Source organism: Platichthys flesus, chromosome 14, assembly GCF_949316205.1.
Source record: "Platichthys flesus chromosome 14, fPlaFle2.1, whole genome shotgun sequence".
Classification (NCBI taxonomy): domain Eukaryota; kingdom Metazoa; phylum Chordata; class Actinopteri; order Pleuronectiformes; family Pleuronectidae; genus Platichthys; species Platichthys flesus.
The window spans coordinates 9,768,188-9,907,072 of NC_084958.1; the positions used below are offsets into that span (position 1 = coordinate 9,768,188).

Genomic DNA, 138,885 nt, shown 5'->3' on the forward strand with positions numbered 1-138,885 from the left:
ATAGATCAGCTGATTTCCCTTAAGAGTCCAAAACGTACTTTTTTTGAGAAGCATAATGTCATTACTGTTTAAACAGAAAATTACATTCTGACCCATTGATGCAACTCAGGCTTTACAACTGGTGAGTGGCTGAGCTGTAGTATTGGATTTATGTCTATCTAAGGCTCCTCTCTGAAAGATGCTGGCTCGGCTCTTTTTCCTTACAATTCCTTACATTTTAAACAAGATCCTTCTTATTTGGAACAAGACTTTTTTATATTAAGGCTCCTTTCACTGGTGCGGTTCTCCGTCTTCTCATGGTCCAAATACATGCAGGTCAGGTAGTTTGGCAGCACTAAATCTCCTTTATGGTATGAATGGTTGTTCATCTCTGTATACTGGTGACTTGTCCAGCCTCTACGCTGCCTCTCAACGCATTGGATGGACAGATTGATATTTCAAATATCCTGTCAAAATCTGAATCTTTTTTTGAATGGTGGCAGCACTATGATGAAATACTTCCCTGTAGATATTATATACGGGTGTATTTCTGGACTTCTATAATATTCCGAATCTATTGAAATGTTTGCCACTGTTCTTGGTCTTTACAGCTTGTCTTGGTGAGTATACTGCGACTACCTTGGGCTGAAAAACCCGACTGGTTAGTTTGTAAATATGCACCAATTAAGTCAAATATCACCTCAGATGATCACGACTTCAAGTTGGGTCCTCAAAAAGATACTTGAGCTAAAATGGTAATGTTTAGACCTTAACTATTTTTATCGAATGACCCAATATGAAGCAGATGGTAATTTATCTTTAAACGTAGTACTTGCACAGAGAGAGGGGGGGGCAGATGTTGTTGGTGTTGTTCAACTGGCCTGGCTTTGTGCCATGACTTCTGTCTAGTCTCCCTCAGAGTTCATCTCTGTTTCCACTGGCAGCGAGGGGAGGCCCGCCACCACGAGCAGGTTGAGAAGCCACATGTCGAAACCCAGGCCCCTCAGCTTCCTGCTCACGCCTGTGTTTGGCCCCGTCCCTGTCCCAGTCTGTCTCCACCGCCTCGTCGTCCCAGATGGTGGACGTCTCGGTGTCGCTGAGGTAGCCGGGCTCTCCTGTGTAGTGTGTGGGGAAGAGCAAGAGAGGCTCCACGGAAAACGCTCTCAGCTCCCTCCGCTCAAAATGCTGCTTGTACTCATCTCTGAGGAGAGAAGGAAGTGGGCATGTTTGAAAATGAGGCGAGTTTCACTTCACTGTAGACTCGGCTTCAAGAGGCTCTTACTCTCATTCAAAGTTTAACATTTGAACGTACAAACAGTACATGAGACTCACTTGGGGTGTTTGTCGAACATTATGGGTAGGAACTCATCCACAGGAAGCATTTTGTGCAGAGGCTTGGCCTGCAGGAGCTTTTGGGCCCCCTGCAGGGACAGGACATAACCCAGAGTCCAGTAGGAGTAACCAGGGTGCACAAGGTTACTCACTCCCTCCACCCAGCTCTCTGGCTCCTTCACTTGCAGCCGCTTGCGACCCACATAACTTCAGGGAGAGAGGTCAGTGGGTGAAGAAAGGTATTCCAAAAGTCCTTATCTGCACCGTTATCTGTAATAGTAACATGCAGAATAAGAATTCACTTACATCAGGTCCCAGTCCAGTCCCACTGTCATCACATTGTCCATAATGGCAACAAGCCTGCTTCGAAATCTGGCCTCAAATCTCACATCATCCTCCAGCAGAAGCACACGCTGCAGTTTCTGCTGCACCACCTAGGGGGCGACAAATAGCAGCCATAATCATCAACAGCTCATTATGTCCACTCTGCCTCATTAGTACCAACTCCTCTGCATTGTCTGTGAACTGAGCTGCGCTGAGGAGTGTGTCGTGTACAGTGTGTATTTCGTACCTGCTTCCAGATGTTGTAGTGACTGAGGAAGCAGCCGATCTCTCCTCTGGTCAGCACACGCTCTGAGTACGGGTCTTTGTACCCGGGCAGCATGTCGATGCCCATGGCCTGCAGCTGAGAGGAGTTCAAGGCTCTGTGTGTGGACAACACAAATACATGTCATCAGTTTAAGACAGGGAAAAGACTTCGGACCAGTGAAGCCTTGTTTATTTCGTGCTAAAGACACACGACACAAAATGTCACTATTAAAGTTAGTGCCATCTTTACAAACAGAAGTTATTATTAAATTCTCACATTATAATTCAAATTTCTAGAAGTGGTGAGAGAGGCATTCCGATCCTTTCCCTTCTGAGTAATTATACTGATAGACCACAGTGTATATTGAATCTGTTACAACAGCCCTGGAATAAAAAATCTAGTCAAGTACTAAAGTATTAGTTTGTATTTGAATATACATTACATATGTATAAACTACATTTACTCCTGAAGTTGGTCAAGGTGGAACATGTATTTTTTACTTTCTATACTGTTGAGAATTTTTAGAGGTTTGTTAAAGTGACTTGTAACTCTGACTGTGAATTCAATGCATTGCTGAAAATATTTCTCTGTTGAATGTGAACAGATGCATAAAATACCATTAATAAAAAGTACAAGTTGGAGCTTGCCACCGGTCACTAGTTCGGTGGAGATTAAAAATGTATGTACAATATACAATATGCAGCATCCCACTTCCACCACACTGCGAACAGAGAGCAGTTACTGTTTGTTCATACTTGCCATCCACGGCCTCTGTCAGTGTGGCATTGATGCCGAGGACGGCCAGAGAACTCAACATCCTGTCCCGCCGGTCCGAGCGACGTTTCAGATTGATCAGAAAGATCTGGATATGGGGGGGGGGCAGAGGGAAGAGACCGTTCAATTACACAGAAAACAACTCTGACACAACTGCTCAACTGAAAAAAGATTCTGCACCTCATCAAACCCCATCTTTCCTGGTTCTTTAGATGCGGCGTGAACGTACTGGGAAGGCTCCATGGTGAAGTCAACTGGAAAGACACACACAGACCTTTCATCTTCACGTCACATCATTATCGATTGGTTTCAGGGGGGATTTCTTTGTCAGGGGATTTCTCAGGGAGTCTTCTGAGTTCAACACCTAGCTCATGTGAAACTCAGTGAAGAGGAGGAGAGATAAATGAGAGGCGGTGGCCTTTAACAGAGGAGTGAGACATGTGTCAGGACTGTGAGAGCGAAAAAGACCAAATATGCTCACACAGACCAGAGAAACGATGAGCAAAGACTGAAGAGGGAGATCCCCCCCCAATTCTCAGTTAGAGAGAACGTACTCAGTGCCTCTGTCAGCGTGTGGGTGAAACTCTCCTCTTCCTCCTCCAGGGTCTGATCTTGTGTGAGGGGCTCTGGTAAATATCCATAATGGTCCCTGTTGCACAAGTACATCTGGACGCCTGCGAGACAAACAGACATCATCAGCACTCAGTGTAAAAGATCTTCCTTATCATTTGAAAAGCAGTGGCAGCAGAGGTTGAACTAGGATTTCTACATTGGGGGCCATAAAGAGGCCCCAGTTTACACATATGATATGTCCCTCTACACAAAATGTCATGGAAATTGAGAAGATTTCTCGTAATCCTGCCAAATATCTGCCAAACATAACCTCCTCACTGGAGGTAATTAAAAAACATTTAGACAAAGGTCGGACCTGCTTGCTTGGCAGAGAAAGCAAAGGCCATGATGTCGTCTACATGATAGTGGTACTCAGGGTGAGGAGGGTGGAAGGTCAGTGCTCCACTGGCTCTGCGCCTCAAGTCCAGCAGGTAGGTGGAGTGCACCATTGGAACTGCAAAGCAGCCCCGCCTCTCCCACTTACAGATGGGGATGTACTCAGGGGTTCGCCTGTAGTATCCCTATGTGGGTATTATAAAAAAAAAGTCATATTAGAGTTTTGGTCATTGCTTTGAGTGTTGTGGAATCAGCCATGTGCTGTGTGTGTTTGTACCTGAGGAGTCATGCCACACCAGAAGTTGGAGTAAAGACTTCTTGATTCCAACATGGGAGCAACAATCGTTCGATTCTCCTCCATCAGGTCAGACAGCACGTGGCGGTTTGTCAGCAAGTTGTCACTGTCCACAAACTGAGGGAAAAAGACACAACACACTGTAGGCGCCTGACACACCAGACACTGTGACATTGGATTGATTCTCTGAACACGCTAATATATTTTCTTTAGCTGCTTTCACACAGGCACTGAACTCCGGATATTTTTCCTGAAATTTACAGGAGGGGCTGTCTGGTAGAAAGTGAATCAGCTGCTCCGGACATTTTCCCAAACATTTCCTGCCAATCTCCTGGTAAAATGTGTGGAAGTAACAGACGAAGATGTCCACTTGGAAACACAAGATCCGAGAGCTTCCTGCTCAGACATCACCCCTCACCTACTGTTCAGGATATTTCGCTGAGCACGTCAGACTCACACAATCTCCTGCTGTGTTCCTCATATGTGAGAGGCCCAGTCCAGAAAATGTGACATAGACCCAATTTTCTGGACATTGTCTGGAGATCATGTCTCGGGGTCTCTGATGTCTCACCAGTATGTAGTCAGTCCACAGTCGTCTGGCAGCTCCGAGCGCCGCCTGCCTTAGCTTCATCACATGGATGAAGCGAGAGTCGCTCCAGTGCTTTGGACCCTGCTCGTCTGCATAAGAGCTGAGAGGAGAAAGAGAATAATGAAATGACTCTGTCAGCATGAGGCGATCAGAGGGGGTCTGCCTCACTACCACTTCATGAGATGGAGGACGATCATTTCTTATTTTCATTATTGAATCACCTTGGTTGTTCTGCTGGTCTCCAGTCCACTGAGTGGTACATGTGCTGGACTTTTCTGAGCCACTCCTGCAGGATGGCTGTGCTGTTGTCCACACTGTGGTCACAGGCCGCCCTGACAACACACAGTAACCGCATTACTCTCTTCCTTCATTATTCCCTTCTTTTCCTCAGTCTTTTATTTCTTTTTTTTTACTTTCTTTCATTCCTTTGTTTCTACTTTCCATCTGACAGTCTTTCCTACTATCTTTCCTTATTTCTGACTTTCTGACTTTCTGTCTTTCTTTCTTTCTTTCTTTCTTTCTTTTTTATATACTTATTTATTTCCTTTCTTCTTTCCTTCCATCTTTCCATCTTTCCTTCTATCCATTTTTCTTTCTCTCCTTGCATCCTTCTTCCTTTCTTTCTTGTCTTCTTTCATTTTCCTGTCTTTTCTTCCTTCTTTTCTCCTTTTCCATCTGCCTGATTTTCCTTCCATCCGCCCTTCTTCTTCCTTACGTCTGCCTGTCTTTCCTTCCATCCCTTCTTCCTTCCTTCTTTCTTTCTTTCTGTCTGCCTGTTGTTCCTTGCTTCCTTCTTTCTTTCTTTCTTTTTTCTTATATATATCAAATATCAACCATGACATTCACAAAATGCATAAAATAATATGCAATAAACAATATCCCTTTTCTTGAATTCCATTCCCCATATTGGAATGAAATGATAAATGCACTAAATAAAGTTGACAGTACCAGATGGCGATTCGCTCCTTCGGATACTCCAGTCGGTCGATGCATCCCAGGAAGTGAGGGAGGCTGTGCTGTGTGTTGCGAGCGAGGATGGTGATCAGCACTGTGGGTTTCAGCAGGGACGACTCAGGGAGGTCATCGGCTGGTGTCTCCTTTGTGCCAGGGAGCAGCAAGAGAAGGACAATCAATAATCTGAATCTCACTAATTCAGGAGGCATATTTGCAGCAGGCAGGACACCTTCATGTCCCTGTAGAGTCCGACTGGTGCAACTGAGAGAGGAGAGACTCTCACACACATGGTAAAACACACACACACACACACACAGTCAACGAGAGAGAGAGAGAGAGAGAGAGAGAGAGAGAGAGAGAGAGAGAGAGAGAGAGAGAGAGAGAGAGAGAGAGATGCCCAGATGGTTGGGAAACAGTCTACTGTTTGATTTTGTGAATATTTCACATCATGGTTACAGTCTGTGGCTCGCATAGATGAATGGAAAGTGAAGTCGATCGTGTCGACTCACCAATCGGACCTCAAAGTCTGTTTGTTAACGTGATCTTCATATCTTTCGTGACCACAATTTGCACAGTTGTCATGACGATTTTCAAACTACTCATGGACTTCTTTCCAATGTTGGCCCACAATAATAATGTAAACTATGTATATACCAAACGGAGATATACTTAGTGAACCTGTTTTTCTATTATTTCGTTTTTTCTTCTATTTACGTATGCTGTATGCTAAATATTAAAATATAACATTTGACAGAATTTACCAGTGATATACATCTTGTTTAAAAGTCCTTTCATTTCCTTTCATTTCATATAATTTGAGCATGGAAATTTTACTTCTCAAATCAACAAAAAAAACCGATATATGACATTATATTGACATTTACATATGTATATATATGGTAAATACAGTAAATGAAACTGAAATATAGTAAATTAGGTATAAATAAATATGATAAATAAAGTAAATATAGTCAAATACTGTAAATGTTAAATATACTTAATGTATTTAGTATGTATCTAAATGTATTTAGTATATTAAGGCTATAAAGAGTTTATGTATTCGCTTTTTTGTCTGACAGGCTACGCGGAACACAAGAATAGAGGGATTCCACCCGGAAGGCTTTCAGTGTAGCACGCCGGTATAACCAGTAAACACAGCACACACATGTCGGTACAGCAGCAGTAGTATTAGTAGTATTAGTAGTATTAGTTGTGTGTTCTGTCAGTAAACTAACTCGTAGACTCCTGAGTGGTCCAAATGTCCGAGGCGTCAGACGAAGCTCCTCCTCGTCAGAACTGGATCCTGCAGCATCCAGCGGTGAGTCCAGATGTCAGAGGTTCAGGTCTGTGTTGCGTTCAGGTGCCCTCTGGTAAAACCCGCACTTACCGGTGTATGTCTCTTTCCTCAGTATCAGCAGATGAAGGACCTGGAGGTTGAGGACATCGCTCAGCTGCACGCAGCTTTCCTCGTCTACATGGATTTAACGGAGGGTGAGTGTCACTCTTTGCATTGGGTCAGAGCCTGAGGTTTAATTTAACAACCCGCCAATCCTGTTCTTTATTCTTTTGATCATTTATACTGTTGAAATGAATAAATAAATATAAGAATAATACTTTAACCAGCAAACACTGTGTTCTAATTCCTGTTTTAACTTGTAAAACATGATGTTTCTTTTGATTATTTCTAAAGAAAATAGCAAACTTAGTAAAATAATCATTTATTCCACACAGTGTGTAGTTCATGTGATTGTGTGCAGTGTTAACTCTTCCTTTATTCATTAAAATGACTGCAGACACAAACATGGGGTCCATAATATAATCTACAACTATGTACAATATTGTCAATGTCACATCCACAGGAGATAAAGTTTCCTGATGAGGATTAAAAGTGACTTCTTGCATCTTTCAATTAATTTAATGACATAAGAAATAACAAAATCAATATAAGTGAGTGTGTGGGGATGAAACTTAAAGGTTACTGAGACTGCAGGACCTTTGCTCATTCTCTAGATCATCTCACACACTCTCTCACAGTCTCACACACTCTCTCACAGTCTCACACACTCTCTCATAGTCTCACACACTCTCTCACTGTCTCACACACTCTCTCATAGTCTCACACACTCTCTCACAGTCTCAGACACTCTCTCATAGTCTCACACACTCTCTCATAGTCTCAGACACTCTCTCATAGTCTCACACACTCTCTCATAGTCTCACACCCTCTCTCACTGTCTCACACACTCTCTCATAGTCTCACACACTCTCTCACAGTCTCACACACTCTCTCACAGTCTCAGACACTCTCTCACAGTCTCACACACTATCTCACAGTCTCAGACACTCTCTCATAGTCTCACACACTCTCTCATAGTCTCACACACTCTATCATAGTCTCACACACTCTCTCATAGTCTCACACACTCTCTCACTGTCTCACACACTCTCTCATAGTCTCACACACTCTCTCACAGTCTCACACACTCTCTCACAGTCTCACACACTCTCTCATAGTCTCACACACTCTCTCATAGCCTCACACACTCTCTCATAGTCTCAGACACTCTCTTGTGTTCTCCTCAGTGCGTCGGTGGAAGGACGTGTCTAGCCTCAAGAGTCCTGAGCTGCAGTTGGTGTTGTTAGAAGGGCGAGAGAAGGATGGAGCCCCCATCCAGACCATCCTTCCTCTACCCGTTCACCGATCTCTTTGCCACAGAAGGTGAAGAAACTTTTATTTTTATTTTACCACCACAGCTCATCTTCCTTCCATGTGCTAACTGTATCCTCCTCTCTGCTGTGCAGCATACGACACGTGCTGGACCGAGGCTTTCCCATGGTGCTGTGTGCGGTGGCATCGGACTCCACCCTGGTCTACCAGAAGATGACCGATGGGTTGGTGACACCCGACCCTCCTGTGGGGCCCTTTCAGGACGCCGGACGCCGGCAGCACCGGAAGAGACGGCAGCAGCAGTGAGAAGCTGGAGGGAGGAGGTGATGAACTGAAGAAAGGACAGAAAGACATTCTCAGTCTGTGTAAGACAGGTGCGACTCTTCCATGGGACATATGAGGCTACAGCCTGTTATTCTCTGTTGATAAAGCCCTTTTCTCAGACATGTCCTGCAGATGATCTCCACAAAACTGGGGCTGGACTTTCTCCACACTTTGCCTTTCTCTTATGCACAAGACAGCAAGAGGTTCTCTGCTCACACGTGTTCACAACAGCAACCGATTCCTCACAGGATTCAGGAGAGGGCTGGAGCAGCAGGCACAGGCAGGATGTCGCCTATTCATTCCCCTGCGGAGATCACATGATAGCCTGGGTCTTCCACGTTAATGGCTTGGCTTTTTCACCATGAGCTTTTTTATTTGCTTTTTGTCTTTTATATTTTTGTGTCTGTCGCGCATTAGAAGAGTCATCAAGATTCCCCCCCCCCCCCCATTCCCTCGCAGTGAATCTTGCATTCACACATTCACGTTTCCGGAGGATCTCTGGAGGTCAGGGCATGTCTGAAAGCAGCTTTTGTTGTGCTGTGAACATACTAAGTTGAATCATTGCTCTATTGATGCAGTTGGTAAAGTGATCTGAGTTCATCCACTAAATGATTTGGCTGCATTACGACGTAGCCCAACTGTTGGTGAACTGAGGCTGATGCACATATTGAAATCTGAAAGTTATATCAAATGAAAATCAAAAGATGCAACACATTGAGTAAATAAATAATTTGGATGAGGTTGTGAAGTATTTCTGAGTCTTAATAACCAGCAGACATGATAAGTTTGTCCCTAGTTTACTTGATGATATATTACTTCCTTTTAAAAACAAAAAGTTCCCTGTTTTGAGAGGATCATTGTCAGATAGGTAAGGTAAAGGCTAGGTCAACATGGAGGAGTTACCCATACAAAGAGGGTTATGTGTGTGTTTAGTTCCCGAGTGTGTGTTTGTTTGTAAGCAAGATAACACAACAATGACCAAATGGAGGCCACACATCTAGTTGAAATGATGCAGTGTGGGTGGTCAGGGACGAACCCATTCAATTTGGTGTGGATCAGATCCAGGATTTCTTTTTTTAACCCACTCTCACATTGAGATGAGGGAGTTTTTTTTCCAAGGGAGTAATTCATGAATCTTAATGAAAAACAATCAGGGACATTCAAATCTATGTGTGTGAAATTTGCTGAAGCTCAATTTGATCTAAGAGACAGTTGTAGAGTGCCATTCGAGTTTTAGAACGACTAAGAGAAAGAGTGGTATTTGAGTTTAATTTAAAATCTAAACAAGTGACAACAAGAGATGTTCTGTTGTTTCATATCTTTGTAATGAATTTTAGCTTTTTTATGTTTTGATTTGACCGACCTTTTGCCGCTTCAGCTTCACTGAATATATTGTTGACAAACCTATTCCCCCTGCAGGTTTTTTGTGTCAGCTGCAGCTCCACTTACACTCCCAGCTCTGCTTATCAGAACAACACAACACCTCAGCTGTGTGGAGAAGTTACTGAAAACGCTTTTAATTTTTCTAGAAAAACAAAAAGTTCAACACACAAACAGAACAAAAAAAAAGAAACACCGGTGATTAAAACACATGATGAGGCTAATCTGTGATGTTGCAGTGTCCGCCGCCCTGCAGGTTTAACATGGAGCAGATACTGAAGCGGGGCTCGTCAGTGACCCCGCCGTGAGAGTGCATGTGTGTGTGTGTGTGTCTCTTTATATTTGAATGGTGCAGCAGTGTCTTGATGAGAGGAAGGACTCGCCTATATGGGACAATTATCACAACACTTCAGCCCTGAGCCTTATTCAACAGAAATACTTGTTATACAGAAACAGACAGGGACAGACGAACACACCGCACTGGCCAACAAGCTTTAGAAAAGAGGTACATACTGTGTCTCGGAATGTAAGTTTCCAACCTGTCCACTTTTCAGGAGGAAGAAATATTTAAAATAATGCGGACAGAGACATTATTTTCACTTTCACTCAGCGTCCACATCAGCACTGATCATTCCCACCGTTGGACTATTAAATAAACAGTCTGTGTTTCTAGTGTCTACATGATATCTCCATGATAGCCGTGTATATTGATCTTTCAAGAGTTTTCCAAAAGGCGGAAAAAAATAAGCTTCCTACTCAGGATCCCAACATTTCCGTGGCTTCATCGGGAGAGTAAAGACTTCTCTCCCTCTGCAGACGTGCAAATACTGATCCGGGTGTTGGGTTTCAGTCTCTCTCAGGGTTAGTCAACAGAGCTGGTCGCGAGCAGGACGGCAAAAAAGGTGCTTGATTCGAGTCAGTGATCCGTTCTTCTCAGGCGCATACACACAAGGGACAGTGTAGACGGGACAGATTCGCCCTGGACGTGGTGTCACATGGTGGGCTCCATCCCTAACACTGGAAAGACAGTTCCTTTCATTCTGCGGACTGACGGAGGAACGGCCACAGTGCTATGTCATGTCCTCCTCCTCTGAGCAGTAGTCCCGGCCCTGGATACACAGCAGAGAAACGTTATTAGATATGTTCTTGTCTCTTTCTTGATAATGCACTTTATTTACATAATGGATAGTTACGTTATAAAGTGCTTGACAACAAGAAGTAAAACTAAAGCTTTCAGGGCAGTTAGCTAAAATGACACAGGGCACATAAAATATAAAGTGGCAAAAAATAACTGATAAAAACAGTATAAATAAAGGCAAATTAATCATTCCAGCAGCTTTCAAAAAGAAGCTAGAAAGGTAATGTGTCTGAGTTCAGTTTGATAATTTTAATACATTTGGTTGTATCTGTGTTTTTTTTTTATTTATCATGTATAATATTAAACCTCAATTACATTTCTTTTACACAAGGGTTTGATAACATCATAAGAATTCTTTTCAGTTTTAAACCACTTCATATATCTGCAAATATCTACTCCACTATATTTTACAAGCATTATATGTTCTCACTACATACTTTTACTTAGTTCTCACTTACTTTTTAGTAGAAACGTCAATGTGATGCTTTTACTTTTACTGCAGCATATTTGTGTGTATTTATTTGTACTTATCCTCTCTGTGCTCACATATACACGCTCTAGTCCGAGTCCTGACTGCTCCACACTTCTTACATGTAAGACTTATGGACGCTCCTTTTGGGAACCATAAATGCAGCAGATTTATTTTGTTGTAGCCTCTTCTCTGAGCTCTGCTGTCCACTCCTTCGACCTTATGGTTTGGCTGGGATATGCACTGTAGGCTATGAGATCTATGAGAGTGGCTGTAGCTTTCTGCAGAGTCTCAGGTCGTAAGTTATCTAAACCACTCTTCTCTGTGATCCAGTTCCTGTTGCAGTACAACGCTGCCAGTAAAATAAATGTGTTTTGTTTTCAACAACACCACTTTAAACCAGCACACTAGCGAAATGCACTGGACGTGACAGATTGAGGCTCTTTTGTGAGATCATTATGTCATCTGTTGTGTCCTCACTTGCTACAGATTTGCTGCAGTGAAAGGATTAACCTCCATTATGTCCTCTAGCAGCGGCTTTCTGCAAAAACACAAAAACACAAACAGTGGCCCTCCGATGACAAATTCTGTCGTTCCCGTCATTCACCTTTTCAATTTTCTCATCCAACATCCTGAAGAACTCCTGCTGACTCTCGGAGGAGTGGAAGCTCCTGCAGGGAAACACGGTGCGGCAGGTTAGAGCCAAACAGACAAACACTCTGTCAATACACAATATGTATGTAAATGTATGGTAATGACATTTAAATTGGTCAAACAAAAAACAGCTCCTCCATCAGCCGGCGACGCTTACAGTATCTTTTCATTTCCATTCGATCCTGTTTCATCCATTTGTTGGCCTTGACCCAGGAGAGCGCTTTTCTCCTGTGGGACAACACACAAATCCACAACAACACAAACTGTCTTATTGAATTGCATTGTACAGCAGAATGGAAAGCAGAATGTTTTTACTATATTACCTAATTACACCTAAATATATTTAAAAGTGCTGAACTTTACAAATGTCGATAGAAACTGCATTATAGCAGAGTATAATTGGGTCTTGTTTTCTTTATATGCAGATTTATGACAAGCACTGCTCTACGTTCTAATCAGATTATGGGGGAATAGGAATCATAGACTGTATGTAAATATGTGAGATAACACTTCCTCCCACTATCAAGAAATTAAGCCAGAATATCCTGGTATGCAAACGCAGCCATGTTGCACATTTGGAGCCGTGCTGGCGAGGTCCCCCCGATGCACGTGCTCCCCCGATTGCGAGGCAGCCTCATGGTGTCGTCATGACGTTTCACCCTGTTTTAATAGCATAAACCAACTGATTTAAACTAAACCTGCAGGAAAAATTAGCACTTGAACAAACTTCAGCGTGATAACAACGACCTCAGAAGCCATCTTTGACTTTTTAGTGCGGTCCATGTCCCATGAACTAACATGGAGGAAGCTGAGTTTACGACCCATACTGGAGCCATCCACCAGGTGGCGATCTAGACACTTGTGCTTCACTTTTGGGGAGAAGTCATGTCGTCTTTCTTTATATACAGTCTATGATATGTTTTTCATGACTTAGTTCATTCACAAATGGACTTTTCTATAAACACAAACCTGAAACAGAAGACATCATTCAAGACCATAAATGTCATATTGAAGACAGAGAAGAGTAGAGAAGAATAGAACAGAATAGAACAGAATAGAACAGGATAGATTATAATAGATCAGAGTAGAGTAGAATAGAATCACAGACTGTGCTGTCCTGGCCGTCCACCCCTCCCTCATCTCCGCTGATGTACTTGACTTTCTCCACTCCTCTCATCTTGTACTCATCTGTGACAGAGTGGGAGACATAGAAGCAGAATGGAGCACGTCCCCTCTTATTAATACACGACCACAGAGGCGAGCGGCGGGCACGTGGAGGACGACCCACTCGCGCCGCAATTCTCCGAGTTAACAGTTCTCACAGTTCACTACTTGGCAAAGTGATTATGTGCTCGAATTCCCACGCTCCAGACTAAAGCCCCTCTTAACAATGGCTGGCAAGCGGCGAGCACATGAGCTGTCGGTCTGATCCATGACCAGCACCCTCCTCCTTTACCCCCCTTAGGTCCCTGCTAGAAGTAAACAGTTATTAATGCTAATGTTGGCTATGTAGCGAGAGCAAAAACGTAAATACAGCACCTTTAATAAAGCTGTTATAAGGGGTCGACCTGACCCGGAGAACTGGACAATGAACAAAGTTATTCCAGTGCTTGTCTAATACTACTATGCTCTTAATAATGTTATAAAAAAAAAAAAAGATCGCATTAATACTTCTTCATTCACAGCTTCTGAAAATATATGGTTTTTAGATTTCTAGAGAGCTTGGAATTTAGTTTCTCATTTTTGCTTTTAGCACATTTCACCTGCTCACAAGAGATAGTGAGATAGATGATTATTATACTTTATGTTTTAGTATTTGTTTATAATACATTCATACACACAAACTAACAAGAGCCAAAGTGAATTATCCCCAAGGCGTGGGCAATAACACAATTAGAGTAATTACTGCAGTATAATTTTCTTCCATAGAAATATAACAAAAGGGTAATACATATTTATGACATACTTTGATATTGTGAAAGCGCTGTGAGGAGGAATAACACATCATTGTCCATAAAGAAGAGTTTAAAAACACATCCTTCTCTAACTCTTTAAACTAACAAAAAAGAATATCATTACATTTATCATGGTTATTATCAGATTCAACTCGCCCAGCCCTATAATGCACGAATCCATACAAAATGAATCAGCAACCATTTAAGTAACATTTCAAGGATAAAATGCCTAACATTTAGCCTTATGAAGATTTGTTGTTTTCTCTCTTTTAATTAAAAATGGAACAGCTCTGGGGTTTAGACTCTTGAAAGGCTCTGGGGAAATTTGAGATGGAAATTAGAAATATGACCAAACAATTACTCCGTTAATTGAGAAAACGCGCCTCAGACTGCCTCTTATTGAGCTCTAACGGTTTGACAGCACTCATTAAGAAGTCTGTCACTATCTGACAACATCAGCTTAACATCAGCACTTATGACGCATCAAAATTCTTGAAGAAATTAATAAAACTAAAAAGCAGATTTATCTTTATATACCTTATCTTATCCATGTGACCTCATTTATAGGTGTCAATGTTTTGCAGATGGTTATAAATGTCAATGTCAGCAGTGTTGGACGATGGTGAACCCTGTTGACCCACTGACCTGAGAGGAGGTCTCCGTTGCTGTAGGCTTTATTCTGGCTCTCCTCCCCGTTGGGCACGGCTGACACCTGCTTGGCTGAGGTGCAGCCCATCTCCTCCTCTTCAGCTGCTCTCCTCCTCAGCCCTGAGCATCACAGGCACACCTGGGGAGAGGTGAGGGACGAGGCGCACGGTTAGATCCAGGACTTCACAAAAGTTATTCTGAACCCCCTCCCCTCAGATATCAGGCCTACAGATGGGTGGTCTCTGGGGAAATCATGTGAGTCGCGTCTGTGGAGAGAGCATGGCAGCTGTGATCACTACAGCAGGACGAGCCTCTCGCACGTAGAGGAGGTGAACCAGTCGAAGGGAGAGATCCCCTGGACTGCGGCATGCGAAGCACTAATTTTCATAATCAATTAGTCATGAGTTGCCCCACCCTGGCATTAAACCGCGCGGGCATCTCCGTCGATCCCTGAAAAGACAATCAAATAGACGGTGTTGCGGGGCCGTGAGTCACGCATGCACCGGCCGGTCTGAACGTGCGCACGGCGGTGCCAGCTGCACCGCAACAATAAGGCCTTTCAACGCGCTGCCGGGCTGCGGAGCCAGGGCTGGTTTTAATTCACCAGTGAATGAGAGGGTTTCACTGGGAACTAAGCTGCTCCCATCTCCACCGGCGTATGACCCACATGGATCACGTTACACCGCACGTACGTGATGTGATTGCAGACGTGAGTGTGCTGCATGTGCACATGCGGAGGGATCGATCCCCACATGGTGTGGTTGATCACTGGTCCAGCTGCAGAGTCATCTGCTGCTCACACATCCCTCCGCTCCCCACCGTGTTCACCTCGTACGTGCGCATTCACATCAAGATGCAAAGCTGCAGCTGCATCATCAATAATAACAATAAGCACGAGAAAGAAGAGGAACGCGTCACTTGAAAGCTGCAAAACATCAACTATCTTCTGTGCTGGTAGCAGGGCAGTGGGAGGATAACAGCGACGCAGCTTCGTATACAAACAATAACAAAAGATGCGATGAGAGAGCAGCCATTCCTCCGCCGGCAGCAAACACAAGGGGACAGATTAACGCTCAGGCACAACCAGTCACATAAACAAACAATGGGGCCGGGAAATAAATCAAACTCAACAACAAATCCTGCAATTTACCTTTTGGGTTTGTCCATATTTGAGATCTCCTTCCTGTGGCTCGACTTCAGGGAGGTTTCAGTCCAGGTGGAGGAGGCGCTCAGCCCGCAGCTGCAGCCGCAGAGGAGCCGCAGTCAGTCCGTCTGCCAGCTGTCTGCTCCGGCTCTCACTGCTGGAGCTCATGGCCTCTTCACTGTCCTGCCACCGCCGCCAAACTGCGCCCGCCGCCTGCAAAACACACACAACTCTGACATCTGCTCACCACGAACTCAACAGCTTGTGTTTTCCTCGCTGTTATGCGAAAAGCACGAAATACTCTACATTGTTCTCTGGGGGGGGTTTGAGAAGCAGATCCTTCCTCTTTATGAGACGGGGAAAATTTTACTGCGATGTGCGGTTTTTTCCCACATCAGTTTCCCCCCCGGACCCAGTTGGGCGACGCACCGCGCACTTCCGTCCAGCTCATTCCTTCCTGCTCGTCAGAGTTGACAGTTAAAAAACACAGGGGGGAAAGTTGTTGAAGTTCACTTGACTCGGACATTAACCCACAGGTGACGCCGCCGAACGCTGACCTGCGTCGGTATGATTGTACTCACGATCATTGCTCGGGTGTCGGACGGTCTCCCGCTGTCTGCGTCCGTGCAGGAGGATGAACAGGTATGAATGAGAGTTAGCTTCCCCTCATAGCCACTGTCTCTGTGCAGAGCCCCGTTCACAAACACTGAGGTGGTTAGCTCATCCCCACAGTGTGAAGTAGACCTGCTCAAAACCAAGCTGATCAACTACTTCAGATCAGTGGAGCTGCATTGACAAGTTCGGCGTTTGTATAATTAAAATGGGTCTAATAAAACTACAAGGTATATATACTTGTCAGTTAACTAGAAAGTAGGGTAGTATTTGTTCTGTCCATCTCCATGTGTACATTTACGAGTTGTGGGTATACGATTTAAGTTTAACTTAAATCTATAAAACGGTTTTGTATCGTACTGTTGCTGCAAATTTGATCTGTTATAAAATGTTTAAGATTGATGGAGAGAGTTAAGACTCAATCATTTGATATTTGTTTGTGTGCCCAGAGGGGACTGGGTGGAGGGAGTATTGTTTTTATTGTACGTAGTTTTTTATTGATTTCTTTTATCCTGTCAAGCACTTTGTGTTAACAAAGTCCTAAACAAACTTCAATGGCACTCATTAAAGAAGATTCCCCCCTCCCTCCAGGCCCAACAGTCCCCTTATGGAACCATATTTAAATTAACTAGATCTGCACTATTATCTGGATCTGCACCGAATTGCACACACTCATAAATATCATCCCCCTAAACAAAAAACAACATGAAAAATTAGATGGGATGAGGAATCAATGAGTATGTGGAAAAATGCCCTATCACGCAACGTTAAAGAAAGTGGAAGAACAAATCCCGGATCTGCATGTACATTTTATTGTCTCTCTCTTGGGTCTTGCACCACACCTCTGCAAGGTTTCATGAACATTGGGTGCATAGTTTTTGTGTAATCCTGCTAACTATGTAACAAACAAACACATCAGGCGGACACACAACCTCCTGGGAGGTACATAAGTCCTCACTTCATTATTTATCAAGTGGTAAATGGAATATATTTACATTGCACCTTTACAGTCTTTGCTTCCATTGAAAGGGCCTTATAGTAAAGGTAATATTCACCCATTCACACACACATTCAAACTGCACATCTACAAACAGTGCTTTTTTTTATCTATTACGCCATCTATTACACAACATTCATGCATGCAGAATAGAGGAGCCGGGGGTTGAACCACCGGCCCTCTGGGTTATTGGACGACCCTCTCTACCTCCCGAGCCGCTCTGTGTGCTTTTAGAAGTATGAGTTGTGAAATTATCTTTCACACTTGAAGGTCCTGCATGTCAGTGTGAGTTCTGAGTCTAACTACGTCCTGTGTTTGTTGTGTTTGTTTATTGTTGTGTTTGCTTGTTTTTGTTGTGTTTGTTTTTGTTGTGATTGTTGTATTTGTTTGTGTGTCAGTCCGGTAGAGACCTGCAGCATTACCAGGGCCAGGCCAAGCAGCTGTGCCGTAGACTGAATGCCCAGAGTCCCGACCGCTGTACCCTGGAGGCCGGAGATATGAACTTCCAGTAAGAAAATACAAGTCATCTTGTATTCATCGACCTTGAAACAGAAGCCATGTACTCCTCCTGGGATATATTGTGTTATTTGTTTCGGTGTGGTTTAGTTTAATGCAGTTAAGTCCTTATAGATAACGACTAACTGAACTAAATTTGTTGTTTCTTGTTCTAAGCTACGTAATAGCACAGGGAGTGTGCTTCCTGACCCTCTGCGAGGCTTCATTCCCCAAAAAGATCGCTTTCGCCTACCTCGAAGACCTCCACAACGAGTTCCATGACCAGTATGGGAAAAAAGTGGCCAAAGTAACAAGGCCATACTCTTTCATCGAGTTTGGTAAGGTGGTTTTGCGATCTTGTTATAATGCGTTGTCTCTGCGGGCAGAACATAAACCTTGACTCTGCCCATACATGCGCTGTTCCAGACACATACATCCAGAAAGCAAAGAAGATGTACTCTGACAGCAGAGCCAGGAGGAACCTGGGCAGCATCAACACAGAGCTGCAGGATGTGCAGAGAATCATGGTGGCCAATATTGAGGAGGTTCTGCAAAGAGGAGAAGCTCTGTCTGGTGAGTACATGAATAATGTTACGACGTTATACTATAATATAAATGACAGAATTATCTAAATTACTTTTTGTTTACCCCGCTGTGATAACTTTAACTTTTATGAAAATGGCTATTTAACATGTTAAAATGTGCTACAAGTGTCAAGAAGGCTGTGATTCTGCTTTACAGTAAATATGTGTCATTGTTTTGGATTTTATTGTATTGTTGATAGTTGTTTATTAATAAACAACTGTCTCATTCATCTCCGTTTGTATTTTCCCTCAGCCCTGGACACAAAAGCCAGCAATCTTACCACCCTGTCGAAGAAGTACCGCAGCGATGCCAAATACCTCAACACCCGCTCTGCGTATGCCAAGGTGGCTGCTGTGACAGTGTTCTTCTTCACGCTCATCATCTACGTGCGTTTCTGGTGGCTCTGATGGACCCGGACAAGGACTCTGATGTTAGGAAGGAGGTGTCTCTCTGAGAAAACTTAGCATTTTAACAGATCCTGTTACATTCTATAAAGAGCAGGTGCCTTAAAGGTCGGTTAATGTTGAGGGTTAATGTTCTTTGCTTTATTCAGCTCTGAGTTGAATGTCGTCACATATAGTGTAAACTGAGCCATTGGTCTGTGATGGGACTTTTTTGTCTGTGTGTGTCTGTAAGCAAATGCTTCGTGGTGAGATCATACAACTGTGGACTGGAATATTAAGAGAGGGTGATGGCAAATAGATTTTTTACACTTTGGTGTAGGATTCAAAATGAAAGAAAAACCATAAACATGATTCTGCAGATGTTTCATGAAAAGTCTTAATATTTTGTGAAGATAGTTTATTGTTCATAAAGTTTACATTGTAACAAAGTCTTGTTGAAAAGATTAAATATTTATCAAGGAACCAGTTTCTACTCTACATCTGTATGTATGACCCAGGTTGTTAACCTGATTGCCAGGGACGGTCCTCACAACCTCAGGCAGGTCCTGTTCACACATTGCAGAGCAAACAACATGGAGTTACGGGAGAGGAAACAACCCGGATACACACCTCTACAAGCTGCCCTGTATAAACATAGATCATATCAGGAAAAATGCTCAGTGAAAAACGTTGGAGTCCAGAAGTATCTCCTTCAGTCTTTGTTCAAATAAGTCAGGACTCCTGAGGAGACACAAGAACTTGTTTTATCTCCATAATCCCAGCTGATAGGAAATTCATACTGGGTAGTAGATGTGTTCATGTCACAGAGTTTTTGTCCCGGTCTTCTCCTCCAGAGCAACAAATTGGCAAACTGACTTATGCCACCAGGTCGAAGTCATCTCTCTGCAAAAGAAACACAAAGGTCAGATCATTTTATAATTATTCCTAGGCCACATAAAATCTATCACCAATATGTAAGAGTGTGCTTGGACACGTAGATTAAATACTATGTATGTTGCTTCAAAACATACAACTGCAGATTTTTTCCTTCAGCAACTGAAAAGATAATATTTGTTCACAAGTAAATCCTGAAGACAGAACTCACCTCATCGTTATAGTTCATGACGTGCTGCTTGATCTTGGACGAGTCGACCCAAGTGACGAAATCTTCCATATTTCTGAAAATGTTATGTTTCAAGAACTGGTCACTTGAGATAAAAACATTCTGATTGTAATTTTTTCTCTTGTGACAGAATATACAGTTGTTTTAAAAAGTCATTAAATACATCAAATCTAAAGAAATGTACTTAACAAAAATGTAGACACCAACCTTGTGACCAGAAATGCAGGGTCTGTGACGATGTCTGGGCCAACACGCACATCTGAGACTGTGTCAAGGTGCACAACTGCAAAAACTAATCCTTCCCTTGAACATGGACAAATGCAATTTCTCTCTAAGAAAAAAGCTTAACATAAAAACAATAAAGTTAAAGCAACCTAAGAGTGCAGGACAATATAATAGACATAAGCAGCTGCCGCAAAGAAGGATACGTCCTTGTTCGATGAAGGTGACGGCGTTCTTCAGATTCTGAGCCATACGAAGGTTCAACATGATGCTGGGCAGCCTCCTCCTGCAGGGGGCGCACAGGTGATTGGAATGATAAGGAAACAGAGACAGATGGAGAAGTGTTGTGGACTGAATGCGAGTGACATTGGGACAGTACAGGACTATTTACCTGCAGAATGAGGAAGCGGTGACCTTCTCTGTGAGGGAGAGGTTCTGTTTGGTGGGGATGAGGCCGATACTGTAACTATTGGGAATAAACAATTATCTGTGTCAAAACCTTGTGGTTTTATACAGAAATATAAGTGTACCTGAGGGTAACAATGGCAATTATACATTAGTAATACGTGTAACAGAGTCCAATGCACATTTGCAAAATGTTATGTTATAATTAGACAAAATATTTGGAAATGGATATTACCCAACATTTATAAAACTACATAGTAAACATGTGGAGCGTTTGAGATGTTTCTGTACCCTTTGAGGAAACCTCTGTATAACAAGGTTTCTCCCACGTCAAAGAGAGGTTGTACTTCATAGAAGAGGGGATCAAATTATGTACACAACCGAGCAGAGGGTTTTGTTATTTGGCTCGTTCTGTCACAATGAACAGAGATCGCCAACCAAAGATATTCAAGGTCGGGCCGTCTCCACAACATAAACCTCCAAACGATGGAAAGGCTGGCCTTTAGGACGGAGACAGGCAGCACAATCCAATGAACATGTGATGGATATTAGAATGAACTGTTAAGAGTCTGTTCATTAGTCGAAGAGGCTCACATTTTCTCCAGCAGTCGATGAGTGCCCTGAGCTCTGAAGCCGTCTTTCTCGTCCAGGTCTCTGATCTTCTGCGCCAGATCCCTTATGTTACGACTCAGCTTGTTGTACCTTAGACAACGGAGAGAGGGGGGAAAATACGGTCAGCCCGGTATCCAACTTCCTCTGTCTCTATTCTGAGTTTATTCTATCTTTATAACTTTTACCCCACATACTATTCCTTTTGTAACCCAAATTACTGTAAAATTATACCTATATGTGTAAGAAAATATGTTGGCATTCAAATAATATTGTATACTATACCTGCCTATATCTTTATATCAGTCTATATAAATATCAGTTCAATTTTTTGCATAACAGTACTTAACATGCAATCCTTCTGCACCACACTTCTACTCTACCCATGACATTTCCGAATTTCCACATATTTTCTTCATCATTCTTCATTTAGGCTGTGGAATAACCAATAATCCAGCCTCTGCAGGTAGATTTAAATTCAGAATTTACATCAACACCTATATGTTACTCAATTATTTTTTCTTGTATCAAAGACGAAATCTCTTCATCTATAAACAAAGAATTGTTCAATTTCCTCTGGTCACTCTCACACACGCAGAGAGACGGAGTGTTGTCTCTCATTCGCACACACACACTCACTTGGTGTAGTCCTCCCTCTTCTCGATGTGGTACTTCCGCAGCACTTTGACCTCGTGCAGGTTGTTGTCCACCTCCCAGTTGATGAAGTCAACTTTCTTCAGCAGTTTCTGTTCATGATACTTTAACTTACGAACCATTTTCGCTTCCTGTAAGGGATAAACAGGATTTATTTACAGGACTGACTTCTTCTGCTGCTCACTGGAGGATCACCGGAAACACGTGTGCTTCTTCTTCGGCTAGAAATGAGGAACGAGCGTCAAGTCAAAGCGGGCCACAGCGCCATCTAGCGCTCTTCAACGTTAAACATCTCCTGTCACACAAACCACACATCCAATACTCCTCAGCTTTATATCAAGAAAATATGAGAACATTATAAAGTATATTAACATAAATTAGAAAAAGGTTTAATTACTAAGGTTCTTTTATAATCTTAAAGTTTTTTGGGTCAGGATCATTTTATTTTGACATTATATGGGTTTTAAATTTACCCTAAAGTAAAACACCAGTGGAATTATATGACATACATTATAATAATGTATAATACTAAAAAGAACACATAAATACATATAGAGACACAAAGTAGGCCCAATATATCCTTGGATCTCAGTCATTTTTAAATGTCCGCAGGATTTCCCATAAACTACTCTACAGATATCCATGAAATTTAGTGTAGAGGTTGGACATGACCTAAGGAGGGCTCCATTTTATTATAGTGCAGATGTGGATCAGGGGGCAGATGCAGGAATTTATTTTCACTGTCTGAAACACTGCTAGTTAGGACATTGACATTGTTCTACATTTTAATTGATTTCTCAGAGAACAATTCATTGATCTTGATTTTAAAAACATCAGGCACATGTAGGGTAATAATATCACTGATTAGATATTAATGATAACAGTGTGTGAAATTTGGTGCTGATCAACAGGGCCGGCCCTGGCAATGTTGGCACCCGAGGCGAGATTTCAAGTTGGCGCCCCCCCCAACATACACACGCAAACTGTCATGCAGCCCCAAGAAGTTTTGGACTGTGTACAGATGCACACACAGGCAGACAAAATTGTAAGCTATAAAAAACAATAAAAATATATAATAAAAAATATAAAAAGAGTTGGAAATCAGCTGTACTGATAGCATATCATGTCATGTTGACACAAATAAACATTAATGATGTCCACAATCGGGCTGATTCTTACTTCTATATTGTTCTTTCTTCTCCTCCTCTACTTTGTGGTGCTTTATGAATTGTGCACCTGATAATTTAATCTTTTTTTAAGAGGGAAGCTGAGGAAATATACTTGGTTGGATTGGATTATTAGCACATCAACTCCATCCATCTCTCATGCTATGCCTTGATGTGTTGTTTCTCCGCTTCCTTTGGACTATCCCTCCATTTTATGTCCCTTCAGAGTATCTGATCATACCTCAAAACCTTCTGGAGCTGTTTGCTGATATTGGCACAGAAGCACATTGTGTGAATAGTTTGATTTGACAATTTTCTTAACTTAACTTGAAATTACTTATTGATGCGATCCACTTAAAAACTGTAACTGGCTTAACAGCTGACAATGATGCACCTACACAACTGTTCTTGTGTATACTGTTACACAAGAACAGTTCTTTTTTTTAAATCCATTCTCACATTTAATAATTAATACTTGGCCTCCAGAAAGTTAGTTAATGTGCACAGACAAGTGCGTGTCTTGCGTACTTGCGCATCTGCCTAAAATCCGACTATAAATCGGCCTTCAGGTGTAACGATGCCGGTCTTCACAGGTGACTGACCTACGCGAGCCTGTAGCCACCACCCCTCGCAGGAGATGATGTGCTTGTGTGTGTGTGTGTGTGTGTGGCGGCTGCCCTTCCCGGTTCTTCCCGGCACTCCGCTGATATGGGCGAGGAAAGAGAAGTAAGGGAAGAGTGTAAGAGCCGTTTTGTTTTGTTAAACCTCCCACCTCTTGGGGGAGTAGTTCCGCTGTCATTGATGCAAGAGGTTGATATAATCGGGGGGGGGGGGGGGGGGGGGGGGGGTACTTGACAAATGTGTTGCTGGTAAGAAGCAACTTTTTTTGACTGTGTGGTAATGGCTGTGAACGGAATGTCTATGTTTTTGGGCGAAATAGAGCTATCACAGAGAAAATGGTTCTGCTCTTTTTACCGTGGAAACCCTGCCGAACGAAATCAACGAATCGCCATTGTTTTGGAAACTGGAACCTTGGCGAAATTGGGAACGGGGTCACTAGGAAGAGTTTGTTTCTGGATTGTCTATGTTAGTAAGCCACCTTCCTTCGTCCACCAGCAGGCAGCGCCCGACCTCTAGAGTGCGTTGGTGGTCCACATGTCAGGACAAGGGGGGGGGGGGGGGGGGGTGTGGGAGGAGGTTGGGGGGGGGGGGGGACGCCTCTTTCTTTAGTTTATATGTAAGCCCCTTTACTGCTCCTCTGTGTCCCGACGCCATAAGAGTGGATGATACATGGAGAGAGGAGCAGCAGAGGGAGGACGACCCGGCGACTGTCCTCACCCGCGTCCGCAGCTCCGATCCACCTCTCCAGGTGAGTTTCTGTGAGACTGTCAACGTGGACAGGCGAGACGATAGGGTTTGAATGAGTGAACGAGAAGCAGATGTGAGTTGTCCTATTTCTGCGGAGACACCGACAGTCGGACTGATGCGATTCTATGCGTGGACCTGTGGAGTCACAACCTGTTGGTTTCATCTCCTGTGGCGGATCCACATCCTGATGAGGATGATGATGGTGGTGATGAAGATGATGATGGTGTGAATTTCCATATTTGGTCAAGGGATTCCCAGGGTTGTGGTCCCATCAGGACACCGTTCCACGTCCCCAGCTGCGGGTCCATTCCTCGTTGTCTGCTTGTTGTTGTTGAGGTTCGGTTTCCCTTTGGATCTGAGAAATCTTCTTTGTCTCTCTGGTGCTCTTCTCCTTTATGATTCTGACTTATCAGAATAGGCTCTGGACTTTACTTTTATGTCCCAAAGATGGACCAGCAAACATAAGCCCCCCCCAGTTATTAAAAAGAGGCACAACTGCCTCTCTTTGTGTTAAGTTATTTCCTGTACATTCAGCCTTTAACAGAAATTGCAAAAAATAATAAATATGACCCTCCTATCATCGGCTTACGTTTGGAATTAAAAAGTGATCGTGGGCCACTGCTCTAGATAGTCTTTGTGTTATTGTACCTGTCTTTCAAAGGAAATAAGCCAACACAAAGCATTGCTGCTTTATACACACTTGGATTATTTAATCTATTTCATCGCATCACTTTTTCTAAACTTCTCATTTGTTTTATAATTAGAATGTTGTTCTGAAAAGTCCTAAACACAGCTGAAAAAGGGCAAAAAAAATGCAATAGAGTGGAAGTATCAGAAAGCGGAAATACTTGAGTACAAATACGTCTACAATGTTCAGTGACTGAGTATAAGTACTACTATGTAGTTACTCCACCCCCCCAATAAGAAAAATAGTTCAAGTTGGTTCCTCACTGTCTGGAGTGAGATATGAAGGTCCTTGATCGTAGACCCTACAATGTGCTGTTGGTGGCTCTTTTATCTATAACCTGACCTTGGGTACTGGAGAGAGAGGGGAGTATCTGTGGAATTAGACATCCACTATTCTCTTGTACAGATATAATGTAATATACACTATATACATAACATATAGTTAAAAGGGTTTTTAGTAGTTTTTCCTTACTCTCGCTGAGGGTTAAGGACAGAGGATGTCACATCCTGTTAAAGTCCTACGAGATGAATTGTAATTTGTGAATATGGGCTATACAAATAAAGTTTGATTGATTGATTATGACGTTAGTATGTTTATATTTACATTTACTGAGGCAGAGGACACATCATGCATTTTTACATCTTGCAAATTTAACATTTAATTAACGCAGTATTCATTTACTGTCAGTGCAGTTCAACGGTTTGTGTGCAGTCCTTCTCATTGTATATATTCTTACACTGTACGTATTCCAGTTTTTTTATTCCATTTATATTTCTTTACCTGTTAATTTCATATTAATTATCATTACTTTACCGGTGTCATTGTTTGTTTGCCGTTTGCTGCTGTCACGTTGCAAATTTCCTACTAATTGTAGTTCGTTACTCATTATATTGCACTGTCTGTCGATACTGCAAGAAATAGCACACTGTTTATTGACAACATGGCCTGGATGTTAATAATTTGAATACTTTTTGTGTGTGATGTGCAGAGATCCTGCAAATAGCTGTTGCCATTAACATTAGCTCTGAAAAAAACAAGAAGAGGTAGAATCTGTGATATTTCCTTGGAGTTCTGAAATATAAGGTAGTTTTGCAAAGCCCCCCCAATGTAGTTTGCTCTTGATAAGCTGGATTTTGTCATGTTGCTAAGCCACAATGACAAAATGTTATTTAGATGCCATCTAGGTTTGGTTCCAACCAAATTATTTGGATAAGGTTAAGGTCAGTGTCATTGCTGACAAGCATCATGGCCATGCACTGGCGAAGAAAGAAAAGAAGTTGCACTTTCTAATAGAAATGATACAAATTATTCTTATCGAAATAAAAGAAAAGCCAGTGTTCATTTTGCAGTGAAGAAAAAGGCCTATCTCACGAACACTGGAAACACCAGAAGGACAATTTTCATGGATAAAGTCTGTTGTACAACAAGCAGCTTTCCTTACCAGGCTCGTTTAGCAGGTTTTGAGTGAACTGATATCTAAGATGATGAAACCTTTGAATGTATCAGACCAAGTAAAATGAATCCATTGTGAACTTGACTTGAAGAACCGTCAGGGAGAGGATTGGAACAGGATTTTTGAAGGGCTACAAGAAAGAGACAACACAATGGCATCTTAGTATGCTGGTGAGTTTGCCAATTCCCCTCAGGAATTTGGTGAGAGCTACTACGAACTATAAAGGCAACCAAAGAAACTTAACATCATTCGGCCTAACGTGAAACCACCTGTGCCTGACAACCTACAATGTGAAATCATTGAGCTGTAAACCAAGGAGGAGCTCAAAGCCCAGCACAACGACCTCGTCGTAAAACTGTAAGTATGACCTAAGGACCTTCCCACTTTGAGGAGACAGTCTGATGTTTGTATCCCTGCTTAAGACAACCTGCTGCAGTTAGCTTTAATACAGAGGGTTGCAAAGCCTCCAAGAGTCTGAAGAGTAGAGTTCTGCTCAAGACCCAAACCTGGAGGACCAGCTTCATCATCATCATTACCATCTGACATCAAACACAGTGCCAAAGAGTTGGCGTGTCAGTCGTCACATTAAAGAAGTAAGTGTGATATGTGTTCAGTAATTTAACTTGGGACACAAAGAATGTTATAGAAATGGAAGCGAACCTGGATAGGAAGCTTCCCCAACCTTGACAGTATTGTGTGTATCTGCTGTCCCCTTTGCATTGTGTGGAAATAACTGAAATGTAATGTACATCCTTTATACATGATTATCTCCCAAATGATCTCTCACATATTTGGTGTCTTGGGAAACTTTCTTTACTCCACCAGAACTTAACATTCTGTACATTTGAACAATGTTTGGTTTCACAGGTTGTGTCTGTAATAACTGTGCCTCCAGCACGCTGCAGGTTATTAAGAATGTAAACTCTCAAAACTTCTACAGCCGTAAGTTTTACCAGTTGATTTCATAAACAAGGGCATGGCTGGCTCAAATGTGAGGAGAGAGAGGGAGAGGAAGAGTGTTGGGTGTGTACAAGGATACACACACACACACATGCATATACACAGGGCGGGATTGTGCAGCTACATAAGGAGACCAGTGTGTTGAACTTACCACACCTTTGGCCTTCTTGGTTTGTTTAACATCATCTATTTACCAAAGTGTGATACTTAACATAGTAGGAATTGTACATTGAACCCTTTTTTATCATGACACTGCTCTGACTTTATCTCTAACAGGCAGATAGAGGTGAAACAGATGGTCACTGTTATTTTAACCCTAAAATTTAGACATTTAGAATGTTCTGTCTCTTTGAGTATCTGCCTTCTGTACACAGGTTTAAGATTTGTATGCACCTGGATGAGGTCAGGAAATTTAATGGGAAGGGTGAAGAGTGTTTCTCTCAACCGAACCACTCATGCACGCTAGTTAATGTATAACTGTGCCATTTTTATGTGATTTCACGAGGGGCCAATAGTTTAAAAAACATTAGACTCTGTCACAGCAGTGACAAAGACATGTTTAAATCCTTTACAGAAGCTAAAGATTAATTCAACAATGAGCAAATACTTTTATAAGTAAAGGTCACTACACTCAAGTTAAATGTACTTGGTTATGAGTAAAATTGTATTATTGTTATCTGTAAAACATATCTTTGTCAATTTCTGTAGTAACAAACAAGCCTCAAAAGGTGCTGATTTTACTTGTATTAGCAGCAACATACAGTAAAAAAAAAAATAAGATCAAGAATCAAAATATTTTACTATCTTTGTGGTTATAAGTCATGTGTGGGACTGCTGAAGTGCCCTTGGGCAAGAAACCCCAAATTGCCCCTTCTCATAGAGAAAGTGCTGCACATGCAGTAGATGCTCTGTATCAATGAATACGTTTGTTGTTCAAATGTATTGTTAAGTGCTTTGAGTGATCATCAAGACTAGAAGTAATGAAAAGACTTCTCAGTGAAATATGAACTAGGGTGCAGCCGCAGCATAACTGATTTCACAGCAACGTGTTCAGCAGGTCTCTTGTTTGATCACAATGTTTGTGCTCTGAGTTGACATCTGGGATTTATATGTTGATCTGGATGGTGATCTTTGGATTTGTCATTGATCCAAGTTTCTTGCTCATTCTATTTTACATTAGTTTAGCCGTTGTATTCAATGAAAGCAATCAAAATAGGAGCACAAAGGCTAATCAAACCTACAGCTCAACTTCTGGGTAGACCTTAGAGTAAATCTGTAAAATACCTGGTTTAACCGTATCCCAGTTTTCACCCCATTTGTAAAATAACTTGTCTGTGTGTGTGTGTGTACGTGTAGCTCCAGGGATGCAGGCTGCTCACAGGAATGTTCTTTACTGCCTCAGGCTGGAACTACAAACCTTTAATTACAGAGCGGAGTCCTTATCCTCCCTCGCTCTGAACTGTCACCTCCCAGGTCGTTTTTGAATCTTTAATACTGTCATTCTGCGTTTTACACGACACAGACCTGCCAAAGCAGAAGTTGGTTCCTTGCTCAATCACACGCGAGCAGCAGTTCTCTTCCTGTGCCTGATCGAGGGGCATCGAGTGAATCCACGTGTGTCTCCTTTCTCTGTCCTCACCCGGTCTGTCTCTCCTATAGGATCCATTGAAATCTGCAAACGTGAAAAAAAGAGTCGCCCGAAATGGTCCTTTCCTCGCCACACTCCATGAGGCTGAAGTATGCGTCTCTGGGGGTCCTGGTGTTGCAGACCACGTCGCTGGTGCTCACCATGCGCCGCTCCCGCACCCTGAAGGAAGATGGCCCGCGCTACCTGGCCTCCTCCGCTGTGGTGTTGGCCGAGGTGCTCAAGGTCCTCACCTGCACCCTGTTGGTCTTCAAGGATTGCAGTGAGTGTGTTTCTCATCACTCCACGGGTTGTTCTCAGCTTACGTTACAGACAACATGCTCTCTGTCTCTGCCAGGTTTCAATGTGCAGTCTATGAACCAGCTGCTGAAGGAGGAGATTGTGAACAAGCCCATGGAGACCATGAAGTTGGCCATTCCTGCAGGAATCTACACGCTGCAGAACAATCTGCTCTATGTGGCCTTATCCAACCTGGACGGAGCTACCTATCAGGTGTGTGTGTGGGTGTGTAGGTTTCGGTGTGGATGTGTGTGAGTCTGAGAAATATTCCAGTACACTTTGGCTGTTGTCTTGATCAGCATTTGATTGGCAGACATTTTCCAAACTTGAAAATTCCGTTCAACTTTGACCAGTTTTGAGCTAACAAGCTGCTACAAGATACTACTGGTGACACTGATGGTTCCAGTCAAGATATGTCGTTCTTATCACACTGAGTTAGTTTAAGTTCCAGTAATTTTGGTTTTAATTACCTATTATGTGCTATAAAATTAGGGAAAAACATGATTGACAGCTGAGCCTGACTCACAATAGGTTGAGTGTGTGTATTGGAGGGACCTCGCTACGGTGGGTCCATCCGCTCAATCGCTACTGCGCACACTGCACAGTTCATATCAGGAATATTGTGGCTTAATTTTTTGGATAGTGGGGGAAAGTGGAGTCTGCGTTTTAGATATACTGAGGTTATCTATATATATTAGTAATGAAATTAGTTTCCACTTCTGAATAGGATAGGAGTGAGGAAAATAAAAACATTATATTTGATACTCAACTGCCGAAGTGCCCTGTGTTGACAGTAGCTAGGATTGATAGTAAATAAAACCAATGTAGTTGGATGGAAAACCCCTGCATCATGTTTAAGCTCTTTTTTTTTAAACTAAGAAACCCTCCTTTAGAATCAAGTCATCTGTATATGTATATGATTACTTAAGAACCCATTTGATGTTAATGGTATTCCCTGATGATTTGTACTTTGTTACCTAACCATTGTTTTTTTGTGCTTCGCCAAGGTGACGTACCAGTTGAAGATCCTCACCACGGCACTATTCTCTGTCTCCATGCTGGGGAAGAGTTTGCGCCTCCACCAGTGGCTCTCGCTGCTCCTACTCACGGCTGGCATTGCTCTAGTGCAGGTACCATTAGACACTGCAACCCCTGAAGTCCCTGAGCAGCTAACAAACACACAGGTGTATGATTATTCTAGTGTTGTAGTGTGAATGTGACTGTACTCACTCGTCACATGTTTTGGCCATTGGTTACCCTTCTGAGCAGACAGATTCAAAGTCCCTGCCCATAGTCTTGACCTGATGTTTGAACCACCACAGTTGCCCACAGAGTCTGGGGGTGACCCGGAGCAGACGATCCCGACGGCAGGATCCCAGTTTGTGGGACTGATGGCCGTGCTGATGGCCTGTGTGTCCAGTGGCTTTGCTGGAGTTTACTTTGAAAAAATCCTCAAGGAGACGAAACAGAGCGTGTGGCTCCGTAACATACAGCTGGGTGAGGGACGTTTACCTTGATTTCTCTGGGGAGTGTGATTGGGGCATTTGAAAAACATCATGTCGGTGGACAGAAGCATAAATCATTTGTCAAGCAGCTTCTCTGGGTCTTTTCCCTTCGTGTGTCCTGTTCCATCTTTCTCAGCTACTTTTCTGCATCTATTCACTTTCCACCACCTGCTTTTTTTTTAAATCTGTAGCTGAAAGCATATTGCATTTTCTCTTTTGTTGAATTACACACAAAAAAGAAAAATACAGTTTGGCTTTGATAATGTTTTCTTCCCATACATTTTTGTATAACACAGCATCTGTAAGAGTCCGTTTTATCCTCTTCAATATAAATATTCAGAAATCCAAGTAGATATTTTAGATTTTCACAATGTTAGAGCTGCATAATTTATAAATTTTTCAAACATATCAGAAGAGGATAAGACATTACTGAGGGTTGAGCTCTTGAGATATTTGACAATATGTGATTTATTTTGTATATTGACACACACACACACACACACACACAAACACACACACACACACACACACACACACACACACTTGGCAGCCCTTCGTAAATCACCAATAATTGAAATCGCTGGAAATATGAAAACTATTAAAGATTTACTATCACATTATTCAAAGTATATTTCCCAGAGGTCGGTTAGGAAGCGGACATGTACTTTAACACTCAGATAACTTGATGAATTAATAGGATCCAATTCTGGATGGAACAGCCATGTCAGTCATCACAGGAATGATTTATTAAATAATAGATAGACAGGTTTTCTGGTCAGGAAAACTCTGCCCTTGCTCGGAGAGGAGCCATGTTACAGAGATGACCTCAATTAGAATTCTTTAAGAGGTGCCGCTTTTAGTCCTGCTGGAGATATCAAATTCTTCACAGATTTGAAAGTGGCTGAGAGGTCAGTCAATGTAACTGGGTTTCCTCTTACACTGAAATACAAAGCATCTGAAATGTAACTTATCCTGCTTCTTGTCTCCCTCCAGGTTTGTTCAGCTTTTTGTTTGGCTCTGTAGGAATGATGATGTACGACGGCCAAAGTGTGATGCAGTCAGGAATATTTCAGGGCTACAACTCTATAACCTGGACCGTAGTCATCTTACAGGTTCAGTCATTGAGTCTACTCAATCTCTCATTATCATTTGTGTTGCATTTTCATGTTTGTGAAGCTGCTGCTGAAATTTTACACACACTTCTCTTAAAGGTTGGCTAAATTTTGAGTGTGTTTCCCTGAATTTGGCATAAAAATGTCTCCTCCCTCTGCAGGCTCTGGGCGGGCTGATCGTAGCTGTGGTCATTAAATATGCAGACAACATCCTTAAAGGATTCGCCACGTCTCTGTCCATCATCCTGTCCGCTCTCATTTCATATTTCGTGTTGGCGGACTTCAATCCCACTGGGTAAACACAAGCACGCTCTCATACACTCCCACAAGGCTCAGGTCCGATTTCTTTGGCTGTTTTTAGTCAGACTAACTAATCGGCTCCGAGGATGGATATGTCTGTCAGTGGGTTATTTTGTCAACCCACCACTTTGGTCCTGACTGAAATGTCTTTAGTAATTTATCACAGATATGTTGTGATTAGTAACTGATTGACTCCTCTCGCACCATCTTTGTCTCAAAATTTCAAATTCCCAATATTCTACTTCACTATAAATACATCTGATATTCCCATGAATCTTAGCTGTACTTTAATGCTTTTAGTTAATTAGAACGTTATAACTGCTGAGCACAATTAAATATATGCAAGCATTGTCATTATGAGAATCTAAGTATGCTTATATTGGCAATTAGCTAAGCACAGTTTTGCCTTAGTGTAGCCCACAGACCTTTTCGAGCACAAGAACACTTTTTAATTCGAAAACATATGCCGAGATCTACCACCCTGATATCGTCCAAAAAAAAACCTTAAGAGGGTCACACTTATTATTTTTTGCAATTTCTGTTAAAGGCTGAATGTACAAGTAATACATTAATATCAATGCATATTTACAATGCACAATATATAGCTTCTGAGTTCCACAGAATGTTTTTACATATAGGCTTTGATTTGAAAATGGCCACAAATATGAATATTGCACGGTATGAAAGAAGTCCTTTGTACTCAACTAAATACCAGTACTACACAGTATGAAGACGTGCATTTTCCACTCCTAAAAATATTTTATAATAAAATACCCTTTTTAAACAAAGGAATGGATTCCATCAACAGAAATGCTGGAGTGCTTTATTTTGAAAAGGCAGACAGAACGTGTTGAAACTATTTGTTTGTGATATAAATTCATCAGATAAACATTACAACTCAGGTGAAAGATAATTTGCTCTGTTTATTCTGCTGTGAACCACAATGTTTATCTCTATGACACAAATGTATTTGCAACACTTCCCCTACCCATTTCAAAGTAAAAGCACTCCAGCGTTTCACCTTCTTAATCCACTCATTGTTATCGACAGACCGAAAGATTCTCATCTTCATACCTTAGAGTCCTGATATTTACTTTAGTACATAACCCAACTGGTTCTAGAAGGAAATGCAGGAGATAAACCTGCAACTCCACCGCCAGTAGCGGACACTCAGCGCGTGTGAAAAACAGACAACCGACACACAGACAACCGACACACAGACAACCGACACACAGACAACCGACACACAGCTGAACTTCGGCGCGACGACAGCCAGAGAGTCCAGAGAGTTCGGGGATCGACAGTGAAGACTGCGAGATCGCCCGGTAGATCGCGATCGACGGGTTGACGACCACTGCCATAGAGAGTATATAAAGATGGACAACAAATCTCCACTTCCTCTCATTATCTAGAAATGAAGCCAAAAGAAACGTTGCCATCTTGTGCATTTTGAGCACTTAAAGGGAAAATTAACACTGAAACAAACACCAGTGTGCTAAGAACTATACTGTGAATTACCGAAACAATCTTTGATGTGCCCAATTACTTTTTTGTTTGGTCGACTACCAATCCACTTACATTTAGGAGGCAGGCTTCATGCTGCCAGCCACCAGGTGGCAATCGAGGCCCTTTGGCTTCACTTTTAGGAAGGGTTAGGTCATGGTGCCACCTCACTAGCATTCATGGCTGTAGACTGAGCACAGCTGTGTGTTTGTTTGTTGAATTAACTACAATGCTTCTTTTTGTTCTTTTTCCTCTTAGACTATTTTTCATGGGGACCATGCTGGTTATGGCCGCCACCATTCTTTACAGCTACCAGTGCAAACCTTCCAGTGTTAGCATGATCAAGATAGAGACCGGTGCCACCTGAAAGGAAATCAGTACCAAGCATAGAAAGGAGTGGAACTCTATGACATGTGACACACAAGAGTATTCCAGATGAAGGGTGCGGTAAAAACATTGGAAGTGATCAAACCTGTTACTTCCCAAAAACTACAACTGGAGACTGTTGCGACTAGATGGGTCCCATCAAACCTCTTATTCATGATGACGAATACATTCCCTTTGTAGATGTATTTCTCTGATGTCAGTTATTCATGCAGTGTGAAGGGACCAGCAGGAACAAACTGAGGAAACCTTGGCCACATGAATGTTTGGAAATGTTTGAGGGGACATATTTCAGTTTGTACAATGTGAGTAAAATGATCATGTATTTACAAAAGGGAAAGGCTGTTGATGATGCAGTAATGAAAAGGGACAAATCCTTGACAGAGCTTCCATCTAGTGGTGGAGTGAAGATCAGACTTGCTGCAAAGAGGAGGGGTTACCTCTGTTCAAAGATGCTGAATGTCTGTTTTTAGATGAGATGAGATGGGATATGACTGCTTTGACCTTGCTGCTCACAGTCTGTGTATTTATATCAAACGCACTCAATATTTAAATGCAAAATAAAAGTGTTTATGCAAGAACAACTGCATAAATTATAAGGTCTCTTTTATGCTGAAACAACGAGCTCTGCCTTTCTTCTTACATCAAAGTGAAATTAATGGATGGATTGAAATTGTTTGTTTGAGTGTGTGTGTGCATAAGGGAGGGTGCACACGCTCACCTGCATACACACACAGAGCAAGTCACACCCATGAATATTTTGAACAGTTTTTTTTCCAGTTGCAGTGCTCTCAGAAAAACCAAAGCAGTCTCTATAGCAACAGATGGCTGGATGAGCAGCGGTGCAGCGATAAATGTGGACCCACTGAATTAAGATCACCTATTTTAACCTCTGTATTTTAACGTGGCAGTAACAGACAGATACAACTTATTTTACACAGAAGAAAGCGGCTTTTGTCATCTTTCTAGGGTTGCAGATTTCAGGAAGAGGAGGAAAAGAGCGAGCAGATGGGAAGGTGAGGCGTGAACCTGGAGAGAGGCACAGATGGAGGATGGGTCATGTGATTTGTGCACGGAGTGACAGGGGGACATTTGGACTGAGCCAGTGGACGGACAGCGTCACAGATTACGTCAATGATTATCTGTACAAACCTGAAAAATAAGTGACATCAGCGATGCCGGCTGATATTGTGAGACGACCTCGTAGCAGGCAAAAGAAAATGGCACTTATCCAACTTAATAAATTCAGTCATGTTTAATTCCACATCAGGGAAACTATCAGCTTGAAGTGTACATTTAGATTCCCTGATTGTTGGAAGATTGGTGTAACTTTGTAGTGCAACATGACCCGATCACCACATCAAATCTGCCCTTGGTCTGAGTTCAGCTCGGCCCTGTTCCAGCTGTGACATATATACGATGTGGCCGCGGCAGCCGGCACTGTCCTGTTTTAAATCTGCTGTGTGGCACAATTCCAAGTCATTTACACCACACTTATTTAGAGCATAGCTGACATTATTTATTTAAAGTGGTAACAGGTCCAGCTCATCTCTCTGATGCTTTGTCCCCCACCTGAATAGAACAGAATTAGCTGCACTACAGAGGCTGGAACATGTCGGTGCATAAGTTTGGTGTGTTAGCAAAACTCCAGTGACAACTACAGCACATTTGATCACCTGGGGTGAATGTTCTTAATACAATCTGATTGATGTATGACTGAAATGTTAACCTTAAAAGATCCATATATAATAATATAATACCTTTGTGTCTTAAATGTTCTGAATACATCCTGTTACTCTGGAGAGTTCTGAAGGCCTGGATTGGCGCTGAAAAGGTTTAACCAGCCGCATGGGTTTTTTGGCTGACTTTTCGATCAAAATGTCTTCACGTATCAAGTTGTAAAAAATCAAATGCTATTCTTAAACTTCTCAACGACAGTTTTTTTTGTCTCTCAATCTCTCATGCAAAAAGATCTACATAAGGATGCAGGATGCAGTTCCGGCTGTGGACTAATACCTCCGCGGTACGTCTAAAAGCAGTCTTCTCAAAGCAGTCCAAAACTTGCCAGGGGCCAAACAAGCCTCAGCGCAACTCCAGGCCCCTGATACTAGTTCACTGCCGACTCATTTTCCCCATGACACCATTTTGTAACAGATCCAAACAGTAATATCCACTCCAGCTTGCTTCAATGTTCCACTAAAATCCCTCAGGTACAATGATCCGCTGGCATCTTGAGGGCAGTGAAACCATCAGTTCCCTTCTCTTTGACAGACTTAATCAAGCTTCACGACCCTCATTTTTCTGCAAATGGGAACAATTCGACTTTTTTTTGTCTGTGCAGCTTCATGACCCTCTTATTTTGGCGGTATTACTACAAGTGGAGCCCCTCTCCGTGGCCTCCACATTAGCACTTGGGCATCGTTGGCGTTGGGCCTCCCCAGTGCGTTGGGAGGGATGGGCTCCTGGTAGTTGAGGATGTGTGGCTGCTCCTGGAAGGATCGACCCATCAGTGAGGCCCTGGAGCCCAGAGGCATGTCTGGATCTACAGCTATGTCCACTCGCATCCGCCACCGCACCGTCTGCAGCACAATACGCTCCTGGAGGAGAAGAGCGATGTCAAATGGTCAAATGAATGGGTTAATATGGCCCGTGTTTCCTGTGTTTGTGTGGACACTTGCAGAACTCCTTGACCTGGATGACCGAGACTCTTCACAGATATGGCCTGTGTTGCGTATATGTGTTTGCATGATGCAGTCTTGTTTAAGTACACAGGCAGGGGTAAGAGTGTTTTGTTGTTTTCAACCCTGTCGGTGTGTGTGTTGTTTGGTTTGTTTGTAGACAGGTTTACCCCAAAAACTCTAAAACAGATTACCTCAAATCTTGGTGGAAGGATGCGATATAACTCAGGGGAGAACCTACATCATTTTGGTGCCGATCCGGATCAGAGGGCAGATCCAGGACCTGTTTTTTCCTTTCTTTAACATTGTGAGATAAAATGTTTCTTAACATTTCTCTTGATTTCTCAGAAAGTAGTTTCGAGGAACTTAATGAAACAAACAATGCATGTTTAGGGGACTACTATATATGAGTGTGTAATTGGTGCAGATCCAGATAAATATCTGTAGATAGTGAATTTAAATGTGGTTTTGTAAGGGGGCTGTTGGGCCTTGAACTCTACTAGCATTCTATCTAAAGCTTCAATTGAATGTCATTAACAGCTCATATATATGTAGTTAATGTGCTTCCTGCTAAATGATTTATCACTTAACCTTTATCAGGTAATTTCAGTTGACACATTGACATCATTTGACTATAGGTGTTTTAATGCCAGTTTGCTCACCTCTGAACACTGATTTCTGTATTGAACATTCAACACACAAAGAGACAGGCCTGCTCTTTTCCTGTTCCTAACTTATTAAGCATCAACAAAGTGAACACAATTCACCTGTAATAGCCTGAAAAGAATCTAAGAGGCGACAGTACAAAATCTCTTAAAGCACTTTTGATACACAATTTATCCTTGACTAAGTTTTGAGGGACAAATTCAGGGCCGTATTACGTGACACCAGAAAGGAAAAGTGCAGAAGGAGCTGATCACATCACAGTCGGTCTGTAAGTGCTGTGAAAGCTATTTCAGATGTAGTCTACACAGTCAGAGTTCTTCATTCAAACTGGACAAAATGTATTAGTGACACTGTGATTTCTTAAATGATCAGGATACTGGTTTGATGCATGTGAAAACCAACTTTTCCCCCCTTATTTTTCTCATCGATGTGTTGTCTGTCCCACCTTGGTGACGGAGTTCATGGCTACCAGCCAGGTGATGAAACTCTGGTCCCTTGTGATGTGGGTCAGCATGGGCGTGTTGCTGTTGCTGATGGGGACTGCCCAGGTCACACTCGGGTAGAAGTTGTCATTCATGCCGACGGTCAGACGGGACGGTTTGGACGTGGGCCCGGTGAGGGTGACCGTCTCGGTGGTGTTGCCGTACCAGGGGTAGCTGACGCCATCTGAGTCGCTGATGGCCTTCACTCGACCCTCTCGCAGCTCAGGTAACTCCCAGCTGGACCTGCGGCAGTGGATGGGGGGGTACAGAGGGTGAGATGCTCTTTTATGGCAGAGCTGGACAAGATGTTACCGAAACCCTCACAAACAGAGCTGAGCTCATCCAAACACCCTTTAGACACATGCACACTGAACATATGAGAAGTTAAAGTGTGTTGGTGTTTTCTTTGACACTTACATCCCAATATCGCCATAGGTGTTGTAGAACTCCATCTGGGTGCAGGCTTGGATCCAGCCCACCACCCAGGTTTCATTGCGGGGCACGGGTGGCATCACAACTCCCGCTGAGGCCCTGAAGTAAGGCGTCTTGTAACGGAGCACAATGGGGGAGTTCTCCTCAATGATGGTGGGACACTGGTCTATGGAGGCTGACACCTCATACACCACAATGTTCTCCCGCCTGATGCGGGGCTTGCATGCAATGCTCTGAATACAGCCCATGGTGCAGGTGACAAGCAGGATGAGCAAAACCAGAGAGGGGAGCAAATGGTACCTGGCCAGTATGCACATCAGTCCCCTCCGGCTTCCACCCTTGCCTGAAGAGCAGATCTATTTTAAATACCCATCATCACTGATAGTTGGGAGGGGTGGGGGGAGGGGGGGGCAGGGAGAGACAATGATGGGGAGGGGTATCACAGTCACCATTGATCAAACATAGGGGCATCCACCATCATATTGTCAGCATGTTATGGTATGGAGATGGGAGCGCAGTGGGGGACTGGGGGGGGGGGAAGTATCACAGATCTCCGCAGCCTCCTCCCCCCGGTCTGCCTGCTGACTGCCGCACTGCCCTTGGCTCTCGTCCCCAGAAACTGCAATCCGGCCTCCCCGGGGCTGCTGCTGCTGCTGCTGCTGCTCCTTCTGCTGCTGCTGCTGCTGCTCCTCCGCGGGGCGTCCGGAGGCTCCACGGCTCCGTGTCGAGTCCACTCGTCCGGCTGCACGTCGGTGCCCCTCGATCCTGCTGCTCTGCTCCCGGCTCCGCGCTGTCATGTCAGGTGGCGACAGGGCAGCCAGGTGCGTCAGAGGCGGGGGGGGGGGGGGGGGTTGGAGAGGGTGGGGTGGCCGCTGGATGCCTTTTGTTTGCTCGGCTCTCCTCCTCGCGTGGTCTCAGCCAGACGCCCGCGCGGCGCCCTCAAAACACAGAAAGCGGGCTCTCCATCACTTTGACCTACATGAGGAGACGCGCCAGCAGGGTCGCCGCATCAGACGCGCTGCGGCCGGTCCCTCACAGCAGAAACGGCTGGGCGATACAAAAGGCTGCTGCTTGTAATGTTGTCCGCCCGGTGCGCTTCCATTCTTGGGGAAGCATGAATGGTGCTTAATGAATGGAGTCGGCGAGGCGGCATAAACGTGCGGCGATCCTTAACGTGCACCCGGCCGTGTGTCGGTGAGTCGTCCCCCAGGAAGATATGAGCATCAGGGTCCGCAGAGCATCCTCCTCCGGCTCGCGGGTCGCCCTGGTCGGTGTGGAGGTGCTGATGCTGGAGGGAGGCAGGGGAGGGGCGTCACCCGGCCGCTGCGTAAAAAAAAAAAAAACACAACACGCCTGTGTGGGGGTGGTTATGACGCGTCACACCTCTGTGAGAACCCCATTGGTCAGCGGAGTCAACAGCGGAAGTGGTGTCATGAGGCACAGCTGCCTCCTCCTCCCGACACGCACTCACCGGTCAGCTCAGCTTTATTGTCCCTGCCCTCCCTCCACCCCCTCGTCAGCTAGCAAACCCCCCGCACCGCCGGTTCGAGTCCTCAGCTTCTGCCGGTGGTCGCTGGTGTATGATCGGCCGTCTGTTCGGTGCTGTGTCTCAGAGGCTGCCGAGCTTGTTCTCCCCGGTGTCGCTTGTGATGAAGCCGAAGGTTGTGTTCGTGCTGGGCGGGCCTGGCGCCGGCAAAGGGACCCAGTGCTCCAACATCGTGGAGGTACGAGAGATGGCGATAAAAGGACAATGTGAACTGTGGATTGTTGTTGTTAGGAATGAGTGGGGACCGATGGCATTAGTACATAATTAGTAGTTATTAGGTAGTTATTTATGTTTTGTGCGGCTCTTTACGAGGCAATGTCTAAATTTCGGCGACTTCCGGTTGTCCTCTAAAATGAACAAGTGTTACCCTGCTAGCTAGTTAGCCGCACAGGTTGGACTCTATGCGCTCCTCTACAAACCGGTGTTAGCATGTAAGAGCAATTTAAAATATGCATCTTATCCAGACTCTCTCTGAGTTCATGTGTGTCAGCTGAATTCATGAAATAATAACAGATTAAACCGGCTCAGTGTAAATAGCCCAATGAAAATGTGCCTATTAGCTACACCCATTACAATCACAGCCAACAGGAGATGATCTGTTGACATTCGCCTCCCGTTGTAACCTTATCGCTGTCTTATCTTCGCTGTGGAGATTACAAAATGGTCAGTGGTCATGGTTTATTGGCCGAGGAACCATCACCTCATTATGGGCGTGTAGGTGTCACAGCCCAAACACACGTCAGCAGGATACGATTCAGATTTAACACTTCAGGTGTGTGTTGTACTTTCTGCAGCGGTGCACCCACAGCATCAGCGAGTGTGATCTGACCGTTTGTAGTCACTATTCACTGATGTTGAGACATAATCAAGATCAGAGTTTAAAAAGTGCCGTTGTAGAGTGTGTGACTGTATAAATATGATGTAATTTGCTCCCATTCATACATTTCCCCCCACTTTATCACACACCATGCTAAAGAAACAGCATGTGTTAGAGAGAGCATGTTTTTTTATCAAGCCATCTTAAAAGGTTGCATGTAAGAATCCTTCCCGGATATTTGTCTGAAAGTATGTGTGTATGTGTGAGTCATAGGTCCTATGAGAGAGACTACCAGTGCACGTAGATGTCCAAGGGTGTTGGCTGCTGTGCTTCGTGTACAGTGGTTAGGCCTGAATGGCAGCAATGCATAGAGGCTCTTTTCATTCTGTATTCTACAAGGAGTGACTTTTCCTGACTTGTAAATGGGGAGGATTTAGCCTGTGTGTAAAAAGCTGTCCTCTTCACTGTGGAGTTTTACTCTTCATACAAATGGGCTTTGTGCAAACATGAATACAAAAGCATGACTGTTACTTTCACTTGATGAATAATGTCCAGGTGCTTTTTTAATGTGTGAAAATTGTCTCTTAGAACTACAGCTACACTCATTTGTCGGCTGGGGACCTGCTGAGAGCAGAGCGAGCCAGAGAGGGGTCAGAGTTTGGACAGCTCATTGCCAACTTCATCAAGGACGGTAAAATCGTCCCTGTGGAGATCACCATCAATTTACTCAGGAAGGTATGTATCAGATACTGGCTGCAGATCAAGTTTGTGTTTGTTTAACTCCAGATAAATCCAGACCAGACCACTGGTGCCCAACTATTTACATAGAACCAAATGCAACTCCACTTTGTTTGAAAAGAGCTTTTAGTTAGGGCCCGAGCACCGACAACGATTATTATTATTTTTCAGGCAAATGAAATGCCTTTTTGAGGGATTTAAAACACTCAAAGTCCCCAAAGTTTGAAGAAAATTAAAAAAGTTGTGAAAATGTTTGTACTCTGGACTATTTTGAAATGGGCGTGGCAAATGGCTTTACAAACTTAATTTAAATTTACAAAAGATTTTCACCGTGTGGAGTGTAATGCGTGACGGTCATAGGATGTGACAGCACCGTGATGCTGTCCCTTTCTACTGCTGACTCGTCCTACGTTGAATTATGTATTGAGACAAAAATTTGTTTTGTCCATGTTTGTAAAGGCGATGGAGGAGACTATGCAGAAAGATGCAAAAAAGTTCAGATTCCTCATCGATGGTTTCCCCCGCAATGAGGACAACCTCCAGGGGTGGAACACTGTCATGGACGGCAAAGCAGACGTCAAATTTGTGCTTTTCTTCGACTGCGGTAACGAGGTAGGTCGAGGAAAGCTGAAACCCCCACATCTGTTTTCAGTTGCATACAAAGTGCTGAGCTGATGTACCTAGGAGCCAATATACACTGAAGTCATGATCTGGTTTGTGCACAGGTCTGCATCAACAGATGTCTAGAAAGAGGGAAGAACAGTGGACGCACAGATGACAACAGAGAAAGTCTGGAGAAAAGGTGCAGTCCTGAGACACAAGCAAAACACATGACTGAAGACCTGATCACTGTTGAAACCTAGATTTAAGCTACAAATACTTACATGAGTATAAATACTTTGTTTTTTTATGAATAATTTCCTGCCACTTACAAGAATCAGTCTCTTGTACTCATTTATTTGTATCTGTGTCAAGTACAACAAGCATATCTGATCAGTATGGATTTCTCCGACCCACTTAACTGACTGTCGCTACCTGCACGTGTGTTTTTGACCTAATTTGTGTCTCCTTAAAGTCCCCTGTGTCATCTGACCCCAATAACAAGGAACATTTTTCTTTGATACAGAATCCAAACCTACCTACAGTCCACACGACCAATCATTGAACTGTATGAGAAGCAAGGCAAGGTGCACAAAGTAGACGCCTCTCGTTCTGTGGATGAGGTGAGTAAATAATGTGTCTCTAGCATCTAGACAGTAACATTGGATTCCTGAAAAGACATGTAGATGAAAGGAAGGAAATAAGCAAATTACTTCCACTACAGCTGAGTGTATTTACAGGATAAATCAGTCAGTCAGGGCAACAAAACATAAACATGCCTCTCCTTAAACTTTAAGATATCCTGAGGGAACACAATTTTGGAAGTCTGATGTTAAAAGGGAGCAGACGTAGAGAAATGTGACAGGTTTTCCCAAAACATTGTGTGCACACGAGTTAAAAAGCAACAAATGAGTTGATTTATTTTAAGAAAAAAATAAGATCAGAGAAATAATATTTTGTGTCTATATGCGGAGCATTTAAACCAATTTATTACAAATAAAATGTAAAAGTGTCTGTTGTGGTAACATCTATAACATTTTTGGTTTAAAATTAATGAATGTGCTTTACTCAGAAGTCAACAAATTAAAACACTTTGACATTTTTACAAGGACATCTACATCTCCTGGATAAAAAAAAATTGAAATTGAGGATATTTTCTTGCAGATTACATTTTTGAAATGAAACTGTTAAGGAAATTAGTAGTAGTATTATAAGCGTCATCGCTAATAAAAGTATAAGCTAGTGATCACAGTACTAGTCGGCCTTTGCTATTGTAAATAGAGAACATTTTTGTATTGACTATTGCTCAAACACGACCATTAATCTGTAAACCCCACATTAAGCTCTGGGAAAATGTGAGAGACATAATTGTGAGTAACAATTATTCAATTTATCAAATAAAGAAACAATCTTTAGCATCTTTACAGATAACATTTTCAAAGGGATAGTAAATGAAAATTTTGTAAACTCGAACAATTGAAGCTGAAATATTGTTCAGTGTTTGTGACCTGCCCCTTGTTTTTCTCACGCAGGTGTTCGCTGATGTGAAAGCCATCCTAGACAAAGAGGATTGAATCTTCCCAACTGCCAACATTCACTCACCTTTTTTGTTTTTTTTCTTTTTACCAACTGCAAGTACACTATAGCAAGTTTATGTCCATTCATATGACTTTTTACTTTGGTTACTTTTTGTTTTCAATGTATTTTATATCTGCGGCACTCCGTGTGAGTGTTTGCTTAATTTGTATTGGTGTGAGTGAGAAGTTGACATGCCTAGCAGATAATTGTGATCCATGTTCAGGGAGCTCACAGCTCATCTTTAATCATAGTCTGAGGCCTTCGCATAGGAACGAAATGTATCGTTAGTTTAGAGGAGCACTTACAGTACGAGAGGTCTCTATGGTATTTGTGTTTTCCCTTAATACAGAATCATGTCATCGGAAGGAGCCGTACTGTTTCAGACCAAATAGTTGTTTGAGCTCATGACGACGATTTCAGACTTTATAGAGAGGTTAATAGTCTGTCATTCAAATAAAAAGCATACATCAGTCAAACTGCTTGTATGACATGTGGAGTTATTAGGTACTCTCCATCTGTGTGATAAGTGGCTCTAAATAGTTGAGAACCCGATATGCTTCTTCAGAGCCATGAATCCTGCCTCATCATCATTTAGAGAAAACAGCCAGGTCAAAATACATATTCTCTCAAATCTGTACTGTATCTTCTTGAAGGAGGGATGATAAATCTCAAAAGTGAAAACTGTGACTTTTTTTCTCCTTTTGTTTAGATAAAGTATAGAGTATGCGCTTTCTTTCTTGTACACATTACCCCCTTTAATATACTTTATACACTATAAACATATTGTGCCATTGGGAAACGCTTCATCTACATCTGCACAAGACTTTAAAAAACCACGTGGACGTACACGTAAGCCTTCACCCTGGTCGACCAGCAGGTGGCATCATTGGACAGTCTGAGAAAGTTGATCCATGAGTTTATATCTAGAGAAGATGACACATTTAACAATTAAGGGAAACAAATGCTCAGATAATATCTTGATGAATCTAGTAAATGTATAAAGAAAAAAATGAATCAATTTCTACTAATACTACACATGTAATTTCAGTGTAAAATATATGTAATCTTTTATTTCAGCATACATCTAAATATTTATAACTGCATTCATTTTATTTTTAATCATTTCTTTCTATATGTTTTTGTGCTTTGAGTAATTTAATAATTGATGAATAAGTATTTTTTTGTCTTCTGTATAATTTGACTCATGTCCCTATACACATATGTAGACTGACAGTTTGGCCTACTAAACTATCTGGGCCCTGTCTCAGAAAGCAGGTGGTTTAGTGAAAACTCAGAGTTAATTGACTGCGACTTGATGGAAACTCCGAGTCAGTTACCATCTGGACCTGCTCCGTGATGCTGGCAGGTTTTCTTCCAGCAACATAGACTTTCTCCTTCTCTTTAGTTGAAGCCTTCAGACAGAAGGAGGAATCGTACATGATGTAATCTTCTCAGAGACATAATATGACCCCTCCTCTCACGTAAATGACAAAACCAATCAGGGAACACACTACATGGGGGAAAGAATGTTCACTATGGGTTATATAAAGTCTGATGTCGATTCAGACTGCACAGAATACCACATGGGACTGCACACCATCTAAATAATACTGGCAGGACATCTATCTTCCCTTTAGGACTGCCTCATCCCACCATCCCCACAGACAATCAACGTCAACTGTACGTAACCCACCCAGTGGAATACTCCCCATCAGTGTGCACAGACATTTTGATGAGAAAAGGGCACTCCTCAAAATTATTTATTTAAACATTTTTGAATGAAGTAGAACATCTTTGACTTACTCTAAACAATATTTTATGACCTTCACTAACACAATTGTAAAAAAAATCACAGGTCTCTTTGTGAACTGACACCTTTAGTATTCACTAGGTTTAACACAAGAGCAGATATCAACAAAGGAAACAAGGTTGCATCTTGATGTATTACAATGTATTACATCCACAATTTCCTATATTATTGCACATGGCTGGTATTCATCAGTTAATATTAATTGAGAAAATCATTCAAATATGAACTATTTTTATTTAGAAAGTGCTTTAAAATGTATTACACTTATTATAGGGTTCCAATTAAAAAAAGTCTATGACAGTGGCGAATGCTCTCAATAATGATTTGACATTCATTGCATCATTTTCAGGAATTTTTTTAGTATGAATGTTCAATAATCTTCCTCTAATACTGTGTATTCTAGCCAAAATCATGCCACACATCCTTATTCAATAACTTCACTCTGACAGGTAAGGGAGACACAAGCCTGAATACATGTTGTGTCAGTGCCGGGCTAGTACACAGGCCCTTTGATTACACATTTTTTAAAGGGAGCTGCTTCTGCCTTGGATGACACGTTGTTCAAAGGCAGCTGCTTCTGTTACCACATTGTTTGGAGGCAGTTGCCACAAGTGTTTGAGATTTTCACTGAATCAAGAAAAGCTCCACATCAGTCAGATCCATTATGTGGAGGTCTCTGGCTAGGTAAGAACTCAAAGACTGTATTCCCAGTATAAGTTACAATATGACTGATACTGTGCCTGATTAAACTGATAGCAAAAGGAATAATGTAAATGTTTATCCTTGCCTTAAATTCTACATAAGATAGTGAATAATTCCATGATAGAAATGATGCACAGAGATGCCCCTGCTCATGTAGCAATTTATTACAACTGTACCAAAAATGATAGAAATACTACAATGGAACAGAGTTTTTAGTAACGTTAGGACAAGGCACACTCTCCATTTATATTCATGCTCTCCAGGTTGAATGAATGAATTCAGTGTTTTTGTGCTACAAGACAGCAAAGAGACACTAACAAAATGTGGCTTTCCAATTGCATATAAACCGTTGACACTTTTATTTCCTATCATAATACACTAACGTCCATAAGACCATTTAAAATAGACTTAGTTTTACTCCTTCAACTTTAAACAATTTCTTATGAGTTATAAACTTTATGGTGTAAAAGCATCAGTGCATATGGAGAAATGACAAACAAAGCTGTTCACAACAAAACGCCACTTACCTCCTACTTTTTAACCAAGATTTATTCCCATGTCTTCAGTATTTATATGAAATCAGTTAATTGACAATGACTCCATCGACAGCAATATTGACTAATGCTGGCTTATCTTGTAAAAACAAAGTGAAATGTACTGATGTTGAAGCAAACTCTTATTTAAACTTTCCTAACCAGTAATTTAAAGTACCTCTCCACCAAGGAGTAAAACTTGAAAAATAACAAAATGTTTTGATGACAGAAAGACATTTTGAAAATGTGTAAATAATCTCCTTATTCGACGCAAATGCAGAGAATGATAACTAAATTAAAGCATTAAATCATAGCATTGTCTATTGTTATGACATATGTGGTGTCAGTGATGGTAAATGTTAGTAATGGAACCTTAAGCTGCAATGACACATCAACAACAGGTTTTACATGTGTCAAAGATAGCAAAGGTATTGTAGTAGGGACCGAGTTAAAGTGACCGAGTTTTTGTACACTAATACAATAATAACAGCTTCTCACCAACATAATTTCAGACAGAGGACTAAAGTCATAGAAAATGTCATTCTTTTTATGTGACTCGTTGAAAAGAAAGCAGTGTTCCAGTTTCGAGCATTAAGCCTCATGTTCCATTGACATCACTGTCCTACCACATTCGTGTGTATCAGATTGTTTCACAGTTTTCCCTGAGACTTTTCTGTGGATCGGAAAGTACAACTGACTTACTATTTGCAATATAAAACTCTATAGGCTAACACACCTTGAAATTGTCTCTACCGCGAGACCCAAAGCTGCTGGACTAAAGACAATTGAAGGAAAAACCTTTTTCTACTAATTTTGCAGATTGGAAACCAACAATACATTCAAAACAACTACCTGATTTGAATATCTGCAGAAAAAGACCAGGTATCCGATCAGACAATGATATGCATAATAGACTACATCAATATACATATGGAAATACCTGGAATCTACAGATGGTAATGAGGTAAAGTGTCCACTTCTCACTTGTTGCACATTGTTACAGTACAAAGTAATAATGATAAGCAACTGTAATATAGCCCACATGTATCCAACAGTAATATCACTTTATATTTAAATGCTGTTCAAAAAACACAATTACTAAGCAATATGAGGACACGATACTTGGGAGAAAAAAATCACATCTTTACCTTTTTCTCCTTGATCTTCAGGGAATAATATAGATAAGTGTGCATCTACATTATGTGCTGACTAGTTTAAGTAAACCCCTAAAACTAATTTTCAGAGGAAAACCAATACAACGTAAGAAATCAGCCATATAAACGAGAGTGTTTCACGATACAGATGGAGAAATACGGATCAATAATTCTTGGTGTTAACAACAGCGGCTCTTTTCCTCAAACAGGGTGGTAACTCTGGATTCTCATTCCAGCTGCAGACCATTACCTGTTCAATAAGAGTCATTATTCCAGATATCTGTCTTGTCACTGTTCAGGAACGATGAAATTGGGTATGGATCAAGCCTATGAATGCTTAATTAGGTAACACACACAAATTGACCCAATAGAGTGAAGGATAAAGCACGAAATAGAAGCTATTGAAATACATGTACAAATCTGTAAGTTACATGGAGTCGAATAAGACAGTTGTAAATATATGTTTATATGTGTGATTATGTTATAAAGCAATTGTTTTTGTAAAGGGTGGTTGGTGACGTATATTGACACACAGGGGATAGGAAAGTGAAACACATCTGGACATTTCAACACTAATGTATAAATGTACACTTGTATGGTAAATCAAAAGAACCATGGTTGTGTTACTTTTGTCTTTCTCTTTCCATACCCCAACCATTCATTTTCCACCATTTCTTGTATTTCTCGTACATTGAGAGGTTGGTTTGTGTTCCTCCTCCAGCGGAGATGCTCCGGCCCTCACCAGAGTTCAGTGTCCTAACCACCCAGATGCCATCCTGGTGGAGGACTACAGAGCAGGGGACATGATATGTCCTGAATGCGGCCTTGTAGTAGGTCAGTGTTTACCTCACGCACGTTTGTATTTGAATCAGAGAGCACTCCGTCAAAACGGACAGGAAGGAGGAGGTCAACAGTAGTGTCTTCTCTAAGTGAGAATGTTTACATTATTTTGGATAATCAATACACATCATTGACATTTTGTTTAATCTTCTGTCACATTTAGGGTAAAAAGTTTTTGCCAATGTAAGTGATCTGACGCTGTAATGTGTCACTTAAACCAAAGGCGAGAATATTTTAAAACATAATATGAAGACACTTTTCTACATTTAAGACCAGAAAAACACTGAGTGTTATGAATTTGAATTAACAAATATACCATTTACCATCAAGGTATCTACTTGAGACCTCGGACAACGGCTCACCTATTTACAGAATGGAATTGTGTATTCGGTATTGCACAATCTTCAGCTTAATAATTGTGTGTGAATGTGGGTTTTATGTGCACAGACTGTCTGTGCCGGTGATTTGTAGAACTTGAACCCAATCTGTTCTTTTCATCAGTTGCCTTGTTCAATCTTCGAAATTGAAACCTCATCCCTTGTTTTTATCAAGGAAAAAAAAGTCTCAATCACAATCTGATCAACAACGTAGCCATCAATACAAAAGACTGAAGGAGACAAACGAGACTGACTCTTTGTGTTTAACCCACATTTAAGTACTGATGTATTAAAAACTCAGGATAGTGTTTGCAAAGGGAAAACGTGTTAATCCGGAGTGAAGATGTCTCTGGATATTATTACAGATCAGAATGGAACACATAATCTATATTGAAATAAACTTTTAAATACACTTTCATTATAATCATCCAGCAAATCAAAGCTGCTTAGAATCATGTGTAAAAGATTTAACTTGGGCCTTCTTAAAGTCCAAAATTCGTATTCTTATAATCTTATGATGTTATGATGTTATTCTTATTCTTTTATTTCATCCTACCAAATTGTTCCTCCTCAGGTGACCGTGTTATTGATGTGGGCAGAGAGTGGCGGACGTTTTCTAATGAGGAAGACCTTAAAGACCACTCCAGAGTGGGAGCCGCCCAGAACCCACTGCTCATTGGAGAAGACCTCACCACCATGATCGGCAAGGTGAGGGTTACAGTCGCTCCATGACCTCTGTGTTTGCAAGTTTGATCATTAAGAAGATGTGAGAAAACTTCAAGTGAATTTAATTACTCACATTTTTGTTAAGATTAGCGGTTGTGGCGTAGTTTTCTTGACTGACTGAAATTCCAAAGCCATGTATAGAAATACAAAAGAATATGTAAATGAAAGGTATTTTTCCATTTTCCTTCAGAATGACTGTCAGATCCCTTGTTTTTCTGGATCATCCAATACATTTTTTCTTGTTCAACTTGCATTATATGCATGTAATAACTTTTCTATACTTAGCGTGTTTATGCAGGTAAAGCCAGTAAAAGGCGATTCATTGAAAAACACAACTTCAGAGTTATGAGGGCTTCTCTTGAAATACAGTTGCAATCATTTTTAAGAATATGTTTTCTTTATTTCCACCACAGGGAACTGGTGCAGCTAGTTTTGATGAGTTTGGAAAGTCAAAGTACAAGAACCGGCGAACCATCAGCACCTCCGACCGGGCCATGCTCAACGCCTTTAAAGAGATCAGCACCATGGCAGATCGCATCAACCTTCCAAGAAACATCATAGTAAGTTCACGTCACTGTTCTCTCTACCCGGTTTGGTTCAGACGATACCACAACACAGAGGTGTACCTGTCAGCATTGACTATGGAGTTTATACATTCACAACACAACATTCTTGACATTTAAGTCTGTGTCTTCTGCGAGTATGACACTCTATTGGTTTTCGTTTTCCAGCGGGGAATACCCTGGGGAACCCCTGACTTAAGTGTATGTCTTAGAAAGCAGATAGAGAGAGAAACGAAAGCCACATGGAAGAAACATGGTGATCGAGAGAAACAAAACAGAAACTCGTGGTTATGTTAATCTGTGTAGGAATGTATAAGTGTATAGACAAAAACTGAAGACTGGAGTCTCTGCTGGAAGCTACAAAAACTGTTTTATCTTGGGTCTGTGTCTCATGAAGGTTTCATTCTCATCATATGTGTGTGTTCTGGGATGTAAGTCTCCTGTTTTACATAAAATGTAAGAGAAATACACATTAATGATGTGAAGGAAATTGTGATTTTTAATTGAAACAAAAAAGACGAGTGGATATGTGTAGAGACGCAAATTGTGATATCATGACTGTTTTTGCTCAATTGAAGTTCTTATTTGGGATTTCTTTAGAAAACACAATTGAATACAAGAAGATTGTCGTTTCGATTTGCTAATAATTGCTAGTAATGAGTTTGCTTTAAATAATCGTCTTGCTCTGCAGAACAAATCCAACGACTTATTCAAGCAGTTGTATTCTCAGAAGAGTCTGAAGGGACGAGTCAACAATGGCATTGCTTCGGCTTGTCTCTACATCGCCTGCAGACAAGAAGGTGTACCGAGAACTTTTAAAGGTCAGAATCATCGGTTAGATTGTTAAGTCACAGCTGCTCTTGAAGAATGACATTTCTCAACACTAGAAGAAATTCTGCTTCTTCTTCATGAATGCAAAAAGGTCTCCCCAATTCTTGAAGATGCTTGTGAATTTAAATTCTAAATACGTATTTCTCCTTAGTCAAGAGAAATGTTGTTAATAAAGAGATAAGGAAGGAATTCACTCCTGTGACTAAATATGACTATGATCGTACAGTTTGAAAAATCTAATTAAATGAAAGAAAAGGATTTATGATCTCTCTTCTCTCATCCTGCCGTGGAAGTATCAGGAGGACAAAGCCACTCGAAAAACGCAGATATTTTTATGACAGTTTTCTTTCTCAGTCCAAATTAATCTCTTCCACTGATCTCCTCGTTTTCTCCACAGAGATCTGCGCCGTCTCTAGTATCTCCAAGAAGGAGATCGGTCGATGCTTCAAGCTGATCCTTAAGGCGCTGGAGACCAGCGTGGACCTTATCACCACGGGAGACTTCATGTCCCGCTTCTGCTCAAACCTCGGGCTGCCCAAGCATGTGCAGATGGCGGCCACCTATATCGCCAGGAAGGCTGTGGAGCTGGACCTGGTGCCCGGCAGGAGCCCGGTCTCTGTGGCCGCGGCAGCTATTTACATGGCCTCCCAGGCCTCCGCAGAGAAGAAGACCCAGAAAGGTGATTGATGATCTACTGAGGTTAGACCAGAGGTGGAACAGACATATCTTATAATTCATAGATAAAATAAAAGCTTTGTCCCAGCCTGAAAGTGGGAAGGGTCCAAATAAAGGGTGAACAGATTCAGGAAACACTGTAAAGTACATGTTATGTTAATCTATGTATTTGTAAACAAGAAAGAAAGTTGTGGGAATTGTAAACTGTATGATGTTATAAGAAGATCCAGACCCTAAATGATGCTTCTCCACTTACTTAACGTTGGAAATGCATTAGAAGTCAGTAGATTTACTGTTCAAACATTTCAGCTTTGTCTCTGAACCTTCCACAGAAATCGGAGATATCACCGGGGTCCCAATCTTCACGATGAAACAGTCATACCGACTCATCTACTCGCGAGCTGATGAACTTTTCCCTTCAGACTTCAAATTCGATTCGTCCCTGGGACAAGCTGCTCCGGCTGTGAAGACTGGCACAGTTTTTGTGTTAAAAAAATAAATCCTATCTTTGTTGAATTTGGGCGATTTGGCTTTGTCTCTTCAAAAGACTTCAGGCCCTTTATCGAGGCGCTCTCACAGGAATGAGACGGACACATTCCAGTGCTGAAAGAAACTAGCTTGCAGACTGAACTTACAGTATTTCATTTGTGTGTATAAACTTTACTATATATATCTGTCCAAGTGGGAATGGGAAACTTGATGCTTGCAAACTTTAGGCTGGTTTCATACTGTATACATAAACAATTTTAGTCAGTAAAAAAGTTAGTTTGTTAGTTTATAATAAAAAAAGAATTTCAGTAGAGCATGGTAATCCGCTCATGGTTTAAATAACATTAAAAAACATTTAAATAAAATCTTTCACTTAATTGATTAAATTCTGCTGCAGGAAGGAAACCTCAACTGATAGACTGTCGTGGAAGGCCATCAGTACCCCAGTCATCTATTCAAATCTACTAACTTCATTAATTACACATCAATGGAAATATGATTTGCCTCATTTAAAATACAGAACGATGACTTCAATGTAATCTGGGATCCATTTACTTTATCAACCAACTTCACTCATCCCCTCCTTTTGTCTGCCATCAGACACACACACACAAACACACACACATTTCATTAATTCATTTTTTGACATACTCGCATGCATTACACACATACACCCATATACACACACAGACAAACACACATTTCATTAATTTATTTTTTGACATACTCGAATGCATTACACACATACACCCATATACACACACACACACACACACATTTCATTAATTTATTTTTTGACATACTCGAATGCATTACACACATACACCCATATACACACACACACACACACACATTTCATTAATTTATTTTTTGACATACTCGCATGCATTACACACATACACCCATATACACACACACACACACAATTTACTCTCTACGCCCTCTTCACTGCCCTTGTGAACCATGATAGTAACATGGTAATAATGGTTATTGATATTAAGAATGAATAGTAGTCAATGGAAGTAATCATGTAATGGTTATTACTATTTTTGTTTAGCGTGTGTTGACCAGAAATGATTATCCATAAGAATGAACAGTAGGGGGAGTCAGAGAGAGGGTTCAGCCTGTGAATATATACAAATACTTAAAGGTTTTGTTATAAAGAAAGAACAATGCTGTTGGAAACAATGCTACATAATAAACGTTTATTTTTCATTTTTTAAATATATATATGTATATATATATATACATATATATTGTACACACATACACATGTATGTAAATTGCAGTTGCAAAGACATTTGCTTACATATTACTAATATTCCTGAGCGGTTTAGCTTGAGCGTATCTGCACCTTATGAACGATACACAACAGATTGTCAGATTTCATAACATTAGTACCTGACATGCATACAAACAATGACAGGGCAAAGTACCAAATGCAACATCAAAAAAGCAGCTTATATCTTTTGTATTACCAAACTTAAAATGTCTAAATAACTAGTCAGACAATAGAAAAGAGTGAATGTAAGGCACTATGAATACACTGATACATATAGGTGCACTATAAAACATAGGGTTAGATGAATACAACCTGACTTTAATGATCCTGTGGCACCGTGGATCATTGCAGCACCAAAATGAATTAAGTAAAGAAAAAAAAAACAATAGACTATAAATAAGAATTTAGCAGGTGCTGGACATTGGGGTTTGAACGAACAATTTCAATGGGTCAACATTTAAAGTAGAAATATTTAAGTATGAAAATATATGAATCACAGCATTATGAGTATGTGCAAAATATGAACAAAAGCCTAAAAATAATGAGAAAAAAATATGTACAAAGCAATTTTTCAAATGAACGTCAATCTGTGCATGAAAAACATGTAGCGCAAACTGGGAAATGGCAAAATAACAAGCCCTCGTGTTGTCAATTCAGCGAAGCTCACTGCGCGTGATACAAACTCAATATATTCGTACTCTGCCAGCAGATGGCAATATGGAAATATATATTATCTTATTTACAAAAATAGACATGAACTTTGACCACATTATTTGGGGAGTTTCATACCGTAATCGAAAGCAGAACTGTAACAGTGATTCTCAATCCGAATGACAAAGAGGACTGTCCTTCGATGCTGACATTCAGTTACGTAATTTGTAAAATAGAGAAACACCTGCTCAGAATCACATTCAAAAATGTACACTCTGCTTTTACACATTCACAACTGAAGCATGGACTTCTACAATCTTGAACTAAGAGCTACCAAATACTGAAGAGCTTACACAAAGTCATATGCATCATTTACAAATGCATACGTGTTTATGTTTCTGTCTCGGAAAAAAACAGAAACTCTTTTGACAACATGGTGGCCTATGTAAAATGGGGGGGGGAAAGAAAAGACAGATAGGAGGACTGCGGCACACTCAGCAGGAGGTCGACAGGCCTGTGGCGATGTTGCTGGGAGTCCTGCGATACTGAGCCTTGGTGTTGGTGACTGCCCCGTGCTTCTGTCGGAGGTGAAGCCTCAGCTGACTCTTGTGTCTGAAGTGGAGGTCACATTTTTCACACTAAATAGGAAAATGAAAAGAATTAATTTCAACCACTTTGCACATGGACATTTTAATCCCCCCCTACACATACACACACACAGATTTAGTTAATCGCTGACACAGTGGCTTAGGAGACGAAAGTGACAAAGCAGCTTACATGATAAGGCTTCTCTCCGGTGTGAATGCGCATGTGGCTCTTAAGTGTCTGAAGATGGCGGAAGTGTGTTCCACAGATCTCGCAAGGGTATGGCTTCTCTCCGGTGTGAATTAACACATGAGCGCGAAGATGGGCCACCTGGAAGGAAAATGGAAAACACGTTAAATATATACAGACTGGAGGTTGACATTGTGCAAAGCTTTAGTATAGATGTGGCTGTTCTCACTTGGACAAATCGAGAGCCACACGTCTCACACTTGTATGGCTTTTCTCCAGAGTGGATGCGGGTGTGTGTTTTGAGGTTGGCTGGTCGGTTGAACTGAGCACCACAGATGTTGCAATGGTACGGCTTCGAACCTGGAAGTAGAGATCAGAGGGCTGTGCTTTTAATAACACAGTCACGTCCCGAAAGTCCACTTGATTGTACCTTTAGAAAGCCAGAAGTTACTTGTTCATTTTATTATTAACCGTAAATGACTTACCAGTATGAACCGTCTTGTGGCTGGCCAGGTTGCCCTTGTAACGGAAGGCGGCCTGGCAGCAGTCACACTTGTATGGCTTGTCACTGTGGACCTGGACCATGTGATCTTTAAGGGAATCTTCATCTGTGAACTTGAAGTCGCAGCCATTGCAGAAGTATGTGTTGTTTTCTGTGGAAAGAAATAGTCACCTGAGTAATCCTGCGCAAAGTCATTCTAATTGGGAAAAGTGGTCTCAGCCATTTTGACCCCACATATTCTGTATTGACACTACAGTAAGGGCCTTTGTGTCTGCACGTACCACAGCTGGAGGAGGAATACTTGTGTAGTTTGGTAGTTTCGTCTCTGCTGTATGAGTCTGGAGACAGGTGCCCCATCTCCATGCGTGGAGGGCTGTCACACCCACAGGAGGAGCATCTGCGGTGGCTGCACACAGAAGGAAGACCATTAAGTCAATTTGAAGTTAACGTATTATATTAAACAAATCTATAGTATGTTTCATTTATTGTTTTGACATTGACATGTAGTTTTACCTAATGCTGCTGCACGTGCTGCTGCCGCAGCTGTCAACACTCTGAGACTTGGGGATGTCTTCTCTGTGCTCACTGGCTCCCTCGTCTGAGTGGACCTCGCTGTCTCCACCTGTTCCTATACTCCTGCAGGGGCTCAGCATTGGGGACAGGGATATGGCTTCAGCGTTGCCGCCCTGAGACTCTTTTTCATTCTCATCAGGAGTTTGGTTCATGACGATGTACTTGTACTTCTTCCAGTTGCGGGCCTTGGTGTCTGCTGGGTAGTCTGAGGGCTGTTTGAGGCTCATGGATGCATTTCTGCTGCTGCTGGACTCGGTAGGCGAGTTTGGCTGACAGTCAGATCTGAGTGGGCTCTGAGGGCTACAAATCACACCTTTGCTAAAGCCCGGACACAACCTCAGGCAACTGGTTTGCGGGTGCTGAATGTTTTCTTCCTCCATTGGAGCAGCAGGCCCGCGATTGCTCACGTGGTCTCCTGCTGGTTGGTTGATATTGGTGATGCAACTGGGGTGTGATGGCACGGGATGAGAGAGCATTGTGGTGGATTCACTGTGAGCTATGTTGGGGTTGGGTACCTGCGAGCATTGTGTTTGGGACAAAGAGACACCTCTGGGAAGGGCTGTAATCTTATGGGGGTCTTCAAACTTCCCATCATGGGCTTGGATGTCACCATAGACGTGATAGGAGCCAGATGTGTTGATGCCCCTGAAGACATTGGGAACGGTGCCCCGGCACTCCTGGAAAGGGGAGATGGTTGATGTGTGGTTGTTTCTAAAGTCTGGCTCTTTCTCATCGGCAGACCTCGATCCATGGATCTCCTCAGCCAGATGTAATGAGTTGGTGTGCACCACTCCAGGCTCCATATTAAGAGAGTGATGCCTGCAGAAACAAATATTCAACTTCAATTCAGGTTCATTCAATTTTTTAGCAAGTCAAGACATGTGTCTAATTACACAATCTGCTGTTTTTTACCTGGAGTTGATGAACCTGTGGCAAGTGTCAACCACATGTTCCATCTGGAGATAGATGGCTGTGTTCATGGTGACCAGGACCAAGCTGTCTTTGAGGTTCAGACAGGATGAGTACATGAAATCCAGCAGGATGGAGAAACCCTTGGGGTCCACTTTGGGGTCTAAGCTGATGGCACTAAGGTCTGCATTCGCTGGGTTCATGAAAACTGAATAAAAGAAGCCACTGTAAAAGAGAAAGAGACAACATGTTTAATCATCTGTAAAGTTTAAACTGCACAACTCTGGAGCAGTTTTTAGGAAGGTGTGACTGGGACAGTGTGTGACTTTATTCAGTGAGCTCAATCTGATGAACGTACCACAATTCTAGTTCTTTGACAGGTTCAAAATAGCCATGCGTATTCATATTGCTGATCGGGTGTCAGATTTCATGATGGTGCGTACCTGCAGGCCACCAAGATGGCCTTGTGAGCATGAAAGGGCTGTCCGTCCACCTGTATGGTGACGTCGGTCAGGATGTTCCTGCTGCGGAGCCGGTTGAAGTTGAGCAGCACGTCACCTGCGTGGCGTGTGAATTGGATACAGCCATCTGCCATTGTGGCCATGCTGTCGAAATCTGAACCAGGAGGAAAAGTAAATAACAAAGTGTGAATCACATGTGACTTTAAATGGGATCTACTGCTAAATAATAGCACACTGTAATATTCAGACACAAATTTGAGTATATTGGAGCCAATATGAACAAAACTCTGTGTTTTGTGTGACATAACTTCAATAATAAATAATACTATATACACAATAAAACAAACTAAGGCTTTCTAACATCTTTGGAGAAAAAGTATATGATACACTGAGGCAATAGTCATAAAGCCTGAAAGACAATGTATATCAATATATCACTTTTTTTTTTATTATATAAGATCATAAATAGTCTTAGAACTTCCGGCTCATACACAGCTCTAACACAAGCCACGCGCCCTCAGGATTTAAAATCACAACAAGCCTTGGAGCCAACGTGTCTTGACTCCTTTTTATCGGAGGGTGGCGCCATCGCACAGAGAAGTAAAGGGAGGTGAACTGAATCCCGGAGCGACGCCTTGCTTCTTGTTATTGGGCGTTAATGTCTGTGTTATTACATATGATCCATGTAACATTATTACCCCCCCCAAAACTGCGATTTCTTTTCAAGGCATGTTCTTTCAAGGTATAGAACAAAGTCCAGTATCATTTTAGAGGACACAACAAAAAGACGGAACTACAGATCATAAAAGAGCATTTAAAAAACGACTTCAGATGTCAAGACAGCCTCGAGCTGATGGAGTGTTTGGTCTGAAGCAGAGATCCGTGTGTGTTCTCTGGGAGTCGGAGGCAGCAGGAGCAGCAGCCTGAGTGGGAGCAGACGGGGAGCTGCAGTTGTAAACGTGTTTGACGTTGAGCACATTCCGTCCTTGCCGCTCAGATTAGGTTGCCAGTGCACAGCGAGGTTTCCTGTTCCCCTCATCCCCGTTTAACCCATTAACATTCACTCCCCACTGCAGATCAACTGGCCCGGCCGAGTTATTTCCAAACCCTTCAAACATTAAGACCACGGCGAGGGTTTAAACGGGACGTGGCTTTAGCGGAGCGATTAGTTGTTTGCTGCGTAACTTCGGCAGAGCGCCAGCGAGCGGGCCAGCACGAGCCCGCAGCAACTTTTCGAGAATACGGCGAAAGTGCGCACAACTCTCCGCGCTGCTGTTGAACGTGTTATCAAAACATGTCTGCGCTCGGGTTCACGTGAATGCGCACGAGTCGTCGACTTTGCTCGGCGATGGGAAGACTTTGAGTGCAGTGTAAAGATTGTTTGACGACGGGAGAAGAAGACCCGCAAGTGACACTGAACCAGACCGACCCGGTCCTGTTGAGCCACTTTCGCTCGACCCCCCCCCCGCCCTAACTTTCCAAAACACACGTCAGATAAAACCACAACATTCAAACATGAAGTCGAAGAGACTCCAGCTGAAGCTAAGCAAGGCTGCGTTGGCCAATGTTTCCATCTCGCTGCTCTTTTAAAACTACGTGTGTGGACAAAGTTCGTCTGAATCCAAAAGCGCACAGCCTGAGCCGCACTTTCGTCTCAAACACAAGCAAAGACGCACACGGCTGTCAAAGAAAAAAGGCAAACAAAGTCACACTTTCAAATCTAGCTACTTCACTTCTAAGTCAAACACATTATTCAAAGCACTGTAAGTAAAAGCTGGGTCTCCCCGGTGCAGCCCGAGCGGCCACATGAGCCCACTTGCTACTTCACTACACTTCTGACCTAATTCTGAGAAAATGGGAAGGAAAAAATGTCACCTTGTAAAAGTTTCCTCGAAACTCTGTGCATATCCAGTTCTGAGAATCCAGTTCTAAGAAACACATCAGCTCAATTCTCGGAAATTTAACAGAGGACCGTACCATTCTGTCAAGCGCGGGGGAGATGCTTCCAGCCGCGAGCCTCTTTTCGTCACCCCACCAGTTATACCATTAAACCCAACACACGGCTGCGCGACAAGCTCCCCTGTTGAGACATGTTTCAATGTTTGTTGCGGTGTTTATTCGCCATTGTAGCGGTTGTTGAGTTTTTTGTTCGACGTCTGCTCATTTCCCTGTGAAGTGGATGGCTCCAAATGCAAGGTCAGCTGACCGAGTTATAAATACTGAGGGGAACATGAGAACATGTTGTCTCTGTAAACCTGCCCGAGATCCCGAGAACATTTGCGAAAAGTCAGTCATCTTCAAATAATCCAAAAATATTTGTTGGTTAGTTCTGACACATGAGTTTGATCGGTTCTTTTATTTCATTGCCCTGAAAAACTGCTTCAGACGCAGGAGCCGTGTTTCACCCAGTTCAAATGATGAAGAAAACTATTGGGAGTGACACATTTCATGTATATTTAATGTCATTTAATATTTGATACGCTATAGTTGTGCAAATTCTTTATTCCTGTCAGTGCTTTAATTACGTGTCAGATATGTTTGCACTGAACACTTGACTGGCCTTCTGGAAAAAACCTGCAACACTGGTTACTGTCAATGATCTCACATCCTTGTGTGTGTGTTCCTGTCCTTAAGACCCTCCAGAGTGAGGACATTTTCAGAAAGTGAGGACATTTTGACCGGTCATCCCTATTTCAATGTCCTGTTTCAGGGTAAAGACTTGGTTTTAGGGTTAGGGTTAGGTTTTCAATTTGGATGGTCAAAGGTTATGGTAAGGGGTTTGGGAATGTATTATCTCATTGAGTGTCCTCACTAAGATAGAAGTACAAACATGTGTGTGCGTGTACTTGTACAGATACCATTTTTGAACATTTTGAGAGGGGACATTTTGGAAGAGCGATGTCTGGCCCCTGTCAATGGGCTGTTTGAGGGTGGAATCTTTTTTTCGGTGATAGTTTTAGGGTTAGGCATTTAGTTGTGATAGTTAGGGTAACGGGCTGGGGAAGGCATTATGCCAATGAATGTCCTCAGGAGTGCAATGTTGTGTGTTTGTGTACGTGTGTGTGTGTGCGTCTGTGTCCTCAACCCCCATAAAGGCTTACACTCATGTATGTTCCCACCACTTCCTGTCTCACCATCCCAGCTGTGCATGAATCTTGTTAAAAACTCTGAGTAACAACCCAGTGTTGGAGTCAACAAATCACAAAAACAAACTTCCCTTCAACCAACAACCAACAAGAGCTTTTCTGATAACCCCCTAATCAAAAGCATCTGGATATGCAATGAGTGGCATGCACAAAATAATGCAATAGTAAGATCATTAAGATCAGACAGTGTGTAATGATATATTCCTGATCACTCTCTCTATGACTTGCTCGTGATTAACAGTGAGTCATCAGCTAAATGCCTCAATGCAGGACCTAATTATTACCCCCTTATCATGTATCTGTGACTATTTCTGTCTTTCTTCATGTAAAGTGGTTGGTTCCTCACCAGCTCCTTGGCAACTGCTCAGGAATTTGTACCTTATGCAGTCTGTTACCTTAGTCTATTCTGTACCATGTTCATATGCAGCCTGTGTGTTAAACATTATCTGGGAATATGGTGAAGAGAGTTTTCCTTCCGCTCTGTGCATGTGATCATAGTGTAGCTTACTAATTATGCAGTATTATTATCAATTATTATGACTTAATGAAGTTACATAGAATAACATTTTATCCACTAGGACCGCAGTAATGGAGAATTAGAGCGAGAGAATTGTGACTCCTCTGAGGATTGCCTCTGTCACACGAATGTAAACAATCAGGGCAGAAAGACATTCAGACCCGATTACAGGCTTTGGACTTGATGCAGCATTTCCCTCTACTTTTATGTGTATGACAGTCAGTGGATTTATATAAATATATATTATAATAGATAGATAGATAGATGGATACTTTATTAATCCCGTGGGAAATTCAGAAAATATATATATGTGTGTATCATGTAATATTTTATTAACAAGCTTCAATGAGCACTGCACACACCTTAGACTTGACCCATTAATATATAATATTGTATGTCGCTATATGATAACAGTAGGGGGGGGGGGGGGGGGTACTTCAGATTTCAGCCCCTGAAATGCCAATATCCTGTCGGTTGTCTTTTTTTATTTCTTATTTGAATAAAGTATTCACTTATAAACAATACTACTAATATATTTGACTTTGGTAAGATTTTCTAATTTTCTGATAATTGGCACCTCTGTGTAAATCCTGGCCCCTGATTTAGAAAAATTCTCCATGTGCCACTGAATAACAGGTCATATTTAGCAGCATTAAGAGCATTAAGAGTAAAAACAGCTATTGTACTGTGGCTTAATTTATCAGCCTTCCTCCCACCCACACAAAACAACTACCTAACATACACTTTGCAGAGAAGAAAAAGGTCTCACGCTGAATCTCTCCCCATAAAAGAAATGTGCAATGCAGCTCAACTGGTCTAATTACAGCTGTTCAGGTGGCTATGACAACACATCTCTTTCAGCTTTCACCCTCGCTGTTTTTCCCCTGCGGTTATCTTCAGTGGCCCAAGTTGCTGTGGGTTGTTCATCTTCACATCCTTTTGAAAGAAGCAGTGTTTGCTGGTCCTCACGATAACAGACAACACTTGTTCGGTCGGCGGCAGAAAGCAAACTTCTGCTCTACTGGTGCAGTCGTTTGTTCACAGGCAAGAGGATGCAGGGATTTGATAAGTCAGCCTTTTCCTGTCTTATGTCAGTGCAGCATCTCCAACATCACATTAGGCTTTGCTGCGGCAAAGGAGCAGATAAGAATGAGCACATGTGAATTTCTACAACCCGGTGTGCGTCACATATACATTCATATAGTTTGATTTCTAACATTTATCACAGAAATATTGTGATTCCATGGGTCACAAAACAATCGAGCTGAAAGAAGTATTGAAGTTGCTCACAAATCAAGGTCGGCGCCACTTAAATAAAGCATGACTCCTCGATCATTTTATTTATTTAAACTGTTAGTCCCCATGTGGGTCGAGCTCGAAAAATACTGTCCTACATTTCCCATAATGCAGCTTGATGGCGTCCGTCATTAGAGCCCTCCCTCATGGGTAAATGTCCACATCCTTCTCATCACTTCCAGTTTGTATTGTAGAGTTATGACCGAACAACAGTTCCTCCAGAGCCACAGAACCCATAATAGATCCATTCATTAACTATACCGCTAATGCTTTGAGAGTCTCAGGGGGCTGCTGGAGCAAATCCCAGCTGACAGCGGGCAAGAGGCGGTGTACCTCCCAGACAGGTCGCCAGTCCATCACAGGGCCGACCTACAGAAAGGAGCAGTGGTCGATGGTCAATTTGGAATCGCCAATTAACCGACATCAATCAATCTATCAATCAAACTTAATTTGTATAGCACATATTTTAAAAGATCACAATTTATCACATAGGGCTTAACAATGTGCTACATCCTCTGCCCTTAATCGTCAACAAGACTTAGGAAAAACGACCCAAAAAACCTATTAAGGGGGAAGAACATAGAAACCTCACAGAGAGCCACATGTGAGGGATCCCTCTCCCAGGACGGACAGATGTGCAATAGATGCCATGTGTAACTGAGAACATCAGCATAATAACAGTATTCACAACACTGACAGGAATGAACAGTTTGTAACATAACAGAAAGTAAATTAATTGAGGCTTTATGTCGGTAGTGGTATGTGAGTGGACATATTGTATATCAAGCAGTCTTGTTGAAAAGGATAACGTGTCATTGGACTGTGGGTAGAAGCTGGAGTACCCAGAGAAAACCCCACACAGACACAACATGTAAACTCCTCTCAGAAAGACTCCCAGCCAGATTTGAACCAGGACCCTTCTTGCTGTAAGGCGACAGTGCTAACCACTGGCCCCAGTACTAACCTTGACTGGCATGATTTAGATAGGAAAATCGGTTGACTGGCCCTGAGTCTTTAAAAAATCCAAAAATATACGCAAACTTTGTTATTTGTCTCTGATTATGTTCCCCGTAGAACAAACAGACGTCCATTCTCATTTTCTGCAAGGCCCCTCGGAAGAATGCATGTCATGAAAACAACTCATTATGGGATCTTGACGACCCTGGAACTTATTTGCTCCTGTTCCTCATCTCTCCTGCTCAGCTAGTTGAAGAGTCTGGAGCTGTGTGTTAACAAGCTCTCCCCCCACCCCCCTCTCATGAACTCTTCTGACCTGGGGCCTAGATGCAGACGGATATCAACGTGCCTGTCCCAAAACATGACCCAGGCGCATGGTTGCCTGACAGGGATCAAAGGTCACATCAGTAAAATAGGGCTCTGAAACTACCGTTTCTACTACTTCACAGACACACAGCCCGAGGCAGAAAAGAGGGAAGCATTAATTTCCGTTGAACTAGGAGCATGCACTTGAATTTGGAGAGGAGTGTGCACAGGAGAAAAATACATTTCAAGATCTTTGTGATTGCAACATACTGACATGGCAATTTTTTTCCACAAACCTACCATAGAAAGGCAAAATATGCTATAAAGTTTCTTAAAAATAGAGAAGCATAAAGGTAAAACAAAAAACCCTGACTCAGTGTCACTTTTAGCAGATGTTGATAAGTTAACCCACCAACCATGGACACTAATGAGTGTGAAAATTCAATGTGAGCAGAACATAGTGACCTTTTCCCTGCTTTGATGAAGCATGCATGGAACTCACTTAGACGCGTATACATTTAAAGTGCAGGTGTTATGCGTTCTTTGCGTAATAGTCACTGAACCTCTGGTGACCCCGGTGCATCCAGTACATTGTGGGGCCAAACTGCAAATACTGTGTCTCACTGTGCAGATAAGTGGAGAACGGAACGTATTTTACTGTGGGTGGGAAAAACCTGACGCAGGTGGTGGTGGTGTGACTCTTCCTCAATCAAAGAAGCAGGTCACATATTTATATCGTCACATTATACATGAACGAGGGTATTAGTCAATGTATTGATAAGTAAAATGTATGTTTTTTTTAATAAATACATTTATTAAGTCTGTTTTTAGGCAAAATGCATCAATCCCATAGTCCATAGTGTGAAAGAAAGAGAAAGGCTTCTCTCTCCAGTCAATATAGATGTAAAAGTGTAAATGAAATAGAAACAATAAATAAAAGCATATAAGCAACAATCAAAGTGGCAAGATATTTTGACATTAACATGAATTACAACATGCATATCTTCTTTTTTTTCTTTAAATAAGTTACTTCAACATATTGACTTGGTACTTATAGGAAACTGTACCAGGCATTTCCTGATACACAATGTAAGACAGGGTAAGAGCATGAGGTCTGCTGACGTTTAGTAGAAAAAAGGGAACATTTTCAGTTACGTCACCATTCGCTATGAATAAAGAGCAGGGACATATTTCACCTGAGGCAGCTCTACAGATTATTGTTTTAAAATGAAAACATTAGGAAACAAACCATAATGTTTGCTGACAATGCTGTTGTGTATTAGGGCTGAAGATTTTATAAGAGTTTCACATTAGAATAAAGGAAAATTACATTTTGGTTATTCTTCATCAAACAGGAACCTCAGCTCCAGTTTCCACAACCTGTCGGGAGAATGTTAAACCCATCGAGTTTCCTCTCAGCGCTTAAGAGGTACATTTTGTATTCCTAACTAATGTTGCTTTTTTGTAATTGCACCATCTCATCTCATCTTATTTTTTTGTTGAGGCCGGAGCTTTCGTTGTTTTTACAGGTGCACAAAGAATTTGAGCTGGAAGGAATTCAGAACATTGCTGTTCCATCCTGCTCTCGGCTGAGCACAAGATAACGGCAGCCACGCATTCAAAAGAGACTGACAGCCAGAGAGTTATGATTCCTCATTTCACATCAAGTGAAATTAGCAACACACCAACATTAAAACTTCAGATTCAACTAAAGATTCAGCATCCCGACCGAGCTCCTGATTGATTTTCTAAAGTCAAAACCAGGTTTTTATCTCCAGCTGAAATATGAATATCATTTCGTCAATCTCAGGTCGTCTGAGGACAGCCACTGTCGTCCTCGTGGACCAACCTTGAATAAAACGCCCAGAGGGGAGACATGAATGCTGGCTTTGTTGTGCTGAACCAAAGAATGCATCCTCAGTTGTAAGTGGCTAAATGGATTGTACATGCAGAGGAAAGGTCAACACTGAGTGCTGCACTGTGCAGTAAATCATGTGGAAGGCAATGTGTCACTTTCTGACGGCCATTCAAGACAACACACACCTCTACACCGGAATTCATTGAAAATATATTATTACATACAGTTGACGGTTTGTCAGCAGCCTGAAAGGTCATGCTCTGTTTTTCTTTCCTTGTTTGTAACAATTTATTTGCTTTATTTTTTTCATTTTATTCTATTTATTAGCATTTTTTTTGCAAGCTTCTTTACAGTTTGCACTTTGAGATAATGATCATGACGCATAGTTTGATCAGCAGCCAATTCCTCAGGGGAAAAGACCAAAACATATTCATTGATGGGAAAACTGAGCTCGCTGTTCCCTGGCTGTATGGAATGTGAGGCAATAAACGTTCAGAGTCGATTTAAGCACATATTGCTGCATTTTATCTGTGGAAAAGTACCGGGGCACGTCGTGTCACCATGGCAGATTCCACTGTTGTTTTACAGCAAAGCCTCGGGGAGAAGGATGGGGGCAGGCCGGGCGGCACAGTTACAAGAGGTGTGGTGGTGTGTGTGTTTGTGGGTGTGAGTGTGTTTGTACACGTAAGTGTGTGAGAGACTGAGGGAACATAGACGTGATCCCTGTACAGTGGGTTTTATGTTTGGAAAATGACATTTACAATGAAGCCGCTGGAGAAAAAGAGTTAGATTAAGAAATGAATGATGGAATGGAGGTGAAGAAGACTGTTGTCGCACATGGCAGCTCCCAGGGGTCAATGTGGAAGTGTATGCAAACAATGTGTGTGTGTGTGTGTGTGTGCAATAGTGCATACACATGGATCAGGTTGTCAAATTGAATAATTTGCAGTAGCGAAACAAGGATAAAATGCAATATCACATTGTGTCAATAATAGTATCAGTAACACAATGTGATTTGCAAAATAGATTATGCAAAAATTGGACAGCCATCACATAAAACTTTGAATATTAATCTCAGTATGAGATCGAACAAAACAACCATCAGATATTTTTTAAATGTCTCCACACTTTGTTTGTTTATTTTTCGAGAAAGACAAAACTGTATGTAAAGATGTGGTATTGTTTAGGGAAGAACCCATTGAGTTTTGGCACGGATCCAGATCACCCTTTCCCGAGAGAATAATGTTAATGAAAGAATTCAAATCTGTATCTAGTAAACTTAAATCTGCATGGTTTCATAAGGGGACGGTTTGGCCCTGGCGGAGGTTTGCAGTCTACTGAGTTACATTCTAGTCTTATATTTTGAAATTCTTCAGCTTAGTGTAATAAAGGCGGCACATATCTTAGGAGGAACAATAAAAACATTTCCTGCAGTGTTTGTTTGTATCTACACTATACGCTTTCCTTATCTGCCATCTGTAGCAATAAGGGAATGTCATCGTTCAACAAACCACTGGAACATTTGGCATATTCTCTTTTCTGATTCCAGAAGATATGTTGATGTAAACAGAAAGATGTTTAGAATTAAACGTTTTTATTATCTACATTACATTACAATATTGTTTGTTTTGGTATAGTTGTGTTCTGCCAATGTCAGAAAACCTGTATGTTTTGTCTTCCTCTTCTTTTCTGAGATAACTGTGAGCTCGCAGCACTAAGCAAGCTGTCTGACAGTCACTCAAATATATAAACAGTGGCTCTGGACCGTGTTGGACTGTGGCCTGCTGGTTTACTTGCGCACGGTTGCTTACTATTTTGTAAACAATGCAGGAGACATGCTAATGTGTGGCTGCAGAAAGTGGTAATACAATATTATATCATACCATATTTGTTTATCATTACCACTTTAATGATGTTGATATAGTAAATGGTTTGTATTTATATAGAGCTTTTCTAGTCTTGATGTCGACTCAAAGCCCTCTACAGTACAGTTTGCCATTCACCCCTTCACCACACACTTTCATCTATTTGCAGCACTCCTTTTTCTATGGGCATCTTTCCCAAGGACACATCGGCACGCAGATGGGGAAGACCGGGATCGAACTGCCGACTTTCTGGTTGGATGACCACCGTGCCATACCCATCAGCCACATGGTATTGCATCATTTATTCATTATAACTGTTTACACCACATCTTTTCCTCTGTCTCTGCTCAGCACGCTCTACAATAACTTGTCCAAGACCACTAAACATGGACATGTACACACAAGCGCGCACACACACACAAGAAGACACACACACACACAAACACACACACACACACACACACACACAAACACACACACATTCACACTCACAATCAAACACACACACACACACACACACACACACACACACACACACACTCACACTCACACACACACACACACACACACACACACACACCTATTTCATCTCCTACCCATCATTATAACTGCTTTTTTTGTCTGTATGTAATCTCATTATATACTTATTTCTATATGTATTATCTATCTTGTATGTGAGTCTTTTTGTCACTCTTTTGACTAATAAAAAGAAATGAAATAAAAAAATACACCTTTTGGCTTTATTGAGCACCAAGGACAGAGGTTAGGTTCATCCTGGTGTTATATTTGAATAACATGCCAGTGTCAACATCCAATTTCAAAGTCATTTCACGTGTTATCGCGACTTATCTTTTTGATTTTCACGTGTCATTTCACCCACGTCATTTCTCCACTGAGTAACCCCTGACCCTGACTAAAGCGGTGTCAAATGACTCGCTGGACTGGACGGCAACAACACGTGAAAAGCTTAAAAGGCGTGGACATGACAAATGGTCTTTTGAAGTGGCATGTTTTTCATGACGTCTGAACAACAAATCAGTTCACTAAGAGAGAAGTTATTTCTTTCTCTGCATATTCGTTCTGCACGTGTGCAGGGACTGATTCCCTTTTTATCTTAGCATAGCATATCATTGACTAAGAATATAGCTAAACACTGTAGCTAGCATTTTACACAGGTATGAACAGGCCTTGATTAGCTTTGATGATATTCAGAAATGCAGTCATCAATGTTATGTCCAAAGCCAATTATATATATAATTTCAACAAAGGCAGTCAAAAGGCCTCTAACCACCGATGTGAAGATAAAAAGGGAGTTTTCAGTCTCCCGAGTCGAACACAGGCTTAAACCTGATCCAGTGAGGCCACGGTTTGTGAGCTTTAGTATGACAGTATAATTTGATACTTAACAATCAACATTGCAACATCACCTGAACTAAAATCATTCACTGACAGAACTGAAAAGTGTTTTGCGCATCACAAAGGAACGTTTGTACTCCCTGTGCTTGTTGAGATGTTCTTGTTGTGCCGGTGCGCTGCTGAACACACCCTGAGCTGTGTGAAACTGTAGTCAGGTGAGTTTTTTAGGGACGTAGGCTCAGCTCAGGTAATCTGGGACATTAGGTAACGTGAGACACCTAAGCTTCAGTCTGTTTGTTTCCCTTTCTAACAATATCTAGTCAACAGGACTTTTACTATAGTTTATCATGGATATCATGTGACTCAAATCACATGACTTCATGGGGGTATTGCATGGAATTGCATGGCAATAGGATTCTGACAAGATTCATGTTAAGGATATAAATGATAGATAAGACAATGTTCATTATTGTTATCAAATTATGTTTGTGATGTATTCAAGCAACAAAGAGTTTTTAAAATGTTTTTTTTCCAGACATTTTTTAATTGTCCCACTTGATCAAATCTGATTGATAATGTGGGACAGTCATACAAGTTGTGTAAATGGGGGAAATATGCATTTAGAGACGTCAAGAAGTTTTAAAAATATAAAGTGAAGAGATGTAGCATTTTGTCAGACAGCACTTAAAGGGTAAATACAATCTGTCCCTGTCTGTTTAAACTAATTAGCTGGAGACTTAACAAGCACGTAATCACTCAGCTCTGTAGGACAGAGATGATCCAAAAGGCACACAAGAGTGTCTGTCCTGTCGTCCGCAGCCTTTGGTTTCACCAAACACGTGGAGAAGACACTGGGGTGATCGAAGATGATGATCTCTCACCTCCAAGGACGGATTGTTCCCCGAGTGGCTCCAATCGAATGTTGAATAACCCCATTAATGATCTGTTATTGTTATTTTGGCTTTCTGTTGATTGCATTTAAATTGCATATAAAAATATGATATGCCTTTAATAGAATGTTCCAAATTAATTTCATAAGTTATTTATTTAAGATAGACTTCTTTAAGACCTCTATATGTCAAGATGAATGAATGACATTTCTAGGAATAATAAACATTTTCTCAATCAGTCATTTTTGCATAATGCTTTTTAAGAATTGGTAATATTGAGGTCGGCAGACTTAAAGCAGGGTGATTTGGGCTTTTTTTTTAAGGCTAATAGTTTCCCAGAAAAAAACGATTTGACCTGTTCCAGATTATCAGATTCAGGCAGGATTTTCTTTTGGGCACAAAGAAAACTAAAAGTAGTGGCATGTCTCCTGTGTGTATGATATCTCCATTTGTACTTCTGGTTCTTAAGGATTACAGAAAGGTGTAATGTGTTGATTTAATGTGTAAAACAGATATCGGAAAGAGTTGCAGATGTCAAAATTGCTGAAAAGGTTCTCTGCGGGACCATAATATAACCAGCGATGAAAAACTTCTCATCCAGATGGGATGTATGAATCGAATAAGACGATGACCTCATTGAGTTGGCCATCCCGTTTTCATCTAGGTTCATCTCGTTTCATCTCATTCCATGTCAGTCCATGAAGAAGAAAGTGTCTCTCTGAGAAGACAATCTAAAAGGAGTTGGCAGCAGGAGGATCTGACTGAAGGTGCCAGAAGTCTGCATTCCACAGGCAAGGGAAAATGGGGTCACAGAGCTCCGAGGATGAACATACACCAGTGGTGGAATTACACAGTGTTCTGTGTGTGGATCTTTATACATGATGATTTTCACTAAGCTACATACGAGAAGAGATAGATAGATATATAGATAGATAGATAGATAGATAGATAGATAGATAGATAGATAGATAGATAGATAGATAGATAGATAGATAGATAGATAGGTAGATAGATAGATAGATAGATAGATAGATAGATAGATAGATAGATAGACAAATAGATAGACAAATAGATAGACAAATAGATAGACAAATAGATAGTTAGATATACAGGTAGGTAGATAGATAGATAGATAGATAGACAGATAGATAGATAGATAGATAGATAGATAGACAGATAGATAGACAAATAGATAGACAAATAGATAGTTAGATATAGATAGACAAATAGATAGTTAGATATACAGGTAGATAGATAGATAGATAGATAGATAGATAGATAGATAGATAGATAGATAGATAGATAGATAGATAGATAGATAGATAGATAGATAGATAGATAGATAGACAGATAGATAGACAGATAGATAGACAAATAGATAGACAAATAGATAGTTAGATATAGATAGACAAATAGATCGTTAGATATACAGGTAGATAGATAGAGTTTTAGCTTTAATAGATTTGTTTCAGTTCAAATAACTGGCAAGTTAAAAAGTCAATTAGCAGTTAAAGTATGTTATATACATATTTCTTTATAAATATTTCATTTGTTATTAGTTGTGATACCAAGCTATAGAGTAAAATGAAGGAGGGTCCTGTGTATTCAATCACTCTAACCCTCCCTTCAGAAAAAAAAAAACAAAAAAACTTTGTCTCAGCATTCAAAAAGGTTAAACACAAAGTGCTGCCTTTAAAAACAACAATATAAAGTATTGCACAAATGATATATGCAAGATCCTTGTGATTACAGGCCTCGCCAGAGGAAGAGGAAATCATCAAGTTGAAAGCAGTCTGTGCATGTTTGTGCTGCAGATCTATCCTCAACCTTGAGCATCGTAAGAACATCATGATTCCATAATATGCAGGCTACTCAGTGACAGTCACTGCATGTTTCCATAGGGTCAGTGTGCTAACAGTGTGCTAATAGTAGAAAAGACCTTCACTAGGACTGTCTATAGTCAGTACCAGGGTAACCTGAGCGTTGGCTACAGATAGGATTCACTGGTGCCACCTGGTGCAGTGACCCACTGATATTGTAACATAGTTAAATTAGTTATTTACTTAAACATTATTCATGCCTTCTAAACTTTTTCCACTGTAAATCCCGAAATTTCTATGTTTTAAGTGGCAGCACCTATGAGAAGAGCAAGGCGCTAACAGATACGATGGAGCATTATCGACTCACCAGAGCATATTGAGTGTTTTTCAGCCTCTCAAATGATTTATTACATTTTCTAAAAGGTAAATATCTGCCTTCAAAAAAACAGCTGAGGGATCAAACAGTCGACTGCTGGCTCTGCAGTAGACACATCCAAAAACTGGGGTTAATGTGTAACCTGTGTAAATGTCAGACACATGGGTGTGTTAAAATTTTTACTGCCGCTCAGAAAATATGATATCCAGGAGAACTGCATACCTCTCCTTCACTGCAGGGTTTTTCTCTCCAACAGTTAAAGCACATGCGCTCATAGTGTCAAGAATGTTGGTGCAGTGAAACATGGGGGAAAAGGGGGAGTGTCACTCACAGAGCAGATGTTATGAACTTAATCTTCCATGTTTCACTGAAGCTTTCGACTTTTTGCTGCTCAGATTCCTTCTTACAATCCACATGCCATTGTGTTTACAGAGCATTACATGATCTGAGGAAACATACAGCAGAGGAAACTGAGCGGCGTTTGCTGAGGCAGCCCCAGGTAACCATGGGTAACAAAGGTAATTCTGCATATGGACATATATATCGATATGTATATAGTTTTAAAGAAGGTTTTGGGATCCCCAGGAGGAGCTGGAAAGCTTCGCTAAAGGGATTTTCAGGGAGATCTTGCTGAGCTGGCTCCCTCCATGAGCTGATCTTGGAGAATGAAATGAATGGATGCAGTTTGTATGGAAATAAAATTACATACAACATGTTAAATAGTGATTATAGAACCTTGTAGACTGATATTGTACCTTTAGACAGAGCCAGGCTAACTGTTCCTCCCTGTTTCTAGCCTTTATGCTCAGATGATCACATTAGCTCCATATTGACTGAAAAGCCATGTTAACGATCTTCGCATCTTACTTTTGGCAAAAACGCAAATAGTGTATAAACTGTTCCTTTACATATGCTGCTCAAAGTAGCCCTGACAATTCCTGTTTAAGTATTTAATTCATTGAGCAGAATATTTCAGCCAAGGCAACAACCATGTCTGCGTGATCTGGATTCTCAGTTCAAACCTAAATGAGCTTCATGAGATTCCAGGTAAAACTGCAAAGAGTGAAACCACAGATAACAACACTTTGCTAGAAAAATGGATTCCCAGCCAGCGAGAGCCTCAATCGAGCAGAACGCAACCAACATAATCCTCAGGAAGCATGACCAGTCAATTTATTGTTTAGTTATTGTACAAATGAATTGCACTTTCCGTCAAATCTGAGACAGATTGAATTTGAATGAATTGCATTGCTGCCAGATTACCAAATATTACGTTTTGCATCAGTGCTGTCTGGCAGTGAGAAGACCATGAGACATTTTGTACTGGTCATATTGACACAAGGAGTCTGTTTTTATTTCTATCTCTGCTGCTCCTGCTCTGCACTCTTAGGTTATTTATGGTGATGGAAACAATCTTTTTCATTTTACCTGGAATAACTCCTGGTTATGTTTGCCTCGTGTCAACCACGGCTCACATCCCCAGCATTGAAGGTCGGCTTTAACACTGAGGTGGTAAATCCAGTTAAGGGAGTGTGACCTGTAATGTGATGCCATGTGTGACTTGCAGCACCGTTTCGCCCTTGAGTGTTAAATGGAGTATGTTGTTATTTATGACAGAGCTATCTAATGAATTGGATGTCATGGATGGTTTGTTATTTTTGGGCCAAGCCGATTTTTGCATTGTCTCTTTTGCACTTGACATGGTTTCAAAAATACCTCCAAGTTAATTATTTTGATGATAGTTTGGGGGAACTTAAGAAAGAAAGAAAGAAAGAAAGAAAGAAAGAAAGAAAGAAAGAAAGAAAAAACGAAAGAAAGGAAGAAAGAAAGAAATAGGCCAATCATGTGAGTGTAACCTCGTCACAAGTGTACCTTTCACACAGGGGTCAAAGGATAGAATTCCAGGTCATCTCTTCGGTTTCACAAGACTCGCCATGGCACAACCACAAGTGTAACCTGACCTGGAGGTAAACAACTGCTCCACACAGCAGCGGCTGGGAGGTGTGAGAGGAGGGCAGCGCGATGACAAATCACCAGGTTGTTTGGGTCACAGCCAAATGGGAGGAGGGCCCGCTGTCCCGACCCCGCATTTGACACCCAAGGGTGACAGATCTGCAGGACTGGCCAAAGTCCGCAGCCTGGATCAGTGCGGCAACATGGACGGGAAACAAGGAGGAAAGTTAATAACATCACACGTCTGCTAGAGACTCTGTCTCCAGGCTGTAGGCCACACACTTCACTGCTACATCCAGTGGTCAAGTGCAAAATGAAAGATGGCAGCTGGGAAATTGAAAATTTACAGTACTTTTTATACTTTATTTCCCAACCGCAAATACTGATTTAAAAAGTAGAATAAGATCCTTATTTTTGTTCTTTGATAAATGCAATGTTGTGAAATCACAAAACTCTCCTTTCTTCAGGTGTGAATGCAACCATTTCACTACATTACTACATTCGCACAACAATCTCATCGCAGCTCAGTGTTTGTTGGAATCGGGGTCTTTATCTCAGGGTCCGGTCTTGATCTGTGTCCTGTGAGAACTGTGAAGGTTGATGATCCTCATCCGGGTCAAACAGTTCACAAACAGGTCACAGTCTGCCACAGGAGATTCGGGTGGATTGAGAGATCACATTCCTGTGTCAGGACACAGCAGAGCACGTATAGTTTTTTTCTTCTTTACCAATGGGATGGAAAATAACTTTATTCTGGAGCTTACTCTGGCAGTATCTGGTAATTATCAACGCTGTATATCCAATTAGGGAGTCAGGAAATCTGATCAAATCAACACAATTTAGCTGCAGTCAAAATTCACCAAAAATGGACAAATCAAATTTTTACTTGAGGAAACTAAATAATTTGTCCTTACTACAAGAATAACTTCATGAGAATATTGTGTGAGATTCAGAAGACAGCATCTTTCACTATATTATTGCAGCCCTTTTTATTATATGTATGGATGTATGGTGAATATATAAAGACTCTATTTGTATAGAGCTTTTCTACTTTTATCGACCACTCAAACAAATTTACACTACAGGCCCCATTCCCCCGTTCACATACAGCGTTACTTTACTCAGCACACACAATTCTTTCAATACCGGCACAGCTGTCAGGGGGAACTTGGGGTTCAATGTCTTGCCCAAGGACACTTGGACATCGGCTGGAGCAGCCGGGGATCGAACCATCAACCTTCTGCTTAGTGGACAACCCTCCCTACCTCCTGAGAATTCATAGATCAGAATTCAGTGAAAATTAGCATGATTTATTAATAATCAGTACATTAGGAACAATGTGTATAGGGGCCATGGAGTGGTCTCTAACCTGTTGAGGCTGTGAGCTGGACCCTGTTCATTGTATGATGCCCTGGAGTCTTTTAATGTATTTCCCTGTTTTCCAAACACCAGTGGCATGATTCTTCAAATAACACTTAACATAAGAGCTGTCAGAGATAATGTAAACAATGTGAGGAGTGAGAGGTCACATTAAAACCACTGCTGCTATACTGGTTACGTTGATACATACCAGTGGTTGAGGGGCTCCATTAAGCTGCTATCACATGAACAGAGGAATTGTTATTTCCCTTTTAGATCGACTTCATCAGTGAGACAAGCGAGATCGTTATCTCAATTCTGCCCCAAGCTCTTAAAGGGATAAAGCAAGAGAGACAAACACAGCATGAATTGTTGAATTATAATATGGATAAACAGTTTTTGTATGGGAAGACAGAGACATGAATATACAAGTTATATCTCAAACGCCTCAAGTTATTTGAGAAACACAGTTTTTGACTGATCCCACTGCATCCAATGATTTGAATATGTCGGACATGACAACTTCCCTGATCTTGAATTTCACAGCTGTGCACTAACCACAGTACTTTGCTGTATATGATTTACATAGTTACATAACTGGTCTTTTAACAGCTCAGCATAGGTGAAAGAAATGTGTTGTACGAAATGCACAGTATTATAGAATTATGTTATCCCGTGTAAAATAATTGTTGTCTCAATCTTTTTACTTTCACTGCTGTAGTTTTAATCTTTTTTCCCCCTTCTTATTTTACAATCCCAATTTAACATTCATTTATATTTATTTCACTTCATAACTTTTCCTAGTTCAATGTTAAGATCAGTCTCAAAGATAGAAAGACATGCCTGCCTTCTGGATGTAACTTTTATTTGTATTATTACCCAAGACAGATTTTTAGGATCACAGTGACGTTGCAACAGTGTGTGAATGTGTGTGTGTGTGTATGTGTGGAGAGGTGTGTAACCGTATCTTAATCCATGTGTTTGTAATAAGTTTGTAAAAGTGTAAAAGAATCTGCAAATGCAGGCGGAGATTTGCAATGATGTGCAAATGTGGACTGAGATTTGTACACATGTAGACCAATCAGTATATAAGTGTTGCTGAAATATCCTAATTAGGCCGAGACATGTTGGCTGCTGTCGGGGGGGGGCAGCTCTTCGAACAATCCAAGACACATGAGAGAAGTGATGAAAACTGGCCACTTGCTTGCTCACTTAAGCTCAGGGTAATAAAAAGGATGTGATAATGTTGGATACGGACAAATCCCTGCGCGCTTGTAGATGGGCCATCGCAGAAAATCACATCAATAGCCAAGCGAGAGGCCTGCCTGAGTGGTGACTGCTGACTTCTCTGTACTTCCAGCTCCAGTTAGACTTTCCAGTCATAAATGTAAACTTTTAAAGATGTATCTACACTTTCCCAGATCTATGCATTCATTAGCAGATTTGACAACTCATATGCAAATCTCATTACGCCTGCAAATCTCATAATGCACACACAGATTCTGAAGACACATCTGCAGATTCCTGTTTGCAAGGCAGGCATTAGTGGATTGTTTCACACACTTACCATTCTGATCATGCACACGGATTGAGAGAGTTGCACAACTCTCCTCACAAACACTCACACTAGCCCTGGCACTTCTGTCCTAGTGGGGACACCCATGGACAAAATGCCTTATCTCAGCCCCTACCCATACCTTATCCATCACAATTAAAGGCCTAACCCTGATTCTAACCTGAACACTAACTTACTCTGACACTAAGAGCAAGTCTTAACCCTATGCAACCCATTGAAAGTAGGTCAGAAAGTATAGGAAGGCGTGGGCCTCACAAAGACATCTGTATACAAGTACATGCATAAACAATATGGCCTCAGACTTGTTGCTCCAAACACCAGAGCGTGGGAGTGAGTTCCCACTGACACCACCACATCTCAACAGGCTCACTGATTTTCATGAATCACCCGTTGTTGTCTTTCTGCTTCATATAAGTTCCATCCCCAAACAGCCTGTGTGTCATGCTGCGTGTGTGTGGGCTCTTAATGTGATATCTCCTCTGGCGCCGCAAAAAACGGCGTGACAGACTGCCAGCACAGCAGCAACCACTTTGATTTTTCCATTGAAGGATGAATCCCCCCTGAATGAACACTTAGTGACCCGGGGCGTAAAAGGCCAAGATTTGCTCCAGCAACCGATGCTCTCTGGGGTCCGTAATCGATGGTGAGGACTGAACATCCTGCTGTTTACCTGAGCTCCCTGCGCTGGGCATCCTGTCCAAGTCCCAGCAGGATCCCTGCAGACAGACTTAACAAGGTCACAAGCCCTCTGATGCATCTGGATCAAACTAGATTTATCTCAAAGCCACAACTTTCCAGTCAATATTGCACATCCTTCGCATCTTTCTCAGGCAGTATCTCAATCGAATGGTTATAGTTATTTATTGTTGTTGCTTTGCGCCTGCATCTTTTCGATGGAACTATTAGGTTCCCGACATCATCAGCAAGGAGCGAAGCAGACTTGAAAGACGTCGGTAGAGGAGACCAAACTAAAACCTGATCTTTGTCTGCAGATGTATTAATTAATGTTTGTTTCTTCATCTTTGATCTCTGACTCTACACCTGCCCTGGGAGATTTGGAAAAGGGTTGGAATAAGTTTTAAATATATTCTTTAAAGGGATATTTCACAGAAAAATGAAAATTCACTCATATATCTACTCACCACTGGGCCAATGGAGAGGGTGGGTGAAGTTTCAGGGCTAAACAGTGTCGCAGCCGAATCCAATACAATTGAAGTAACTGGTGACCACTTCTTTAGAGGTTATAAAACAACAGGGGAAAAAACATAAAATGCCTCCATTCTGCTTGTGTGGTGTCATTCAAGTGTCCATAAGCACAAACATTAAAATATGTGTTTTTAAAAAATAGGCTTCAAACCATCCCTAAATGTCCACTGATATCTTCCTCTGGAGCAGCGTTCACGTTCGCACGCACACACCGGAAACACGCACACACTGCACAAAAGATCGCCAGCATCGCCACATCCGGTATCCGACTTTTAGGCTTAAAACACTGAGTAAATGACGTGTTGTGGACTCAAACGCCTCACCCGCCCCTCCATCAGCATAGTGGTGAGTAGATAGTGAGGGAATTTCCATTTTTCAGTGAACTATCCCTTTAACAGTCATAAAGTTTTGCAAGAATGATATCAGCCTATGTCCCTTACCCATGGCCTGATGTACATGTATGTTTAAATTCAGTCTAAAGCCAGTATTGTAGAACGCTAAACAGGATCTGGGCTAATGGCCCTGAGTCCCTCTTTCTTTATCTGTTATTATCCTGCCGAGACGAACATCTTGCCTTGATTTCTGTTTCTTTTTTAAACAATATTTATATAATACAAGCTTTTTGTAATGAGCTGGATAAAAACAGGAAAGAGCAGATGCAGGATGTGCGTTACCGAATTTCTTGTAGTAAAATTGTTCTTGCAACATTGTTTTTTTTCATTTTTTTATGTTACTGAAGCAGTACCAGATGGAGCCCTGTCACCCTCTCCAGTTTCTTTAACTTCAGTGCTGCGCCCAAATATTGTTGTTTTTCGTTTGTGTGTGTGTGTGTGGGTTTGTGTGTCCTTTTGTCATGTGATGTGAGTAAATTTGCATACTCGGAAAGTTCAATGAATACATTAACAGTTTAGTGAAACTGGCATTGCTCTTCTCTTCTATGTAAATTCCAGAATTACATGTTTTTCCCCAAATGTAAAAATAAAATAAAATAGTGTTCATAGCATGTGCTGTGCCAAACCCAGTCCTTCCAAAAATCTCTACTGTCATTTAACGTTCTCAGATTATCATTCCATGAAGATGAATGTTTTTCATTATTTCATCTCATCGTGTTAAGTTATGCCAATTACAATTAAGTTAAAAATGTTTTTTGACTCAAAATTAAACTTTAAAATCCAAAACTACATTTAGAATACCATACCAATATAATGCCACTCTGTTTGGCATTTACAGTTCCACAGTTGCTCTACATATTACTGTATGTGTAAAATGAAATACTCTGAATGACACATGTATTTTTCACGGAGTTATCATAACTGATGCCAGGTAACTAAATGACTTTATGAATGTATTTCACAGAATAAAAACACATATCTGAGTCTAACTGCAGCTCACGTTTATGTTTTTTACCAGTTTCCCTCTAATTTGAAATGGTCAATTCCCTGAACTGATGTCCCAGTAACTCCCTCTGTTGGCCGGCGTGGCCAGTCATGCTTCCCTGCCAGACACTATTCACCAAAAGCTCACTATTTACGTAAAGTCTCCCCTGTTGAGTCATCAGTCAGTTTCTTGTGCTCCGATGAGCCTCAGTCTTCTCTCTCTCTCTCTCTCTCTCGCTCCCCCCCCCCATCCAAACATCAGTCTGCTGAAAACTGCTGCTGGTTGCTAATGGAAACATAGTTGTCTGGAGCAGCCAGGAGGGAAACCTGAGGCTAAAACAAAATAACGAGCTACAAATAAGAGAGAAAGTTCCACAGAGGGAAGAGTTTAATGATATTTTTATGTTACAGTCGTCTCTTTACAGCGATGAACTGTAACGACTTGGGTTTAATCAGGCACAGGACAATTTTTCTATCGGTTTTCTGAGTTATTTCACTTTATACTGGCCGTCAATGACAGTTAAACTGGGAATATTGAAACTTTTACTCCACTACATACTGACAACAGTCATTAAGCACTATGATTTTTCATACAACCGGAATGTCACTCATTACAGCTCATACCGGCCTAATAGTCCCCTTATGAAACCACATTCAAATTCCCCAGATGTAGATTCTATTTCGATCTGCACCAAATTGCACACACTCATAATTATCAGTCTCCAAATCCTGCCTGATTTCTGTCATTGAAACCTGATGAATTATAATGAATTATTCTCTGAAAAATAAAGTAAATGTTAGGGGAAAAACGACCAATCTTACAATGTCAAAGTAATTCCTGGATCCGCCCCCTGATCTGGAGCCAAACCACAATTGAATGTGTTCTTCCTCAGATCAAATCTCCCCCTCAATAAATTACATGGAATCGGTTGTGCAATTCTTTTGCATAATCCTTCTGACAAACCAACAAACTAGAAAGGCACTCAGGAGAGTGAAGACCACCCCAGACAATCCACTTAAAATCAAGCTGCACCCAATTACACACACTCATAGATGTCAGCTCCTTAAATATGCCTGATTCTTATCATCATTGTACATGATTTATTCTCTGAGAAATCCAGTAAAATGTTGAAAAACCAACAAACAAATGAACAACGGTGAAACTATAACCTTCTTGGTGGAGGTATATACAGGCTCAGCTTGTATAATATGGTGCCATGTTATTTGAGGGATGATTGCTACGTTTGGGTAGATTAGTCATAAAGTTCTCGGAAGATGGACGTGCAACATGAGCAAAGTGCAGAGGGTTAATAACTCAGTCATCCACTTGCACAGGGACATGGTGACTGCCTCTGCTTACAGCTCGTTGAAGAAGTGGTCACTGGCAGAGGGGGCGTGGATGGCGACCCAAGTCCTGGAGGGCCGCTCACCAGCAGTACACAGGGCACTATCTACAAAGGAGTGATCTGCATTCTCTACACACAACATAGTTTAGCAGGGAATAATGTTGAGTAATCAATGTGCAAGGTCACTAACCTTAAACCTATCAGTCAACCCTCACCGAGTTAAATCCTTGCACAGTTGGAGTCGTGCATCTCTGTGCTGGGATTTGACCTAGATACTTTGATACTTTTTGACCATGTGTAATTAACAGTTCGGATCACGGGGCCCATTCTGTACACGCAACTGAAATTCAACATTTGTGCAAAGAAAACAGTGAATATCCAAAACACTTAATATTGAGAAGCAGTGTTTTGAATCCATGACCGTGGCCAGCTGTGTCTCCAGGAGAAGACAAAGCCAGCATGTGTTTGGGACACAGATTTGTTTCTGGCGTCTAATGTCTCGTGATCAGAACCATGTGTCCGCCACGTGGAGAGTCTGCTGCATTTGTTTAAGACTCAAAGAGAAATATTTCGGTGGACTTTTGGGGACAACATCAACGTCACTCAGCTCAAAAGTCTTTGTGACAGTGTTTGAGAGATGTCAGACGCTATAAGGCTGCGGAGACGTCTGTGTCTGTGTTGATGGATACAGACACAGCCGATGATCCATTAAAAGCAGGGACTGGTTATTTAACATTAGTCAAACGTTGAATACTTTTATCCTGGTGTATATTTTTCATATGTTTATTGTTTGAAATTTTAAAAAGAGCAAAGAAAAAAGCCCCAATGTGCATTTGTATTGCAAACTTTGATGTAGTTTAATGTTTGAAATCTCTAGGGGCATCTTAGGACAATCTTCTTCATCCAAACGCAGCTTCCAAACCAAAGTAGTGAAAAGCATCAAGGATCACACTTGAGAACCACAAAATCAAGATTTATTTGTGTCTTTCCATATCACATGATTAGAACCATGTGTTCACCACGTGGAGAGTGCGCTGTGACTGTTTAAGGCTCCAAGAGAAACATGTCGGTGGGAAAAATCCTCCTCGTACAGAGCAACCCTCAGTATGTAAGAGAAAAACAACCAACGTGTGATGTTGCAGAAGCGAATCTCAGACACTTACAATAAGATACAGATAAAAAACAACAACCGTTTTATTCATGCACACATGACCTCCCATACGTAAAATGTACATAAAAAACAAAACCAACAAAAAGGGTTGTTTTTCAATTCATGAAGGCTCAAGGCCAAGAACTTTCTCAATTACTTTACTGAAAATGTATGAAAACCATTTCAAAAGCAATTCTAAAGAATTAGCAAAAAAGGTCGTTGTTGCATTAAGAGGCTCTGGAGATTGAGATAACCCAGAAAAACCCTGAAAATTTCGTGTATCAAGTATTAGAGAAATAATAAGATTGTAAACAGTAAAAGTGGAAACCTTTAAGGACAAATTGTTCAGAATACTTTGTCGCTAAAGTCAAATTCTGTTGCTGTCTTTTCCTTCCAGGAGTATCACAGTGAATGTTTAGCCAATCTAAACTGTATATCACCACCAAAGATTAGTGCAGAGCTCCTCATTGGTGCATCGTTAGGGTGTGGTGTAACACTGGGAAGCAGAGGTGAGCTGTCTTGAATCCTATTGGCTCCCACTCTCCTGCAGATGGGAGGAGGCAGCTCCGCGACCCCTGGCAGCGTCTCTGTGGGTGGTTTAAAATCACTCCCATCCACTTCTTGGCCACGCACGTCGTTTTGGATATTTTGGAGACTTCTGCCTGGGAGCCACGATCTGCATCTGCCACAGTGAGAGACACTTTGGAAATACTCCTCTCGAAGGAAGACGAAACGTGCAAAGCTTGTAATTCAGCAATGAAATGTCAAGTGAGGGCTGACTGCTCGTCCTTTTTCTGAACAGAAAATTATAGAACATGTGTCAATGTTGGACTGTGAAAAAAGGCCTTGGAGCTGAAGGAAGTCTTGTTTCATCCTTTCAGCTTAAAAGCAGATGCAGAGAGAAATGCACAGCTGCTTCAACTGGGACATTGTTTACTCTTATATTCGTGTTCAAGCTTTACAACTGCCTGTCGCAGCTAATTAGTCCAAGAAAAGTATTTTCTCGGAGGCCAATCATATTAGACAGTGATAGTGTACTAACATCATACTGCTTTAACTATATAACTGTTCTATCACTTAAATTGGTCACGCTATACATCACATGGACTTTACATAACATGGTCATGTGTAAGAGACAAATGCGATGTCTCTGGACAGAGTTTATTCACATGGCGAACGTGCATGACACCAACGTGTGTCCCTCCTCCTCGCTGTGGCTCCGCGGGGATGGAACCATTAAAGGTGGTGCTGGTGTTTACTCCTGGCAAATACAGAGGTATAGAGACTCTGGTTTCCATGGAGACACCAATCGGTGTCTGCACAGAGAGCAATTCAGGTGTTGAATGAGGTCAGCCGAGTCTGGGTAAGTGCTCATGAACCATGAGGTGCATCGCTATGAGAGCTGATTAAGTCAATATGACACACAAACACACAAACACACACAAACACACACACACACACACACACATACATACATAGGAAATATTTATACCTCCTGGCAAGCTGGATGAAAAACCTTCACGTCTCACTGAGTTTCAAAGATGATCAGACCTGAAAATGTGTGTGTTTCTGTTTGCATGTGTTTACTACTACGTCATTGCATCCAGCCCGGGGACCCGGGGGGTCAACGCCCCTGGATTAGATCGGAAAGACAAAAGCTCAAAAGTATCATCATCATGGCAGAGATAAGCCCAAGGTTCCAAAGCACTTCATGGGCAAAGCAGCTAAAACTAATCTCACAAACACATGATCCCTGAACCCCTCAACTGGAGGCTGTTGGTCCCAAACAGTCAACAGGGACTGGTGACCTCTGGTGGCGATAGCAACTATGGAGGAAGTCATGTGACGCAGTTTAAAGAGTTAGCAGGAGATTCAGGTGGATCATGTGGTGAAAAGGATGGTCATTCAAATTCATATTTTGTACTATTATGATCATGATTATAAGCGTAATATTTCTGTAATTGTGATGATCTATGCAGCAGCGTATTAGTGTTGGGGGGGACTTTAACATGGCTACATTACAATACTTTTTTTTAACATAATCTATAAAAAATTTAATACTAGAGATCTTGTGTTTAAAGTAAAATAACAAAGCAAGCTTGCAGTTGTTTTTCTCCAGGGAGCAGCTGCAGCTAGAGCCTAGAATTGGCTGTGTGGGTTTATTTTGGGTGAAACTGAAGCCGAGGGCAAAGGTTTGCTGGTGATGGAGGGGTGGGTGAGGTGGGGAGCGGCAGAAAAGAGATTGGAGAAAACATACAAACAAACAAGAGAATCAAAGGTCACCTCGAGAAAATTACAAATCCCATTACAAGTCCCATCTCCTAACGTGTTGTGCTCCTCTTGCGCAAAATCTCATAAAAGTCTGATTGGAATCTCAGTTAACATTCCAATTATTTACGGTTTCATTTCACTTTTTCTAACTGCCATAATGTCAGAAATTCAGATTTTTCTTTCTCACAAATTGTTTTGTATTATTTTTCTCTGAAAGCGAGGAGGAAGAGGAGGAGGAGGAAGAGGAGGACCATAACTTTAGTGCAATGTCTGATGCAATCTTCTCACAGGTGTTCGGAGCAGATGTGGGAGAATCGTGCAGCAGATTAATGTCTCCTTTCTTCTGGTTGAGCTGCGCCAGTGAGGAGTCGTAAAGAAGAGGAACATGAGCTACACAGAGATTCTAGCGCAAAAGCAGGATTCTTCATGCAAGATGCTCTGCCACTTGTTTAAAACTGCCATAGAAGTTCATCTTTAATAAATGTATAACCCTAATTGCTCCTTAATTAAAGAATTGGGCCTTGTGAGGGCAAATGTTTACAGAGAGCATGATCTGAAGAGTTTTATAATTATTTCGTCAATGGGTGCGGCTGAATGTGGCCCCAGGTTGTTTTGATTTGGGAGTGTTCAGCTTCCAGGGGAGGATCTCTGCTCAGGATGCTTGTAGCATTACGCTCACACAGGCCTGTGACTTTAAAACCAGATGAGAGGGGGCCTCTGCTTTCAGGCAACAACAAACCGTGGCAGATGATTACACGTCTTTACAGCTACTCACTCACCTTGATGTTGAGAGGTGAAAAAAATACTCCTACTCAAACATTTTTATTTAAATTTGTTTTAATTTACATACATTACAGTAATATGCTGTCGGTAATGATTTTTCTGTGCCGGTTGGCAGCTGCTGCACTTTGCTGATCACAGCGTCTGGATCCTGTCCAGCTCCAGTGCTGGACTGAAGAGTGGAGAAGCCCTCAAGTTAAGTGCTGCTCTGTCGACGCACTTCATCCGTCGAAACATCCAGACGTTTTACACACTCCATAAACGTGTCCTCCTGAATTGAATTTACTGCTGCATATATCCCCATATTTTATATTTTAGGTGTTATTTGACAGCATTTTATATAATACAGAAAAGTATGGGTGCAGAGGGTTTGCATGGAGCAGTTGCGCGCACGCGGCCACAGAACCTTTGGCAAAATAGGATTATCTTATATTCATGTAAGACTCTTCTTAGGGTTGTGGGACGATAAGCAGGGCCGGAGGTCAAAGGTTAAATCTGCCTATATGTCACAGGTCACCGGTATTTAAAGTTTGCACACTTTGACCTATTTGTCTATCCTTCAAGAATCCTAAACATTTACACTTAAGATGCTTGGACTCTGCTCTCAGCGCTGATGAGAGTCATGAGCTACCTTCCAGTGCGGGTGGAAAGAATGCAAAATATTCTATTTGTTCCTTTTGGTCTGTTTTAGTGTGGTTTCAGTGGCTCTTTCTTTAATCTAAGTTTAACTTTCACTTTTAATACACTATCCATTTAGTGATAACACTCTTTATTATTAGTTTTGAATATAGTATTATTGTGATTTAATGATGGTAAGGCTTATTTATGGCTTCTTATAGTCTTGGTACAGGCAACAAATCCCAGTAAAGCGTGAAACCATCAAGTATCGTCTCTCATAACTTCTCTATGAAGCGCTCAGCCCCAACTCCACTGTTTCCTGCTGAAGAAACATATTCAAATGGCACCCCACTCCATAATTCTACCCCCTCCGTATTTAACTGTTGACAAGAGACACTCATTTTTATATCTTTCCCCCACCCTCCGTCGAACATACACTCTTCGCTTGTCGCCAAACTGTTCAAATTTGGACTCATCAGTCACCACTTTATACCAATCTTCCTTTGTCCATTTCTTGTGTTCTTTTGCAAATTTCAGGCGATTCACTCTATTTTTCTCTCTCAGTAATGTTTTTTTTGCTGCTACTCTGCAAACAAGTCCTTCCTCTCCCAGTTTCCTTCGCACAGTTCTTGAAGACACTGTTGCAACATCACTCATTGTGGTGTTGATCTCATCACGCAGTTCTCGTGAGGTCTTTCTTCGATCCTTAAGACGATTTTGAAATGCTTCACTTTTCTGTCAGAAAGTTTCTTTTTTCTAATTCTCCCCTTTCAGTTCTGGTGTGAATTGTAGGCATCAACATTCTGGTGAGGCAAGGAGTACCATCTGGGAGTCGTCTTATTGGGCCTGGATTTATTTTCCAAGTGGAAAATGACCCTAAACATTCTGGGGCGAGTTGAAAAAATAAACTGGACAGATCTACTGTACATTCAAAGGAAAGCCTTTGGCTTGAGTTGCAGAAGGCATGGGATGAAATTAGCATGGAAGTTCTCAGGAAATATATTGACACTTTGCCAGAGAGATGTGCTGCTGTAATTGCTGCAAAAAGTGGACATACCAGATATTAAAGTTAAAAGTGGATTAAAACAGTGGTACTCACTTCATCTGTTATTTGTTGGTGCTCAGAGCAACCATCTGCATGTTTCATGAACATTATGAAATTAAATCATGTTTTGGAGGCAAAAAAAAATCATTTTGTCAGATCCTAAAGGTGTTCTAATAATTTTGGCCACCATTGTATGTCCAATATTTAGAGTACCATTCCTTAAAGTGTTTAAAGTGTTTTCCTCAAACTGCTGGGCTCTGCAATATCTGGTAAATCAAAGTCACACTAGACGCTATTTTCAGTGGCAAATCAAAACACATGTGTATTGGGTCACTCCAGCAATTGAGTAAACATTTTCATGAAGTCAGAGAACTTACAGGCGTGAAAAGAAATGGTTTGCAGTGTAAGAGACAAAGATGCTGTGACTTTAAGTCGAGCTATAAAAATACAAGACCCTGCAATTCGATGAGAGATGATATCATCAGGGTTTATTTTTCCATACTGGACAAAACTCTTAGATCTTAGAGTCAGTGTGGTGTCTCTTTAACAGCAACACAACACTTGCTTAAAATCAAAGTAAACACTTTATATCATCTCCTGTTATTAGCTTTTAACAGCTGTAAATTATGGTTATAAGAATAACTCTGATAAAGTTTTTTAAAAGTTGTGTCACTGTGAAAAGTGATTAAAATATGGCCTCCGACGTCCCCTAGTGGCAATGTGACTTTTGACACTTGCTTGCAGTACAGAATATTTCCCACATATGTTTTTCCAACATATATTATATAAATATATGTTGGAAAAACTGAATGAAATAATTAAAGTAAGTTTATGAAAGAGCAGGTAACCTTCCTCAATTTCTCTCACCTATAAACATTGTTTAAAACTCACAAATCACATATTTTGCCATTTTGACTTCTGCGACCTACTCCATATCTGTTTACACATTTGATCCACATAATATACATGGCTGTAATTCTCAAGATGTTTTCTAACCAATTCAGAAGAACAAATGGAGATGTCATACTCAGAGGAGACATGGCTCTGATTTTAGTGTTCTTTGTGCCAAAAAAGAAAGAATTTTAAATGGGACAGGTCACTTTATAATTTGGGACACTTGTATTAGTCTTTTAAAAGAAGCCTTAATCACGTTGCTTCATGTGGGTCGAGCTCGGTTTTAGCAATCTTTAAGCATTGTGAAAAATAAAGAAGAAGATTTAAATTATTCATAGAAATGTTATGAATTAATAGTGACTTCTGAAAGTCGCACTTTTTCTCTTTAGAACCCTATCTTTAATAAAGAAATTATCAAAATCGTATAGAATGTTCTTTTAAAGGTGTATCAAATGTTTAAATACAATTAAAATTCAATCAGCAGCAAATAACAATAACAGCTTATATTTTGTTAGAAGAGGAATTCAACAGACTTGATCTTAGGTGTCCCTCATTACCCGAATTCCCCCCATCTGTATGCCCTTAACTGTAGTTTGGGTTTACAGCAAATTAACAAAGTAGCTTTATTGACAGTTGGATATGAAACCAGATTAGTTCCTGAAACTTCTTCCTCACACCACATGGCATCCACTAAACCTGAACTCTCAGTGCTCTTTCTTATTTTATACTTTTCTCTCTGATTCAGGAAGAAGGCTTTGAAGAGGCTCCCGATTCATTCATTCATTCTGAACTTTAGAAATTTTAACAGAAGTCTTCATTCAGGCCCCAAAACTTCCAGCATCAAGTCTAAACATTTTCAAACCTTATTATATATCATCACCCTGCTGCCTAAGTTTGCTCACAAGCTTGTTTGCGCTTGTCCAAACAGTGATTTGATGTGTTTTGTCCAATCGAGAGTTGAACGAATGAGAAGTAACCTCAAATTAAATCAGTGTAGCAATGGAAATTGGTATTTTTGAAAACAATTTACTTGTTGATGCACTTAACCTGGAAAGGTGCCAGATTAGTAGATTCTCTTTTGTATAGTCCACAGTTAGGAATATTATCTTTGAGTGTATGGTGTGTTCCTATGTGAATTTTCCCCCTTTAACAGAATAAAAAGTTCGATCGATCATCCAACATTATTCTTAATACAGTTGATTGTCCCTCCAGTTAAATCTTCAGTGTTGGTTGTGCAGCACACTCATGGTTTGCCACAGGGTGGAGCTCTCTGCCGGGGAACCACTGTACATACAGTGTAAGAGGACAGCTGTGTATTTGCAGTGAAGATGGAACTTTAGATAGAATCATATTGTTCAAGATTCAAGATTCAAGATTTTTATTGTCAAATGCACAACAATAACATTATGCAGTCGCTGGCAGTGAAATGCTTGAGTCTCAGGCTCTCTACTAACAATGCTCAAGTAATTACAACATATACAATAAAATAAGATAGAAATAGTGTAAAATAGAATAACACGTGTGCGTGTACATGCGCTGGTGGGATGGCAGGTTTTAAATGTTCTGGAATTCTTTTGTATGATGATAACACACAGAGCTGTGTGTAAATGCTCTGGGGAGTTTTCATGAAGAAGCAGACTTGACTTGTGTGAGCAGACGTGTTGGGACAGGAGCTGGTGGTCTGAGGTATTCCTGTGAGGTGACACTCCCCTGCTTCACATCGCCCTGTTGCAATGTTTTTATTCCCTGAGGCCGCACATTTCTGCAGAAGACAACATGTTGGAAACTAAAAACTAACTTTTTAAAATTGTATTTCAACACATTATACTTGCTTTTCAAGTATAGGTAACACTGTAAAGGATTGTTTTCTCTATGTTTCATGTTTTTACATCATTGGAGCTTTAAACCCTCTGTCACATCAGCTCTAAAAGAACAACAAAGATGTATTTCATTCACAGATCTCCTCCTTCCTCATGATGACGGTTATACTTTGGAAACATAGTGGAGGTGGGATGGGAGGTGTTTTTTTCCTCCCTCAGCCACCCACCCACACAAACACACACACACATACTTGTCCACACTTACGTTTATATAGGCTGACCATTACAGAAGTCAGGTCTCACACTGGCCACCTCCTGCCTGTGTTCATGAACATATCAATGTGTAAACATTGTAATGTGTAAACAGGAATCCTGTGGCTCATGGGTATCTGTCAGGTTGGTTGCTGATGAGGTTGCTATCACTCATGTATACGCCCGTGAATTGAAGCATTGTTCTTGATCGTTGTTTTGTTAGATACTTGCTGTGTGTGTAAATGGACCTAATGGACTGTAGTTATATGTTCAATCACACACCATTCACACACTGTCGGCACAACTTCAGGGGCAAGCTGGGGTTCAGTTTGCTGTTGTGTAGGCCGGAGCAGCCAGGGATCGTACAATCAACCATCTGGTGGACGACCCTCCCTATTTCCTGCCACAGCCACCTTGTTTGTGTGTGTGTGTGTGTGTGTGTGTGTGTGTGTGTGTGTGTGGGTGTGTGTGTGTGTGTGTATGTTTGTGTGCGTGTGTTTGTATGTGTGTGTGTGTGTGTGTGTGTGTGCGTGCGTTTGCGTGTGTGTGTTTGTGTGCGTATGTGTGTGTGTGATGTTTATTTTGTAATGTTAATTTGTATCTAAGTCAAATGTAAAGCTGTTTGACCCCATGAAGAATAGCGGCTGCAGTGCTATAGCTACGAGAAACCTAATGAGTTAAACCTTTATGTTTAATGCTATTTTATTTTAAATGTATCTACATATATTACATCACTATGTACAAGTGTGCGTGACTGATAATAAAAAAACATTGTCATAATATTAGAGTAACAAAGATTTTATTTTACATGTGATCCAATAATCAAGAAGCATCCAAACAAAGCAAAGCTACACAAATCTAACTAAAGTGGTTATTAGCTGCAAAGACTGTACAGACCCCTGAGATGTCTCTTGTGGGCAAAGTTATACTTTTTGTGATATTTAAATTCAAAAAAAATATTATAATGCAAAAAACACTAGAAAAATAAACAAATAGAGTTCTTACTGAATGATTATGGTTTACAATACAATTTCAAGTGACATTTAAGATATAGCATTTATTGTTGCTGTCATTTCTACTATCAATTCATTGTTCACATGTGAAAGTGTCAGAACAAAAACAAATGATATTCTCATATGGACGAAACCAAAACCTTTATTCCCCCAACAACTATGAACAAACAGCCCTTATAACAGCTTCGAACACACATGCTGTGTCTCACTCCTCCATGAGCGGAGGCTGAAGGGAGGGATGGCCCCTCTACACGTAATCCCTGCCCGTCGCTCCGCCAGAGTTGGACGCTGGGTAGCGTGGAGATTTGCCTGAGTCTTTGGCGGGGCAGCCGCAGCAGAGGAAGGACCCCCCGATGATGACGAGACTTGCAGCGCCCCATCCCACATACAGAGCACTTCCAAATTCATACCTGTGAATAACACACACATTCATTTAATTTTCTTAGGTGAACATGGAAAAGATTTACCATTGTTTACATCACTATTCTAGAATGAACGACATGAACATAAACATATGTCTGTGTACAGAAAAACTGTCAATAAACAAAATAACGTTATATGAAATATTCGTATTTGCTTTCTCTACGTTTGTACACTAAATATAAAGCTATGTGGTCATTAGGTATTAACTCAGCTTAGAATTAGGACTGAAAAGAGATAGAAATAGCTTGCCTGGCTCTACCCACAACCAAAGTGTACATATCAAGTCATGACATGTTGAATTATTATACTAACAGGCTGCAGGTCACATCTTCACAGGGGGATGTTTTCACCTGAGTCTGTCTGACAAAAAAATATAATCCTTAAGAATGGGGAATGGGTTCAATAAGAATCCATAAAATTTTAGTGCAAATCCAGATCTGGGGGCGGATTCAGGATTCAGTTTTTCTTTCTTTAACATTTTAAGATTTTTACTTTCACTGACTTCTCAGGAAAGAATTCACATCAGGGCACATTCAGGGAACAATGTGTGAAATGTGGTCTAGATCAATTAAATTCAAGGGAACTGTTGCTGTTTCACTATTTCCCCAAATCTCAAACTATTGACTGATAAACCACATGAAAACTAAGCCTGGCATGAGAACAACAGCAACACAAAAGATGTGAGTCCGTGTCAGTCCCCTGCGTCATTCCACAAACCCTCAGTCATACCTGATTATTTACCCACAGTTACTCACCTTGAATTAGTGGGAGTAAATGGGTTGTAAAAGTCCTGTGCTATTCTGTGCCCGTACCAGGATGTTCCAACCAGAGCAAGCAGACCTGGAAAACCAACGAGCAGAGAAACGTCATGTTGTTGCATATGTTCATGACAAGTATGATCCTGTTTGAGATTTGCTGCAAAAGGACAAGATGAGGACATCCCAGGTTTGAGTTTGTGTTTTGTCCAGGGTGTGTATGCATGTGTGTGTGTGCGTGTGTGTAAGAGTGTGTGTGTCAAAACAACAGATTCTGACCAGAAATGATGAAGATGATCCCGCCAGTCAGCGCCACCTTGTCCTTCTGCTCCGGCTGATCCCCCAGGCAGGTGGTGCACTTCATGCCCACCATCGACACCATGGTTGCAATAAAGCAAAGCAAGATAGAGGACAGCATCAGGCCTCGAGCGCCCTGAACAATCCCTGGAGACAGGACACAACACAGGATCAGGTCTCAAGCAGATTCATCCACTTTCAGAGGCGTTTTCTTTTATAGTAAATAATCTGGATCTTTGGCCTTTAAATGTGGTTGTTGAGTGATATTCTAGTTTTTAAGTCAAATCTTTGAAAACCACACTTGTTTTTACGACATCCAGTATCATCAGTTAGACATGAATCTCAGAGAACATCCTCTTGAGACAAACGGGCGGGAACGCCAACAACACGGGTCTCTACCATTTTAGGTGTTCTCATTCCTTCAACACCAGTTTCTTCTGGTGAAGCTGATATCACTGGTCTTTTATTGAATAGGACTCAAACATCTATCTACACAGATATTGTTTACATTTGAAATGGAAAAGTTTCTATTCCTTTTGAACGGATTTCAGTGGGAATAGAATCTTTGGAATCAGAATGCAGCTGCTGGTATTTGACTGACGTGTCTGTGCACGCACCAGGTCTGACATAAAGAGGAAGGGGTTCTGTAGAGAGGTTTGAATGACCACAGAGATTATGTTTGTTTTACACGTTATGCGATTAGGCGATTCTTACACTAGTCAAAACATATTATTACTTTGTCATTTTAGTTCCATGAAGTCGCCATTAAAAAGCAATCCAACATTGTTAGAGTAAGTGATCATTCATGGTTCATTTTGGCTAATTTCCTTCCCACAACCATATCCTTGTAAAAGAGGAAAATTATAACTTGTAGATGTCATTAATTGCCACATATTTGTTCAATTGTTGATAAGGGAATATATTGTGTAATGACAGTGTAATTAAGACATGACGTAAAACTATATTACCTGGTAGCTGCAGAAGAGAGTCATAGACTTTGCACTGAATCTGACCCGTGCTCTGTGAAACACAGGTCTTCCACAGTCCCTCGTACATGGCCTGAGCCGTGATGATGTTGTCTCCTGCATAGGACGAAGCTTTCCACTCCACCATGACTGTGGATGCTATGGAGCCGATGAAGCCAAGGAAGGCCAGTGTGAAGCCGATGAGCTGAATTCCTGGGTTGGCCATCTCTTCACTTCAGAGATGGTAAAGTATTCAAATCAGAACAGAAAAGAAAAAGTCAAACCTCCTCGGGTTCTGTTGAGACTAAAAAAAAACAACTAAACTGCCTTCAAGAAGCTCCAGGAGGTTCTGGGTGGTGGATGTGATCCTGGACAATGGAGTCTACCTGTGCATCCTCAGGGAATAAACTGGAGGTGAGCAAGAATCCAGGAATGCTGGCAACCTCTGATTGAGGTTAGGAGGGGCAGGGCGACACCTAGTGGATGCTATGTGCCCCAGCAGGGAGTAAAGCGACCCCTCCAAACCTCCTACCAGTTTTACAAGGGAAGAGTCCTGTACCTCGAAGGCAAAATAGATGCTCTCTTTTACTTATTTCTATATATTGATCATAACACAGACTCTTGGAATGATTTACAACACAAATCTTATCTGGAAACACTGAACTCAGGAAGAATGTACATCTTTTAAAACTCCAAGCTCCCTTCTTCATGCTTCATTGGTCTTTGTGCTGCAATGTATGATTGTTTAGAACATTTAAACTATAATGAAAATTTTATGTTTTTACCTGCATTACTTTATTTGTCTGAATTACATAAAAAGTACTGGTTGGATTACCACAAAACTAAGTGAAGGGTTGCAGTCAGGGAAGATGGGGTGTTTTTAAACATTCTTGTTGATTTCTCAGATAGAAATTCATGGACCTCAATGAAAAAAAGGGGGACTGATGTTTCTGAGTGTGTGTGTGAAATTTGCTGCAGATCCAAATAAAAATGTGGAAGTAAATGTGGTTTCATTTTTTTATGTGACTGAGTTAATTATTCCACACTGCTGTTGTTTGTACCTCAAAAAAACATTACATTAATAAAATATTTAAAGGTTGAATGAATAAAATACGTGGAGCTCATCACTAGAAAGATTGATCTACTTTTCCCATTTGACTCTTGGATCTATTTGTTTTGTTTCTGGCAAACAGTGACTCAACCCTGACTGACTGGATTATATAAACACAGACAGAAAATCAACAGCTTTCTCCCACATGTTGTATTTTACAGGAGCAAAAAAAAAACACCTCTGTAATGCTCTTCTCTGTGAAACAGATTTCCTGAGTTGCACTTTCGTCTACGTTGTGTTTGCAGATGAGAATGTGTCCGGGTCTGGAAACTGACCAAAGGTTTTGTCTTGCCTCACTCTGGCTTGTTGACGTTTGCACTTTGTATCAGTGCGCCCCCGGGGATCCACAAGGAGATCTGATTCAGGGCTGCGTGTTCCTGGAAACACACAGGTATGTTATGCTACTAAATCTAAAGAAAATAGCATAACTCATTAATGTCAGTTTTTTGCAGCATGCAGATGATGCACAGAAACAACATATTTGCTTCCCTGTAAATTCATACAAGCTGTCTTTGTGTTTCCAGTGGACAATGGACAAACACTTGTGTGTGACTCTGCTCCTGATGCTGCTTCTCTGTCCCAGAAGCAACACGGAGTCACAGACCTCATGTCCATACAGGTGCCAGTGTTTCACTCCGCTCCAGGTTCTGTGCGCAGACGAACGGATGACATCTTTGCCCAAGGACATGTCCAACCAGGTCAAGGAATTTATTGTAATGACATCAGCTGTGGCTTACCTGCTCCCTCACACTTTAAAGGAGAGCCCCCAACTCACCGAGCTGGTCTTCTTGAACAACGCACTGCGGAGCATTCACGCTCAGGCTTTCGAGGATCTGACTCAGCTGCAGGAGCTGGAGATCAGTGGAAACCCCTGGCTGGAGAATTTATATATGGGGACTTTTTCCCGGCAGAAAAACTTGTTGAAACTGCTGCTCAACTTCAACAGATTTAAGACGGTGCTCCCCGGCATGTTTGACTCCCTGAAACAGATAGCAACTCTGCAGATGAAGGGAAACCTCATCTCCCATCTGCCTATGTTTCTTTTCCTGAACCTCCAAAACCTCCTCGTCCTGGACCTGTCACAGAATAAACTTGAAGAAGTGAAAAGAGAAACATTTTTTGGTCTCACGCGCCTGGAGATCCTTAAAGTTAACAACAACCTTATTACCAATCTTACATGTGACACATTCCAGAATATTTCCCAGCTGACAGAGCTTCACTTGGAAGGGAATAAGATATCAGAGCTCACTGACGGCATCTTCTCCGTGTTGACCCGGCTAAATGTATTGAACCTCCGTGGAAACCTTCTTACAACCTTCAGTCAGAAGGTGTTTGGATTCAACGTCTCAAATTTGAGGGAGCTGAACCTCAAAGGAAACCGACTGACTGAGCTGTCCTCCCTCAGCCGTCTGACATCTCTCACCGACCTCGTCTTGTCTTCTAACCAGCTCTCCAGCCTTCCCGAGGACATTTTTAGAAATGTCACACTGCTGGAGAGTCTGGATCTCTCTGAAAACCAGCTCTCGTTGCTGCCTGAACTAATCTTCTATAATCTCTCCGCTATCACATCAATCCACCTAGACAAGAACAATCTGAGGAGGTTAGAACCCAAACTGTTCAAGGACCAGTGGCTCATGCAGCAACTCTACTTGTCTGACAACCAGCTGGAAACCCTCCCGCCCGGCCTCTTCGACCTCTTCATCGTGGAGCACACGGTGAGGCTTCACGGAAACCCCTGGAGATGTGACTGCCACATGTGGTACCTGCACGACTGGGTGCTGAGGAACAACAATATCCTACAGAGGCAGGACAGCGTGCTCTGCAACAGCCCCGACTTTTTGAGACAGCGCGTGGTCGCCTCCGTGGACAGAGACCAGCTGGTGTGTCGGGTGTCTTCAGATGAGATGCCTGATTTCAGGAGCTGTAGCATCCAAGCATTCAATGACGCCATGATCGTCAAATGTCAAGTGGATAAATGTTCACCCATGACGGTGAAGGTGCAGTTTCAGGGGGGCGACGGCAACATAAAGGAGCATGTATTGAGAAGTGAACGTTCTGAATGCAGCAATGCCACAAGCATCGAAGGTTCACTAATGATCCCTGAATATTAAATTTTCGGTGTGAAAACTCTGTCCTAATGCATTTGTTGTTTCTTCACTTGAAGACTCCCATTATATGATCTGACTGTTAGAGTCAACACTGTAAACAAACCAGCTGACCAGTGAGATGTGTGCTGCCGGTTGATAAGAGAGGTGGATGAACCCTTTCGTGGTAAAGTTCAGAGTTCAACTCACTACTTTCGGAACATCCTGTCACTTCTAAAAGAATTTAAAGAAACGTGTCAATCATCTGCCAACGTGGGTTTTGACTGTGGCGTGGGACTGATCTGAGAACCCGCTCTTTATGTTAAACACTGTCAGCGTTCGAGCTTCACCGGTTTTATCTAGACGAAAACTTAAGAACAAATGTTTTGCAGTTAAAAAGGTCGAAACATCTGTTCACGTTACAGGTCAAAAAAATATAATACTTTCCTCATGTAGACATTCAATAATATATTTTTTTTAATCTTGCAAATTGACCTCAGTCTATGATCAAAACACGAAAAAGATAGGATTGCTGGTGTGGTGAGTAATGTTTGTATGTTGCTCTTCAATATAGGGATCACATAATCTGACGCACTCGAGAAAACAGTCAGTTAAATGTGTGGAATTTCTCATGACTATTGTATCATATCAACAGTAAAGGTTTAGAAGGGAAACTGGATTTTTCTCCTTATCTGTATTTGTTTTTTCTCGGCATCTGATCTTTTTGAAAATTCTTTTCTCCTGCTTTTTATGATTATGCATTGGGTATCTTGACACTCAGATAAGTATAGTACAATATTTCCCGATATAATACAGTGAAGTAGACGTGTAAAGTCGATTTTGAGTATTTATATTTGGTTGGTATTCAACACCGCCTTATTACACATAAATTCTAGACATAGCTTGTCTAATTGAAGCGTCCACTCTGTCGTCTATCGCTTTAAAAACGGATGGAGACCAACCGGTCGTCCTCCGATCACCACAGGGATGATAAAGAGCGAGGGTGCGGACGGGAGGAGGGAAGCCTCTGTGTGCCGCAACAAGGCACACAGATGGCTACACCTTGAATACAGCACTCTAACCCTGGCTTAATAAGGGTCAAAGGCCAGGGGGTCGATTGGGTCCTCAGTCTGAGTTGAATGACATCACAATTCACACGACAAAAAGTGCTGGCTGTCTTGTTTCCAGCGTTTGAAAGGACGGTCTTTAGGTTAGTGGCTAATCCTCACTTCACTAAAACTATGGGGTAAAACAGACATTTAACATTAAGGGCTGTTAGGAAAGGAGCAGCAAGACATATGGAAGCCGTTAAGTGCATGTTCTTTATTTCGTGGGAAGCTCTGGTTTTTAAATGGTCACACAAGTTATTTAGAACAGCAAGAAAATTAAGTAAATAAGCTTTTCCAACCTGAAAAAAAAAAATTGTTGACAAAACATGGATTCAATTATTTAATATAATGTCCGAGCTTGGCTTTCTCCGAGGTTGTTTTGATTGCGTTGGGGTAAGCACTCATAACACCTCTTAAATATGTACTCAGAGCTGCTCTGATCAGTAATTTATATTAACAGTAGTTATTAAGTCTACATATATTATGTAATAGGAGTCTCTCATGGTGAAGAACCCACCAAGGATTTTCACCCCACACTGCAGTTCCCCTCCACACTAGTATTTAAGCTTCTTTTATCAAGTTGTTTTGGTGTATAATGCTGCTGTAGAGCAAAATTACTGTTGTGATTGTCTCTCATGAAATAAAATATCTGCTTTATATACAGTAATCTGCTCAGCCCCAAACAGCAGATAGAGCAGGTGAACGTTAGGATCCTGCAAAAGGCAGGATACTGTATTTCTCATAAGTTGGTAGGGACCGAAATAGAGCTAAAAGGATCCTGACAACAATTGAAATCCTATTATTGCTCTTTGTGTGATGGATGTGTGATTAAGCAAATACTCACTTGCATGTAAGCCATACCATCGATGTGTTAACAGCCTGATGCACTGACCCCCAGTAGCCAACAATTGGCTTACTCAGGTGTAAACCCTTTAAAAGATCAAATAAAATAGAAAGTTTTTAAATCAATTAAATTTTGAACTTAGGTTATTTTATATTTTTGCAATTCATCGTATTTAAACAAATCCAAGGTGCCTTTTCAAATGGCTACCAGTTTAACCACAGTTCTACGTGATACATTATTTGTCTGGATAATTCTACGTTTGAGCAATACCAGCGCTTGTCCAGTTTTGTTTCATAGGTTGAATAGAGTAATCTTTCAACCTGTCACCCTCCATCACTGCCAATTACTCTCATGGCCTGGCAATCTTAAGCAGCAGGGTCTGAGTGCCGTCCTGTGGGGCACAGAGAAAAGCAGCTCTTAACCCCCACACTAGGATCCCATCTCTGGCCCCTGCAAAGTCGGCAGTTAGTGCCGGACACCACGCTCCACACAGCAGCTCCTCAGATGGGAGAGGAGAGAAACAGAGGGGTGGAGACATTATCTTGTGAGACACACAATGTCCAAAACAACACAAAGCACTGGGGGGTTTCCCACAGAGTTTAGACTGGTCAGTGAGGAGGGGGGCGTCGAGGGCAGGCCAGGGCGCTTCGGACAAAGAGTGGAGGTCATCTGAGACACAGTGCCCGGGGCAAGAATTCAAGAGGAGGGTATTTGATCTAAATATGTAAACTAACTTTACATCAAGTTTATTTATGTGGGTTTTGTCACCCATATTATTATCAAAAATATCTTACTGCATCAATAAGTCAGGATATGTGTGTCAGTCCTGAGAACAAACATCATCAGTCTCAGTGGAAAAAACTTATTTTTACTCAACTCTAATTCTCTTTGTTTTTTTCCCCCCTGCTTCTCTTCAATGAGTTCAGTGAGTCGTGACAAACGACGGCTCTAAAGTGAACAGGTGTCTGTTAGATCCTCTCTGACAGGCTGTGAGAGGGCGACACACATCCTCCATGATACGATGACCTGAACATCTCAGGAACACAAACGGGCCATTTTGCAGACTCTAAACAAGAGGCTTGCTTACAAACAAGGGTCAATATTTACCCCTCGGTGCACCCAGACCCCCGGCTGGAGGCCAAATTGGTGTTGCTGACCAAATTAAGGACAGATGACCTGATCTGGGTGTTAAGTGGACGGGGAGGTGTCACCATAATGGTAATCTTTTTGCATACCGGTATACTGCCCCTTTGTCTTGTCCGTTCCTATTGGAGGATAACAAGAAGCAATAAGCTCCTTATCATCACTTTACAATTATGGAGGTTGAATCAGGATCTGTGGCCCCATGGACCTCGCTCTTCTGGGGCGTTCCTCCTTTTGTTTCCAGCTCCACAGATGGAGAGGTTTTTATTATGCATGCATGCAGCCCCTCATTGTATATTACAATATAGAGAAGAGTCACAGCAAAACGTAGAAAACCACTGACGTATACCTCCCACGCTCCAAGTTCTAGAGGCAGAAGTAATTTCTGAAGAGGCTTTTGTTTCACGATGTAGAGACGTGATAAAAGAACGCTTGAGTACTTCAAGGAGAGAGGTGAAACGTCCTTTAAGAAACTCAAGTATGTCCAGTTGCATATGAGCAGCTGAGAACGAGTCCTGGAGATGTTTGAGTATGCTTTAGAAGGCTGGTTTAGAAAGATATTGCAAGCCATAATCTTCAATATAACATGAGTCCAGTACTTAGCAAGTCAGTCATAGCTTCCTGTTTTCAGAGGAAAACTTCGACTTGCTTTAACTTCTAAACGTAAGCATCGAAATTGAGAGTGCCTCGTCTCCCAGCAGCACTTAATAAAACAGCTTCCTGTTGTTTTCAGTGGTGGGGGAAGTACTCAAACATTTTACTCAAGTGAAAGTACAAACAAATAGACCAAAATGCAACCGCAAAGTGATCACTCTAACTTTCCATCTTGAGAACATAAAAGTAGCTACATGCTTTTAAATACAACTATTAAAAAGTAAAAAAATATATAGGAAAAAAGATTTGAAAAAACAACGTGAACTATAATACTAATAATTACAATGCATTGTAAAAATTTAAGTTGAGTAGAAAGTACAGGTATTTGCAGATTATATGTATTGAAATGTACCCAGAAACAAATCTGATTAAGTATAGTACAGATACTTGAAAAGGTAAACGTACACCTCACCTCTGGCTGTTGTAAATGTTAATAAAGTGTTAATGGGTTTTTGGCCACATCCACGGATTTTTGCAACCTGGCAGCCCATAGGGTTAGAAGTTAATTTCTGATAAATCGTCTCTAGGTAACCACTCAGTTATTACTCATTTATTAAACATGAATAAAGCATAAGTTACATTTTGAATCATGTAAAAGTAGTGTTACCAGACATCGTTTTTCTTGAAAGTTAGAGAATCATCAACCTTGCATTCATTCAGCCATGCTTCCCAGTCATTGGCTTCCTCATCACCTGTCTAGAAACATATTCATACTGCTCATGTGTACAGTGCAGCCATTATAAAACTGACTGTTACATATAATCAAGCCAAACCTACAACACCTAAACCTCCTCCTTATGTGCTACATGTTTATTAAGGGGTAGTATTTATCTTGCTTAGACACATTGAGTGACGAATCATTAAAACAGCCTTTTTTCTACCAAAATCTCTATTGTGTACTAACTTAAGAAGTCCTTTATGAGTCCCGCAATTGGGAAATCTGCCATTTTACAGAAGCAGAAAGACATCAAATAAGCAGCGTGCAGTACTAGGGTGAAGGAAGATAAGGAAGTATGAATACAGAACAAATATAGAGAAAATAATATAAATGTAATTAAACCCGTTTATACAGTGTAAAGAAAAAGATTATGTGTCAGAATATGTACAGTGACTGGATTGCACATTACCGTTTATATTTTTGAATGAATATAGTACAGTGAATATTGCACAGTTCAGAATTGTTAAAGTGTCCATAGTGGTGGTGCAGGTAGTTTAACTGGGAGCAGAGCTGATTGTACAGTCTTGCTGCTGCAGGAAGGAACGACCTGTGATACTTCTCCTTCAGACACTTAGTTCTGTGATCTCCCCAGAGTAACTGCTCTGCATCATTGCTGCATTAAGTTCAACATGCCAAGATACATGCATACATTTCTTTCCTCTGGTTTTCCTCCAGCATTTGTGTGTGTTCTGGTCTATTTTCAAGTAAAATTGAGCTCCAAAAACTATAACAATTATAATACACACAATAAATGCAGGTACGCCAGGTCAAACTTGAAAAGAAAAATGAAATTAACTGTAAGAGAAATGGACAAAACCACAGAAATAACCGTTACACAAAGAACGCAATTCCTCAGTGAACCAGATTTATCCTTTCAGCTTGACTTTGACTGTTTCATTCTCTTTCAGGTTAATTCAATCGATCCCTTACACATGTTTTTTCAGTCTTATCAGCTATAGCCAGACCAAAAGTTAAGGCTGTAATTGGAGCACGTGTATTATGGGATGTCTCACTTTGAAGGAACACCTGCAGTGTAAGTGTATCTTTATGGTCCTCTTCATAAGCCTTCACTGGCGCATGGCCAAGAACTACAGCGTAAACAAGACCCCCACCTCCCACCTCCTCTCCGACACTCAACACATTTCTTTGGAAGATGCACTGACTTGTGATGTACTACCTCAGCTACTCAGTATTAATGGCCACAGCATCATCTCTCTGGGTGGGTCCGAGGTTATAAATTTCCCACTTCAGTGTAACAGAGCCATGGCGATAATAAATCCAACCCCGGATGCTGCACTTCCACCAGTTTCTGTGAGTTTTCCAAAAAACAACCTGCTAAATCAAAAAGGGATGAATTGGAGTGAAGGGACAAAGAGTATTGTCCATTCACCATTGATATCGAGCGCATAATCTATTCATTTGCCTTGATGTGAACCACCGCTGACTACTTCCACCCCCATCATGCACCATAACAACCCTATGAACAATACCGTGCCGGTTCCCCCAACGAGGCGGAGGCGGTGGAGGCTTCCGGTGTGTGTCAGAGGGAGACAGTGTCGTTAGGCAGGGAACCTGTCACTCTTTGTCACTGTGTTTGTGAGAGGAGGCCATCGATCACAGACCTCAGGCCCTGCCCAGCTACGTGTTTACTGTTCTCTGCTTTTACTGGTTTTGGGAAAAATACTACTTAAAAGTGGGGTGTTGACTGGGGAGGAGCAGGGAGAGGGGATAAGACAAAACATAGTAAGAGGGGAGTGACACTGGTAAATATAGCACATTTCATCGATATTTATATTATAATTTACTAAAGCTTCTTCACGCAGAACCACTTTAGCTCCTCCATCACTTAAAGGTGTGGTTGAGGCAGCGACCTGGCACTTCACAGCTCCTCTTATCTGAAGAGTGCAGCCCCGGCCTGAAGAGTTCTCAAACAGCCTTTAGGACCAGGACCTTTGGGAGCAGCCGACAATAAGACCTTCTTTAGCACGGTGAAAGTGACAGCATGGTCCTACCCCCTCCTGGCCATTAAACCTCTGCCTGGATAAACAAGGGGAAGGCCCTTTATAAAGATGGAGAGGGTCACAAAGAGAGGAGCCATTGAGCCACTGAGGGGCCCGTCTTTGTTTTTGTGTTTCGGACGGCTTTCTCAAAGGATGCTCTGATAAGAGGGGGAGCTCTATTTTTGTCTTTAAGTCCTCCTTACTGCCACTCTTCTCTCAGCCGGGCCAAAACAGAGATGTGAACTTAATTGACTTTTGCACAAATTTGCACATTTTCAATTACTTTAATTGGCATACTAAATTCTAATTTAGGATTTGGTTCCAGCAACATACATTCTTTGCGAAATATTGTGCTCCTGTATTTCAAGGAAACCGAGGCAACTCAGAGACGTCTGCTTCTGTTGCGACATAATCGCTTAAATTCCATGAATAGTAAATCAGGAACAACCAAATGGCCGTGGACTATGTGAGAGTTTCCTCTGGAGGTGCGATTGTTTGATGCCGTCAAAGAGAGGCCTTGTATTCTGGTGATGGGCTGCCAGGTCGGTTGATGGGTTGCCAGATTTAGGGCAACATGCTGTCGGCGCCGCCCTTGTCCCGGCAGCGTGAATGAGGGGCACCTGTGACCTCCGGTCACGCTCTGCTTGTGGCTTGCTGTGTGAGCACCACGCTCTGGACACACGCTGGGACTGTCAGGCCTTCAACTGTCCGCTAAACGGACAAAGATTTGACTGACTCTGCAGGGGCGCTTGCTGCTGTTGCTGATGATGATCTTGAGGCTTTGTTCAAAAACACATATCAAATCATTTCATATCACATCGACAGTCTGCACATTAGATGAATATCAGCTATCGTCTGGCCGCAGACAGGTGCAGAGAATAATCCTCAAAAGTAACAACATACACTTTATCCTTAAGTAATGTCAGTATCTTGTTCAGCCCAGTCATCATTTAACCCTAGTAGGTTCGCCACCATGCCCTATCTATTTCACACTTCCCCTTTGGCAGGAGGGCAGACAGGCCTGCGCGTGTCGGGAGACCCCGTCCCGCCCTCCTAACTGCCTGGCAGCCCTCATTTTGGGCTCAACGTGACATCTCAGGTTCCCAGCCACGTTAGGGAGGTATTTATTTCAAGCCAGAAAACGAATTCCCATGTCACTGCTAAGGGGATTATCAGGTGTGGACACGGCACGCAGACGGGGCGCTCTGTTTAAACGGCTGCTGTGCATGTGCAAGGGATGTTCATTTACAAAGACCTTCCCCAGGTCTAATGTGAAGTCTGACCCGAAGGCTGCACATGCAGGCTCATCTGCGACTGTATGAATGGACATTAGCAACATCACCTGATTGAGGTTTTTGGTAGAAGAGAAATGACCAAGACACCACGGCTGCAGAAATTGTTGTAAACATCAAAAAACGTTTTATTCATCTTAAAAATACAGTGCTTTTCAAGAGCTATACAAGAGGTTTTCAAGAGCTTTTCTTGACCTCCTGAGCCAAATGAATTGTGCCATATCAAAAACAGAAATCACAGGCCAAGAAAATAAGGCCAAGAATATCTATCATCCTTATAAAAACACAAATAAGTGTAAACATCCCTCTCAGGTAGTTATTTCAAAAATCATTTACAAAATGTACAAAAATATGTTTTATTCTGTGATAGTCCTTTTTCTCCCCACAATCTGTTGTGGGCTGCTTCTCTACCATGGTCTCCACACAGAGTCTAAGGTGGACGGCGGTGCGATTGGTGACACAGGGTGACTGTTTTGTGCACCCAGAGGTAGGAGAGCCGCACTGGGCACGAGAAAAGTGAAATGTCCATCTGGCGCAGGCACAACCTGGAAGCCACCGTAGAGCTTCATCGCTTCCGGGGAAACATGCATCGTGGAGCCAACTTTGCAAGGCATCCGCGGGGCTGAGGCAGCTGGAATCTGTGTATTGGTTTGTCCGAGTGCGCCCGGTTGAGCTCCATAGAAGTTGACAGCACTGATCTGGGTCACGCAGGCCGCCAGGTGGCTGAGGAGGCGAGTCCTCACCTCTGTGTTCACCCCCTCAAACGTGGACAGGAAGCGGGTGACCTCACCAACACACTCGCTGAACCCGGCTCTGTATTTACCCAGGACAGATGGATCTGTGTTCACAGCAGCTGCCAAAGAAAAAAGAAAGACTCATAAATATATAGATAAACAGATAAATAAGATTGATACATTTATATATATATATTACTTGAAAAATTGTCTAATTTTAATAATACAAAGTGTGATTCTATTCATGCAGTTGCAGCCCGAGGGTAAACCCATACAGCCGTGCATGCAGGCAGTACATCTTGCAGTGGGAACATGTGTAGCATCTAAAGTTAGACATCCCAGAATGACTACCGGCACATCTGCATGGTCAATCCACAAGTGGTTATAGTTACAATACCTGTCATCTGAAGTCGCTGCATGTTCCTGAGGTGCTTCACAGTCATCTCCAGTATGTCGGCCTTCTCCAGTTTGGAATGTCTGGAACTCTGAATATAGAAAAGTGCAGAGTTATTTCACAATTTAGGTTAAAGATCCTTAATGGATGTATGTAATCTATGCATGTTAAAATGACTATGTAGTAATCTGAGAATGTTAATGTGAAAATGTATTGATCTGTGCATTTTCAAATTAGTAATCTGTGCATGTTAAAATGAAAATGTAGTGACCTGAGAATGTTAATGTGAAAGTTTTGTAATCTCAGCATGTTCAAATGTGTAATCTGTGCATATTAAAATGAAAATGTAGTGATCTAAGCATGTTCAAATTAGACATCTGTGCTTACATCTTTCTTCAGTGCGTCCAGGATGAGGGTCTTCAGCTGCCCCAGACTCTCGTTGATGCGCGCACGTCTTCTCTTTTCCATGATGGGTTTGGAAGACTGGAGAGACAGAAGGTTGAAAATGATTTTATTATGATAGTTTTCATTATTTCATTTAAGCAAACACATGAATCCAGGTTTCAAATGAAAAAACACTGCGAGGACCGACCTTTCTGCTCTCCGTCGGTGCTCGGGGTCTCTCCGGTGTGGAGTGTCCACTTGCCGGAGTTGCAGCCACAGCGGATGGAGACGTTCTCTCCAAAGTTCCTGCCGGCATCTTCCCGCGAGTTGAAACAGTGTGTAGCCGTAAAAAGTAAAATAACGGAATCAGTGGCAGAGAGACGAGTCCAGTCCCGGTGCGCTCCTCCGTTTCCCGACTGAACCTCAGCGCACTGATCTGATGCTAAATGTCAGACGGACTCTGTCTCGGGTTTCCGCGCCTCGATGCTTATTTATAGAGCCGCAGACAGCACGCGAGCGGCTCGTGCGCGGGTTCCCTGCTTCCGTCGGTGCGGCCAATGAGCGCGCAGGGAGGCGGCGGGGCTCGTGCGACCGGACGCTGCCATTGGTTACCAGCTGTCAGGATGCTGCGGGAGTGAGGTGTGATGGAAAGTGCTGCTGTCCACGGTCAAAGCTGCTGCACGGAACAAGCGTGCACATGTGGATTTAACAATTTATCTTCGACTAATGATGTTGTAAAAGTCGGAATAAAAGGGATTTCAGCAGCTGTTACACCAAATAAATACCATTGATCTTAAACATACAGTCTATCATCTTAAAGCAATTGGTAGTTTATGACACAGAATTGCCACCTGTTGCTGGGTCACATTCATTTTAGATCCTGTACTGTGGCATCCTTCTCGACATCTATCATTATTTTATCAAGTTGGTTATTATTTACCTATTCTTCCTGAAATGTTAAAGGATTAATAATCGTCTATAAATTTAGAATGTAAAAAACATAAAAAGTCTATATGGAAATAGCATGTTCTATAAATGTGTTTTTCTGAACCACTACTCATCACATTCTTTTCACACTTATTTCATCTTATTTTGAATGCCAGTGTTGTGGCTCTGTATCCCATAATAACCCTGATGAAGTGGTGAATAGAAATCACTTTTAAAAGCCTCTTGGCTCAATTGGGTTCATCCTCTGCAACAGCATAGCTTGATTCTTCTCTCCTTATGTTAAAGTTGAATGTTTAACAAGGTGTCTATAGAGAAACAGAGCGTTCACCTCTGTCGGGTGCAAACACACACTCTGGTTTCAGGGGTCAGCGAGTGCTTCAGAGAGGCAGTGAAGGCCTCATCATCTGACACACTCCAGGCCTGATGTCCAGTGAAGAAGAAAATCTCCTGCACACTCAGTCTGTCCTCTCACTGCCATGAACTCTGACACCTCCGGTCTGTTATCAGCGACTGGGCCGAGGCTGAGGAGTTATTTAAAACCTGTCTGACTAAGAATTTCAATTAAAAGGTTTTAGAAAATATATCAAAGTATTCATTTGTTTATCTCCACAATCTGTGCGGCAGCTTCGTCTTGGTGAGTTGCAGTTGGTAAGTAGAATAGTTTTAAATTGTATTCATCAATAACTTTATTTTCATTTTCTGTTCCTAATCTTTTAGTTCTTCTAATAATTGTTTTAAGGTTACTGGTTATTGTTCTTTCTTTTTATTTATCAAACATGATTAATTTTTTTCTCCTCCCACATATTCAAGAAAATATTAAGCACAGTATGAATTATGAAGTATTTGTTTTTATTTTTCTCCCTATAAAACATGGTGTTCTGTTATGGAAAGTATTGCATTGCTGGATAACTATAAAACAGAAATTGGGATTATCGTTATTATTAATCGTAGTACTGTGACAATTGACACGTTATGTCTTATCTTACTCATTTGGTCTGAACCATTGTTTTTACACTGTATTTATTTATTAACAAGTAAAGAGCCACTTGAATCCCACTGTCAGGTCACATGTTACTTGTACCATGTAGTTTCAGTGTTTTATTTATTGACAGACATCTCTGTCTGGTCCATGTTTACTGTGAGACTCCTCTATCTCTATGATGGACTTCAAACACTCTCTGTAAAGCTCCTAAATCCTCAGAGGTGAAATGACCCCAAAAGCAGGTCAGTGTTTGCATCCGCAGCTTCTTGTGTGCACGAGCAGGCCGAGGACAAGCACCACTGGCTTCCTGACCTGAGTCAATATTAAATTAAATCGAACCTCCAGCCGAATGAGCTCGCCCATACATATGTAACTAATTAACACACTAGTCGAAAAATGAAAATAACGATTTATTGTTCTTTATTGAAAACAGAGCATTGAAGTCAGTGTTGTACTTGTTGTTATCGAGCTTTAGCAGATAAACACAAGAGGTCATTTTCCCTTTACATATGTAAATTTAATGTGGTATAAAAAACATTTCTGTTTCCCAGTTGTGCCCCCCCCCCCCCCCAATTAATCTTCTGACTGGATATTTTAACATGTTGCTGCTCTAAAAGAGGCAGAGCTTTGTTTACGCAGCAGGATGAGAAGGTTTGTGGAGAAGAGGCTACGAAACAATAAATTATGTCCTATCAGTCGTGTTTTCACTGAGCCTGCTGCTCTGCCACAAACAAGCCTTTATTGTGCAGATGGAGATGAAGACATGAGGTTTTATAGCACGCTCCTGATCTGTATCAGTGTGGGAACCCTGCAGCGGGGGGGTCCAGACGGCGATGGAAGCTATCAAGGTCCAGCTTGTGACTGATAACCACATGTGGAAGGAAAGTGTGGCAGGAAGACAGGGGCTACTGATGATTTGGGTTTGGTTAGTTGATATAAAATGACACATCCGACTTATTTCTCTCATTGTCCCGGAAGGGTACACCAATAATGCTCAAGATCAATATGAAGAGATTAGAAAGTTAAGTTAGAAATTTGAGATATATATATTTTCTAATAGTAATAGGTTTAAGATGAGGTTTAATTATTATTATTAAGAATCTCCACCTATAGGAAGCATTACTAGTGGCCAAAGGAGGATTTGACTTCACCTTGATTTAATTATGCTAATAAGATAGTATTTATTTGAAAATTATCAATTATAAAGCTGTAACTTGTCATCACTCACTGACTCCAAACCAAAAGCTCACTCTAACTACTTTGTTTTGTGCCGGTTCAAGGCTTCTATGAGGGACCAGTACCATAAACTATAATCAAAAGAACTGGATTGAGCAGACAAATAGTTTCAAACCCTCTTTGTCCAATATGTCTATCTCTCTATACCAGATGTAGTTCAGACAGGTTATAGGAATTGTATGAGGAATGCAACCCAGATGCATATGTGAGGATTTTGAAGCCGATGATGTTCTTCTGAACCTTATGTCTTACCCAAGTGGAAAAGAAGTGAGATAACAAGATCCTTTCCTATTAAACCCGTCTCAAACTCATTCATCCTCTTAATGAGAGCTGACTGATTTTACATGTCAGAGCAAAGAATTTGAGAAAGTTGATTCCATGTCATTGTATAGAATATACAGTATTTTCATTATTGATATAATGAACCTTCATCTCTGGAAATTATAAGTCTGGGTGGCCAAAGCGTGTGACTACCTCTTCTCATGTGGTGGAAGCAGATGTGTCCCACTGCAAAGTCAATATCAAGTGATATTTGAATACATATTTCAGCAATGGATAGTTGAATGGTAACTTGACAGTTGCCACACTGCTCTCCATCCCAGTCCAAACACAGTGGTCCTTGGTCTCTCCTCCACCCAGCAACCTCTGCTGACTGGGCAGTCAAATGACCATCCACATCATCAAATACCGCAAAGGTTCCCTTTCAACTGCTGGCATGAAAACATCTCAGGCCAGGATGGGGAGGGCACAGACAGAGGGATCACTTAAACATCTCATCCAGCGCTCCAATCGCTCTGCGTCCCTCCTTCTGCCTTTGAATTCCCCCTTAAAGAGGGAAGGGGGGCCCTTCCATAGCAACTCCCAGCCCCTGGTTCTGCCCGCCTTTTGTCCCCCTCCCCAACAGCAGTTTCTGCTCCAGGAGCCTTAGACAAGGCTTCCATTAATTGCGGGCCTGTGTGGAATACACGTGGGACAATGGAGCCAACAGAGTATCCGGCCCCCAGACAAGGCTGGAAACAAGTGGTACAGGAATCCGGCAGAATAGACTCGTCCTGGCTGATGTCACTGAATACATTTACCTACCTCAGAGCACATTCACTCCGCGCTTTGTTTTATTTGGACAAAAAAAGCAGGGGTAGGGGGAGGTAGCAGTATCAATGGAGAAGAGGAGCTTGAGGGGGTGGGCTCAAGGATGAGAAATAACTGGTCGTCATGGCGATGCGCCGAATCCAAAATATGGTCGAATTTAGCCGAGGCAGAGATGTAGAAAGGCTAGAGGGAATTAGAAGAACCCGGTGTGAGATAAGAGAGGGCTGAAAACAGAGGTTTAGTTTTTTTAGCGTATTCAGGCCTGTTTATACGGCAATAAAGAGCGGATAAAGGAGCGGGAGATTAGGAGACTCATCTAGGCTCATGTTTGTCAACAACAACCTGAGCGGTTTCAAGTCAGCTTATTCCAAGTCAGTACACCGGCCTCGGAGGGGATGCTTAGCTGTGGCAAGTGAAGCTGCGGAGGAAAAAGGGGCACCATAGCAACTGGTATTTCAGCACAACAACCTGCCATCTGTCACCTAACGTGGTGGGTTCCTTCTTAAAAAAAAAAAAAAAGAAGCCAGCATTTAGATCTTCAACTTGGAGGCAAAGGCAATGAGACTGAAGTCTTATTGAACTCTGGGTCTCCTCCTTTGAAAAGGGAACCCAGTCATCGCCTTATCCCTCATCAAATTGAAAAACGCTTTTAGAGTTTCTGAGAGAGGCCTCACATTTAATTTTTAAAACCCAGACTTGAAAGTGCTCCTGCACCACATTCAGCAGTGGAAACTCTTTAAAGGACTAGTTAGCATGTAGATTATATGCATTTCAGTGCATTGTCAAAGTGTCTAAGTGTATTTACATGTTAATATGTTCAGGGACACTATCGTCTTGAAAAGGTGTTGGGGGGAGGCTGGTTAACTGTGTTTTTTTTCTCTCTGTGCTCCATGAGAATGTGATTTCTTTGTGCGATCAAGGTTCAAACACATTCCTGTAAGGCCATGGATATTACGAGGATTGATTCCCAGCTGCAAAACAACCTGTGAACCTGTTGATCCTCAGTCGGAAAAAAAAATAACACTTTTTACAAGTCTAGTTAGTCGATAAAGATAACCTAGCTGGTGCTTAAATTAGATTTATTTTTCCTTCTGATGGATAAAGACGGTGAACCTTTTATCTTTTATTCTGAAAACCCCGAGCCCAGCAGATGCCCGGCCGTGTGGTGCTTATCCTCATCCAAGATTAGTCCATATCCATGAGTGTGTTTGCTCTGGGATTTATGAATGTGAAGATGGCCCATTCTTGCCGCTCAAGATGACTCACAAGACCGGCGTTTTGGCCACTTACGTGGTGAAAGCGGCCCGGGGGATGCCCTTTCAGCACTCGAGGACCTCTGGCTGAGTCTCCTTCACACGGCAGATCAGCCTCACTTGGGGAAAAAAAAAGTCCCCGCTCTTCACAGGGGGAGCTGTCCTGAGGGATGGCGCGCTCCTTGTCCCAGGGCCTCCCTCCTTCACCTGCCGGCTTAGCGCTCATCACTTATGCACATAATCCCTGGTTAGTGCATGTGATCCACTAGCCCAGGCCCAGGCCCCTGGCCCCGGAGCCTCCCCTGCTCGCATGCTTGCTGGGTGGCTCCTGGGTGGCCATGGCAACCCTCATCTTCTCATGACAGTTAGGCTTCAGTCATGGCTCTAAGTCCCTCTTCAGCCTCTGTGCGTCTTTTTCTGCCCGCTGCTCTCTGTCTCCCAAAGCCGTCCTCTGTTTGTGTGTTGCTCTATCTATGGCTCTCTGTCTCCTTTTCTCCCCGTTTGGATGTTCCCATGCTTTGGCCCTGCAGTGTCTTCACAACTCCTAAGCGGTGCGGCACCTTCAGGGGGCCACAAATGTGTATCTCTTCCATTCTCATCTACGTTTAAAGTCTGGATTCGCCATCCTTGCAGATTGTGGCCCAAATGATGGTCTGACCTCATTTAATTGTAAGTCTGATCGGTAAACTGAGATTGTGAGATACATTTGTGCACTTCTTTGTGGTCACTGCAGGCCTCTGAGTGCAGATCGTCTTACCCTGAAGCAACCACGCAGCCTCAACCATTAGTTTGTTTAAAGGGCTGAATATCGCGCACGACCCTTGGGGGGAGAGGGAGAGAGGCAACCCCAGCGATGTTGTGTGGCCCCACACTAACAAGTGTCACAGTGATCCGAGCCGGTCCTCCCCCTGTGTGAACGCCATGTGAGAGGCGGCTCCATCCATGCCCCTGCCACCTCCGCACAAGGCCCTCCATTGACTTCTAACCTGTTGAGGGACCACGGGAGACAAAGAGCCGCGGGGCGGGGCCCGTCCCTCCGACAAGCCTGTGAACAAACGTTAACACGGCTGCAACTGTCCACCCCCTGAATCACTGAATTTATTGACCAACCACAGAGCCCATTCAGGCCTGCGAGGACTGATAAAGGAAGGGGGACAAGGAACGCCATGAAGGCCCAGGGAAGAAGCCCATACTTAGGGGACAGGAGGGAGGAGAGGGGCTTTGTGTCCGTCTGGTGGGTCACAGACCTTTTACCAGACGTGGGTGCCTTTGTGTCATCTGTAAAATGAGGCCTACCGTAAGTGAGCATCAGGTTGGCCTTGTGTCCTGACTATTAATCACGACCAGGGCCTTATGAGTGTCCAGCCACAATTAGAGAAGACGCAGCCGACTGGTGTCTGCATGTGGACTTTGTTAAGAATAAGTGAATGCATGTGTGCGCACGGTGAGAACAGACACATCGGGAAAGTGCCTGGATTCTTTACGACAACTTTCAGCGCAGAGAAAACTGTGCTACAGTGGCAGTTACTTTTCAAAATATTCCGAGCGGGTCTGATCGCTCTGTGGGATCCGTTGTAAGCAAAGAAACTGCACACAAAGACTGTGTGCACAGGCCCAAATCTTGAAAGTACACGACTCAGACAAAGAAACGTATGGGTAAAAGAGAAAGGAGATGAAGTCCAAAATGTTTGAACCAGCACACGTCTGAGTGCAAGCTTGAGAAAATCTTTTCCAGCGAGTATCTAGCTGTGAGGAAGAAAGGCTGTGTGTTTTAGCGTCTTTATGTCTTTCCACCACTCTCCATCTGCTGCTCTACTGATATAAAGAGAATACAGCAGAGAGTACACAAAAACCCATATTGCTTTGTGGAGAGGCAACACTATCCACAGAGCTGCACAGCAAACACCGGGAGAAAGCAAGACATCGCGGCTCTGCACACATCGGTGTTGACAGAAAAGATGATCCGTGCAAGTCAGGGAGACACACATGAATTCATGATGCCTCCTCATCCTCATCATGAATATTCCCAAAAAGGCTCTTCCCTGATCTGTGGGACATTCTTTTCTTTTTGGTACAAGTGAGGACCCCCGTCCCCTTATTCAGTCCCCCCTAAATCCACCCATTCACTGCTTATAGGCCCTGATCTCCACATGAAATGATACCCCTCTTTCTCCTCCACTCTCGCGCCTTAAAGCGCCCATATGCCAGGCAGCGAGGAGGCTGGGAAAGCCCATAATTGATCAGTAAGTCTTGGCTGAAAAAGTGTGACCAGGGTCAGCCCCCCACGACGCACGCAAGAGTGGCTTCATATACAGATATATTGGGAAAAGTAATGAGAGTTCTGCAGAGCAAACACTCGTGATATTTGTTGACGCACTGAAATATGTTTGTGACATTGAAACAAATGTGAAAATAAGTTTATTACGATTTTTCCAAAACACAGAATATAATTGCTCTTTATTACAGTAATAGTCTTGACATTTTGGTGATTAATATTTATAATTTTCACATTTATTTCATTTTTTTACACTTAAAAACTAGAAAGAAATATGTGATCAACAGCTGTAAACAGTAAAAATATTACATGAAATTCACGTGTTAAAATCAACTGTTATAAAATGATCACAGCAGCAAGTGTCTTGAAGATTAATTTTGATTAATTGTTTTTTTCATTAATCAATTAAATCATTATCACCTCTGTTCAGTTCCTCAATCATGTTAAATGTTGTAATTAACTTCATATTCATTTATTGAGTAAAAGAACATTTCATGAAGTATCTGAGGGACCTGAAATGGTTCGTTTTGATGCTAATATTTACTGGCACACTGTTTGTCTTTCTCTCACACACGCACGCACACGCACACGCACACACACACACACACACACACACACACACACACACACACACACACACACACACACACACACACACACACACACACACACAGTAAAGTACTCAATAGGGACACAATCATCTGCTTCTCTCTTCCACAGGAAGAATTTCAACTGAAGCGACTCTAAGAAAGAAAACGCAGCAGTGGAATGTTTTCTGTCAGAGAAATAATTCACTATAAGTCTTATTCACGAAACTGCAAACAGATATAAGTCCTCGTGTTTCTTTGAATCCATGTGACCTCATATTGCTTCACAGCTTTTATATTTTAGCAGCAGCTGTTAGTGGAAGACATTTTCTTTCGTATCTCATGATGAATTAATCTGATGTTAAACTAAAAAAATATCTGATGAAAATGTGCCTTGGTCCACTTGGTTCAGATACAGGATCAGCTAATGAAAACTGTGTAAAACAATGGAAAGGCTCATATGACACTCACTGTCCAGTGTAGTATTTGCGTGTTGTATGTGATTGGAAGGAGGGGACAATAAGAAATTGAAGGAATGGTACACATCATTCTGTAGAAATACCTCATGAATAGTAAAAAGATCAAAAACTGTCATACCTGAACACTAAAAATGAATTCACATAGTATCAGAAGAATCTGAAACACACGACCACGTTGTTCCAGCCTCGCAGCAAGAAAGCTGATAGATGCACAGTGTGAAAACAATGATCTATTCCTCTGACAGGCCTCTGGCTTCAGTTTCAGCAGTGAGACATGACAGTACGGCTAAAATCCTAGTGGAGCGAGCTTGTCCATTTCGATTGTTGTTGACGAGGCACAATTGAGGAAAATCTTTTGTAAGAGCAGCTCACAGTGTCAGTTAGTTGGTACAGTAGGAGGCCTCTTCTTTATGAAGGCTTCTTCGTTGGCATCCGTCAGGGTCCACATCAAAAATAAAATCATCTGACCATCCGTCACACCTCTGAGCTCCATCAACTGGTTCGGGAGTTGCCGCAGTTTGCCTGTTGGTCCCGTTGGCGTCAGAGGGCGGCTGAGTTGTTGGACTGAGCATCACTAGCGTACGTGACAGTGGAGGGACCGGGGGGCCAGTCAGGGTCGTCCTGCAGCTCCAGGGCCACGTTCATGTAGCGCACCCTGGGAGGTGTGTTTCTCCGACAGAACAGCCAAGAGAGGAAGGACGAGCCCCAGCGGCTGTTGGCCTCCTGAGAATATGTGCAGTGAGGAAATTAGAGGGAAAACAAGTTTGTGAGCGGGTATTTATATGTTGATTCCACTGGATGGATGAGTGATGTGTAATAACATACATGCTTATAGATAATCTATAGAGTCACTTATGTGATGGCATGTATTTTTGACAGATTTGGATGATCACCTGCAGCGAATATGCAAGAAAAGCAGCAGGATCAGAGCTAAGAGAGATGAGAATGCATCACCATCCACCCAGTGAAACCAGGCAAAACAGAAGAACGTGTAGTGAAAAGCTTCCCGACCTGAGGTTTGGCAGTAGCGGGGGACGCTGAGGGGCGAGCTACCCCCTGATTGCCTCTGAAAACTAGCCTCCACAGGACGATGTCAAGGATCAAAATCTATGGGAGATTTCAGGGGGAACTTAAGACTCAGCCCAACAAACATGAGAGGGAGGATTGAAGAGTTTGGTTACAGCCACAGAGATGCACAAAGACCGAAACAACTCGAAAAAGATTCAGTGATTTCATTCATAAGGCAAAAATGTACTAATTCACTCAGGGGAAGAAAGAAATCAATGCATGCAAATCACAGTTTTTCTAATTCAAAACAGGAGTTCAGTCACAGAGAGCTTGTGGGGTGTGGTGTCGCAGAACGTGTACCTCCAGCATGAAAGACACGGCCGTATTCACCACAACAATAACCACCAGTGTAACGCGCCAGTCGTGGGGAACACACACGATCTGAGGGGAGGCAGAGCAGCACGATGACAACACAACGTATTCAACTTCACGCAGCAACCCAGACGAAAAAAAGGGAGAAACACAGGTTTTACCTCCAGGAAGCTGTCGATAGCAGGGACAGGATACAGCATGATGAAGAGGAGAAAAGTGTACAGACCAATGCAGGAGAGCATGAACGGCCCTGGTGGAATAAACATGCAGAGGTTTAGGCAAACAACATTGTGTTTACGGTCATTTCAACTTTCAGGACCATAAACAGAAATGTTTGTTAGACTCATATTTAAGTATAAAACACTGGCTTTAGACACAGAATTGAGGGATTTAGGAAAGTTAATTGCCAGTCTTCAGGAATCACATTTACTTTTCTATCTTTAAATATGTGTTATAATGTCCCACAGATTAGGGAAGAGCCTTTTTGGGAATATTCATGATGCGGATGAGGAGGCATCATGAATTCATGTGTGTCTCCCTGACTTGCACGGATCGTGTTTATATATGTTTATACTACGGAACTTATTTCAATTGGTGGAAAGACAGAGCATGTCTCAAAAAAATAAACATTAAAGTTCCGCGCAGATTCAGACCATAGGGTAGATCCATGAAAAAAAATCATGACACAGTGGGAATCGAGTCAATTTTTTTTGCCAATAATGACGTAATATTAAGAGAAAAAAGTTATCCAATTTCCCCCTCCAATTTGGGGGGGGAAATACGCAGCAAGGAGAACCTGTGCTCTCTGGAGTTTGACTCCTTCTGGATCCAAAATCTTGAACCAATCTCATTGTGAAACTAGGAAACCTCTTTTGAATATCACGAAGATTACATTCAACCACAATCAAACATTTCCTCTTTCACAGACTTCTTTAAAGTCCATGTGATTTTTTCTTTGGAATAGTTTCTTACACATTCTTTTCAAAGTTCTGAGATTGATATTAATGTGGTGCTGAAGTGAAAAGATTAACTATCATATAGTATGTTTGAAACACAGACTACAGGCTGATGTTCTCCTGAGCTGAGCTGAATGAGTCTTACAGTTCTTGTAGCTGGGCTGTCTGAATGGTTTCCCCTTGGAGAAGATGATGGCCACACACAAGTACTGGAAGGAGGAGATGTAGAAGAGGGTGGTGTTCTCGTAGTTCTTGATGTTTTTGTGGTCGTGAGGACTTGATACGTTCGAGCTGTGAGTGAGACTGTAGCTGGAGACATTACAGGCGCTGCAGGACGAGACAGAGGGAAATGTTATTCAGTTCAGACACACCACAAACATCAAATTCTACAATGTCAATGTATTCAGGTATTTAAAAAATCGGTTTTGTTGTTTCTTTTTGTCTGATGATCAGCTGATATTATTGAAAAATGTATTATTTAATTAAAGTTTGATTCACAGATTCAATTCTGTATTTATATTCTCTCTTTATCTGAAATCAGATACTGTAAGAGTAAAAACAAGGCAGGAGGAAATTCAGAGTTGTAAAAAAATGATTTATACAAGTGATTCTGTGTTTTTACCCTGTATTTTGATTGCTCTCATTTCCTGGTGACAATTACATTTTTTTTAAATCAGCAGATGTTCTCAGCAGACCAAAGGTTAGGGACCAGGATGAAATACACGTTATTAGGTTAGTGCGCAATTAATATGTCTGCAGTGATTGACTCATTTGTCATCGGGCAGTTGTTCATTTCAGACATGTCACTCACTCTGACTGAGGGGTCCATGTCTCGTACCACCTCTGCTGCCGCACTAAGAGAAATACCAGGACTTGAAAGAACAGGCAGGTGAGGATCTGGGTCAGAACGGAGCAGAGTAGTGGGCCGGAAATCAGACTGGACGGAGGGCGACGCCACACCAGCTCCTTCCACGCAGGGTTCAGACTCACTGAAGACAGAAAACAAGAAGTTGATGAATTCATTTTTGGAGGCATATATGGATCAAAAGTGCTTCTCTGTGCCTTTCCTCACGTTACTCACTTGTAAAGGCGATGATGAGAATGATGGCGATGTCAATGAAGAGGAACTGAAAGTCTCCTAGGTTGCTGAGGATCTATAATATCAGAAATATTGAAGAGAAGTTAATGAACACACAGAAGCAAAATCTCATAAAACCCTTGGGCCTCTGGCTTAGTTTGACCATTGATACAAGCCCCTCCCTTCCCCTCCCCGTGCTCACTCACACACACACACACACACACACACACACACACACACACACACACACACACACACACTTTGCAGAACTTGCTTCTACTTGCTCCTCACATCTCATGTGGGACCTATATAAGGTTTTGTAACCCAATGGTACTAACCACAAAGCCCATACAACTAGTAGCGTCAATATCATATTTCTGTTTCTGTTTGTTTTTACACTGTTTCCTTGAATGTGACTGAAATGTGGAGCAAAGTGTTTATATCACAAAGAGCATGGTATTTACAGAGTAGAGCAGGGTGACACTGAGGTACTGGATGATGCTGTAGAGAGCCATGAACTTGAAAACACAGAATGACGTAATGAGGGCCGCTCTACCCTCCCTGTGGATGGGAAGAATAGAAGAGACATTCAGCATTAGATACAAAAATATAACAATATTTCATGTTTTGCTGCTCAGATTTAAAGGGTCAGTTCACACAGTCGACAGCAAAATACACCAGCAAAAGTGAAGTCGTGAAATTTATTCCACTAGACTAACAGGATTTCCTGTTAGTTTTTGTCAAATGAATTGATTGTAAATGAGTGTAGCTGTGAACCTTGGTTTGCATTTGTTTTGTTTTCTAAATTTAAGTGATAAATGAAATTCAGGAATCTCATCAGTGAGTGAATACCGGATGAGGTTGGGGACACAGGAGATGTTCGGGGTGGTGGAGGTGAACGGAGAAGCCACAGACGCCTCCAGCTCAGACAGAGAAATCCCACTGTGAGCTCTCTTCAGAGCCTGAGAGAGAGAACACATTAGAGAAAGTCTACTAGTCCAGGCTCAGGTTTTTTTCTACTGTTATTATTTCCTTTTCACTCTATTTTTTACTGGTTTTAGCACAAAGTGATAAAAGATAAACACTGAGGGTCTCTGCCTTAACGTGCTATGATTTGGCTATTAAATTAAACTGAATATCCTTTATTACAATCAATTCTTCATTTTGCCATGGACCTTTGCCTGAAGCATGCAATTTCTATACAAATAAAGTTATTATTATTATTAATTTATATTATTTAAACATATATCTATATGTTTATATTTTTATTAATTTCTTATTCTTTAACTGTGGTCAGGTTTTTGACAATGCACCTACAGCACTGCTATTTCATGACGTTGTACTCTGTGAAATGACAATAAAATAAAAAAAATTCTATTCTGTTTGTGAACAAGTCTTTTATTTAACGGCATAAAGAAGAAAAAGCTGTGGTACATTTAAAACACGTTGTTCAGCATTACACTGTTGTGTATTGTTGATAATAAAGTACATTAAAACTTCTCTGCTCTAACTAAAGACTGCAACTTTGATATTATTTGGCCTCGACCCCCGTTAAGACACAGGTATGTAACCGCTACTTTTACAGGATCCAATCAGATACTGGTTCACAGTTGATGGAAATGAATACACCAATGAAAGCATCAGTAAAATAACTCAGACTAATCATGTAGAAAGTTTATGCATATTTTCGTAAAAACTAATCCGTACTTACTCCACAGTCATTAGCACCATCACCACACATCCCAACAGTGTAGCTGGAAGACAAACAGAGTGTTCGGGGGGTGGGGGGTTAACTATGGCCACATATGATGAAGATGCCATAATATCACATGATGAAGCTCATTAACAGATGAAAATTGAAGCCACAAAATTAATGGAGGGCTCACTCAATGCTCTGCAGGATTTCCACCAGCTGCGTCTTCTGGTCCGGAGCCATTCGGGCAAACACTGTGGCTCTTAGGGCGAGCTGCAGCATCCCCATGTGGGGAGACAAGGAATTACAGTAATGTCAAAAAGGAAACGCCAAGTGGCTTTAAAAATGATGTGCACCTAATAGTAATGTGAACGTGCAGATACTTATTTGTCCATTGCCATGCTTGTACCTTTTGGAGGAGTTGGGGGAAGTGCTCGGTGATAACAGCGAAGGCTTTGCCGCTCACAGCGAAGTGATAGCTTTGTTCCTGCGGAGGCTGTCGCTTGTCATACGCCCTTTCCTCCAGATTTATCTCCACAGACTAGAGAGGAGAGGGTGAGTCAGGAGACCAGAACAGAAAACTGCCGAGCTGTACTGTCTGCATGATAAATAACACTGTAGGGCCTCTGACACACATCGTCACAGCCCCCTTCTCATGCTTGTGTCTGACTAACTCATGCAAAAAAGGCTATTGACTAAAATATAAGTATATACATGGACTACCAGCGCAAAGAGACGTTCGCACCAAGCACTTTCGATTGGTTTCCTCGAAAGCTGAACTGTGTGTTTCTTTGCTTTAGTTTGTTCAAACATTTGAGTCCCAGTATTTTCTAACTAGTACGACTGTCCCAGAATATCAATACCACCGTCTGCCCTAATCCCCATAAATTCTTGAATCTCATTATCTTTCCAAGTTAATGTCTTCATATGTGTGGTCTACATGTGGGTTTATCATCCTGAGATATTTGTATTCTTCCAGTTTCATATCTGTTTCTAAATCAGGATTGGCAGGAAAAGTTCCGGGAAATATGCAGAGTTCAGCGCATTTCTGAAAGCAGCTTCAAGTCGTACCTGATTTTCCTTGGTGGGCTGAGCAGGGTTTTCAGTGTAGTGCCACATGATAGTGGCAGGATTGAAATCTTTAGGGGGCACAGCATCTGCTATAACGACCTGCTCATGTGCACGGACCATCCCACAGTCTCGAGCCACCGATATGGCCGTCAGCATGTTGTCACCTTACAGGTGAGACAGGAGAGAGAAGGGATGTGACATGGAGGCTCACGATTTCAGCCCCAGATAAGTCAACGCGTTCACTGAGCTGGGTTACCTGTGACCATCAAGGTGCGGATGTGGGCTTGTCGTAATTCACGTAAAACCCCGGCGGTCTCCTGCTTTATTTTGTTCTGCATGATGATCAAACCAAGGAACTCCATGTTGGTCTCTATCAGGACCCTGAAAATAACAAACAACATTAATTTATCATCGGCGCTGCACAAGTCACTTTATTCATCCAGATTTAAGGGATTAGTGACGGTGACAGACAATAAAGGATTCCCTTTGTTATGGGAGATAATAAATCTGTGCTGCTCACTTCACACTAGCTGAGGAGTTGTTATCATCTGATTTTAACTTGCTGCCTTCCAGCTAACCTTCCTTATCCATGTTAATGATTTTCTATATTTATCAGGCTGACAGCAAACATCCAGGAATGTGCTGCATGGAAACAAGTTAAGTCATGTTAGCTTGTAGTTGAGGCAAGGAAACCTTATAGTCCTGTTGCACCACATATTGTAGCTGCACTGTATTATGTGTTTTCAATGTCTTTTCTATAGAGACATGTTGTTGTGAGACAGAAATTCCTGGCACCAAATTCTGATATTTCCTCATGTTTAAGCAAACTATATATATATATAATATTATGTAATTTCACCTGATGTTTGTTCAGTTATCAGTGGAGAGGACCATCTTCCAACCAACAAAGATTTTTTTTTAGCAGCGTTTTAGGGTGTCATGGTGGCGGAACTTCCCCGTCAATAGCTGCATGTACTGTGGACGGTGTTATCTGTGAATGGAGACGTACCTGCTGAGGCTCTGGACTTTGTGCCAGGAGAGTTTGGACTCCAGCTGTCGGTGTGCCAGGGCAATAACCCTGAAGCCCTGCCTGGTGTAGCTCTCCAGAGTCTCTGTGAAACTCTGTGGGACTGAGGGGAAAGACAGAGCCACGTCAGTCTGTTTCTTTCTGTTAAACATGGAGCAGGGAGACTTTCGCTACTGTCAACTGCTTTGTGAATCTAAATCGAGGAGACGTATCCACCCCCGAGCTACAGGGTGCAGGTTAAGTGTCAGACCTGTGTGCTGTTTGCAGAGGCTCGCCACAATCTCCGGCGCTCCTTTCAAGTACGCATCCATGTGCTTCTCCCCTAACCTCCTGACCACCACGCTCATCCTCTGCAGCGCCGACGAGAAGGGGAACTGACGCACGATTCCAATCTCAAAGGACTGAAGTGTAAAAAAATCACAATGTCAGACTCACAATACAAACAGTTTACTCAACAAATCATAACACAATGCAGTGACAATATAAGGCACAGCAGCCTCAGAGACTCGGCCTGATATTAATAATTCATCTGGTTTTCCAGCCTCATTTACAGGCTCACACGAGGACTTGTTTCTAGGCAGGACATTCCTGGATGTTTGCTGTCATTCCGATAAATATAGAAAACTGAAGTAGACGTGGGAAATGGAAGGTTCAAGGGAAAATAGCAAGTTAGAGTAAAAAGGAGTCATACAAACAATTTCTGCAAGAAAATGTAAATCAATTTAATAGTTTTGAGCAGTCTCACATCTGTGCACAAATTACGAATGTAAATAAATATATTTTCTACAATATAAAACTCTTTGCTATAATAATTTAAAGAAAGAAAAACTTACTGATATTTGAGAAAGCTCCTGGGAAAAGACACATAAGTAAAGTGTAAATATAAAGAAGTTCTCTACAGCCATAAACAAATACACTGATCACAAAGTAAACACATGGAGAGCCTCTGTACCATGTTTTGAGCCAGTGGATTGTTCTGATTGGCTTCAGGGACGACATGCTTTGGAGGTCTCACCACTGTGGGCATTAGGGGGTTGTGGAGCGCCGTCTCCTCCTCTACTGGCTCCTCCAGGATCTTAACAAAAATAACATAACACCACCATAACTTAATGTCTTGAGATTATCACTCTCACTCCCACGTTGCTCTTGAAATGAAAGAGGAATTTTCAGAGTAGTCATGGTGCCAGACTTTAGTGAGTTGGTGCCATGGATGACGGCACCGTTTTAGTGAACTTGCTCTGCCAAGGCAGTGAGCGTGGCGCTGCATAATTCATGCACACACTGGTATCCATGCTGGTTGCGGTGCCTGTGACTAAGCATGCTGGGAGTCAGGGCTGATCAATGTTATTTACCCAGCCTGTGGCGCTGAACATCTTGAGGTCCAGAGGGTCTCCGGAGAGTTCGCCCTCTATCTTGGTCAGTGAGTGGCAGGAGGCCATGCCCGCCACGAACGCTGAGCTCACCAGACTCTGCTCAGCTGCTTCGGACTCTGGAGGAGAGAAGCTGCAACAGAGAGAGAGAGGATCGGACTCAGCAGTTTGACAGATTGTGACGGCGACAGGAGACGACTCCCCACAAATACAACCCTGGTATAACCTTGGTTATGTAATAATCGTTGATAGCTTATGTAAAAATGAGAAAATATAATTTGGTGTTGGACAATATTAACACACTGACTGTAATTTGCAGTATTCATATTATTTATCATATTTATGTCTATATCAGTCGCGTTACTGCTATTGTATGCTCTTTGCAACTGCTTCTCTTCGACTTGTTATATTTATTAAATAACTTTATTCTATACTCTTTTACATTTGACATTACTCTATATACCTTAATTTATAAAAACGTTGCATATTTGCCTAAAACTAAGGTATTTTTATACTTTTACAAATATAAGGCTGACATCTCTGACATTTGGGAAAGATATCTCAAAATTTTGAGATTACAATAGTCAACCATAGGTTCTGAGGAATGAAAAAGAAAAGCATCTACTTTGGCATTAGCCAGAATACAAAAATACATTTCCTCAGTTCTACAAAATCTGCTCCAGCTGCTGTGATCATATCTGTCCAGATGTCTGATTCTTCTCAGTTTGACAGCTATTCTGATGTTGAAGTGTTTGCATTGGACCACAAACACCACAGTGAGCAGCTCTTACTGTACCTGCCAGCTTCAGCTCTCTGGATACCCCACAGGTCCAAACCATCCTCCGTCAAAGTACCAGTCTGAAGGACAAACAAACAGGGATCTAAAACAATGCTGAGGAAGCAACAACAGTGATAACACCTCAGAACACGACCACAGGCCAAACAGGTCACTTTTCTGAGAGTGACAGGCATTTGGCCTGACTTCAGATTATCGACTCAATGTAGACACACGCAAGCACGCACGCACGTAAAAGGTAAAACAATTTAAATGGCTTTTTTTATGTGACAAAATAAAAATGTCCAGTTTATTATCATAGAAGAAACCAGCAGAGACTTTAACCAGATTTAAGTTTTTTGTATTTTGCTCAAAATATCATTGAATTAATCAAATTGTTTTATAAATTGTTTCTACTTTAGAATAGATTGATTATCTACTAAATGTAATCAATACTATGGCTTTGACATGTTTTAAATGTGTGGTGCTTGACGTTGTGGCCTCATAGAACTGCAGCACAGCCTCCAGACAACATTTCACAGCCTGGTTTTAACACAAAACCATTACGTAATTATCAAACAGGAGCTTGTGCTTGAACTGGAAGTGGGTCTGAACGCTTCATAACTCAATTTTCTGCCTTCTGAGCAAAGACTCCATTCAGTCCGAGTCAAGTCAAGCTCCCAGGCTCCTGGGACACATGACGAGTGCCGGAAACAAAAAAGACAACTATGTCGTAAACTACCTTGTCAAAGCAAACCAGGTTGAGTTGACCGCACATGTTGATCCTCTGGGGGCTGATGCAAAAGATGCCGACGCGTTTCAGACGCCGCTGTGCGTACACGATACCGGCCGTCATCGCTGCTGGCAGGGCCGGGGGCACCGTGATGGTGATGATGTCCAGAGATTCAATGATGATGGTTTTAGCGGGAACCTGGATCCAGAAACAACCGTCACCCATTGACCTGCAGTGACATTTACAGATTCCCATGTCGTGTGTAGGAGCAGTTTTTACCTGGTGCATTACACTGAGGACGATGGTGTAGATGAAGCCGATCCCTGCCACCCCCACCAGACACAGCAGGAACAGGTAGGCGTCTCGGTACAGCTTGAAGTCTGTGGGTTTGGGGTAGAGGATGGAGCGCACCAGTTGGCCCTTCTCTGTGCTGAAGCCTGCGGGAACACATTGGCTGAATATGTGGAGGATCAGTCTGTTAATGCAATGGCTGTTACCTCCACCATTTTCATCTTTGTTTGTTTGTTATTTTGCCCAATTATGCAAAAACAGATTTCAATTAAATTTTGTGGAAGGGCAGGAAATGACCTCAGAACCTATATAACCCCATTACATTCTGGTGCGGAGCTGGATCAGGGGGCGGAGCCAGGATTTGTTTCTTTAACATTTAGAGATGGTGCTTTTTCATCAGTTTCGTTGATTTCTCAAAGTATAATTTGTGGATCGTTATTTTTTTTAATCCGGCTTGTTTATGGGACTGATATTTATGAGTGTGGGCAATTTGGTGCAGATTCTTATAACAATCTTGACCTAATGGTGGAGCAGGCATTTTCTTTTCAGCTGCTGTATTGTGACAAATAGAGTTAGAAACCTGTATCTGAGAAACATAATGGGTTTTTAATTCAAGGGGAACTGTCGGGCCTTGGTGGAGGTATGTGCTCTGTATGTGAGCCATTCTAGTTCCCGTTGTGTTTCCCACCATCTCACCTGTTCGGACCACCACAGCCTTCACCAGTTCACCAGTGTAGAAGCGGGTCTGGATGACGTGGGTGCCACAGAACAGGGTGTGTCTCTTGTGCTCCTCCATGTTGTAACTCACGGCTGCATCCTCACCTGAACCCGGCAGACTGGTCTTCGTAACTGGGACGCTCTCCCCTATAGACAACACACAACCGAGGAAACCTTCTTCTCAAACAGAAACATTTCTGCAGTGTCCACAAGTGTAAACACAACACATTGCACAATGAATGCATGTCATTAAATAAAACATTTCAAGTAACTCTAAAAATTACCTCAAATTAAAGCTCTTTTGTTTCAGTTTGACAGTGAAGCCTTTATTATCTCCGCCAAGGAGATTAGGTTTTTGCTGCTGTCCTATCGTTTGTTTACTTGCAGGATTATGCAAAAACGAATAAATGGATCTCCCTGAAACCGTAACCTGCGGCAGATCGTTGTTTTTCCCGTTGTGGGACAAATAAAGAATTATCTTATCCTATCTTAAGAGTATTTATGAGTAATGAGAGTTAGCAGCCGAATAGAAATACAACCTGTGAGCATGCTCTCATTTACAATGCAGGTTCCGTGGATGAGCACGGCGTCGCAGGGCATGATCATCCCGTTGGCCGGAATAATGACGACATCACCGGGAACGAGCTCTGTCGACATGGCTTCTGCAATTTCTGGGTAAAACAATGAGAGGGAGAGCAGTGGGAATGATGCGATGCACTCTGCACACTGTGTCAGGAATTAAGAGGATATTAACTAATGTGACTCATGCATTACTGAATGATACAAAAGACAAATAATGGGGACTTCTGAGTAACACGATTTACACATCATCTCATTTTAGAATGTCAATCATTAACACTGACATGGCCTCATATACAGCTCTATGTGACATTCAGTGAGGAGCGTTCACCTTTATTTCCTTTACACACTGAAACACGCACCACACTGTGAGCCGCCACCATGTCATGCAGCATCACATATTGCTGAAATGAGAGACACACTGATTCATCAAATGAGAAACACACAGACACACACAATGGTACAAAATACAGGCCGTCCCTGTCAAATTATTTTGGAATTTGATTCTTAAGAGAATTTGACTGGAACTGCCATTTCTCTCTGATTTACCTTTTTAATGGTATACAGCGAGGTAGCTATTGAGATGACAGACATGAAAACAATGGCCGTGGCGTAATAGTAGTAGTCCTCTGCGCTCCACAGAATCACACTGAAGAGCTGGAAGATGTAGAACGGATTCAGGACCTGATGTAGGAAGAGAAACACAAACTGTACGTTTAAAAAAAAAAGAGAACTTATCACATTATTTATAGTTGAACACACAGAAGAAGAGTTGGACTTGATAAGATCAGAAACAAAATAGATTACATTTTTTTCTATTTTTATTTAATTCTATTTTTTTCCCTTGTGTTATTAATGTCTTATTATTAGTTCATTACTTTTAGTACAATGCTGTTGATTTAAAATAATAATGATAATAGTTAATATTATCATTAGTAGTAGTAGTAGTTGGACTTGTTGTTGTCAGGTATTTGTGTTTGATTAAATGTTTTGTTGATAATGAGGAGCTCTGTTAGCTTTGACGCGTTTCAGGACTCACAGATAAAAACCTTATATGCAGTTGTTTGTTTTCCTGGAGTGTAGAAATTCAATAAATGAAACCTGAAATCAGAACTCACCTCCTTAATGAGGAGCTTGAACAGAGAGGGCACTCTCACTGCGATCTCATTCTCCCCGAAAAACAACCTCCTGTTGAAAAGGAGTCAGGAAACAGTAACAGGCTCAGTATGGGTTTAATAAAAGGTGTGTAACATGAGATTTTCCACACAGTTAATTGAGGGCAATAAGTATATAAATGTACCATAAATAACAAATTAAGGAAAACATGGTGAGTGGGAATGTGTGTGTGTGTGTGTGTGTGTGTGTGTGTGTGTGTGTGTTGAACCTGTGGTCCTGCAGGGTTGTACAGAGTCCAGAGCTGTGTTCAGAGTGGATTCCTGCACAGCTCACGTTCACATCTTCCAAGCCTCTAGAAAAGTCACAAACACATTCAGGTCGACTGGGGTTGTGATTCATTATGGAAATTTGTTTCTGGTCACATTAAAGGAAACAAAGGTTATAATAAATTATGACGACGGGACTCTTACTTATAGGTCTCAAAGTTCTGCGTCTCATCATCCCAGTAGTATTTAGTGCTGTGGTGGGTGAAGTGGTGGATCTAAAGGGGAGGAGGAGGAGGAGGAGGTCAGATATCGACTGTGTAACAACTTTACATTTCAAATCAGCCAATCACAGATCTAGACTACTAATTGAACCTCATCTCTATTGATTAGATGCATGTAGCGTGAAGGAGAGGCAAACAGTTTCCATTGAAATACCTGAGCAGGCTGCGCTTGAGCCAATTTCCCATAATGCTCCTCGCTGTGGTCTCCGTTCGGCAGCTGAGCCGTCGCGGACAAATCCAAGCGGTCGAAGGGTTTCTTCCACGGAGCCAGCATCACATGCGCTCTGGCTCGAAACCACTGCCTGAACTCATCCTGTGTTAACAACACAAAGAATGACTCTCTTCCTCGGCGGTGAGGCGGCACACACACACTGTTTACACTGTGTGTGTGCCAACCAAGTGTCAGTAAATCTGATTCAAATATGTTTCGATAGCAGCTGCCTGCTCGTGGCCATGCATGTTGCTCGTGTGGAAACAACGTAGAAGAGGTAAGAGTTAGGAGAAACAATAAAGAAAGCAAGTACCGTGGTCCTGAGCAGCAGCGTGTGTGCGTCCCTCAGCGAGGTGTGTGTGCAGGTGCCCTTGACGCCCCACTCAGGCAGCCAATAGAGGAGCAGCAAGAGGAGACCGCCGGAGCAGACAACACCCACACCCACCAGGATGGTCTTCCACAGACAGGGCCGGTAGCCCCACACCTCCTGCACAGGGAAGCACCGATGTAAAGCTCAATGATCCATCCACCCATAAATCTATATCTGTACGGGGGGGGGGGGGGGGGTTCAACAGGTCGCCAGCATATGACACGGGCCGACATACAGACCCAAACAAGCATCCACACTCACATTCACACCTACGGTCAATCTAGAGTTTCCAATCTAATCCCAATCTGCACGCCCAGAGAAAATCCACACAGACACAGAGAGAACAAGCAAACTCCACACTGAAAGAAGAACCAGTCGCTCTATGATGGGCTTTTTTAATTGTTGGACGACAATGCAGCTCTGTGGTAGACGTGGGTAGACAGACAATAACCGTCTGTTGAATCAACTGGCAGGCGATTGATTGTGGTGCTGGCAGACGGATTGTATTCCCTTCCAACATTGCCAGAATTGCTGGTTTATTTTTATTGTCTTTCAATGAAGGAACTGTCTGTAACTTAATTTTCACCAGGCAGATTAAACTCAGCATCATAATAAATAATCATATATCCCAAAATGTCAAAATATATCCCCCGGGAACATTAACCAATCTGAGGTCCATGTTATCACCCGTGAAATTTCTAAATTCTCCAAATGACTTGTGGGTAGTTTCAGTATGTGTAGTAAAAATATTTGGAATAAACTTGAATGCTATATTCTTTAATTCCACACTGTACACAGGACTTAAGTCTTCACAAACATAAAAACTAAAACCACAAATCCCACTGTTACTTTGAAGATTATTTTAGGAGGGGGAAAAAAACCACAGAGGAAATACATTGCTTAACACAATATATATATTGGATTGGTGAAACTACAGCTTTAAGATGGGAAGTGATATATTTACCATCTCATCCTCAAGGCCTTTGTTTATAATCTTCACCTCTCTCGTCTTCATTCTGTCACAAGAGCAACAACTGCAAAAGAAAGACAAGGACATAACCTTTGAGTCACTAGGTATTCAAATGATGTTTGAAGGTTTCTCATCACAGACGTCTATGACTCTGGTCAGCAAGGACAACACAACTTGCAGTTAAGATAGTTTTAAAAGATTCAGTTTTAAAGATTTGAAAGCAAATGAACATCCAGGCAAAGAAAGGAAGTAAATTATTTGTTCACGTTTATATTCATTCATTTTATTTCCATCAGAAAAGAAGAAGCGGAATGTGTTGGAGTTGAATATGAAACCACAGCCCAACAAGTCTGTGTTTAGCAGAAACCAGTCAAACATTATTTATATAGCACATTTGAAACAACCACAGTTGACCGAAGTGCTGAACAGGCTTAAATTGTGCCAGTACAAAAATACATGTAATCAATACTGAGAGTGAACAGAAAATACAAAAAGCAATAAAACATTAAACACTGTAAATAGTTGAGAAATAAAATCTTGCACAATATTAGATTAAATCAAGGACTCAATCTCAACCCGAATGGACAGCCAGTGAGAGGAAGTGGGTGTTTAGCAATGATTTACATGTTTCTGGGTTCTGTTATGAAAAGATAAACCGATCCAGAGATTAGGAGCGGCCACTGCAAAGGCCCGGTCACCTCAATTGATGAGCTTATAGATCTTAGGACAGGTTGCTATCAGGGAGTATGAAGGGGCAACACTTGATGGTGTCACTGCCAGACGGTTTTAAAATCTTAATAGCAATCACGAATTTGAAAGAGAGGCCAGCACTGGTGTTTCTTTTTCCGGTGAGAAGACGAGCTGAGGAAACGGTTCTACACCTGCATAACGGGAGTAACAATCATGTAACTGAGAGGTAATAAAAGCATGAATGACTCGCTGTGACAACCTCGCCCCATTTCTCCTTTATAGCTCCTGATGTTATTGACTCACCATTAGCCGAGGGGAAAAGGAAAGCCCTGGTATAATTTGAGTTCTCCAAGTGTTGATCCCGTCTGGCTCAGCTTTACTCAGGACAGAGGAAAGCCTCCCAGGTCCAGGGCTGCAGAGTCTGACTCCTTCTTGAAACAGTCACTGGCACTTTCCTGTGGCGTCACCGAATGTATCAATACACAACTGACCTTCACGATTTGAACAAGTCGAACCTCATTCCACACTAACCTGTCACTCTGCATGACCCCGATTTGATCCACTAACATTTCTATTGACGTCAAGCCGTGAAACCCTTCATGATAAATGTGTAAATCGGTGTGAAACGTTGTTTTGGTGTCCAGCTAAGATACATGGAAACCTTTGCACCAGGCACACATTCTCAATAACAGTCACACCTACAGTAATGTTTGACTAATGGTTTACGGTCTCTCTCAGCAGACCTCTCAACACAAACAACTAATTATACTTAACTTGTGCTACCCTGCTTGATATTATTATGACAATGAAATACATGATCACATGATGTCAAACTACCTTTATTAAAACTGATTAAAAGGAATAACAACACCATATCTAAGGTGAAACCTGGTTTTGGCAGCATCAACCTGTGTGAATGCTCCTTGCAGGCATAATATAAAGAGAAGCCAGGTTCGATCCCCGAAACAAGACCTGGGGCAAGATTTATTTTCCAACAGACCAGACAAACAAAACATCAAGCCACAGCCTTAAAGCAACAAATAACAAAAAGTCAAATTTATATTGATAGGTTTTATATATCGTGCAGCACAGAGGAGGTATAACACATAACTGATCGCCTTTAGCTTTGTTTCTTTCTTTGCTCATTAAGAGTTTAAAACCACAACCTCCACTCACGTGCAACATTTTATCAAGACACAATGTGACTTTTATTGTGAAAATTAACAATATCAACTGATGAAGATTTTAGTTTTTGATATTTTTGCCCATATCGTTCAGCCCTGTTATGCATGTATACAACTGGAGTGTCCAGATGTGCAAGGCTGATGCGAACTTGCTCACAGAGATCTAAGAGTGGAACAGCTGGAAGCGGAAAATCCACTCTGAACCAGTGGTTTATGTTTACTGTAATAAATCTAGATTAAGATACATAAGATGTATCAACATATTCCAGTTATACAAACACAAGTCATTATAACAAAGTGTTGGACAGTGGATTCTTCCTACGGACCCTGAACAACCCACTGTTCCGTTGATCGAGTTGCAACGTGTTTTAAATGAGAAAAACCGGAAAAAAACCAAGATCAGTTTCTAGTGTTTCACCACGAACCCATGTGCAGACACAGTGACTGTGAACCTTCAGCTCCAGTTGGTTCCTTCCACCCACATGATCCAAACTCGGATCGCAGTTTAACACGTTGCTGTTGCAGAGATGGAGCGCGTCCACTCTACCACCACACAGCCACAAACCCCGAGGAAAAGAGCCCAAATCGTCGCTTTTTAATCCACCTACCGACGCTTCTCCTCTTCTCGGTCAGTCGCTGACGCGGTGCATTGTCAGCCGGTTGTGTTAAAAGTTTGTTAGATTGTCTTCAGCTGACATGTGTGTGGAGAATCGCGCCTACACTGCCCTCCGCGGACCCTCCACGCTGCGCTGCGCTCGGACCGTCCCAAACCGGTCCGCTGTGAAGGAAGTGGGAAAACAGGATGTGAGGTCATTAGGGGACACGCACACACACACACACCACGTTTGGGCTCAATCCGAGCACTTTGCTACAACGTGGGGACCCTGCAGCGACATGTGCACAGAGCTGCAGGATCCAACTCTGCAATGTGGAGAAATCCCAGTCTGCCTCTTACTTCTGCCCAAATGTTAAGTGTTGGATTATTACCCACTAGGGGGGGGGGGGGGGGGGGGCATGTTTTAGTTGTGGGTCTGGTGTTATTCCAGGTGAGTGTCACCAGAGCCCCGCTGTCACCCTCTTTAATCACAAAATAGTTTCAATAAAAAAACACAACTGATCAGTTTTTAAAATCTTTATCTTCTCATGTTTACAAGCCGATTCAAGCTACAACATTTCACATCACAAACCTGTATTATGTTAAAACAAGTCAGGCTTCTTACTTATGTCTTCATAGTAGCTATGAATTAATAGAAAATATGACGAGTAAAATGACATGTTCCACAGTCAGGACAAACAGTATTGTACACATGTTCACACCCTCACACACTTTGTCTGTACATCCACCCAAAGTCAGAGTCATGAACAAAGTTAGCCTTTATTTGCCACTTGCTCCACAGTGGCCTGTGGTGTCTTGGATCTACGTCTTCTTGCTGCAAAAAAATAGAAAGAAACATGAATCAGATATGCACTGAGGCTGTACCTTTACTCTATAGTGTCTTCTATGTAGACTACAAAGGGAGCTCATTCGCAAAAGAAGAAACATGTTCAGACACCACCCGTTCATGCTCTGCTCATTTACATCTGCGCAACAGGTTTGGATGATCCTGCTGCCCTCTCTCCACTCCAAGCACAATGCATGATGGTATAAATCGCTCTGTTTGTGACCATTGGTTTTACATTACTTCTCACAATGCATTGTGCGAAACAATAAATCCCCTATGCAGAGTATAACAAATTTCTCTGATTATTCGGACAGCTCTGCAAAATGGCGAACCCACCACTAGGGATTAATGAGTGATTTCAGACACAAATTCAAAGAAGGTCCATCAAACATGAGGAGCTTTCTCAACTAACTCAATGAACCAGTTACCTCCTCTGTTGCCAGCCACGCCTCCTTTGTTGCTATGCTCTCCCTTTGGTTTTGCGTAAGCCAAAGTCACTTTGCTGCCGTCGATCTCACAGTCTTGCATGGCTTCTTTGACAGCTTTGCAATTTTCTTCACTCTCAAACTCCACAAAACCGAACCTGAGAAAAATGAAGCAGCCATTGTGAAGGAGACTTGAAGAACAGGAGACATCTTTACACTTTTGCCACAGTAAATGTTCTACTCGATGCCACCCACCTCTTTGAAGCTCCGGTATCTTTATCCAGAATGACTCTGGCAGTGAGGGCTTCTTTGACGGCACTTTTCAGGGTCTCTGCAGTCGTCGTCTCAGAAAGGTTCTTTATTACCAGCGTTTTTAAATCCACTAAACAGAAAAAAACACAACTCTGTTATCACCAAATTCGTAGCTTAGAACTGGTATTAACATGCGTCCTGAGTGATCCAATCACAGGTGGTCATCCATTATTCATTATCAAACTGACCTGATCAAGCAGCTTTACCTCCTACATCAGGCACTTTGTCAGTCATGCATCAATTCATTAACTAACAGCACAGCCGCCAGGAAGGTAAATTCTCCAAAGACACTTCTGCATGCGGACTGGACGAGCTTGGGATCAAACCACCGACTCTACAATTAATGGTCGATTTCCTCTACCTCTCCAGTCACAGCCATTGAATGTGCTTCATAATATTGTTTTGCCAGCTCATTGACCGAGAGGAGTTTCTTTGTATAACTCTGGCATATTTTCAGAAATTGTATTAGTATAAACTCCCCTACTGTACTAAAAGGAAAAATAAAATATACATTTATTTTAAAAGAACCTACAAAGAAAAAATATTTGATCCAGCAGAAGTAACAAGCTTTTTCAACAAAGTCTAGTCTGAAATGTCATGCTAGATCTAAAAGAGTATCTGGCCGGTGAGGGGTTAGCAAAAACTAAAATATTAAAGCTGCATAGATTTGTGCAGCTATAAACCTTCACCAGCATTTTATTCATCATTTACTGCCATCTCCTTGATAAACCAGTTACCTTCTGTGCTGACGATTCGATCTCTGCCCCGACGTGGAGGCTTAACAACGGGAGTTCCCGCCAAGACCGCTTTGGGGGTTTGCTCTCCCTTTGGTTTTGCGTAAGCCACAGTCACTTTGCTGCCGTCGATCTCACAGCCTTGCATGGCTTCTTTGGCAGCTTTGCAACTTTCTTCACTCTCAAACTCCGCAAAACCAAACCTGAGAAAAATGAAGCAGACATTGTAAAGGAGACTTGGAAAAACAGGTGACATCATCACACTTTGGCCACAGTAAATGAACAACTTGATGCCACCCACCTCTTTGAAACTCCGGTCTCTTTATTCACAGTGACTCTGGCAGTGACGGCTCCTTTCACGGCATTTTTCAGAGTCTCTGCAGTCGTCTCCACAGAGAGGTTCTTTATGATCAGCGTTTTCAAATCCACTAGACAGAGAAAAACACAACCGTGTTATTACCATTTTCATAACTCATACAAACTCCACGGGACTGCTCAGACCTGGTATTAACATGCGTCCTGAGTGATCCAATCACAAGGTGGCAGCACTAAGTAGAGGACTGAACGCACCCTGATGCATCCAGAGACCTGATCACTCAGACCACATTGGGAGGTGGTCTGGAACGAATGAGACCACATTGTTTTCACAGTGTGAACACACACATATGAAGGACCGCCTACGCAGCTGACTCACTCTGACCCACTACAGTTTCACAATGAATCAAACATAGTTTTACACTTCTCTTTGTGAATCCATCGATTTGTTTCAGGCCCCTGTCACAATAACAAAACTAATCACAATGATTGACACTTTTCTTAAATTGCTCAAATCGTTCTTCATATCAGCACAAGATTCATTCAATGCCTCCTGACTACTCTGTCTAGCTAGCTCACACACACACTTAAAAACATCATTGGCCTTTGTGAACACAATGATATACATTTCTATTTGTTTATACAGTATGGAACTGACATCCAGTCACAAGGGGTCACAGGAGACACATTCAGAACTCATTGTAATGCCAGGTACGCTGTTCACTTGTGATCAGCTCTCTCAGGACTGATGTTAATAGCAGATCTGAAGAGAACCAAAACTTTATAAACACTTGATTGTTGCCATTATTAATTATCAATTTGACCCGATCAAGCAGATTTATCTCCTAAATCGGGCACTTTGTCAGTCATGCATCCATTAATTAACTAACAGCACAGCCGTCAGGAAGGAAAATTGTCAAAAGGACTCTTCTAAGTCTGGACTTGAAGAGCTGGGGATCAAACTACTGACTCTCAGATTAATGGTCGACCCCCCTCTACCTCTCCCGGTCACAACCCTTGAATGGGCTTCATAAACATTGTTTTTGCCTGCTCATGGACTGAGGACCTTTTTGTATAAGTCTGGCATGTTTTCAGAAATTGTATTACTGCATTAAAAGAAGGAAAATACTATATAAATAAAGTACAAAAAAAATACCCACAAAGAAAAAATATTTGATGCAGTAAAAGTGATCACCTTTCTCAACTAAGTCTTGATATGGAAGATCTAATAGATTACCTAGTGGTGTGAGGAGTTAGCTAAAATGTATTTATTCAGGCTGCATTCATAGTATTTTTGTCAGGGCAGCACAACAGACTGAGATTACAAAATAATCATATCACTTAGTTAAATTGAATGTCAATGTAACAATTTAGATTTGTGCAGCTATAAACCTTCACTGTAATTAATTTCATAATTTACTGCCATCTCCTTGATAAACCAGTTACCTCCTCTGCTCGGACCTGCAGGCTGACCACCGGGAGGTCCCTTCACGCCTCCCTTGGTGCCTTGCTCTCCCTTTGCACCCTGTGGGTTTGCGTAAGCCACAGTCACTTTGCTGCCGTCGATCTCACAGTCTAGCATGGCTTCTTTGGCAGCCTTGCAACTTTCTTTACTCTCAAACTCCACAAAACCAAACCTGAGAAAAATTAAGCAGACATTGTAAGGGAGACTTGAAGAACAGGCGACATCTTTACACTTTGGCCACAGTGAATGAACAACTTGATGCCACCCACTGCTTGGAAGCTCCGGTCTCTTTATCCACAGCAACTCTTGCAGTGAGGGCTCCTTCGAAGGCACTTTTCAGAGTCTCTGCAGTCGTCTTCTCGGACAGGTTCCCAATTATCAGCGTTTTTAAAGTCACTAAACAGAGGAAAAAAACACAACTCTGGTATCAAGATTTTCATAACTTATACAAACTCAACAGCCCTGCTCAGACCTGGTATTAACATGCATCCTGAGTGATCCAGTCATGGGTGGGAGCTGGTCTGGAATGCATGTGACAGCATTGTTTTCACAGTGTGTGAATAAAACAAACAGTGTTAACACAAATGACATACAAGTTTATTTGTATATAGAGTAGGGAAGTGAGATCCAATCACAAGGGGTCCCAGGAGACACACTCATGACTCGTTTTAATGCCAAGTGTGCTGTTCCCTTGTGATCAGCTCTCTCAGGACTGATGTTAATACAGGGTCATACACATTTTGACCAATGGATTTCCATGACTTTTCAATAATTTTAAACAAAATTTCCATGATCGAACATTGTGAAATCTCGGTTTATACGCGAAAGGTGACAAAATGTAGTATTTAAACTAACCATGAGAATTCCAAGGCATACAGTATACCTTACATGACACACAGCGCAGCACGCCTGCTTATATATTGAGCGTATTTCTTTAAAAGCATATGAATTATTTAAAACTCAGCGTAAATGAACAACATGAAATATGAATATCACAAATTTCCATTTTGAATTTGTTCCATAACTTTTCCAGGCCTGGACAAACACATTTTAAAATTCCATGGCTTTTCCAGGTTTTTCATCATGACTATAGGAGCCCTGTGATACCAGGTCTGAAGAGAACCAACATGTATGCAGAAACAATTGATAGTTGCCATTATTAATTATAACATTTCATCAACAGCTTATGGGAAGAGTAACATACATGGATTTATCATGCGTACCTTTTGCCTTAGCTGGGTCCGGTCTCATTTCAAAGAACTGCACTTTCATTGTCCTCTTGAAGACGTTGATGTTTTGGGTGGATTTTAAGGCCTTTGCAGCTTGGGCCACAGTTGCAAACTCAACAAACGCATATCTGCAGAGAATCACAGTTGTTTGAGAATATTGAAACACTTTCTTCTTTGAAAAACAAAGGACAAAGTGGGCCGGTGTACTTACCCTTTGGATTTGCCTTTGCTTAGAGGCATTTTGATGTCAATGGCTTTCTGGAAATATTTCCTGAGGGTTTTTTCTTTCAAGTCGAAAGACATGTTGCTCACAAATAACGTGTTGTTTGGAGGAGCAGCAGCTGCGAGAAATGAGTGGAAAAACTTTTGTGAAAACTGCTAAAAAAGTCCAGATTTAATTAACTGATGTCCAGAACAAAACAAATCTAACCGAAGTTAATTAGCTTTAGTATTTCGTTAACAATTTGCAGTATATTCGTAAACTGTCTAGAATTTACCTTTTGTGATGCTTTTGGCGTCAGAAGCTTTGCCGTCTTTAGTCCCATTTGTTTCTTTGACAGAGTCCACAATTAAAACTCGTTCTTCGATCTTGGCTCCTTGCATTTTCTTCTGTACTTCCTTGGCAATGCCTGGATTTTTAAACTCCACAAAGGCAATCCTGTTGACAATCAAACAAATGTCATCTAGTAAACATTACCACAACAGAGTGTTATTATTTTCATTATGCACATTTGACACAATTGTAGAGGTTCTTCAAACTCTCACCCTTTGCTTGGTCCTTCAGCTCCATCAGGAAACCTGACGTTGACGGCCTTTTCGAAGATTTTCTGAATGTCTGCTTTTGTTGCAGTGAATGGCAGGTTCTTCACGAACAAGCATCGGGCATCTCTTGCAGCTGCAGACAGGAGATCTCTTACATTAAATGTCTATGTTTTGTATTCCCAGATCACATCATAAATCACGATTGTTGCCCATCGTCGTGGTTTGAACAGAGCCATAATTATTTCATTTTTATCTAGTGTAAAGTAAAACATGATTTAAATTGAGCGATTGAATTCAAGGAGTTACCTTTTTTGTCCACCGGTGCTTTCACCTCGTCAGCACTTTTGACCTTTGCTTTGGCGATCTTCACTGGCTTCTCCAGGATAATCTGTCCGTTTAAGGTCAAGGCTTTGGTCAGGTCCATCTCGGAGGCCAAATCTACATGTGCATGTTTTCTACAGAAGAGGTGAGTTCATTTAGAATCTGTCACATTCATACACAGCCGGTTTACTGCTCAAATAACCTGAGAGTAAGAATTAAGTTAAAAAACAGATACTCACTTGGACCGGTCTAATCTGATGTCTTGAAACAGAAGACTTTTTGTCATGAAGTATTTTGCTAATGAATCTTTCACCTCTTCGAATGTTTTGGAGTTGTTCAGGTTGCCAACATAAAGACAAAAACCTACAGCAACAGAGAGTGGAAATGTGACGACAGAACCTAGGAGACGTAAGGACGAATGAAATTGACAACTGGTCTCATTTTGAGTTCATACCGTCATTGGTGACCTTTGTTTTCTTTGCTGGAGAAGTCTCAACGTTAGCTTGTGCCTTGCTTTTCCGTTTCCTTGATTTCACTGTAACATATAGAAAAAATGTGAGCTATTTGGTTACAAGATTGTTCTCTAAAGCCATTTTGGACATGAACTCAAGAGGATGTCTGCTAAATTGCACCTGGTCATTGC

At 41.8% G+C, this 138,885-nt stretch overlaps 15 protein-coding genes and 1 long non-coding RNA gene across 29 annotated transcripts in view; 7 read left to right on the top strand and 9 right to left on the bottom strand.

Annotated features, from left to right (window-relative positions):
* Nucleotides 1–742: 742 nt before the first annotated feature.
* Nucleotides 743–5,695, bottom strand: LOC133968351 (procollagen galactosyltransferase 2-like). The gene is made up of 13 exons (XM_062404347.1): nt 5,690–5,695; nt 5,455–5,603; nt 4,728–4,838; nt 4,489–4,606; nt 3,900–4,034; nt 3,603–3,807; nt 3,229–3,348; nt 2,855–2,928; nt 2,656–2,762; nt 1,883–2,015; nt 1,618–1,745; nt 1,312–1,518; nt 743–1,180 (listed from the first exon to the last, which is right to left on the bottom strand). The coding sequence occupies exons 1-13, from the start codon at nt 5,693–5,695 to the stop codon at nt 895–897; spliced, it is 1,779 nt and encodes a 592-aa protein (XP_062260331.1). The 3' UTR covers nt 743–894.
* Nucleotides 5,696–6,600: 905 nt separating this feature from the next.
* tsen15 (TSEN15 tRNA splicing endonuclease subunit) lies at nt 6,601–9,186 on the top strand. Its single transcript, XM_062404669.1, has 4 exons — nt 6,601–6,778; nt 6,870–6,951; nt 8,044–8,179; nt 8,263–9,186. Exons 1-4 carry the CDS (start codon nt 6,719–6,721, stop codon nt 8,432–8,434), a joined length of 450 nt encoding a protein of 149 aa, XP_062260653.1. The 5' UTR covers nt 6,601–6,718; the 3' UTR covers nt 8,435–9,186.
* A 755-nt stretch (nt 9,187–9,941) lies between these two features.
* zgc:55943 (uncharacterized protein LOC406337 homolog) lies at nt 9,942–16,280 on the bottom strand. 2 transcript variants are annotated; one of them, XM_062403692.1, is made up of 7 exons: nt 16,147–16,280; nt 15,847–16,053; nt 14,694–14,835; nt 13,202–13,281; nt 12,251–12,321; nt 12,047–12,110; nt 9,942–10,941 (listed from the first exon to the last, which is right to left on the bottom strand). In XM_062403692.1, the coding sequence occupies exons 3-7, from the start codon at nt 14,782–14,784 to the stop codon at nt 10,903–10,905; spliced, it is 345 nt and encodes a 114-aa protein (XP_062259676.1). In that variant the 5' UTR covers nt 14,785–14,835; nt 15,847–16,053; nt 16,147–16,280; the 3' UTR covers nt 9,942–10,902. The 2 variants fall into 2 exon arrangements, with proteins under 2 accessions (XP_062259676.1, XP_062259677.1); XM_062403693.1 differs by lacking the exons at nt 15,847–16,053; nt 16,147–16,280 and adding an exon at nt 15,389–15,526.
* A 12-nt stretch (nt 16,281–16,292) lies between these two features.
* sec22ba (SEC22 homolog B, vesicle trafficking protein a) lies at nt 16,293–19,395 on the top strand. The gene is made up of 5 exons (XM_062403694.1): nt 16,293–16,482; nt 17,848–17,957; nt 18,122–18,282; nt 18,371–18,517; nt 18,782–19,395. Exons 1-5 carry the CDS (start codon nt 16,408–16,410, stop codon nt 18,934–18,936), a joined length of 648 nt encoding a protein of 215 aa, XP_062259678.1. The 5' UTR covers nt 16,293–16,407; the 3' UTR covers nt 18,937–19,395.
* Nucleotides 19,292–22,138, bottom strand: imp3 (IMP U3 small nucleolar ribonucleoprotein 3). Of its 2 annotated transcripts, XM_062403695.1 has the most exons (7): nt 21,911–22,138; nt 21,257–21,364; nt 20,649–20,723; nt 20,464–20,543; nt 20,243–20,294; nt 20,018–20,090; nt 19,292–19,815 (listed from the first exon to the last, which is right to left on the bottom strand). In XM_062403695.1, exons 1-7 carry the CDS (start codon nt 22,045–22,047, stop codon nt 19,789–19,791), a joined length of 552 nt encoding a protein of 183 aa, XP_062259679.1. In that variant the 5' UTR covers nt 22,048–22,138; the 3' UTR covers nt 19,292–19,788. The 2 variants fall into 2 exon arrangements, with proteins under 2 accessions (XP_062259679.1, XP_062259680.1); XM_062403696.1 differs by lacking the exon at nt 20,649–20,723.
* A 2,219-nt stretch (nt 22,139–24,357) lies between these two features.
* slc35a3b (solute carrier family 35 member A3b) lies at nt 24,358–35,174 on the top strand. 3 transcript variants are annotated; one of them, XM_062405058.1, is made up of 8 exons: nt 24,358–24,460; nt 29,220–29,467; nt 29,543–29,697; nt 30,492–30,614; nt 30,807–30,981; nt 31,983–32,101; nt 32,263–32,396; nt 34,163–35,174. In XM_062405058.1, the coding sequence occupies exons 2-8, from the start codon at nt 29,263–29,265 to the stop codon at nt 34,269–34,271; spliced, it is 1,020 nt and encodes a 339-aa protein (XP_062261042.1). In that variant the 5' UTR covers nt 24,358–24,460; nt 29,220–29,262; the 3' UTR covers nt 34,272–35,174. The 3 variants fall into 3 exon arrangements, with proteins under 3 accessions (XP_062261042.1, XP_062261040.1, XP_062261043.1); XM_062405056.1 differs by lacking the exon at nt 24,358–24,460 and adding an exon at nt 24,506–27,193; XM_062405059.1 differs by lacking the exon at nt 24,358–24,460 and adding an exon at nt 24,506–26,957.
* A 282-nt stretch (nt 35,175–35,456) lies between these two features.
* fam78ba (family with sequence similarity 78 member Ba) lies at nt 35,457–39,372 on the bottom strand. Its single transcript, XM_062405060.1, has 3 exons — nt 38,532–39,372; nt 38,078–38,357; nt 35,457–36,885 (listed from the first exon to the last, which is right to left on the bottom strand). The coding sequence occupies exons 1-3, from the start codon at nt 38,861–38,863 to the stop codon at nt 36,643–36,645; spliced, it is 855 nt and encodes a 284-aa protein (XP_062261044.1). The 5' UTR covers nt 38,864–39,372; the 3' UTR covers nt 35,457–36,642.
* A 645-nt stretch (nt 39,373–40,017) lies between these two features.
* cmpk (cytidylate kinase) lies at nt 40,018–44,506 on the top strand. Its single transcript, XM_062404826.1, has 6 exons — nt 40,018–40,270; nt 41,498–41,644; nt 42,107–42,259; nt 42,373–42,449; nt 42,774–42,870; nt 43,780–44,506. Exons 1-6 carry the CDS (start codon nt 40,127–40,129, stop codon nt 43,819–43,821), a joined length of 660 nt encoding a protein of 219 aa, XP_062260810.1. The 5' UTR covers nt 40,018–40,126; the 3' UTR covers nt 43,822–44,506.
* Nucleotides 44,507–48,328: 3,822 nt separating this feature from the next.
* On the top strand, nt 48,329–52,535 carry LOC133968352 (transcription initiation factor IIB-like). Its single transcript, XM_062404348.1, has 7 exons — nt 48,329–48,338; nt 48,721–48,858; nt 49,816–49,949; nt 50,381–50,527; nt 51,222–51,351; nt 51,759–52,040; nt 52,369–52,535. The coding sequence occupies exons 1-7, from the start codon at nt 48,329–48,331 to the stop codon at nt 52,533–52,535; spliced, it is 1,008 nt and encodes a 335-aa protein (XP_062260332.1).
* A 1,181-nt stretch (nt 52,536–53,716) lies between these two features.
* On the bottom strand, nt 53,717–59,608 carry bcl6ab (BCL6A transcription repressor b). Of its 2 annotated transcripts, XM_062404668.1 has the most exons (9): nt 59,553–59,608; nt 57,660–57,831; nt 57,220–57,441; nt 56,248–57,126; nt 56,016–56,140; nt 55,718–55,885; nt 55,462–55,592; nt 55,236–55,373; nt 53,717–55,096 (listed from the first exon to the last, which is right to left on the bottom strand). In XM_062404668.1, exons 1-9 carry the CDS (start codon nt 59,581–59,583, stop codon nt 54,953–54,955), a joined length of 2,010 nt encoding a protein of 669 aa, XP_062260652.1. In that variant the 5' UTR covers nt 59,584–59,608; the 3' UTR covers nt 53,717–54,952. The 2 variants fall into 2 exon arrangements, with proteins under 2 accessions (XP_062260652.1, XP_062260651.1); XM_062404667.1 differs by lacking the exon at nt 59,553–59,608 and having other exon boundaries at nt 57,660–59,488.
* Nucleotides 59,609–82,633: 23,025 nt separating this feature from the next.
* Nucleotides 82,634–90,393, top strand: LOC133968137 (uncharacterized). The gene is made up of 3 exons (XR_009924094.1): nt 82,634–83,393; nt 84,592–85,094; nt 85,200–90,393. It is a non-coding gene; the product is annotated as an uncharacterized LOC133968137 (long non-coding RNA).
* A 94-nt stretch (nt 90,394–90,487) lies between these two features.
* cldn1 (claudin 1) lies at nt 90,488–94,897 on the bottom strand. Of its 2 annotated transcripts, none has more exons than XM_062403989.1 (5): nt 94,550–94,897; nt 93,167–93,396; nt 92,181–92,345; nt 91,902–91,986; nt 90,488–91,133 (listed from the first exon to the last, which is right to left on the bottom strand). In XM_062403989.1, the coding sequence occupies exons 2-5, from the start codon at nt 93,387–93,389 to the stop codon at nt 90,971–90,973; spliced, it is 636 nt and encodes a 211-aa protein (XP_062259973.1). In that variant the 5' UTR covers nt 93,390–93,396; nt 94,550–94,897; the 3' UTR covers nt 90,488–90,970. The 2 variants fall into 2 exon arrangements, with proteins under 2 accessions (XP_062259973.1, XP_062259974.1); XM_062403990.1 differs by lacking the exon at nt 94,550–94,897 and adding an exon at nt 94,453–94,540.
* zgc:153913 (carboxypeptidase N subunit 2) lies at nt 94,519–96,406 on the top strand. The gene is made up of 2 exons (XM_062403987.1): nt 94,519–94,665; nt 94,799–96,406. The coding sequence occupies exon 2, from the start codon at nt 94,805–94,807 to the stop codon at nt 96,383–96,385; it is 1,581 nt and encodes a 526-aa protein (XP_062259971.1). The 5' UTR covers nt 94,519–94,665; nt 94,799–94,804; the 3' UTR covers nt 96,386–96,406.
* A 7,898-nt stretch (nt 96,407–104,304) lies between these two features.
* On the bottom strand, nt 104,305–106,072 carry LOC133968679 (transcription factor HES-1-B-like). The gene is made up of 4 exons (XM_062404849.1): nt 105,839–106,072; nt 105,634–105,729; nt 105,250–105,337; nt 104,305–104,971 (listed from the first exon to the last, which is right to left on the bottom strand). The coding sequence occupies exons 1-4, from the start codon at nt 105,944–105,946 to the stop codon at nt 104,526–104,528; spliced, it is 738 nt and encodes a 245-aa protein (XP_062260833.1). The 5' UTR covers nt 105,947–106,072; the 3' UTR covers nt 104,305–104,525.
* A 7,467-nt stretch (nt 106,073–113,539) lies between these two features.
* LOC133968234 (polyamine-transporting ATPase 13A3-like) lies at nt 113,540–132,012 on the bottom strand. 7 transcript variants are annotated; one of them, XM_062404153.1, is made up of 34 exons: nt 131,846–132,012; nt 130,357–130,508; nt 129,358–129,427; nt 128,337–128,510; nt 127,967–128,125; nt 127,736–127,806; nt 127,534–127,617; nt 127,268–127,337; nt 126,699–126,833; nt 126,481–126,553; nt 126,110–126,241; nt 125,550–125,717; nt 124,842–124,999; nt 124,572–124,760; nt 123,851–123,912; nt 123,037–123,187; nt 122,637–122,759; nt 122,518–122,535; nt 121,935–122,085; nt 121,667–121,787; nt 120,914–121,038; nt 120,658–120,821; nt 119,996–120,127; nt 119,780–119,859; nt 119,605–119,647; nt 118,746–118,855; nt 118,358–118,454; nt 117,897–117,969; nt 117,627–117,804; nt 116,961–117,142; nt 116,021–116,109; nt 115,848–115,928; nt 115,491–115,586; nt 113,540–115,202 (listed from the first exon to the last, which is right to left on the bottom strand). In XM_062404153.1, exons 3-34 carry the CDS (start codon nt 129,406–129,408, stop codon nt 115,020–115,022), a joined length of 3,723 nt encoding a protein of 1,240 aa, XP_062260137.1. In that variant the 5' UTR covers nt 129,409–129,427; nt 130,357–130,508; nt 131,846–132,012; the 3' UTR covers nt 113,540–115,019. The 7 variants fall into 7 exon arrangements, with proteins under 7 accessions (XP_062260137.1, XP_062260138.1, XP_062260136.1 ...); XM_062404154.1 differs by lacking the exon at nt 131,846–132,012 and adding an exon at nt 130,585–130,736; XM_062404152.1 differs by lacking the exon at nt 130,357–130,508.
* Nucleotides 132,013–132,354: 342 nt separating this feature from the next.
* LOC133967874 (nucleolin-like) overlaps nt 132,355–138,885 on the bottom strand; it is an 8,738-nt gene continuing 2,207 nt past the window's right edge. For both annotated transcript variants that reach the window (XM_062403562.1, XM_062403563.1), the window contains exons 6-19: nt 138,697–138,777; nt 138,482–138,605; nt 138,228–138,376; nt 137,925–138,054; nt 137,657–137,817; nt 137,371–137,500; nt 137,154–137,287; nt 136,200–136,326; nt 135,912–136,102; nt 134,452–134,578; nt 134,154–134,353; nt 133,360–133,486; nt 133,108–133,262; nt 132,355–132,667 (exon numbers count right to left, since the gene is read on the bottom strand). In XM_062403562.1, the coding sequence (XP_062259546.1) occupies nt 132,606–132,667; nt 133,108–133,262; nt 133,360–133,486; nt 134,154–134,353; nt 134,452–134,578; nt 135,912–136,102; nt 136,200–136,326; nt 137,154–137,287; nt 137,371–137,500; nt 137,657–137,817; nt 137,925–138,054; nt 138,228–138,376; nt 138,482–138,605; nt 138,697–138,777 (1,898 nt within the window). In that variant the 3' untranslated portion in view covers nt 132,355–132,605. The remainder of the gene's footprint in view (nt 132,668–133,107; nt 133,263–133,359; nt 133,487–134,153; nt 134,354–134,451; nt 134,579–135,911; nt 136,103–136,199; nt 136,327–137,153; nt 137,288–137,370; nt 137,501–137,656; nt 137,818–137,924; nt 138,055–138,227; nt 138,377–138,481; nt 138,606–138,696; nt 138,778–138,885) is intronic.

Excerpts from the sequence above, each read along its gene's own strand:
- LOC133968351 (XM_062404347.1), bottom strand. Across the intron at positions 4,607-4,727 it reads AGACCAGCAGAACAACCAAG|CTCTTATGCAGACGAGCAGG; the intron begins GTGATTCAATAA and ends TTCTCCTCTCAG. Across the intron at positions 2,929-3,228 it reads CACGCTGACAGAGGCACTGA|TTGACTTCACCATGGAGCCT; the intron begins GTACGTTCTCTC and ends GTGTCTTTCCAG.
- tsen15 (XM_062404669.1), top strand. The coding sequence starts at position 6,719 with ATGTCCGAGGCGTCAGACGAAGCTCCTCCTCGTCAGAACTGGATCCTG. Across the intron at positions 6,779-6,869 it reads GGATCCTGCAGCATCCAGCG|TATCAGCAGATGAAGGACCT; the intron begins GTGAGTCCAGAT and ends CTCTTTCCTCAG. Across the intron at positions 6,952-8,043 it reads CTACATGGATTTAACGGAGG|TGCGTCGGTGGAAGGACGTG; the intron begins GTGAGTGTCACT and ends TGTTCTCCTCAG.
- zgc:55943 (XM_062403692.1), bottom strand. The coding sequence starts at position 14,784 with ATGGGCTGCACCTCAGCCAAGCAGGTGTCAGCCGTGCCCAACGGGGAG. Across the intron at positions 12,322-13,201 it reads TGGACGGCCAGGACAGCACA|GAGAAAAGCGCTCTCCTGGG; the intron begins GTCTGTGATTCT and ends GTTGTCCCACAG. Across the intron at positions 12,111-12,250 it reads AATGGAAATGAAAAGATACT|GAGCTTCCACTCCTCCGAGA; the intron begins GTAAGCGTCGCC and ends GTTTCCCTGCAG.
- sec22ba (XM_062403694.1), top strand. The coding sequence starts at position 16,408 with ATGATTGTACTCACGATCATTGCTCGGGTGTCGGACGGTCTCCCGCTG. Across the intron at positions 18,283-18,370 it reads ATACTCTTTCATCGAGTTTG|ACACATACATCCAGAAAGCA; the intron begins GTAAGGTGGTTT and ends GCGCTGTTCCAG. Across the intron at positions 18,518-18,781 it reads AAGAGGAGAAGCTCTGTCTG|CCCTGGACACAAAAGCCAGC; the intron begins GTGAGTACATGA and ends ATTTTCCCTCAG.
- imp3 (XM_062403695.1), bottom strand. The coding sequence starts at position 22,047 with ATGGTTCGTAAGTTAAAGTATCATGAACAGAAACTGCTGAAGAAAGTT. Across the intron at positions 20,724-21,256 it reads CATCGACTGCTGGAGAAAAT|TTACAGTATCGGCCTCATCC; the intron begins GTGAGCCTCTTC and ends TATTCCCAATAG. Across the intron at positions 20,091-20,242 it reads CCTGCATTTCTGGTCACAAG|AAATATGGAAGATTTCGTCA; the intron begins GTTGGTGTCTAC and ends TAACATTTTCAG.
- slc35a3b (XM_062405058.1), top strand. The coding sequence starts at position 29,263 with ATGGTCCTTTCCTCGCCACACTCCATGAGGCTGAAGTATGCGTCTCTG. Across the intron at positions 30,982-31,982 it reads GCTCCGTAACATACAGCTGG|GTTTGTTCAGCTTTTTGTTT; the intron begins GTGAGGGACGTT and ends GTCTCCCTCCAG. Across the intron at positions 32,102-32,262 it reads GGACCGTAGTCATCTTACAG|GCTCTGGGCGGGCTGATCGT; the intron begins GTTCAGTCATTG and ends CTCCCTCTGCAG.
- fam78ba (XM_062405060.1), bottom strand. The coding sequence starts at position 38,863 with ATGTGCATACTGGCCAGGTACCATTTGCTCCCCTCTCTGGTTTTGCTC. Across the intron at positions 38,358-38,531 it reads ACCTATGGCGATATTGGGAT|GTCCAGCTGGGAGTTACCTG; the intron begins GTAAGTGTCAAA and ends CCACTGCCGCAG. Across the intron at positions 36,886-38,077 it reads CCATGAACTCCGTCACCAAG|GAGCGTATTGTGCTGCAGAC; the intron begins GTGGGACAGACA and ends CTTCTCCTCCAG.
- cmpk (XM_062404826.1), top strand. The coding sequence starts at position 40,127 with ATGATCGGCCGTCTGTTCGGTGCTGTGTCTCAGAGGCTGCCGAGCTTG. Across the intron at positions 41,645-42,106 it reads CCATCAATTTACTCAGGAAG|GCGATGGAGGAGACTATGCA; the intron begins GTATGTATCAGA and ends ATGTTTGTAAAG. Across the intron at positions 42,260-42,372 it reads TCTTCGACTGCGGTAACGAG|GTCTGCATCAACAGATGTCT; the intron begins GTAGGTCGAGGA and ends GTTTGTGCACAG.
- LOC133968352 (XM_062404348.1), top strand. Across the intron at positions 50,528-51,221 it reads ACCTTCCAAGAAACATCATA|AACAAATCCAACGACTTATT; the intron begins GTAAGTTCACGT and ends CTTGCTCTGCAG. Across the intron at positions 52,041-52,368 it reads AGAGAAGAAGACCCAGAAAG|AAATCGGAGATATCACCGGG; the intron begins GTGATTGATGAT and ends AACCTTCCACAG.
- bcl6ab (XM_062404667.1), bottom strand. The coding sequence starts at position 57,982 with ATGTCACACAAAACACAGAGTTTTGTTCATATTGGCTCCAATATACTC. Across the intron at positions 57,442-57,659 it reads GCCATCTTGGTGGCCTGCAG|TGGCTTCTTTTATTCAGTTT; the intron begins GTACGCACCATC and ends TCTCTTTTACAG. Across the intron at positions 55,886-56,015 it reads GTATTCCTCCTCCAGCTGTG|AAAACAACACATACTTCTGC; the intron begins GTACGTGCAGAC and ends TTCTTTCCACAG.
- cldn1 (XM_062403989.1), bottom strand. The coding sequence starts at position 93,389 with ATGGCCAACCCAGGAATTCAGCTCATCGGCTTCACACTGGCCTTCCTT. Across the intron at positions 91,987-92,180 it reads GATCATCTTCATCATTTCTG|GTCTGCTTGCTCTGGTTGGA; the intron begins GTCAGAATCTGT and ends TTGGTTTTCCAG. Across the intron at positions 91,134-91,901 it reads TTTACTCCCACTAATTCAAG|GTATGAATTTGGAAGTGCTC; the intron begins GTGAGTAACTGT and ends TGTTATTCACAG.
- zgc:153913 (XM_062403987.1), top strand. The coding sequence starts at position 94,805 with ATGGACAAACACTTGTGTGTGACTCTGCTCCTGATGCTGCTTCTCTGT.
- LOC133968679 (XM_062404849.1), bottom strand. The coding sequence starts at position 105,946 with ATGCCGGCAGGAACTTTGGAGAGAACGTCTCCATCCGCTGTGGCTGCA. Across the intron at positions 105,730-105,838 it reads CACCGACGGAGAGCAGAAAG|TCTTCCAAACCCATCATGGA; the intron begins GTCGGTCCTCGC and ends CTGTCTCTCCAG. Across the intron at positions 105,338-105,633 it reads TGGACGCACTGAAGAAAGAT|AGTTCCAGACATTCCAAACT; the intron begins GTAAGCACAGAT and ends TTCTATATTCAG.
- LOC133968234 (XM_062404152.1), bottom strand. The coding sequence starts at position 129,408 with ATGAAGACGAGAGAGGTGAAGATTATAAACAAAGGCCTTGAGGATGAG. Across the intron at positions 128,511-129,357 it reads AAGGCCTTGAGGATGAGATG|GAGGTGTGGGGCTACCGGCC; the intron begins GTAAATATATCA and ends TTCCCTGTGCAG. Across the intron at positions 126,242-126,480 it reads AGTGTGTAAAGGAAATAAAG|AAATTGCAGAAGCCATGTCG; the intron begins GTGAACGCTCCT and ends TGTTTTACCCAG.